The sequence below is a fragment of the Cynocephalus volans genome, chromosome 3, assembly GCF_027409185.1.
Source record: "Cynocephalus volans isolate mCynVol1 chromosome 3, mCynVol1.pri, whole genome shotgun sequence".
NCBI lineage: Eukaryota > Metazoa > Chordata > Mammalia > Dermoptera > Cynocephalidae > Cynocephalus > Cynocephalus volans.
This window is the reverse complement of record NC_084462.1, coordinates 72,586,653-72,696,508: the sequence shown is the minus strand read 5'-3', so window position 1 is coordinate 72,696,508 and position 109,856 is coordinate 72,586,653. Positions and strand designations below refer to the sequence as shown.

The 109,856-nt window shown below is 37.5% G+C and overlaps 2 protein-coding genes and 2 pseudogenes across 3 annotated transcripts; 3 read left to right on the top strand and 1 right to left on the bottom strand.

Annotated features, from left to right (window-relative positions):
• Positions 1-6,195: 6,195 nt before the first annotated feature.
• AAGAB (alpha and gamma adaptin binding protein) lies at positions 6,196-48,109 on the bottom strand. Of its 2 annotated transcripts, XM_063090451.1 has the most exons (10): positions 48,001-48,109; positions 33,897-34,087; positions 33,654-33,750; positions 33,230-33,319; positions 31,789-31,872; positions 12,999-13,081; positions 12,035-12,131; positions 7,814-7,918; positions 7,319-7,368; positions 6,196-6,680 (listed from the first exon to the last, which is right to left on the bottom strand). In XM_063090451.1, the coding sequence occupies exons 1-10, from the start codon at positions 48,071-48,073 to the stop codon at positions 6,603-6,605; spliced, it is 948 nt and encodes a 315-aa protein (XP_062946521.1). In that variant the 5' UTR covers positions 48,074-48,109; the 3' UTR covers positions 6,196-6,602. The 2 variants fall into 2 exon arrangements, with proteins under 2 accessions (XP_062946521.1, XP_062946522.1); XM_063090452.1 differs by lacking the exon at positions 7,319-7,368.
• LOC134374128 (U2 spliceosomal RNA) lies at positions 28,094-28,240 on the top strand (annotated as a pseudogene).
• Positions 48,110-48,330: 221 nt separating the features above from the next.
• LOC134372573 (IQ domain-containing protein H-like) lies at positions 48,331-102,032 on the top strand. Its single transcript, XM_063090035.1, has 6 exons — positions 48,331-48,381; positions 55,040-55,162; positions 56,398-56,492; positions 77,044-77,161; positions 96,827-96,943; positions 101,994-102,032. Exons 1-6 carry the CDS (start codon positions 48,331-48,333, stop codon positions 102,030-102,032), a joined length of 543 nt encoding a protein of 180 aa, XP_062946105.1.
• On the top strand, positions 58,848-59,173 carry LOC134373858 (transcription initiation factor IIA subunit 2-like; annotated as a pseudogene).
• Positions 102,033-109,856: the final 7,824 nt, after the last annotated feature.

Sequence of the window (109,856 nt, the reverse complement as noted above, 5' to 3'; positions counted from 1 at the left end):
CATCTAAACACTACACAAGTCCCACTGATGCTTTCTCTGCAATGCCATTTCGTGTTCATTTCGCCAATACTTGAAGGTCTTTGGCAAATGACTGAATGCCACCACCCAAATCTCAAGCTCTGCCACCTCTTGCTTCTGCTGGTCCACTTCTGGCCTACCTCTTCCATACTGTTGTTGTGTCCTAAATGCCATCAGATTAGTCTTCCCACAGGCATGGAGGTAGTTTTAGATTCACAAGTCACATACTTTCCAGTTCAGATGACTGTCTATTAGCTCCTGTGAAAATTTATTTTGAATTCAAAACTCCCAAGGAGAAAGACTTCAAAATTGTTTCCTTGGCTGAATCTGTAGCAGTCTTCCTTCTAAGGTCCTCACCACATTTCCCCTTACCAAGAGGAAGGCAGATTTCACAGTAAGGGCACATATGGGCCTATAGATTTGACCTCCATGAACCACATCAAATTCCTGCCTTTATGATTATTCTTTGGCCAATTCTTCCACCTGCCCCCCTAAACAACTTTCCCCAAGCTTTTATGTAGTCGATAGTTCTCAACAGTTGACTCTTAAATTGGTACCTTTAACCCAACCTGTTCCATGAGCTCCACAACTTTAAATTCCAACTACCTGTTAGACATGATCCAAAACATAACACCCCCAAACTGGCCGCTCCCCTCCCTTCATCCAAGTCCTGAGCAGCTTGATGCATTTATTTTCCTTGCTCTCCATCACCTCTTTTCTACAGGTGTCCCTGTTGATCAAATCTCCCTTTTGGAAAGGCCCTTCTCGCTGAGCTTCCTAGCTCTCCTCGGCCCTCTCACGCGTTCCGCTTTTTCTTGGGCCTACCTCTCTTCTGCCTACTTCTTCCTTACTGGTGTTCCCAGACAACTGTATGTTCTCTTGACATTCCTCTCTGAGTGAGCTCATCTACCCTTATGACTTCATGCCACATAAATGCTAATGACTCTTAAATTAGTACTTATAGCCCAGACATCAATCCTGAGCTTCAGACTCATGTCCAACAGCCTGCTGGCTACTGACACGTGGAGGTGCCATGAGTGCCCCAAACTCACACTTTAAAACACAATTTATCATTTCTCTTATTAAATCATCTCCCTCTCCTCTGGGCTTCAGCCCCAGTTTTGACACAACCATTTACCCAACTTACATATGGAAAATGCGGTCTTCCCCTACTCCCTCCCTCCCCACCTCCAATCAGTCCTGTTTCACCAGTCTCTCTGCGCTCCCCACCCTCGACTGCAGGTCCTCCAGCACCTGCTCAACTGCTTCCTAACCAGTCTCCTAGCCTCCAGCCTCCTTGCCCATGAATGCATCATTCATACTGCCCCCAATAACCTATCTGACCTTAGATGTTCCCACTATGCTGACTTCCTCCCCCTACGCGGCTCCCCTCCCCCAGCCCCCAACACAGATTCTAAGGTCTTGACCGTGGAACCCTTGGCCCTCATCACCTGCCCCTATCTAGCTCTCCCTCCCTTATGCTCCACAGCCGAGCAGCTCATAGTTCCTCATGTGCCATCCTTGTCTCATGACTGCTCGTGCTCTTCCCTCTGCTTGGAATGTCGACTTCTCTGCTTCAGCCTCCATCCCCTGCTTCCCAGCCTTTCTGACACATGCCACCAGTTCGCCCGGCTAACTTTTACTAATACTCTGTGACTCAATTCAGACAGCTCCTCCAGGAAACCTTTCAGGACTGTCTCTGTTGCCACAGTCTCCTCCCCTGAGGTGTGTTAACTGTTTGTGTCTGTCTCCCAATCTAGGTTGCGAGTTCCTTGAGAGCAGGGTATACATTTTATTCTTGTATCCCTTGCTTCTTCTTGCCACCACATATTTTTGCCAAATAAATGAAATCAATCAGTACCCATATGCAGTAGATTCTATCTTAGCAATATCTTTTACACCCATTTCCACTGTGCTGTCCTAGGGTCAGTCCTTATATACGACTGAAAGAATACCGCCAAAAGTTCCTGATTACCTTTTATCACAGCCATTCCAAAATTCTCCTAATTTCTCTCCCTCTAGTCCAGGGACAGTAAATAGATGGCAAAATTACCACCATTCTCTACTTCTCTCTCCATGGCAAAAAAACACTAATCACAGTGTTTGCTTAGCCTCAGAATCCTCAGCACAGCTAATTGATTAGGCAGATATTGCTAATACTTCTGCCAGATTTTTCTGGAATGTAATTATGTATAGATGCCTTTTCTGCTCAAACACCTTTGGCTATTCAATTACCTCCAGGGTAGGTACAGACTCTACAAGGTAGTATTTCAAAGGTCCTCTCCAACATCACTCCATCCTTATTTACCACCATTTCGCCAACTGGACTACTTGGGTTTTCCCAAAATATCCCCTTGCTTTCTTATTTCCATACCTTTGTTCATGCCATAACCTCCACTAAGAATTTTGCTGCTTCCAGTCACTTATCTGCCCAAATTATTTATCCTTCTAGCTCAATTCAAGTATTATTTCCCTTAAGTGTGTGGTTCTCAAAGTATGGTCCCCAGACCAGCAGCATCAGTATCACCTGGGATGTTAGAAATGCAAATTCTCAGGCCCTACCCCAAACCTACTAAATCAGAAACTCTGGGGTTTGAGAACCATGGCTCTAAGATGCACTTCATGCTCTTCCCAACCCACTCTGCTCTCTCCTTCCCACAGCAATGAAGGCTGGTCACAGCACTTTTCATATTCTGCCTGGCATTCTGTCTTTTGTGACCCTGGCTTGCTGGCCCCCTACTCCCTCCGGAGTTGGACACTGAGCTTCTCTTCTCAGAAGAGAAACCATATCCTTCTGTCTGTATTCTCTGCCACATCCAACTCAGAGTCTCACACCAAGGTTCACAGTCTGTGTTGGCTGGACCCTAAATCCTTGTTTCAGCTCTCACCAGGGTAGAACAAGTTTGAGGCCATCTAACTTTACCATTAATGATTTCCTGAGAATTTTTGGGGAAGGAAAAATTGGTGCAGACCATGTTCTTGGATTTCAGATTAAAATAATCTCTCTCCTAAACTATGTTGCTGTTTCCATAAAGTTTCACTCCAGGCCTTACTTAGGCCACATTCTTATAGGATTAAAGCCACCTGATTGATAACAGAAAGGGCAGAGGCAGTGATTGGTCATTTCCTTCATAAGAGAGAACCAGGGAGGCTTCCTAGTTAGTAAACTGGGCAAGAATGGCTTTATGTAGCCTATTTATGCCTTCTGGATCTGTAGCTGTGGGGAGAAAGTGTTTGGGCCTATCAACAGATACTCACAAAAGGGTTTTAGAAGAAAAATTTTCTTTACTTTCCCCCAAGCCCATGTTCCAAAGATGCAGTAATAATCATCAGAGCCAGGTTTTGAATCAATACTTTGCCAAAAGGAAACAGAGTAGAACTGTAAATCACTAAGGGTTGGAATGGGGCTCAGTAGTATTCCAATAAAAGGCTCACACTATTGTTATTACCTCTTACTGTTAATTCTTCATTCTGCAAGTCAGAGGAACAAGTTAGAATTGAGCAAGATACTTTCTATTCTGGAAGAACTTAACTCTGAGTAAAGATATCTACATTCAGCACAAGACTTGTGATGTTAATAACAGGCCTAGGTAATGCCAAAATATGAAACTTAGAGAATTTCTAAGACCCTTTCTGTAAGAGTTTACATTTCAAAGGTATAAGAATGGGTCACTAAACTGAATCCTAAGTGCAATCTAAATCAAAAACTAGAATTCTGCCCTGCACAGTCAGCATTGTACTTTTATGAGACATACAAATTATGGGAAAGTTAATAGTTAGGGTGCTGTTTTCAAACCGACCATGTACTAACACAGTACTAGGTTCAGTACACTTGACCAGATTTTTTACACTTTCTCCACCTAGTATTTAGTGACATAATGCTGTGGCTAAAGTGCCTATCGTAAAACTTTTGAGGGGTGAAGTGCAAAGCTAAGTCACTAGAGCATTCACTGAAACTCTGTCTCCATCAATCAGAACGTTCAATGAGTCAGAACCCCTGACCACACTAGACACATGTTTGCTAAACTTAGCTTTGCATCAGCAAACACTCAAGCTTGGAATAGTTCACAGAGCTCTCATCTTACCCTTAGACAGTGATTCTTCTAAGACTGTTTTTCCATGGCAGGCCAAGGCAGGGCAAGGGGCACTCCACATGCTCTCTCAATGGCCATTGTAAAGAGACTGGCCCAAGGTTCAAGGAATCTGACAATCCATGGCAAAAACGTTTATCCCCACCTCTCCACAGTGGGAACATGAAATTAGCCATATATCACATTTCATGTGTTATAAGTAGTTTGCAGGAATGGCCTGACATGCTCTATGGTCCTTGAACCACATCCCATATTACTCAGCCATCTAAGTCTAGCTTCTCTGAACCTCTAGCTTCTCTGAATTAGATGCAGCCAATTTCTATAAATAGAGAGCAAGCAAGCTGGTTCTGTCAATCTTCTCATACTCTGGCAGGATAGCATATTTTAAAATTATAAAAATATCTACGTCTTCATCACTCTAAAATTATTACATAACACATGATTTTCTCAGGAAAAAAAAGTTTACTCTTGTCTCTTTCTACCCTCCAACACTCATGTATCTTCAAACTTTGTAATCATTTTTACCAAAAAGGAACCATACTTTCCAACCAAAATTAAGGGCCTACCACGTGCCAAACGCTGTGTTAACACAAACAGAGAAATATGTTTAAGAAAAAAAGCTGAATCTCTTATTTTAAATCCCAGCTGGACGCTCCATAATAACTTGTGGTAGTGTGTACATAGGTTACATGAGATGGACTGCAACTGTTACTGCAGTATTAGCTCACGGTCATTCTTCCTAACATGGGCCTTTAGCAGATAACATGAGACACCTTTATCCCACATGTCCTCTAGAAGGCCCCAGACAGCTGAGGTCTTAAATCCATGAGTTGATATACATGTGCACGGTGGATTCCAAAATGGTGAGCTTAACAAACTCTTAGACTACTCACTCTGCAAAGTTACACCAAAAAGTTCATGGAAAGATTTGCATTGTCTTTTAATTCTATTTTCCACAAACTTTTTGGAGTACCCTTGTATATGTCTAATCCAATGAAGGATGTAAGGCTTCCCCCATTTACACCTCCTACTGAAAAACAACAAAATAATAATACACATTAGCAGACTTTATAAATAAATCACATTTTAATCACCTGGCTTTGTTTAATCCACAAAATCAAGTTCACAGCTTTTTCTCATCTGTTTTCTCTAACCATGTGGCCTAATATATTTTCTAAAACCTTCCATGTGTTAAGAAAAACATGCTTATTCTACCTTTCATTTTGCAACCTCAGAGCCAACTTCCCTTACATTCCTAATCAGTGGCTAATGAAGTCACCTCAGAAAACACTGATGGGATGGTGGTGAACCACAGACTCAAAGACCTTTGGAACAGTTTTTTAAAAAAAGAAAGGAGAAAAAAAGGTCACTAAGCAAGACAGCTTCCAGTTTTGCCTGGAATGCCTCTTCCTGAGTGCTCCAATCACCACGGAGTCTCTTCCCAGTGGTGGCTCGGCCCACACCTGAGCCTCTAGCATTCCATTCCTTCTACCATCTGATTCAGGTGTTGCAGTGCTTGTTAAGGTGGTGCCTGGAGAGGGCATGAACCTTGCTTCTGCTTGTGACCTAACCTGTGTTTTTGCCATGCTGTGTGAACGGGGTTTTTAACCCTGTACGCCAGCACCATCATACACAGTGCTCTGGGCCTGTTTAGAGCAAGAGGAGTAACTACGCAGTCGAGGTTAATGCCATGCATTACAAAAATGTCTACAAAAACAGAAAGGAGGATTTTTATTTGCTGTACTTTCTACTCTGCCTTTGGGAACTTTCCCTTTGGTGATCAGTTCCTCTAGGGCTGACTCACTCAAACATAACAAAGGATAAAGAACAAAGAGGATTCCCTCAGGGGTATAGTCCTGGAAGGACACAGAGGAGCTATCAACCAGGAAGTAAAACAAGGTGCTCAAGAATTCACTGCCTGACATTTCACATCCTCACCCACCCCTTGGTGTTGCTACTTTGGCAGCAATCTCTCTCTCCTCTCTTTCTCACACACAACTCGGGAACGGGGTTTGTTTCATCCCCATCACAGTAGGAAATTTTTGCCTCATATATTATAGTCTGAAAATTCAAATTGGTTTTTCAATTCTTTCTAGCAGTGAACTTCAAAAGAAATGCCCAGAAGCATTTTTTTAGTTGGAGACTAACCTGTGGGCCACTGGCTTTGGCCCCACCTATACTATAGCACAAACCAAATCTGCAGCAGCCTTCTTTCTTCCCAAAACAAGCATCATGGCTCAGAGCCACAAGCTCCCTGAACAGAGAAAATCCAAATTCTCACTCATTACTAGCACTCCTCACACCCTCACAATATACTGAGAGAAAAAAGACTTCTCCTTACCCACTAAAAACTAAAATTAAGGGGACCCTATCAATAAGTTAGGCAGCCAACATGATAATGGGATTTCAGCAAAATATAACTGGGTTGAGTAGGGAAATATCTCAGGATGAGAGAACTAGCATCTTTGTTAGTCAAAACCTAGGATGAACAATTTAGTGTTCTTCATCAGATGAAAGACCTTCAATTTCATCTCTGTCTCCCCCAATTGCCATCCAGAATGCTTTGGCCACCTGTGGAGAGAAGCATGCAACAAATTTCAGGCAACAGCTAAATTGCAGCTCATTTTATATGTCATACCTTGAACTGAGACATGAAATTCTATACTTTGCCCTCCAACCCTCCTGCAACATATATCAGAATCTTTGAATACCCTTTGACCCAGGACTTCCACATCTAGAAATTTATACTAAGGACATAATCAGAGTTGTATACAAAGGTGATGGGTAAGGATATGCACAGCTTCATTATTTATAAAAGCAAAAAATGCACATGGCCTAAATGTCCAAAAGGGAACTGGATAAATAAATATGACACATTCATATAATGTGAATCAACCATATACGTTTCCTGCCAAGAACATGTGTTGTGTTGGTAATAACAAAACAAACCATCTAAGAGTTTTCCAGTCTAACAGGAAGGCAAACATCCTGCGTCTCAGTGAAGGTACCATGTCACACAACATACATTTGAAAACTCGTGTTTGGACTACAGCAACTATATTACTATTGTATAAATATTAAATTAAAAAGTTAACATCCAACGAAAAGCTCACACTAAGACCCTTTAGAAATACACAAGTGTGATATATAATTATTACAGCACTGGACCTTTGGTAGGCCCTCAATAAATACCTGACTGATTGTCTCACCTTTTCTGCATGCAACTTCCTTTGCTCGTGAGGAAGCGTCGCAGCCTTGTCTAGGGGGAAAATAGATCTTAAAAAATTTGTCTAATAGCACAGGAGAATCTGGAGTGTATGGATGTTCTAACACTAGAAGATGCGAGATGGGTTTCAAAGACATCTGTTTATGGTGTAGTCATTACAGTTTTTAGAGAATTGAAGCCTTCCAGATTTTCCAGATGAGAATGATGTGAGTAAATTGGTAGGGATCTTACAGATTCCATGTTAATGAGACAAAATGAAAGAAATAGAGAGGCAAGAGAAAAAAGAGAAATAAGAGGAAAGAAAATGAAGAAGGGAATATTTTCCCCAGGGAAACATAGTCCTCCCAGTAGCTAAGTTTCTCAAGACAGCTGAGACCAGAGCATGGAACCCAATCGAGCAGTTACAAAATAAAATCCTACTTCATAAAATAGATGAGCATCAGTGTGGGAATATGTTAGACACAATGGATCTGATTACCTTTCATTTCTTTTAACTTTGAAAATAGTCTTTCAAAATTCTCCAGATCTCCTCCTCCAGTAGTGAGACTGGCTAATTCTTGAATATCCAGATCTAACACGGGATCTGAAGTAAGAATGTGTCATATTATTTGTCACACATTATTTATATATGTGCTAAATACACAGAATCCTAAGGAAATCAATGCTGCTTTGATGAAAGTCACCAATGATCGAGTGCCCAGTGTACCAGCTTTACAGCTCATGGAGACTCACAAGTGAATAGTAACTTCTTCTATCCTTACAACTCCATAACAAGGTATGGAATACTATTTTCATTTTAGAGATAAGAAACTAAAGCTCAGAGTTGAAGTGACTTATTCTAAGTCACAGCTAATAAGTGGATTCAGACTTAGGTGTTTCAACTCTGAAGGCCACACTCACTCTGCTAAGGTACACTGATTCAACAATACATGACTAAAATCTACACTGTATTTTATTGTACAACAAATATTTTCACATCTACTACTAACAACAACCACATAAAGTGATTAGGACAGATGTCATTATCTCCAATTTACAGATAAAAAACCTGTAGTTAAAAATGAATTCATCTGACATTAGGGATACTCAGAGATAGAGCCTATTTAAATTCATATTTTCTTACTACAAATCCTTTACTATTTCTACCTCAGCACATTGGTTCTTTATCAAAGTTTGTTTTTAATCAGAATTTATACTCATTCTCCACTCCAGGCCCACCACCTTTAGAGCTTCTTCCCTGCCCATCCCAGTTCACAGATCTTCCCCCTTAGAATTCTAAGCTTACTGTTTATAGAACTGTCTTGGCACTTGCATATGCTACTTCATATTCTAACATTTCTCCACCACCACTATAATAAATACTACTATGATAAGAGAGAGAGTTTACTTTGTGCCTGCACTGCTAAGTGCTTTAACTTACACGAGTCCATTTCATTTTGCAACAGCCCTGTGAGGGAAGATTTGTCACCCCTATTTTACAGAAAAGGAAACTAAGACCCACAGAGGTTAAACAATTTACTCAAGGTCATACCAATACTAGTGGTAGAGCCATGGTTTGAACCCCAGTGTACAGGACTCCAAACAAATCTTATGACCTTAACTGTTCAAGTCCTGTCTCTACATTTTTAGACTGTTAGCTCCTTGAAGAACAAGGACAATGACTTATAATTCTTTGCATCTGCCACAATGCTATATAACTTGGGGTTAAAAATGCATTTGGGTTAATAAATTTACTTTAGTTCAATGGACGTGTCATGTAGGCAGTTGGTATACAGGGCTGAAGATAAAAATTTGTGATTTATCTGTGTATACATGGTAATTGAGGTATGGATGTGGACAGAATCACTTCATACATAATAACAGATTTGGAAGAGGAGTTTAAGTGGACCGTTGAAGAATGACAGTATTTAAAGGCTGGGCAAGGGAGGGTAATCTATCAAAGAAAGAGGAGGAATAACCAGAGAAGTAGAAAGAAAACCAGGAGATGTTGGGTTGAGTGAGTCAGAAGCAGATAATGTTTCAAAGGGGGATTGATCCATAATACTGAATGCCACATAGAGGTCAAGATGAAGACTGGAAAATATCTTAAATTTACTGGCATGGAGGTCATTTGCACAGAGCTGTTTTAGTGGCATAATGGGGGCAAAAGCTAGATGGAAGTGAGTTGAAAGGTGACTGGGAGATAAGCAATGGAAATAAGGCTAGTAAAGAGATATGGGGTTGAGTAAGTATTCAGTTTTTGTTGATTTGGTTTTGCCTTTTTAAAAAATTTTTGAAATCATTTTAGTCTTACAAAAAATTTGAAAGCATAGTATAAAGAGCTCCCATACGGCCTTCACCCACCTTCCCCTAGTGTGAACATCTTATATAACCATGCTACAATTATAAAAATCAGGAAGTTAATATTGGTACAATGCTATTAACCACAACACAGACTTTACTCACACTTCGTCAGTTTTTCCACTAATATCCTTTTTCTGTTCCAGGATCCTACACAGAATTTAGCTGTCAAATCTTCTTAGTCTTCTCCAATTTGTGACAGCTCCTTAGTCTTTCCTTGTCTTTCATGACTTTGGCACTTTTGAAGAGTACAATCAGTTATTTTGTATAATGTCCCTCACTTTGGATTTGTGTGATATGTTCTTATAATTAGACTGCGGTGATGCATTTTTGGCAAGAACACCACAGAAGTGATGTGCCCTTTTCACTGCATCTTATTGGGGGGATATGATGTCAGTGTGTCTGATTACTGGTGATGTGAACCCTCATCACTTAGTTAAAATGGCTGGTATCTGCCAGGTTTCTCCAGTGTGAAGTTACTATTTTCTCCTTTGTAATAAATAAGTATCTTGGGGAAAATACTTTTAGACTATGCAAATATCCTACTTCTCCTCAAACTTTCATTCACTAATTTTAACATCCATGAGTAGATCTTGCTTGCAACAACTATTACTGTTTTTGTGCTTAATGGCGGTTTTCTCTTTTCCTAATTCCTTCTACGCTTATTAATCAGAATTCTTCTGTAAGAAGAATCTGTCCTTTCCCATTTATTTATTTATTTATTTATTTATTTATTTATTTATTTATTTATTTATTTATTTATTTGCATTAGAATGGACTCATGGATATTTAGTTTATTCTATGGGTTATAACCCAATACTATATTAATTTATTTTGCTAGTCAAATTGTTCCCACTTTAGCCATCAGATGCTCTTTCAGGTTGGTTCCTAAAACATATTTCAACATGTTCCCATTCTTTTTTGAGTACTTCCTTACTTTCGGACACCACAAGATGCTTCAGGCTTATCCTGCATTTTTTCCTGCCCTAGCCCTGTAATCAACGACTTCTCTTAGGAACCCTGATTCCTTATATTGGAGAATGTATCTAGAAACCAAGATCTCAGTGTTAAGGGTGTTGCTTGCTACTGGAGTATTGTTCCTTCTAGGCCCTCTCGGAGGATGATGTATGTACACCAACACATGCATGCACACACCTATATTTATTTCCCTATTGTTCTAAATGTAAGTATATATTTAAAAACCATGAGCTCATACTGATATGTTAGATTCCAATCCAATAGCAAAGGGTTCATGCCAGACTTCTCCTTTCCTTATTTGTAACTTCTTTCTCTGACAGGGAGAAACCTAGCTCTCATTATCGATGATACATTTTCTTAGCTTTTCAACCCTAATATACATATATAGAACTTCAAAATTGCTAACCCAAACCCCCGTGAAAAACAAATTTATTAAGTAGAGTCAGTATCTGTGTTCAGTTCTTTTTGTTTTTAGCCTTATGGCAATCCAGTCCAATTACTATTTTCCAAAGTTACTTAGGTTAGTTCTTGTCTTTCTCGCCCCCTTCAGTGTGATTAATGATTTGTTTAAATGGCAGAGGCTTTAGCAGGTTTAAAAGCCAATAGGAAGGATTCAATACATAATTTTTTCTTCTTCATATGTTTCTATAGACAATCACTTGAGTTTTCTATATGGGTTATCTTATAATCAGAAAAAAATAGTTTTAGAAGAATTATTACCTGCACATGAGCCCTCTATGGCATAAAGACTGAAAGTAGGGATATAAGTCGTTCCTCAACAAAAGAACATTTATAGTTATTGTCAACTAAGCTCCTTGGCTTTCTGGCTTTTGAACAGCAGATTGGATTCCTGTTTCAGTTCCAGGCTCTTCTCACTAGATGTCTTTGGACAAGTTACTAAACTTCTCTGGGCTTCAGCTTCATCTCCATGAAATAACTTCTCTGCCAAACTTCATTACCAAATGAGAAAGTAGATATAAAAGAATTTTAAAAGGATGTGAAAAGACTCATAAGCATAAAATTGTATTATTCTTGTCATCATCAAATCTGACTACTGTTAAATACTATTTTTAAAAATGTGGAATACAGAGCTATAAAGCTGTTTTGCCACCTGGTTCTGTCTGTTTTAGCTAAGATGATCTGAATCAAGATCCTGCTAAGACCATCAAAGAGAAAATGGTGCCCATGTATTTGTTATGTGTTTATTCTTCCCCCTTTTTCTGATAGCCATCAGCAAGGCTCTCATGCACTTGAGGTATGCTACCAATATTCTTCCTTTCTCCATGTTTAAAGTCAACTTCCCTTCAATAATTTCTGCCCAGATACCTATTCCAAGTTCCATGGTGCTATCTATCTCTTGGTAGCCAAAGGAGGAACTTACCCACAATGCTATCAACCTGGGCATCTGTTGTGTTAGATGCACCACCCCGATGATCTGAGACAGATTCAGTCCTATCTGCTGCTGGCAAATGGGGCTGCTGTTGAGGAAAATACACATAAGCAACAATTTAATAGTAGGCTATTTTAAAACTAAATCCAAAAAGGCTCATACTTTCACTCTCTGGTTGGCTTTAGAGAAGCAGTAATAGGAGCTAGAAGCAAGGAAAGAAGGAAGAAGGAGTAAGATCACATTGAAAAATAAAAGGCTAAAAATTCACTACCTCAGGAGTATGTTCCCTCAAGGAAAAAAACTACAAAGTGTTATAATTTTTCTGTAGGCTGTTAAAATATATTTTGTGTTTGTTTCGTTTAATATCCATGTTATATTCAAAATATGAAAATGTACACAATCATAACACACATAGCTCAGAGGCTGATGAACAAGATCCCTGGAAAGACAATGTGACACTGTATGATTTGCTCTTGGTTCCAGCAGGTGGACCAAGGTAAACTTGGACCAAAGTCCTTGATAACAGAGGGTTGAAATCAGACTATAAATTCCTTGAGGGCAGAGACCTTGCCTCAGATTTGTACAGGGACTTTGTATACAGGAAGTACTAAAAAAAAAAAAATCAATTTTATTTTCTATCTACAGACCTGGAGGCAAGTTTATGCCTTAAGGAAATCCTAGCATATTTTAAGCACTCCAGCAAAAAAAAAAAAAAAAAAAAAAACCCCAACTGCAAACATCTTGAAAGGGCTTACTGCTTTAAAAGGGATGGACTAGTCCTCTCTCAAGAGGGGCCAGGCATAATAGGGCTGTTTTAGATTCTCCCTTCATCTATTTTTAATATTCTTAGCCACCTTTTAAAGAGAAAGGAAAAAAATGACTAATATGTAAAGATTCGTAATGACACGGAGAAGTTAAAGCCAAAGAGGAAAAAAGATCCAAGAAAATTCTCTACCTCTGAGTGACAGGTCTCTGATGACCCAATGCTATGGGTTGTTCCAGCCAATGAGTTGAGCAGACTAAAGCCTTGGTTCCTATCTGAAGAGAAAAAACACAATCACTGAAAATTTTCATTTACACTGTGAACTTTTAAAATGACTGTGATGATGAAACAAAGGCTACTTCCTCATTATCAGAGTTCTAACTATTAAAAAAAAAAACCTATTGTCAATTACCATACGCCCTTAATTCTCAATACATTTTTAAATCATCACACAATATTAGTCCAGGTCAAAAGTAACAGCAAGACCACTACAACAAAAGGCCACTCAGTGGTTCTGTTTGCAAAGATTAACATAACTGATGTTTTAAACACTATGATCTAATATTCCATTTTTTCTTTATTTTTGTAGCAGTTTTAGGTTTACAGAGAAATGGAGCAGAAAGGACAGAGAGTTCCCATACCCCACCCCCAGTTTCTCCTATTATTAACATGTTACATGAGTGTGGTACGTTTGTTACAGTTATGGATCAATATTGATATATTATTATTAACTCAGTTTTACATCAGGGTTCCCTCTTTGTATTGTACAGTTCCATAGGTTTTGCCAAATGCATAATGTCAGGTATTCACCATTACGGTGTCATACAGAATAGTTTTTTTGCCCTAAAAAATCTTCTCTACTCCACCTAGTCATTCCTTCCTCCCTCCTTCATCCCCTGAAATCTTGGCAAACACTGATTTTTTTTTCCCACTACCTCAAACATTTACCATTTCTTTATGTTGGAAACACTCAAAACCCTCTCTTATAGCTAATTGAAACTATACAATAAATTGTTGTAAATGATAGTTACCCTACAGTGCTATAGAACTCCTATCTAGCTGTACTTTTGTATCCTTAACCAATCTTTCACTGTCCCCTTTCCCCCAATCCCTTCCAGCCTCTGGTAACTGCCATTCTACTCTCTACTTCTATGTAAATATTCCATTATTTTAAATAATCAAAAATATTGTAAAAAATCAGCCCAAGTCATTATTATCAGGTGAAAAGGAATATGCATGTTTTTTTAAATAAAGCTCCAACTTTGATATAAGTGAGCCATGAGCAGTTAAGCCTCCAGTACTCTTGATGTCTGTATTTACAATGGAGGACAAATCTGGAGCAGAACGTCTAGAACAGATGAAAGTATAAGTACCAGCCCAGATCCAGTAGTGTTCCCCAAAATCACTTGGTGCACTTATTAAAACTACCCCAGTATTCAAGGACTCTACCTCAGACTTGCTGAGTCTGCATCTTTAGAACAGAGACCAAAGAATCTCAGTTTTTAGCAAGTACTCCAGGACAGTCTTAGGATTGGAAAAGTTTGAAAGACACTGCCATAAGGTAGAACACGAAACCACAATCCAAGGGTCTAACAGTACACAAGTCAAAGAACTTCTCTCTCAAAAAAAGACAACTTCCTCCCACCTCATTTTTCCTCTCCCCATCCCTTCCCTGAATCCACTCTCATCTCTAGTTCTCTAAACTCCCTACAAACTTCCTACATTCTTTCCCCTGCCAGGTGAAACCTGTCATCACATACTGGGTCACACAGAGGTATCAAAAAAGAGGAATGTGTGCCTTCCTTAAGCCTTTCACTGGAGATGTGCCTTCTAAACGGGGATGAAACCCCAATTGTGGCCTGCTAGGCACTGGCCTGCAGCTCTTCTGAGCCTGACCTCTCCCCACATAGGCAGTCACAGGCTGCTGTCAACCCAGTACCTGTATTTTTAAGGCTACCGTGGCCAGACAGCACTATGGGGCCACTGCTGCTCCACTGCTTTTCATGCTGCACAACCTCAACGGTGGCAGTGTAGCCAAAGGTGCACATGTCCTCCTAGAGCCCCTTTACCTCCTCATCCCAGTGCCAGTCCAAGGACAGGGCACTAAGGTTTCATCACGGTAGGACACGGAGGCTCAGAGGCCTGAGAGAAGCAGAGCCGTGCTCTGTCCTACACTGACAGTTTCAGAGCCTGAGGATGTTTATTCAAATATCAACATGGTTCTTTCTTTTGGCCAGTGTGCTACTGATTTTAAAGCAGTTGTATGCAGTTATGTAATACTCAGACAGGGATTTTACCTGTCATGAGGATACATGAGAACTCTTATAATATACTTTAGGCTATTTATACAAAAGGCAATCTGAGTAATAAAACTACTGCTATAAGAGAGGCTTCACTTCTATTACTGGAAGTAACTTGGACTTTGGGTAATTTTCAAATCTAATTCATAAATCTCTCCGTATTCCAATTCTATGTCTTATGTTTTTCCTGTTGGGCATTCCCTAAACTTGGCAGGTCATACTGCAACTTGTAAAGAATAATGCAATACAATGTCAGTTTATGCATGTTATTAGACCAAAACAGTTTATTTTAAATGCCTCATTCTTTACAGTGGCTGCCTACAAGGAGGGGAACTTGTATGGACAGGAGTTAGGAGTGGGAGCTAGACTCATCACTGTATACTGTAAACCTTTGTGTACACCTTTTGATTTCTGTTTCATGTTCATGTACTATTCACCTATTCAAAAGGATTTTTTGAAATTTAATGATTTTATGCTATGTGCATTTTACAATAAAAAAATTAAATGCCCCAATTCTACTGGATAAAATTATGAAAAAGTCAAAATAGTGGGAAGAGAACTGAACGAATGGTCAGAAAACTTGGATTTCCTTCCTGGCTCTGCCTACGTGTGTGATATTAGACAAATTAATCAATCTCTTTGTGTGTCTGTAAAATGAGATGATTGCTACCCATGGTTGTTAAGGTCCCTTCTATTGTAGGAGTTTGTGATTTTATGAAGTAAAGAGGCATTCTTTAGCATCTCTTAACAATAACTTGGAATTAGCAGGGCTTAAGTTTTTGTTTTGTTTTGTTTTTGTTTAATTATGTAATAGAAAAATAAGAATGTTAAATTGCAGAATCCTTTTAAGGCTTACAGATGACTAAGAGTTTATAATCAGGTTTCAGGCTAATTATAATAAGCTGGAAGGACTTTTGCTCAGTATTTTCTTATAAACAATGGATAATTTAGCCAACTAATGAGAGGTTCATTATGCTACACTGCTTATATTTTAAAGAAGTTAAAAACATACAAATTTACACAATTAGAAAAATAACCCATTTTTATTTATTCAAAGCAGACTGCTTGCACATTATTGCTCCTCAAAAACCTTGGATAATATTTTACACACCTATGGCTTTAAGGAAACTCTATTTTGCCTGGTTCAATGTTTATTAAAATTCTGCCCACATGTACCCACTGTACAATTATTCTTCTCATAGGAAAGAGTTACATAAATCTTTTCTTGTTTGCTCGATTTGTCTCCCCAGGATTCAGGGCATGGAAATGTCATCTCTATTAAGAAGAATTCATTCCTTTAGGAGGTAGTTGCTGAAATTGGCTCTAGCATCTATGGTTTTATTGATGCACAAAATACTCAACTAGGAAGGAATACATGAATTTACCTACTCAACTGATTCTTCAGTGATGCAGAAGGGGGAAGTTGAGTAATAAAACAAATTATTCTGGAAGTCATTATAAGTATATTAAACTCCGTTCCTAAAAGCATCTGATTCAGTTTTGGTAGTCTCCTAAATTGGCAGCAGTGGAATAACAGATAAAAATAAAAGTATCATGAAAAAAATCTAGTAGTGCCGGTCATTGGCACAGATTCTTCTAGGAAATGTCAGGAACAAAACTATAGCCTCTAGAATAAATATTTAAAATGGGAAATTCTCAAGTCTTGGGGATGAGAATTTATTTTTTAATAAGAAGTTTTAAGAAAACTTGAAATACCTGTATATGAAATTGTTTAGATATCTCTTTACAACTCTAAAGGCACATTGTTATTTTAGAAACATAAAATGCATTTCACATAGCAATTTTGAGTTATGTTACATGAGACATTTAGCGAATTAAAAACCTAGGCAAAAAGAGAAATTTTAATATGAGGAAAGGGAAAAAGTACTTGTTTAAAAAGTATTTTTTCCGGGCCGACCCCATGGCGCACTCGGGAGAGTGCGGCGCTGGGAGCGCAGCGGCGCTCCCGCCGTGGGTTCGGATCCTATATAGGGATGACCGGTGCGCTCACTAGCTGAGCGCAGTGTGGCCGGTCACAAAAAAGACAAAAAAATAAATAAATAAAAAGTATTTTTTCCTTTTAACTGTTCTGTTCTTTTCCCACTTCTCCATCAAGGCAATATGATAAGCATATGAATTTGGAGATAAATACACGCCTGGACTTGAATCCTTCTACTATTTACTGTGTGGTCTTACACAAGTTATACCTTGTCTGCACCTCAGTTTCTACATTTATGCACTGGGTATAACAAGACTTACCTTCCAGAATTATTGTAAGGGTTAATAATAATGATGGCTAATGTTTACTGAGTGCTAAATATGTGCAAGGTAATGTTTTAAGTACTCAGCACACAAGACTACTTTAATCCTCACAACAATCAAAGCATGCCTTCAACACACAAATAGAAATCAACATATATTTTATTTACTGTATTATCCTTTTAGAGAGGGTTTATTATTATCCTTTACAGAATAAACTATAACTCAGAGAAATTAAGTAGCTTATCTAAAGTCACATAACTGGAACCAGAACTTGAAATCTAGGACTCTCTGATTCTAAATTTCATACTCTTTCTATTAAGCCTAGAGGTCTTGGTAACATGTAAAGAGTTGAGACATATACAATGTCTTGATGTACAAATACTGTTTATGACACAAACTTGGGTCAAGTGTAAAAAGATGTTTTTTATTCATATATAGTTCTCTTGTTGGTAATCCCTCATTCTGTCTCTGGTTTACACTATGGTTTTTGCTGAACACCTCAGGACGGAATAGTTAATCATATGCCACTTACTAACTGATCCCAGATCAACCCTATAATTCCTGGAGGCATTGGTCACATAAAACGAGTGGTAGACAGGTGTTTAGGCCCCACTGTCTCTCCAGTGTCCTTCAAGTGTATGTAGGGTTCCTTGACCTCATCACTATTGACATGTCAGACTGGAGAATTCTTTGGTGTTTGGGGGTGGGGGTGGAGAGTTCTGTGTATCCCTGGCCTATACCCACCCAGACATCTACACCACTGCCAAATGTCCTTTGGGAGACAAAATCACCTCTAATTGAGGACCTCTGGTATAGATCTAATTAGGACAGAAAATTTTTGGCTAAAGTCCTCACGTTTTAAGTCATTACTTGAAAAGATTTTCAATGAAAAAAGAGAATAAAAACATTTAAAAGATTCAATCTTCCCTCCTGTCAACATCAGAAATATCTTCCCCCCACTCTGGAAAACTCTAGATGGTTTTAGCCCACAGTAACCTCTCCCTTTGTGCCATCTGCCTTTCTTGTCCTTACAATTCAAGTCTCCCTTTAGAGAATCTGTTAGTATAAGTACTTGTCTTGAGTCCATCTGCCATCCTCAACTGTATTATAAACTCCTTGCAGATAAGGACAATAGCTAATGGTTCTGCACTCCACAACTCCTGGGATAGTGCTAAGTATGTGGAGGGAGGCTGAAATATCCACTGATTGCCTAACATGACTGTCAGAACCTGTGAGCACTAACCATGCAGAGAAGTTTTTACCTTAAATTTATATACTACTCAAATATTAAGAATTTCCATGACCACACCGCAAAATGCCTCAAATGATCTGTTAGATATTTTTTATGTTCATATTTTGGCATTTATTTCTTTAAAGTAGCAATTATATGGTGTCATCTTGAGAAGTTCATGTTTTTTCCATATTTTAAGTTTTCTTTACATCCCCTTCTTCTCCATACAATATATTTTCTTTTCCACCTATGTAATAAACATGACCAAACTTATTGTAACTACAACTAAGATATTTCAGTTCTACAAAGAGAAGTTGTACCTATTTTTGAGTGATATTCTTAAATCACAACATACTATTTGGGTAAAAAATTCTTTTAAGAAAGTACTTCATTAGAAATTATTTCACTACTATCAGGGAAATAAACCTACATTTCATTTCTGCGTGGTGAATTGAAATGAAATGCTTTTTGAAATCACAAAAGAATTAGAAGAACCAATTTATTCTCTTTCACTAAACTGTTGCTTGAAAAGAGCAAAACTTTGAAGTACATTATTAAAAACAGCACTTATTTAGGGAAATAGGCCTAAGCAGTATATTTGGTTCCACCATTGGCATTAGATTCAAAAAATGAATCTCTGCTCTCCCTATGACACATGGGACACCTGCTCATAGGTCAAGAACTGTTTCTGCTAATACTTGCACATATAATAAACATAACTGGAAAATAATAAGACTATGCTTTTTTCTTTTTCCTGATTATAAACAATATGTTCATTGTAGAAAATATGGGAAATAGAGAAAAGTACAAAGAAGAAAATTAAACCACCAAAGATACCAATTAATACTTTGGCAAATGTCTTCCTAGTCTTTTCTTCTATGCACATATACACACAAATTCTTAATAAACTGAACTACACAGCAGGATGAGTACTGTGTTTTTCAAAGTTGTTAAAGAAAGCTTTATGCTAATTCCAATAATGGTACCATTATAAAGTCCTATCTCCAGAGCCTGAAGTACACTCTTGAAAATCCTCAAAAGAATGTTTAGAATGAAGTCAAAAACCACTCAGAACCAAGTGTGGGACGTAATGAGAGCAATAAAACGAGACTATACCATGAAAAAAAAGACCACTTCTCTTATGTGATTCATAACCAGCTCTAAAAATAATTCCAAAGGAGGAGTACCAAAAATGTTTTTGCAAGGTGGCAGCAGAAGAGCAGCGCCTCCAGGGTGACCAGTTTGAAGAGACTTCCCATCATTCATTTGATTATGCATAATTTCGAGGGTGATTTTTTTTAAACAGTCTCATCATTTTACTCATACGTTTATTCCCTTCTGTCTTCTCTAATTTTTCACAGCTCCCTTTTCCCCTCTTTCTTTTATAATACTCTCTTCCACCATATTATGCCTTCTATACACACACACACTCACACACACACACACACACACTCGAATGGAAATCAGCATATATCTTATTTATTTTATTTTTGACTACAACATTCACAGTTAGACAGCTGTCAGAGAGTATTCAAGCCATTTTTTTGGTTCCACAATATTAGACGCTGGGTTGAAAAAGAGTAGCAACTCAGTCTGACTCAAGGAACTCACTTTCACAGAATATAGTGTTGGTATAATTATATCATTCTAGAGTTCTACACATCCTAGAGATTAGGGAACCGTAGTCCAGAGACATGAAGCCACTTTCCCAAGATCACACATGCAGAGACAGACCAGACTAGAACCCTCTTCATTAACCACTCTTCCTCTTGCTAAGTTGATGTTTTATTTTCTGTAACATTAGATTCCGATTTTTATTTAATCACCATTTTTTACTTAAAAATTTTATATTAAAGGCATTAGCCATCTGCTTTCTCAGGAGCAGGGTCCATGTACCACAGACAGGTCTTGTGTTTTTGGTACTCACTTCTTACCACTGCTCTGAACATCAGGTACAAATTCCTTGAACTGGAATCTAGGATTTCTGCCATGGGATCTTATTGCCAAGTAAATTTAGAGGGGCACACATTAATGGATGATCAATTCTTCACATTTACAATGAGAAGACAGAAAATAGACATATGAAAGAACTGTCATTTCTACTATTAAAATTCCACTTAATCCTCACCCACCTGCATTACTGGGGATTAAACCATAATAGATAAACTAAAAGTAATCTCCAGGGCTTTTGAAATCCAATCTATACAATTATTGCTTACCACTGGGGGATCAAAGTCACAACTTTGTAACATTTGTTTAGTCTAATCCTTCACTAATTAGAAACAGTGAAAGATCGCAGCACTTCCCTTCTCTGTGGGGGTATTTGTTAAAAGACCCACTGAATGCCCAGAAGCCACCAGTGTAGAATAACACCCCCACCCCACAGCCCTTATCAGTGCTCAGGTTACAAAACCAGGGATGAAGGCCTTGGGGTAATGTTAAACAAGGACACTGTGTATAATGCTACCTTCCTATGTGAAACAGTAAGTGACAATGCTGTCTTGAAAAAAGAAAAAAACTCACCAGGCTTCTACTAACATCTTCTTTTCCTTGCCCTTAAAGCCACCTCTTACTTACCAGGTGTTTCCCCAGTTCAAGGTACAGTACTGAATATGATGCCTAGACCATCTAATGATAACAAAGTACTTTGCAACTAGGCTTTTTGATGTACTAAATTGAAAGAGGAGACAATCTCACTGGAGACCAAGGAGGCAAAGGCGGGAGGAATCAACTGTTAAAATCTGTCACATTTGGCATAAAGCATTCACCCTCAGCTTCTCCTTTCATAATGATAATAGAGAGATATTATCAAATTATAAATGACAGACCCACATGGTTGGGTTTCCACAGCCATAAACCGGGCTCTGACAGGGGTTGTGGGTAGCCCAACTAGGCAACTGAGATTTTATCTACAATGACCAGACTTTCAGGTCGAGGATACTTAAGTCAAGACAGTATAGGAAAGGTTATACAGTAAGCAAATTGATGTGGCTGGAAATGTCTAAAATGTATTGCCCAATTGTAAAAGTAGTCCTAACCACTCCATTTCCTGGGCCATTTGAAGTCACTCACATCTTTAAAGCACAGTGGAAACTCTGACTTTCCTACGAGTTTGATCTTCACAGTGAATACAGTGATATCTGGGGATTTCCTTTAGCACAGAGCTTAGTATATGCAACCAGATCCTTCAGCTCAGTGTTTCTTCACTGTTTTCATTATGGTCCCCCTGAGGAGCCTTTCTAGACATTTTTTGTCCTATATATGTTTATATATTGTACATATATCTGTGCTTTATACAAAAAAAGGATTTTTTTCTGCCCCCCAAGACTCAATGTTCATCCTTTGAGGCAATAATGCCCAGTTAAAAATGCATGCTTTAGCTTATGAAACAAGACATTAGAAAAGCCAAGAATATAAAACTAAGTTATAAGTTAACACAGAAGTTATGTCTATCAGGAAGATTTATAAATCTCTTTCTAGTATAATAATTTGCCTTCAACTACAGTACTATGATTTAACCTGTTTGTTCTTAAATCTGATATTAAGCAACAAAAAGACATTAAGCACCTACTATGTACAAATAAGAGTTATAACTCAAACTGAAGAAAGTAATCTGTTTTGAAAGGAAAATAATTAAAAATAAATATAAATATCTTTCACTCATAAGTGATGCTTAAGTATTTATACATTAACTACCCAGGAGCCTTATCTGTACTTTGGATTAAGTGCAGAGGCAATGGGATAGAGCTACTATCAACACCATTCCAGACAGCCCTTATTTAAAGGTAATAAGTAAAAAAGCCCAAAATCTCAGATATAATCATTTCTCCTAGTCAGTCTCATTAATATCTTACTTGTGCCAGAGTACTTAGGCTAAGGGAGTTCTGTAACCAATAAGCTCAGCTGGCTCTGCCAATGATTTCCCATGCAAACTGGGTAAATTATCTAAGCACTCTGTGCCCATTTCTCTAACCAGCCACTAACGTAAACCAATACACTATAATGGAAAAACGCATAATACTCCTAGTCAGGAGATCTGCCATCTGGTCCCACCTTAACTACTCACTCACTGTGTGAATGTGAGCAAGTCACCTCTCCTTCCTGGAGCCTCATTTTCCCCACTTGCAAAAGGAAGAAGCCATACCAGATGCATGCACGGAGATTCTATGTACTAAATGCTTTCATCTGGTTAATTCACATACACTACCATGCCAAACAAAACAATGCCCCTTATTAAGTTCTATAAAGCACAAGAATATGTAATCTGGGTCAACCATAACCAGTAGAAGACCTGGTAGGAAAAAATAATGCATAGAAAAATATTGGGAATAAAAACATATTTCCTCTCCAAGATAACAGTGTCAGAAGTATAGGCCAAGTATTTTCCTAACTTCAATTATGTAGAGCCATCATTCATGAGAAATCATTGTAGCACCTTTTTGAACCATATCTATTTTGTGCCTGGATCATCTCTGAGTGTAATGTACTCCATAAATTACTGCCTACTGTGTTCAGTAATGCCTTCATTTTGTTTGTAATTGGTAAACCATTTTAAGCTTTAGGGAATGTCCTGAGTTACAGCAATCTGAGATTTGGGAAATCAAATCCATACTTGCCTTATACATAACCTGTAATACAAATTCCAATTAAATCTCTTCTCAGCTTTGGTTTTTCCACACTTATTACATTAGACAATCCCCATTTTCCCAATCCCCTTGACCACTTCAGTTGCCCTGAGCTAAATCTTTTCCAGTTCCATTGAACTTTCTTCACCTCCTAGGGAGACTAAGAAGAATGATCAAAATGAAAGCTAGTAATAGGGTAGAAGCAGGGGAAAATACATCACTGACAGATAAAATGTTCACTGCTGTTCTTAGTACTATGACGCAAAGTAAAATAATATCTTTTCCCCAAACTACCAGCATAAAAAGATATTCTCTCCGCTGAGAATTAACAGGACAGTTCTTTGATTTCTCTATGCAATTAATTGTTTCTAGGACTGCTTCACAAAGTACTGAGCTATCTGTTATTTAAAGCATTCAACCAAAAAGGGTGGATGATCCTCCAGCAAAGCCATTCCTATACTGGATGAAGCAGACTGGCTCAAAATTTCCTAACAGCTTCTATCCACTGTAATTGAGACAGTGCTTCCAATCAACTTGGTAATAGCGCTTAATAGTTAAGTGATTCTCAATGGGAGCCAGGCAAATCAACATCTTCAGAGGCTATGTGTAGCATTGACAAGTATTCCCCAATCCCCACTGGGTCTCAGTTGAGAATCATTTGATTAAACTATTCCTAACATCTCCGAATATAAAAGCCTACTAATATTCTCACACAGACTGTCTTTAATTGAAGGCAAGTGTCTTAAATTCTTAGCAAGTTCAATATATAGATGATCCTTCCAACAATCTGAGTCTTAGTTTATAGAATTCCTCTGTTTCACTGATGTTCTATTCTACTTCAACTATGTATTCCCATGGTCATGCCCAAGACCTTATTATTACCAATAACTACAACGCCTCCATAATCTCAATTTCAAGCATCACCCATCTTTCCAGCTCACTCCCTCCCTATAGTATCTCAACCCAACTATCCTTTAACGGCACCAGGACCTCAAAACTACAACTTTGTCACTGACCCATTCCCCACTGATTTCCACTCTCCCTTTCTTAGCAGCTTAAATTTCACTGTTAATCATTATAATTAATCTGTGTATACTATCAAATCCCTTGCCTCTCTCTGTCTCTCTCTCACTGTGTGACACTCGCTTGGTAAAAGCACAATTGACTATTCTGTGCCTGCACTCATGTAGCTTATGGTAGCTGGGGAAAACAAACATGTGCATGCACACACACCCATGCTGCTTGGCTTCACTGTAAATTTATAATCCCTAGTTTCAAGTGGGCCCCTTAATACTGCATGACAATCATACCTTACATTTCTAGGTTCATTCACTGTCTCACTCTCCTAGATAACTATTTCACATTTTCTCCTCTCTCCTCAAATCCTAACTCTACCTTCTCCTTCTGACCTCTCAGTTGATAACCTGGCTTCCTACTTCACTAAGAAAATTGAAGCAATCAAGAAACTACATAGATTCCCACGCCGCATCTCCGTACCGAGCCACATCTGCATCCACAGACTCCCTTTCCCACCTCTTTCCAGTTGTACTTCCCTCCTCCTGTCCAGTCTGTCCCTCCCCTTGTACACTAGAGCACATCCCCTCTACCTACTCAAGGACATCACTCCAGCAACCCTCCTTCTCTCTCCTCCTTCATCAGTTCTTCACTCTCTGCTGGATCTTTCCCATCAGCTCATGAACATGCTGCTCTTATTCTCATCTTAAAAATAAAAATTAAAAAAAAACCCTCAAACACACTTTTCTCACACACTCCCACCTATTTCTTTGCTCCCCCTTGCTGCAAAAAATTTTAAGAATGCTTTATAGATGTCAGCTCCAATTTCTCTCCTCCCAATCTTCTTAAACCTACTTCATTGAAACTCTTCTTCAAGGTCACTAATGATTTCCACGTTGCTAAATCCACAGGTCACCTCTCAGCTCTCATCTTACTTGACCTATCAGCAGTATTTGGCATAGCTGACCACTCCTTCCACCTCAAAACACTCTTCACTTTTGCTTCTAGGACTCCATACTCTCTTGGTTTTCCTACCTCATTGACCATTCTTTCTCAGTCTCCTTTGCTGGTTCCTTCTCTCCTCCCTATCCTCTTGATGTTATAATGTCCCAGGCCTTAGTCCTTAGTTCTCTTTGTCTCCTACACTTACTCTCTTGGGGATCTCATCCAACCTCAAGGTTTTACATGCCATGTATATGCTTCTCTTCCCAAACTCCACACATCTATCCAACTGGCTACTTGACATCTCCTTTTGGAAGTTTAACAGCCATCTCAAACTTAAAATTTCCAAAATTGAATTACTGACATGTCACCCAGCCCCTCCAAGTCTGCCTCAACTGCGGCTTCCTTGTTTCTGTTGATGACAACCAATCCTTCAAATTTCTCAGGCCCAAATCCCGTAGTCTTCCTGACTGCTCTCTTTCTCTCATACCTCACATCCAAATCATCAGGAAATCATGCTTGCCTATATCAAAATACATCCAGAATTTGACCTTTTCTTACCCCTTCCATTGCTATGACCCTGATCTGAGCCACCACTACCTCTCACCTGGGATACTGCAATAGCCTCCTAAGAGATCTTGGTTCCTCCTCACCTTCACCATCTATTCTCCACATAGCAGCCGAGGGATCTTTTTAGATCATGTCATTCTTCTTCTCAGTGCTCTGCAATAGCTCTCAAGTTTATTCTGAGTAAGTGTCAAAGTTACTACAAATGCCTACAAAGTCCTAAAGAATCTGATCCTCCATTACCTTTCTAACCTTCTCTCCTCCTCAGCCACAGTGAGCTCCTTGATATTCTTCAGACACATCAGGCAAGTTCTCACCTCAGGGCCTTTGCTGTAGCTATTCCTCATGCCTGGTATGCTCTTCCCCCATTTATACACATGGTAAAATACCTCATCTCCTTGCTCAAATCTCAAGCTGTCAAGAAGACCTACCTTGGCCACCTATTTATCCAGCAATCTCAATAGCCCTAATCCTGTTTTATTATTTTTTCCCATATCACTATCATCTTCTAATGTACTATATAACTTACAGATTACATATACTGTTTATTGACTATAGCCTCTCACCAGAATGAAAGCTCCACAAGGACAGAAATTTCTGTTCATTTTGTTCACTGATGTACCTCAAGCATGCAGACCAGTGCTTGACACAAAGTAAGAGCTCAATAAATATTTTCTTGTATGAACGAACACTTGAAACCAGAATCTAAACTGTGAACCAGAGAGAGATTTGAAGCCAAAAGAAGAAAACTCAAAGGGCCCAGATATACCCAGAGTCTAAATTATGCCCCTAAACACTTAGCTACTTATAAAGGCTGTATTATTTCTTTCAAGTCTCAAGGAGGACTGTTTAGCACAAACACTGGTAACCTTTGCATGATACTCAACCACGCTAGGAACAAGAACAGAGGAAGTATGGAGGGGGAGTGCCCACTATTTTTACCTTTCCTTGTAGGTGACTCTATATTAGGCCTAGTCCCCATCTTCTTGCAAAGCCAGGGGTCATTTACAAATACTGCATGATTTAGGAATGAGAGAAAGCAAGTCAGTCAGAAGGCTAATATGACTTTCAAAATGCCGAATTTATTCCCATGGATTAAGAACAAACTTTTACAAGTTAGAACTAGAAAACCATCATTTATGCCAGTGGTTTTCAATATGGCTGCATATTTGAATCCCTACGGTGCTTAAAAATAAAGTAGCTGCCCCTCACTTTTCATATAAATGGTCTGGGTGAGGCTCAGACAGCATAGGTTTTAAAAGCTTCCCAGGTAATTGGAGTGTGCAGCCAGGGTGAGGGGCCATTGATGAAGATCAATTTCATTTTACAGATTAAAAATAAAGGCCAGTTGAGTATTAGATTTGCCTACGGTCGAATAGCTGAGTGACAATATCAGGTCTGAAAACTGCTACTTGATTCTTTAGAGAAACATGAGTAAAGGAGAAACTTCATGACAACATAATAATTTATAAGGCTACATGTTATAGTAGTTAAATGCATATACTTCAAAATCATAAAGATCTAAGTTCAAATCAGGGCTCTGATAGTTAACAGATATTGTTAGTGATTCTCAAACCACTGCATATTATAATCATATCACAATCACCAGGGGAGATTTAAAAACTCTCCATGTCCAGGCCTCACCCCATACCGATTAATTCAGAATCTCTGGGAGTGAGATCCAGGCATCAGTACTTTTTAAAGTTCCCCAGGTGATTCCAATGTGCAAACAACTTTGAGAACTGATAAGCTATATAACTTTGGGGAAATTACTTGAACTCTTTAAGCCTAGCTCATATCGATATTGTGAAGATAATCTATGTGCATGAGCAGCTATTATTAGTAAGATTACCACCTCTCCCTCTTCTGCAACCACTACTCCCCCTTCTACCATTACCATTATTATTATCGATAGTGGTATTATTTTCTTTTTTATTGAGATATCATTCACATGTAATAAAATTCAGCCTTTTTAAAGCATACAATTTAGTGGTTTTTAGAGTTGTGGTTTGCATTTCCCTGATAACTAATGATGTTAAGTATCTTTTCATGTCCTAACTGGTCATTTGTGTATCTTTGAAGAAATGTCTATTTGAATCCTTTGCCATTTTTAACTGGGTTGTTTGTCTTTGAATTATTGAGTTATAAGAGTTCTTTATACATCTAGATACTAGATCTTTCTCAGATATATGGTTTACAAATATTTTCTCCCACCTTGAAGGTTACCTTTCACTTTCCTGAGAGTGTCCTTTGAAATATGAAAGCTTTAAATTTTGATGGAGTCTAATTTATTTATTTTTTCTTTGGTTGCTTGTGTATTATTAATTCTAAGAAGAGACTAAAGGAATCGCTTCTTGGCCTTTTGGCTAAGATCAAGTGTAGTAAGAAGAGACTAAAGGCAAAAAGTTATGAAGATATCCTATAACCAGGTAAGTTGTTCAGACTTGTAATAAAGGACTCATTAAATCATGAATTTCCATTTAGAAAACACATCCACTTTATCTTGGTGAAGGGCAAGAAGGAAGCTATTCATCTCTAAGTTTTTAATTAACTAGATTTTCGGATCAAATATTTGACCTTTGAATGACAAGTTTCCAATAAACTGCAAAGAAATAAAACTATAGTCAGATTTGTCTGTTTTCAGTGCTATTTGTCACAATAGCTAAATTTTCATAGTCTTTTTTAAAGTTGTAATTGTTTTTCAAATTAAGCACATTTAAATGGATTTTTAAGAGTTTCAAACTAATATTTCTCTGCAACTGCACAAAATTAAAGACTGGCATGGAATAACCTAAGTGTTTAATTGCTCAATAAATACAAAACAGATAATATATAATCTCACATAATCAGTGCGATTATGTAATTTCTCAATGTAATAACCCTAAAGAATCAATTGTGATTATTGTAAATTTTCTAAATAAACAACAATAAAAATCAGTCATTAGTATCCTGAAAAAGGTATCCAATACCACTATTATCTTTTTTACTTTGTTGAACAACTTTCTGATTTAAAAAACTTTTTGGTTTAAAAGTTTTTTGAGTGGTGATGGTTGTACAACAATATGAATGTACTTAATACCACTGAACTGCATGCTTAAAAATGGATAAAATAGTAATTTTTTTATGTATATACAACCACAATTTTTTTAAAAATAAGAGAAAAGGTGGAAAAATGAAAGAGAAAAAAAGTAGAAAAGACAGAGATCCCCAAAACAAACAAACCAGTCTGAGTACCTGCTGGCAGATAACATCTGACATTCAAAAGCCTGCTGAGGGAAGGCACAGTTCACTGGACACTCAGACAAATCACCAGCGAAGCAAGGCTCTGCAAACAGCACAGGAGGTAGGTCACCCTCTAAGAGTAATATGACCCACCATATATCCATACAGAGCTTTGCCTCTAAAGTAAGATGCAGGGCTATACAAAGATGTCTTTCACGCTTCCTAAGACCTAGGTTGCATCCAAACATCATTGTATTTCCACATTCAGGGCTCCTCCAAGGGAGAAGATAGTTAAGTTTCCTTCATACTACGTAGGCCAGAATCCTCTTAAACATGGAATTAAGTTAATGGCCATATTTTGGTTTTTGGTTAACAGCAAACCAATGAACTAGTACTGTAGAGAAAAAAGAAGAAAGCAAAGACATTTCAGGGTAGAGAACCATGAAAAATCTACAACATGCCTCTTTGCTTTGTAGCTTTTTTAAGAATATTGATTAATGTCTAAAACAAGTAGAATGGCATTTTTTTCAGAAAACACCTTTAACCATACTTCCAAAGTAATAAACCATGTTCAGTCCAGGTTCTAAATTTATAGCCATAAGTGTACATTCCAAGGCAGTACTTCTTTAACATATGAACTTGGGAGACAGATTTTTCAAAAAGTGATTGAAGCCAAATAAGATTTTCTGAAAATAGTTCTCATAAATATAACAAGCGCCACTGAATATAATTTTATTCTAAATTGATCCAGTTTATGTACCATATCTTAAACTTATTTTTATAGGGTAGACAGTTTAGAGCAATGACTCACCATGGTAAGTGATCAACAAGGATTTGCTGAATGAATGAATGAGAAGGACCAAGCCTTAATTTGAGTTTGTTTTGGTAAGAGAGAGACAGTAACATAGGTTAAAATCTCCTTATTCCCTCTAGGTCTATCTGGGCCTTATTTTGATTGCTACAGCAATAAAATATAATCTAATATCTTTACAATTTAATGTAACAGACACGTTAGATTCTCCCTAGAAAGATTAAAAGGAGGAAGGAGAGAGGGAAAGAAAAGGAGAGGAAGGAACACCTTATTATGCCAGAAGGAGCTTCTCCAGTGATGACAAGGGTTAGATCAGACCTCAGGCAAGTTGACAGGTGCCAATCTCACTTAACACTCAAGTCTCTACCAAAATTGAGGTGGAATATTCTACTGCTATAAAACTGACCTACACTTGACCCTTTATCTCAAGGAAGATGGAGTAAGCTTACTATGAAATACGACTTTTCTCATTTTCCTTCTGTAGTGTTTTACCCAGCATAGCATACTTTCTGAGGCAGGCAAGGGCTGTAAGAGAAAAACACTACACAGGCAGCAATTCCTAAAGGACTATGTTATGGGTTGAACTATATGCTCCCAAAATTTGTATGTTGAAGTTCTAACCCCCAGTACCTCAGAATGTGACCTTATTTGGAGAGAGGGTCTTTGCCGACATAATTGCATACTGCATACGGCAGTAGGGTGGACCCCTAGTTCAATATGACTCCTGTCCTTATAAAAAGAGGAAACCTGGACACAGACAGACACACGGGGAGAATGCCATGTGAAGACTGGAGTTATGCTGCCACAAACCAAGGAACTACCAGAAGTAGAAGAGAGGGTGGGAACAGACCTCTCCCTAGCACTTTCAGAGGGAGCATGGCCCCGTCAACAGCCTGATGAAGGACTTCTGCTTTCAGAACTGTGCGACAATAAGTTCCTCTTGTTCTAAGCCATCTAGCTTATGGCACTTTGTTACCATGGCTCTAGCAAACTAATGCAGACTAAAAGAAGCTAGGGTGTGCCTACTAGCCTACCCCCTTCCCACTGCATTTCAGGTCCAGCCTTCCACCCCACGGCCACTGTCACCACATTTTCCCAGGCCCCAACACATTACCCTTGAGCTGCTGCAACAGCTCTGATCTCCCTGCCTTCAGACTCTACCTCGACTTCTTTCAATTATCAAACCTCCCTACACACCACCATGACAAACTTTCAAAGATGCCAACTTCTTCGCATCACTCCCCTGTTAAAATAACTCTGGTGATTCACCAATCCTATGGGGAAAATCCCAAATTCTCCTGCCTAGAATTCAGGCTTCTCTCTAAGCTAGCTCCAATTACAGGATTCTCTTGGTGACCCTAGAACATACAATCATTATTCTCACTGCCACGCCTCCTTCTCTGCTTTTTATTCTCCCCTTTCATCAACCCAAATCTTGACCATCCCATAAAGACTATTGTCAGGACCCACTTTCTCCTTAAAGCTCTCTCTAAATATTCCAGCCTAACACAATGGACACATCTCTGACTCTACGTACTGTCTGACTGGGTCAGTCATTCTGCACTCTCCACAGATTGCATTGTGTACTGACCTGGCATTTGAAAAGGGTACACTTTGATTCCACAGCTGTACTATAAGCTATGTAAAGACAGGGCCAGTGTCTTACAATTTTGGAGTTATTTCGCAGAGCTAAAGATAATGCTGGGCATATTATAGGCAACCTCTAAATTCTTGCTGAATTAACTATTAAACATATAATAAAAATTCCTAGAAATGCTATTTTTGACTCTTCCTCCAACCAGGGACTTGAAGTTGGAACAAATCTATAGATTTTGTATAATCCTAATGGTCCCACAAATACAAAGGTACTTCAAAAAGTTCATGGAAAAATTGAATTAAAAGTCAATATGAATCTTTCCATGAATTTTTTGAAGTACCTTCAAATGTGAATAATTCAAAACTTAAAAGGAACAGTGGGAAAAAATGACTTTAGTTCCAAGTTACTTACCATTCTTCATCACTACATTGGACCAGACATTGGCATTCAAGGCTTGTACAATTCGCTTTACTCCTGTAGATTCTGGGAAGTCATCTAATCAGGAAGGGGAAATATATTTATTTATACACACATTGACACATATATACATATACATTCATATATGTGTGTATATATCCCCCAAGCCATGGTTTATCAAATAGCCATGGTTTATCTTGCTTATTTAGTTGTTACTTCACACTGTAACAGATGTAATAAGGGAAAAAATAAGGCAAATACAGAGCTTAGAGCTTCTGATAAGAATATTCTAGAAACTAAAACAATTGAACACACAATATAAGAGTTATATAATAAAGTCATCCCCATTGCCTCACCAATGGAATCCACTCATATTCTCCTGAAAATGTAAGATTCCATTAATTACATAATCCTGGCATGGTATTAGAGATACTAACCTTGGTTATCTACAAGAGAGGGGGAAATCCAGATAGTAGCAGAAGGTGGTTAATGCAGCACTATGGGGGAAGGGAGGGAATTATGGGTCTATTTTGGGTTTTGAATGTCCAAAAGACACCAATAGGTCTAACACGCCCCCTGGGATTCGTGGCAATTCAGCCTTAGGTTACTATGAATTCAAAATAAGGAACATCAGCTTTAACTGTCTATGAATATAGGAGTAACTTCCCTTCTCTAGCAGTGGGGAAAGAATAAGGGATTGGAGAAATAACAAAGATTTTAGATAGAAATCCTTTGCCATTCTTTATCCACTAGAAAAACAAACGTTTTCCAAAGTCCTAAAATGGGTGGTAAAACCAAATAAATGGATTACAACATTAATGGTTAAAACCACATCAATGTGGATGATTGGATAAGGATATTGTGGTATTTATTCGGCATAGAATATTACTCTGCCATAGAAAAGAAATTCTCCCATTTGCAACAACATGGATGAGTCTGGAGAAACTTATGTTGAGTGAAATAAGCAAAGCACAGAGGGATAAAAACCGCATGCACTCACTCATAACTGAGAGCTCAGAGAGAAAGAAGGAAGGATAGAAAGACCAAGGGCTGTGTTGAACTTACAGAGGGAGAGAACATACCTTGGGATACAAAGTGGAGGGGGGGGGAAGGGGGAGGGGGAAGGAGGTTGGGGATAATTGGGTGGGGGACACGGGGTATAAATGTAATTTGTGGTAATGGGTATGGTGCCGGTACAAATATGGCCTTCACATCTTGGGCACGAGGGGTGACAATCAGCTCTGTATCTCATGAATATTCATAACCAATACAAATAAATATAAATAAATAAATAAAAACACATCAATGGATTTTGCTCAAATCTTTTCAAACACCTGGGGGAAAAATGTTCCTTGAATTTCACTGTTATTCTTCTTCCCTAAATTAAAATGATCTCTCATATCGCCATGCTTTCTACTAACACATTAACACTTACCATCCTCCTCAGGCAACTCCTCTGGACTAAGTTCTACCAATTCAAAGCCATGTTTGATGCACCATTCCTGAGCTTCTTGTCGGTTTACACCTAAAGTAATATGCAAAATAATCTTTTTAATAAAAATAAAATAAAACATGAATATCCCTACAATACTGTCCACGAATCTTAATGTGTTTCCCTTTATGTCAATATTATTCTAAAGGCATCTAAAAGTAATATAAAGAAAATATATCAACCTCAAAATATCCATTCTTTAAAAAAGAAATGTACAAAAAGATTCCGAAGAGAAATTATGAAAATATTTTCATAAAGTAATAAAGTCACATGAGAGGTACTGTCTACATTAAAGAAACAGACATACTCTGTTTACAAAGGAATGGCAAACTTACGTATCAACTACCATCCCATCTGAGTGCCTTACCATTTTCAGACACTCTATCACAGACCAAGATCATCACCTCAGGTAACCATGCTTCTGCCAGTGGAAGCCATGAGGAGACACTATCTAGACCAGATTTCTGGAGGGAGCAAAAACAAACATACAAAAAAACAAACAAAAACAAGAAAGAGACTTTAAGAAAACTCACAGAAAATGCAGGGGGCAAAAAAAAAGGAAGCACATGATGATTTCTTATTCAAGGCTCCATGGAAAAAAAAGTCTTACTTGTGTGCTGTCAAAGTAAACCACAAATGCTTGGACAGACTCTGCAATCTCTGCAGTGACGAGAAATTTGTTAGGCACCACACATAGATTAATATCCGCTGAATAGTATTTATTATCAATGGTCCAGGGATAAAATCTCACAGCATCATTTGAAGTCGCTTCCACTATAAGATCTTCTGTTCCAAGGATATCTAAACAAATGACATGACATTACTATGGAAAATGCAAAACCAATATATACTGGTCAGTTTTCTCAACAAGATAACAGATTAATCTGGTACTTTGGCTACTTCTCTTTATGCAAGGATTTCAAAGGGTCTTAGGTATTTTCTTCACTGATTATTTGATAATAAAAGTAATGGTGACCTAATTTATCAGCTTTTTTCTTTAAGAACACAAGAATTATTGTGACTAAACAGTAGAAGAGAAAAAAAATAGTCATCTAACCAAATACTCAGAAAAGAGCAAGTGGAAGAGAAAGAATGACAGTTGCATTTATTATATATATCACTTAAGTACTTCATGGGAGATGGAAGATTATAAGAATCTTCAAGAAACTGTAAATATTTTGTACTTACTGCAAGCTAAAAGGAAGACAGGATTAAGGCAAAACCATTAATAAAATTGAAGAGCTACTTATATTCCTTCAACTAAATGCTTAGGCATTAATTTATCTAATGAAATAAAAGAATGGCTACTGACAAATTCCGCAATTCCATTTATATTCAGCCTTGTTCACAGTCTTTAAAAGCCAACCCAATTCTTGTTTGACGAAGACACTTCTGGCAAGTTTTAAATGCATAATAGCCAAGCAAATTAAATGTTTTAGATTATAACTAAATCTTTCAGAAATCCATGCACGGCACGGGTATAATAGGAAATTCTTAGAGTAAAAGACAAGTCAATGGTGAACAAATAAATATAGACGTGGTCACGAACCATCAAAGCATTTTGCTTCCATCACGTCACACAGTATTTAGAACAGGGAGAGACATTAGCAATTGTTCTAACCCAAACTCCCAACTCTTACACCCATACCACAACCTCCGTTTTATAGAGATATGGAAAATAAGCATAGAGAAGTAAAATGATATGCCACTAATTGGGTTATTAGAAGAATATAGAGAAAAATGGTCATTAACTCCTTTTCAACGCATACTAAGAAGAACACATAAAATATGCCTCAAACTCATAATTAGCAGGACACTAAAAACCAGAAGTTAAACTTTAAATTCAAGCTAAGATTATATATTTGGAAGGGTGCCAAAGTTTTGCTCAACATAAAGATATGGGGAGATTATCTAGTCCAGAAGACTGATAGGAATAATGTGTAATAATATACAAAGTGTGTATGTGTGTGTGCTCATGTGCATGTGTGTGTTCTTTTCATTGGTAAAGTTTTATCACATGGTTATTAGGAGGAACTGGTCTTCTAAAAAATGAAAAGCCCCTTTTTAAATGAAAAAAAAAATTAAATTTAAAATAAATTTTAAGATTTTATCTTTGATAAGGCACATTGTGAAGCTAACTTTTTAAATGTCTTCATCAAAACCAGAATTGTTACTCTTAAATTAACAGAACGTCTGTGCCAATATTATCCTATCTCTTTAAGAAATCAGCAGTTCTTCCCGCTTAATTTCTACCTGAAATCTTAATCTTTTATTTAGTGACAATCAATTCCATAGCAACCAGCTGCAATGTCCCTCATGGAGCATTATAACAAGTTCTGGTGTGTAATATGCAGGAGGAACACATAAGTTATTAAAATCAAAGATTCTGTTTTCATGTAAATTTCTCACAGAAAAAAAAACTCCTAGATCAAAGTCTATATTGCATTCAAAGCTAACATTCCAAACGTCAAGCAGGTGGCATAGCAATATGTTTCTAAGAGCTTAATACTGCCCAGCCAACACACATACCATAACATGCCAATAAATGCACATATGCTAGAAGGCAAACTAAACCATAGAGAGAAGCAAAAAATGTATAAACTGTTTTTCTAAAAGGGTGGGAGGAGCTACCATATGAAATCAGTCTTCATTCATGAGTAAGTTATTTAAAATAATGACTTGATTTTTGTAAAGGGATAGAATAATAAAATAATGAATTCACTTGTTGTTAAGGAGCAAAATAAAAAGGCAAAAGGGACTAATATTCTTATATTGCCATAACCAGTTCTTGATATTTTCTAAACTGGTTGTATAGTTAAAAACTGGAATCAAATTTAGGTTATGCTTTTTTCAAATTAATGCCTTCAACTAACATGAAAAAATAAATCAATTAAAATGGCATATACTTACTAACTGCAATTTAGAATATTGGATCCATTAAAAATGGCTCATCTTATTAATATTTAGAATACAAGAAAACGAACCAATGTTCATTACTCAGAGCTCCTAAAATTTCAATTTTATACTGCCTTTTATTTTTAAATAATTAAGATATTTACTTAACACACAGAAAGATGCTATTTCTTTCTCCTTTCTCTAAACCTAGATAGGAACAGAACCAATAAGTTAGGAAAATGAATTTCACATTTCAGTGATTTAGTAGCTGCATAGGTTTTTGTTTTCGTTTTATTCTCTGGGCTGCCTAAAACAAGTTGATAGCTCGATTTACTTATCAGATGTTTTTCATTTTTAACATTTTATGTCTAATCAGATACGTTCTGCGAGGCTACATATGGACTTTATTATCACATCTGTGCCATATTAGAACTAGGGAGAGAATAGTAAAAACTCTCATTCTAGTTCTTATCATCAATATCATAATGTAGAGTTTAATTTAAAAAATGTAAATGTCTACACTAAATATAGCTTTCCTCCCTATCCTTTAAATTTGGTTTCAAATGCTTAATAAGTTTATTCTTTTCCGAATTAAAACAGAATTGTTCAAATGCTTGTGCACACAGCTAAGAGTTTCTAGAGATCCGCCAATATAATCCACTCGTTTCACAGATGAGAAAACTGAGGGCCACAAAAAAACAGCAACTTGCCTAATAGAAGAGCCTAAAACTGAATTCAGGTCACCAGCATTCTTTCTTACTATACTGTGATGTTACAATACTTAGCTTCTGAATTAGACCACACTCAAGTCTCTAACAGTCACAAGCCAAAACTAACATATGGACATGAAGTATCGTTTGCCCTTTTAGGAACACCAAAAACAATAGCCAGAATGAGGTCACCATTATATATGGATCTACAGCACAATTAACCCATTGGAAACCTGTGTACAGCATTTGGATATTTACATGTCAAAGGTGAGTCATACTGATCTTGAGGGCTGTTTTTGCCAGACAGACTTCCTAGAAAAACTCGCAATGTTCTCCCTTTTCTGCCCTTCATTAAACTGAATCTTGATGCAATCAACTCTGACATGCACTAATAAAATCAAGAGCAGCTTCACCCTCCTCGATGTGGATGTCAGCCTGTCTCATTCACACTGTTGGCAGCCACCTGGTGGAGCTGTAATACATCATTTTTTAAGAGACAAACACTAGGTGATCGATTGCCAAGTCTGTTATTACAAACTTGGTTTCACAGCTTAAAATAGTTCATCTGTAGTGCTACACGAGAAGTTTACACGTCAACCCAGCTCCAGTAGCAAGTATAAACCTTTCCCCTAGTTTAAATACAAGTATAAACCTCTTTCCCTATTTGAGAAACTGTTTTTACATAGACACCAATTCCTGAGCAATTCCTATTTATTTTCTCACTTCCTTGGTGAATTTATTTCCCCTATAATCCCACAGGGCAAGTTATTGAAAAGAAAGATTCAGGAGATTTGAAGGAAGATGTATGCAAAGGCAGCATTTCAGTTTATTACCTAACATCTCCCTCTTCCTCCTGCCCAGCTTTGTGCTACTCCCTGTCTATCCTAATGTCCCTTCACTCAGAGAAAGAGTAAATTTGGTAAGCAATCGAATGAAAGAAAAAAGGCAGCTAGCTTTCCGTGCTTCAGAATCCTTAAGAGGTGATACTCTCTTTAGCATGAATAAGGAAGCCAATTGAAGTTTATGGTGAATTCCCAAAACACCACAAATATCCTCTTTCACACACACACTTACACACACAAAACATATATGCATATTTCTTACCTTACTCCCTCACCTATCCACCTCAGCCCCCCCCACAACCAAAATAAGTGCATTCCAAATTAAGAGCATTGATACTGTTTTGGATTATTCATATCTCTTTAGTACTAGGATAATTCAGTACATTTTTAATACCAGTAGAATTAACATACACTAAAGTAATTGTGACATTCTTTGTGAAGAGTTGTCCAGTAGTTAAACCATATTTTCTATGCCCTGAGGGAAGAAACAGCTGCCACCTCAGATCAAGATGGTCCTTTCAGAAACCAGCACTTTTCTGAGAATGCAAAGTTTGTGTTATCCTTTCTCAGAAACTGAAACTGCCTCTACAGCCAAGCATCATAACCACCCACCCCAGATATGAGTGTCTTTCATGAGACACTTTCAGAAGTGTCTCTCTTCTAGAGACACGAAGTTCCTCTCCCTTCCCTTTGTGAAGGCAATACTAACCAGCACAGAAAAGACTACATAAAACAGAGACAGCACAGACCTGGGTCAGACAGACCTGCCTGTGAAAGCAGGCCCTCGGCAAGACCTTGGGCACATTAATATCCCTGTATCTCATATCCTCACCTGCAAATGGGGACAAAAACACTCCTCAAATGACTTCTCAATTAAATGGAACACCGCATAAGAAAGTACAGGCACTGGGCACAAAGGAGGCCCTCAGTAAATGCTCATTTCCTTCTTCTCAATTCAGTTTTCTGCATAAGTGACAGACTCCTGACTAGAGGCTAGGTTGGAGAGGCACTGAGGAGAGTCAGTAAGAAACATATAACAATTAGGAAATAACCAGCTCCTTTAGGCTGCTCTGGACCTCCCTTCTACCCCTGACCACACCCTAAAATATGCCATCCTGAATTTTTTTCCCCCAAACTTAGAAAGGAGTATGGCCAGTTGCCAAGGCAGAGAAAAGATGTTTACTCCATATCACAAGACATGCCATGAGAAGAAAGCAAACAGTGTTAGAATGACTCGATATGTTTTTTATAGAGAAATAAAACACTTTAATTCTCAATGTTTGTAATGTTCTAAATTCAGTGTGCTAAATAAATATTAGTTTTACCTTTAAAAAAATGTTTTTTCCATTGTTAAGGCATATACTGAGACAGAAGAGAAAGCAATTAGGAAAATTATAGGAGGCAGCAGAGTCTGATGTAAGCTGAAGGGGAAAGTGCCCATTACGAAAGAAAGGAATTGAGCAAATGTGATTGGTGAAAAAATAGGAAACCCAGAGTGTTCATTACTCAGCAAGGCAAAAGAGAGGCCTTTAAAAATCATAAGGGGTCCATACTGTCGCAACCAGTTACAATTTCACAGCCACAATTTCATGAGAATGTCTTATAAGAAAAGGTACCGCTCTGTCAAATACAAATAAAACTGTGCAAGGTTAGAGTTGGAACTTTAACACAGACAATTACCAGTAAATTCATATCTGGGATTTCCTGAGTAATCACACCCCAGCCTCCTGGTGCAAGTATACGCAATATTTGTCTCAGTCCATATGGCAGGTCGTATTAAGTTGCTGAGGGAAGAATAACTGGATTGAGTTAAAGCAACATACCACTGCCTTAACAATAGTACAGAGATTCTGGTTTGCTCACAACATTTAATTACTTCTCCCTGACACACTCCTTCTCTCTACTCACACTCTAAATTCACGTTTCCACATGTTCTTAGGCTTTTTATATCACAGTGGAAAACTTTTAATAATTGAAGCAGAGGAAATCCAACCCAGTCCTCCTCCTTTTCCTCAAGTTCCCAATAGTCATCTGGAATTGGTCACCACGGCTTCACCCTAAAACAACTGGGGGGAGGGGGAGTGTACTTTGTCTACTTGCCCTTAGAAGACTTCGCAACACAGTGAGAAACAAACATGTAAACAAGAGCATAAAGAAGGTGGCAGGAAGGGGGGAGAGAACATGGAGAAGTGTTTTATGAGGGTTAAGCAGAACCATCAGCCTTTAAGTGCTATGGACTGCGTGCAAAGACCACTTTATCAATCCCAATGGCACAGCTAGTGGACAATTTTTACCCATATCTAGGGTGTACAGGAATGCTCTAAATTCCATTACTATTATTTATTCAAAATCATACTTCTAAATATACATCTAAAGCAATGGGTCTCTATGGGAACACAATTTTACCCCCCACGGGACATACATCAATACCTGGAAACATTTTTGGTTGTCACAAGAGGGGAGATGCTACTGGCATCTAGTGAATACAGGCCAAGAATACCACTGAACATCCTACAGTGCACAGGACAGCCCCACACAACAAAGAATTATCTGGCTCAAAATGTCAACAGTGCTGAAGCTGAGAAATCCCGATCTAAAGCAAAGAAACCCTGTGGAATGACTTAGCTGTATATATGAACAAAATAAAAGTCTGGAAAGCAAAGTTAGTTTTATTCTTTCTCATAGAACTGAAAATAGTCATTACAGACAAGCATCATAACCTCCCATCCCAGATACAAATGTCTTCCATTTGTGTCTGGTAAAACCTCTCTCTGATAAAATCTATCTCAAGTGTCTTCTTTGATTATTAACCACAAAAATTACCTGGCAATTAATCTTAGATGCTTTGAAAATAATCTATGAATGGTAGTTTTCTAGAAGAAAGAATACATAAACAGGACAATTATGAGATGAAAATAATTTTCAAATTCAAATGATAATTTTTCATAAACAAATCAGCATCAAGTAATAAAACCTTACAAAAAAAGTAATGTCTGCTCAGGATGACAACAATATCTGCAGCAGATGCTAATTGATTTGAAAAGAAGACAAACGTGTCCGAGATGAATTTCCCAAAATGGAATAAGTTTAATGAAGAACATTATTCTATAGCCCCTGTAATCAAATATTGCAAATAAGGTTGGTACACTGGAAAGTGTCAGAAAGCTAACACATCCAGAATCCAAAAGGTCCTTCAAGAGGTTAAAATCATCATTGGGCAACACATGGTAAAAGGATCATGGAAAAAGAAAACATTGATAAATTAGACTTCGAAATTAAAAACTTTCACGTTTCAAAAGACACTATCAAGAAAACCAAAAGACATGCCACAGAATGGGATAAAATATTTTCAAAGTACATTTCAATAAGAGACTTGAAACCAGAATATATAAAGAACTCTGACAACTCATCAATAGGAAGACAAAATTCCAATTTAAAAATGGGCAAAGGGGGGGGGGCAAAAAAGATTTGAATACACATTTCACCAAAAAAGGTATATAAATGGACTACATACATATGAAAAGATTCTCAACCTCATTAGTTATTAGGGAAATGCAAATTAAAACCACAAGATACTACTTCACACCCACTAGAATGGCTATAATAAAAAATACAAACAATAACAAGTGTTGTCAAAGATGTAAAGAAATTGGAATCTTCTCACATTGCTGCTGGGAATGTAAAATGGTGCAGCAACTCTGGAAAACAGTTTGACAGTTTCTTACAATACTAAACATGAACTTAGATAACCCAGCAAGTTCACTCCTAGGCGTCTATCTAGCCAAGAGAAGTGAAAACATATGTCCACACAAAAACTTCTGCAAGAATGTTTATAACAGCACTATTCATGGACCAACCCAAATGTCCCTTAGCTGATGAATGGATAAACAAAATGTGGTATATCCATACAATAGAATATGAAGTACATGCTACAGTATGGATGAACTTCAAAAACATTATGCTAAGTTAAAGAAGTTAGACATAAAAGACCATATTTCATATGATTCCATTTATATAAAATATCTAGAAAAGGCAAATCTATAAAGACAGAAAGTACATTAGTGGTTGCTTAGAGCTGGGGCTGGGAATGAATGACTGCAAATAGGCACAAGGTTTCCTTCTGGGATGACAGAAATGTTCTAAAATCAGATTTTAGTGATGGTTGCACAAATCTGTAAATACATTAAAAATCACTGAATTATACATTTCAAACAGGTGGATTTTATAGTGTTTAAATTAAAGCCCAATAAAGCTGATAAAAAAAAATCATGAAAGCTGAGAGATAATGCCCTCATTTTATGAATGAGGTAGGTGACTGAGGTACATAATGTTTCAGGTCCTCAGCACAATGAATGACACATGTAGATACTAGGTAAATATTTATAGAATGAAGTTAATTTGCTTCAAGTCAGATGGCTAAGGAGAAGATAGAATTCAGTGCTCAATTCACAAAATATTTTCCCCACAAAAATCCTGAAAATTCCCATAATTCATACAGAATGGCAACTGTGTTATATCAACATCCTAGTGCTGTTTATTACCAAATGATCACACATTTTCCTGCTCTAAGCAGACTGATTTTGATCTAAGCATGGTAATGCTTTTCTCTGCCTCTATGTAGAACCTGCTCTCAGGTCTGTACGGAAAACTAAACCCTAAATAGGTTATTTGTTACCGAACCTAAAACATCATAGATGCTTTTTAACAGTTTCACAACTGGTGTGGGCTACTTAGCTCAGTTGGTTATGTGGTGCTGATAACGCCAAGGTCCAGTGTTTGATCCTTGTACTGGCCAACAACAACAACAACAATAACAACAAAAATCTGACCTCTTAAAAATAAAAAGAAAGGGCCGAGCCCATGGCGCACTCGGTAGAGTGCTGCGCTGGGAGCGCAGCGACGCTCCCGCTGCGGGTTCGGATCCTATATAGGAATGACCGGTGCACTCACTGGCTGAGTGCCGGTCACGAAAAAAATGACAAAAAAATAAAATAAATAAATAAAATAAAATAAAAACAAAAAGTAAACAAAAAAATAGTTTCACAACTGTCCTGGTCCATCTTAACCTATGTCAATCTTGTTTCCTAGTTATTATTAGAGATGCATTTGTGGTACCTGTGTGCACTGGCTCTAACATAAATACAATGTCATGTCCAGATTATCATTCTTGCCAGACAAATTTTAAATTTTTTTCATACTTTAACCTTATAAAAATGATTTTATATCAGATTTCATTATTTACTGAGTATCATTATTTATTGAGGAATTATACAGGGCAAAAGACCAGCAACTTGTTAAACCAAATGACGACTGCATACTTTCTAGATGTTCTTCCCTTTTGCCACACAAAAACAATTATCGAGCAGTTAGATGGCCCAGAAATAAAGGTCTGAGCCTAGACATGCTCAGAATCCTCCAAGATGACACAATACTCTCCATATCGTAAATGGTTTTGTACTGCATGGGCTAATATGTAATACTGTTTCTCTGGCATTCCTCCTCCTACTCTCCACCCACTTCCCATTTACTGGAAGGCCATTTATAGGAAAGACAAGATCTTATAATTATTTTACTTGTCAACAATATCTAAAAGATTGTCTAAAACTTCATACAAATAGTCGAGTTCTATATTCCACAAGCAGGGAGACAAAATGGACAACAATAGAGAAATTTTCATTTATTATTTAACTTGTCACACTTCATCTACTAAGGCTCCAACTACGGTGAAAGAATAAGTGTAAACTTATTTTGACAGCCACGAAAGTTCTCATTTTAGTAGTAAAATCTTCTACTGCAATTTCTCCTATCCCTATCTCTACTTTGAATACATACAGTTCATCACATTCCAAGAAGTTCATCAAATTTCACATGTACAGAAGAGCTAGAATTGAATCCTGGCTCCACAGCTTATGAGTTGAATAACTTTGGGAAAACACAGCTTCTTTGAGTTTTAATTTCACACACGCACACACACACGTGTGCATTGGAACAAAATGTAGACATGATTTTTAAGTCCCTTTGGGTCTGGAGAGAATACAAACTTTTATTTAAGCTTTCCCTCCTCCTTAGGTTGATGATTGCATGTCCCATTTTATGTTTTGATAAACGTAAAATATCTTAAGGCCTCTTTTAATGTTAATAGAAAATTTAAAAATATATTAAGTATCGTAGCTAAAAACAAATCAAACTTCCTTTCCCCATTACCAGTTGAAATCACTGGTTTAGTCTGACCATCTACTGAATCAGAGTGATGACAACTGCCCTTGTGGTAGATCTTGCTGGCACAAACTTCCATCCTTTAAAGAAAATAAAGACTTGGAAATATACAATCCATCAAAGGCAGAGTCCTCCTACCACAACAAAATAAGCAACTTTGCTTAAGCAAAAATTATTACTTATTCCCAGAGTAGACCAAATGGCTCCACTCGGAATACCTCAAGAAGCTGCGGAAAAATAAAAATTAGAAGACTCAAGCTCTTATCCCTATTCTGTTTCTTGCCAATGTTGGATAAGCTGCAATAACCTCTACCTTTGAAATAAGAATACTCTCCTTCGTAAATTACTTTAAGATCCTTCTGTAAGTACAGCAGTCTGATAGACCTAAAAACAAACTCCCAGTCTTGCAGAAGAATGCATGTTTCCCAAAGAAGGAGTGTCACAAATCATGGCTGGCTTGGCCTGTGTAATTCTCCAAAGCCTGGTTGACCCATCACATAATTGAGCTTTCTGGTTTTGCAGTTTCAGACACCTGAGGAACAGAGGATTGTTTCTATGTATAAACACACCTGAATTCCAAATACAAAAAGCTGAATTTTCTATTTCACAAGTCAAGTGCCTACTATAACCTTAAAATGAGGCTAGATTTTTAAATTTAAAAAAAATGCACAAAAAAATTAAGAAGGCCAGAATCAAGTTAAGAAGCATCACATAATCTAACATAAAAAAAAAGTAATTAAACAAGGTAACAGAATTTTACATCTAGAAAGGATGTTAGAGATAATCTGGAATAACCCTTTACTTTTAATGTTGATCTTATATAGTAGGAGTGACTAATATATAATGTCTTTACTTTGAGTTCACTCAATTAAGAAAATAATCCAGACATTGTTAAAGACTATCAGGCATGCATAATGCTCTTTCTAATATATATTTAGTGTATTTTATATATATTTAATAAATAATGGTCTATTTAATATAGGTCCTCTGGGCAAAGGTTTATTTTTCTCTCCATTCAGAATTAAAATTTCAACCATCCCAAATGGCAAAGTGAGCATATTTAAAAAACCCTCTTTTAGGGGTTAATCTTCTCTATCATTTATTACACCAATGATACCATCTTAAATTTAAATAGTTCTGATTGCTAAGGAATTCCAACACATTTCATTCATATGCATACAAATCCTGAATTTAAACATATATCCCAGCCCTTACTACATGAGCATTTTGGGCAAGTCAAAAAAACCTTGTATTTCCAAGCCACAGTTTCTTCATCTGTAAAATGGAGATAACCTGTTTTCACAAGTATACAAGGACCAAATTAAATGATGTGAACACATGTTTGGGAAGAATACTGATATATATATATATATAAATGCATGTTATGATTAAGATCTCCAAATTCATACATTTCACTAAAGGAAAGAATTTTGCTCCAGATATTCCAGATGTTAGCTCAGGTGCAGAAACTCAATGGCTGCTGAGTTGGCATTACATACTCTAAAACCAAACAAGTCTCCAGAGACTTTTCTATCTAAAGTTCTTTCTAGGGAAGTAGAGTAAGATGTTAAAACTTAAGAATCTATATTTTAATTTTCACAGGTGGAGCATACACTTTTACTACATCCCTCCTGAGGGCAGGAATAGTATCTCAGTCATTATTTTAAGATGCAGTAACTGGGGCAGAGACGCTCTGTGTTTATCAGAGAATACACTCTTCCAGAATAAAAATAAAATGTTCATAAAATATATGTGAGGTAGAAAGAACTCTGGCCCTGGAATATGGATACCCGTTCTCACACCATATATAATCTTACACAAGTCCCTCTAGTGTCCTGAGCTTTCACTTCCCTTTAAAAGTCTACATTGTAAGTCAGTAATGACCCTTTTATCTGATGTCGGGCATCCACCAGAAAACTGTAAATAAGGCCTCTGAGTGGCAAAAAGAAAAAAAAATGTTTCTCACAAAGTCCATGCATGCACTTTATCCACAGTACAGGCCTACTGATTCTTATTTTAAGTATATTTCTAACAAACTTGGCTATTGGGTTATGAAATATTTTACACTGTTGGTTAAAAGCAGCAAAATAGATCAGATGTCGAAGGAAAGAGTAATTGGATAACCTTAAAGTTTCCTCTTCCTGATGCACGTAATAGAACCAAACCTTCCCAGAAAGGTACACCAGATTCAGTCCAAATCTATACTACAGCCTAATATCACTGAACACATAACAAAAGTTAGATTAGTGGAATCGCAAAGGAAAGGTCATGCAATTTTAACCTAAATTTGAGTTGTCTAAGAGACAACTTACATACAGAAATAAAATGCATTATTTTACAGAATTAATTTTCTCCCTAATAAAGTTAATACACTGTACAGAAGTACAATGTTACTACTTGCCAACTACAGGTAATCAGCTCCTTCAAGACAGACCACATTTGCCAATTCTGGTCCTTAAAGCAAATGATAAAGCACCGCGGCACCAGAACACAATACTCCTGAGACTGTCTCTGAAAGGACTTTCATCTATCAGTAATGGGAATCCAAATGCGTTATGTCTTTTAGAAAGGTAAATACACCAAGAATCCCCATACTGGCTAGGTGCCAAAAAAAAGCACCAAGAATCTTAAAAATGTTGAGCAAATTTTGGTATACTCACTAGATGGATATATGATGGGTACTAATTTTTGATGTAATGTTAACTGAAAAATATCAGGGTTAGAGAGATAATGTGCTTTAATAATAGTGTCTATCATATATGGAATGTTTACCATGTGGCAGCCTCTGGGTTAAGCACAAACCTGTGAAAATTATCCCCATTTTACAGATAGGAAAACTGAAGGGCAGAGGTTAAGTGACTTGCCCACAATCATACAGCTCAGAGTCACTGCTCTGATTTGAATACATATGCATTAGTCTATTTTCTGTTGCTTATAACAGAATACCTGAAACTGGGTAATTTATAAAGAAATAAAATTTATTTGTCACAGTTTTGGAGGGTGGGAAGTCCAAGGCTGAAGGGCACATCTGCTGAGGGCCTTCTTGGTGGGGGCTCTGTACAGAGTCCCATGGCCACACAGACAATCACATAGTGAGAATTGCAAGAGCACATTAACGGGTTCACTTGCTCTCCTTATAAAGCCACGAGGGCCACTCCCATGATAGCCCACCAAACCATTCATGGATTTATCCATTCAGAGGCCAGAGGCCACTGAATCCAATTACCTCTTAAAGGCTCCACCTTTCAAATACCAGAGTCGGATTTCACACTTCTTATAATTGTTACAATGGGGATCAAACTTCAGTGAGTCTTGGGGAGACATTTAATCCACAGCAACATATATTTAAAACAGGAGTATTTTGTTACATATAATTCAACTTTGCAGAGCCCCTTAGTGGTAGAATCAGCCTATGACCCGCCTATTCTCTATCTATACACTGATCTCCCTGCCTAGGGTTTCTTTCAAGAATTAGTCAGTTTTTGACAACTACTACGACGGTCCAGAAGCAAAGGCAATAAGCCCAGTAATACCCAAAAACTAACGTTGGCGGACGGCCTAAGCCTCAGGAGGAAGGCAAGGCAGTAAATAACTACAGAGTGGAGCGGACAAGGCTAACAAGTCTTATAAGACATACATCAAGGGATAGTCAAGAATTCAGAGGAAACATACTCTCTCAGGGATGACAACAAAAGTCACAACAATATCAACAATTCCAGCACCTTACACCAATGTAACTAAGCACAATTTCCAGAACGCCTTTAGGTTCACCTCAATTGATCCTTGCAAGAACCCGTGGACTAGCCTGGACAGGGACTAGTTCACTTTACAGAGGAAGCCGAAAGGAACGCAGTAGTGGAGCTGGCGAGCAGAAAAGCAACGAGTTTGAGCTAGAGGCAGACACCCGGGGAGACTGGGTGCCTCGACCGACTGGAGGAAGAGCCCAGAGCCCGCGCTGGGGACAAGGCCCAGAGAGAGGCCGTGGTGCTGGGGCTGTCACCCGCCGAAGCTCAGGGACCTTGGAGGTCGGCCCAGGCACCTGGCTACTCACGCTGGACCAGCCGGTCTGCGGTGAAGGTGGAGGAGCAGCTGGTGAGCAGCGCACAGGGCACGCCAGCAGCCATAGCTGCGCTCGCTAGCCGGTTCCGTCACGGAGCCGCTTCCGCCTTGGGCTGCACCACGGCCGCCGGCGCGCGGGGGAGACAGGCAAGGAGGAGCGCCGCTCTCGGAATGGACCGGCTGCCCTGACCCCGCCCTCACTCCCCCTTCCGCTCCCGGCGTAGAACAGGCCGGGCCGCGCCTGGTGTTGCCATGGCGACGAGCAGCCCTTGCTGAAGGGCACCGCGCCTCCGCCGGGAGGTATCCCTACCCGGCCCTAGCCATGGCACAGGATCCTGAAAACTACGACCCAGTCGGATCCCTCTTAATCCAGGTGGGAAACGGGCCTCCTCCCGGCCCTGCCTAGCTATGACACTTCCGAGCGAGGCCCAGCAACGCCGATTCACTCGCGCCCATTCATTTGGGGCTCCGCTTCCAGATGGCCTCCAACATGCAAGGGGCTCCCCAAAATGCCCTCCTAGACCACCCCCGCGGCTTAACACACTAACGGTGCCTTACCCTGGAGGTTGCGCTCCAGAAGCACGACCACTCTGCCTCTGGTAAAATTCCGAGACCGTTCACCCTGAAAACTTGACTTCAGAAAAATCCGTCTTACACTAAGGAACCTTTTTGAATATGTTATATTCTGAAAATTTTGAACTCATGACGTCGGGGAATGGGGGAGAGGCAAATCAGACATATTAGGAGGTGATAAATTTGGGGAGAGATTAAAATATGTGAACTGCTTTTCTTAATCACTCCAGTTTTTTAGATCTAAATAACTCTTGAATGGGAACACACAGAAAAATATATGAAAGATAACTTGGATCACAAATCAAGTTAACGTCTTAAATATAGAATTGTAACACATTTAAAATCTCAGGGAAATAAATAACTTTTTGTAATCTGAGGGGGGAAATATCAAGAATGTCTGGACTTCTCCAGTGTAACTCAGTTTGTAACAGTTACACTTCAGATTTTTCTGAAATGGTTATGGCATTTTGTTTGTTCACATTTACAAATGATAGCTTTAAAATGTTTCCACATATATCATCACTTTTAACTCATATTTAGGTCCTTTTGACTAAGGCTTGAAGTAATTTGCCTAAGGTCATTCTATCAGGATTCTCACTCAGTGGATCTGAAGTGGGACTCACTCTTCAGATGGGTCTAATTTTTCTGTCAGAACTTTGGTCTCTTCCCATTCAGGAGAGACTTCCCTAAATTTGCCTTTTTAAAAATACAATCCCCTAAACTCACCAATTTCATAGACTTCCCATTATGAATCATACTTAAATCTTACTTCACCTTCTATCATCCTCTCTTTCACCATAACCCTGCAATGAGTTTAGCCAAACTGCAAAGTCTAACCAAACAGTCCCCAAAAGATTGCTCTCACTTCGACACCAGCTGCAAGTTTAGGGGTCCCTAGAACCACCCACACCTTAGACTAGCTGCCTACAAATTTAGGGGCCCCATGACCACCCTTACATTTGACAACTTGCTAGAAAGACTTATAAAACTCAAGATAGTGCTACGTTTACAGTTACGGTTTTACTATAGTGAAAGGATACAAATTAAAATCAGCCAAGGAAAGAGATGCATAGAGCAGAGTCCAGGAAGGGTCCAAACATGGAACTTCTGCTCATCCTATCCCTGTGGAGTCATAGACATTTTTACCTCCTCCCAGCCACAACGTGTGACGGTATACACAGAGTATTGACAACTAGAGAAGCTTATGTGAGCCTTTAGTGTGCAGAGTTTTTACTGGGGCTCAATTTCGTAGTGCCCTGGTGGCTGACCTTTAGTCTCCAGCTTCCCCTGGAGGTCAGACTATAATGCCTTCAGTCTAAAGACTCCCATTCCTCCAGAGGTTGGAACTGATACAGCATAGCTCAAAACCCCCATCATAAATATGTTGTTAGACTGACTTGTCTGGTAGCCAAAGCCCCCAGACAAAGACGTTTCTATCAGGCAGGACATTCCAGGCACTTGGATCACCTCTCAATAGCCAAGGGCAAACGCCAGACCTCTCTTTGGGTAGGATTAATTTTTCACTGCACATACCCCCTCTTTTTACAGACCCCAAATAATTGGAACATTCGTGGAGACTCCTACCTAGAAACAGCCAGTTCTTCACCACAGTATACCTCATATTGACTATGGGAGCCATTCAGTTTCTCCTTAGTTCTCTTTCTCCAGACCTGGAACATTTCTTAAAAAGGAGAACAGAAACTGGAGACAATTCTTATGCACAATTTCACACTTTCCCTTGAGATAATTCCATTTAAATGGCTACTCCCCTTGTGGTTTGGAACAGTGTAGAGTAGATGTTAAAAGCCAGAAGCCTTTTCACTTCAGAGTGGGATCCAGAGGGAGCTGCTTGGTCAACTTAGGAAACAACACTACAGAAACAGATATGTTGACGCTGAATTGCGAAATGGGAGGGGCAGAAAAAGCTAAGAATAGTCATATCCATATTGATCAGCATCTCCACTTATTTAGAAGGGTTACTTTGAACAAACTAAGTGGGGGGCTATGTAGAGGGAGAGCACCTACAAGTTAACCTGATTATTGAGGCTGATCTCTGTATAGTGTAAAATTTTCTTCTCTGCATACAGAATATGTATAATGAGGAAATTTGTAGGACCTTCCCTACTTTCCCAGTGAATCTTGAGTATTTGTGAGCATGCAGCACTACTCTGAGACATGCTGACATGCATTCCACTTCTACTTGGGTCTATGATCTATTTCCTTCAAACAGGCTACCACTAGTCAGTATGTCTAGTGTAAAGAGCACTTTGTTTGATGTCAGAATACTGAGGTCTGACCCACGGCTTTGATATTCTTCCCAGGTGGGTAATTTGGGGTAGTCACTTCACCTCTCTGGGCCTCAGCTTTCTCATTGTAGGATACATATCTTTGATTAGATCTACTTCTGACTGTAAATTGACCCAATTTCCCCAAAGCTACATGATTTCTCTTTACTGGATAAGTGGACTTCCTTTATTGTTAGCCTAGGCAATCAAATTATTTCTGGTGTGTGTGTGTGTAACTGGCTGTAAAGCAGAGGTACTTTATATCTACACTTGCTTCACCCTAATATGATATTAAGTCTATGCCCCAATCAGATACATTAAGCAACTTTCTAGACCAGTGGTTCTCAAAGTGTGGTCCCAGGAACAGCATCATCAGAACCACCTGGGAACTTAAGAAAGATGCAAATTCACAGTCCCCATCCCAGACTTATTAAATCAGAAACTCTGGGGGTGGGGCTCAGCAATTTTTACAAACCTGATAATGCTGATGCATGCTCAAGTTTGAGAGCCAGTACTTTACATGGTATTATAAATTATAATATGATTTCCAAGAAAAATCATAATAATCAAAGCTAATGTAGTATTTACCAAGTATCATACACTGTTCTAAGTGCTATATATATTTTAACTCACTTAATCCTTACAACATATACTCAGCACAGGATTAGGCCCATAGATTCTGGATGACTGGATAACGATCTAGTCATTAATTTAGTCTCCAAAAATTTTTGCTCTGTTCAAAAATTAATGAGGCTGGACTAACACTAAGCATTATTTAGAAAATTTACAAATCAATTTTAATTTTACAAATTAAAAATAGTAAAGTGATGTTTTGAGAAAATATCTAAAATACTTAAGAGAAAATATTTGAATACAGATAATCAGTGCTCTAATTAAAACTCTTTGTGTGACTTATTATGAAAACATGTGCCTTAAATGTTTGGATTTTCTGGGAGAGTTCTGATTGTGAATATTCTGTACCATTGTCAGATTATGTACCAAAATCCATGTTTTCATTTTTGATTTAGGAAATACGAATACTATCTCCACATAGAATTCTACTAGGCAGCATTTTGTTAACTACACTTAACTTCTTTCGCTTACAAGTCTATAATTCAGACTTTATTACAATTTTAGCTGGATCTTTCCTCAGCTAATCAGAATAGTGAAGTTTTACTATAGTAATAGTAATCATCATTATAATTAAAATAATAGCCAACATTGATGAGGGCCAGACACTGTGCTGAGGGTTCTGGATTATCTCATTAAGCTCTAACAACTGTGTTTGGCAGGTATTATTTTTAGCCCCAGTTTACAGAAGAAACTAAAGTACAAAGAGATAAGGTAACTTACCCAAGGCGATATACATCAGTATGTGTTGATCCTTAAATAGGTTATGGCATGTTTGTGAAATAATCTTGAAGAAGTGTGATGGTGACTCTGGGATGTTTTCTATGTGCTTTTTTTTTTTTGTTAGTAACTCTTAGAAGATTTGTTTTTATTCTTCATTAATAACTATGTGCTATCTTTTAAAATATCTTTATAAATGTTTGCTTGACCCAACTATTAAACATATGTTTGTGCAACAAGGACTAAATAATTAAATAGTTAAAATTAACTTTTTAATTAGTTTTGGAAATAATATTTCAAAAATCCAACAGTTGTGTAACACCAACTTTGGAAATATTGAAGCTAAATTGACAGTTTGGTATTTTCACTGTCTTTCTTATCAGTCTCCCTGTCTGATTTGCCAGGAGCATATAGTATAAAAATGAATGCGGTTAAAGATAACTTGAAGTGTTGAGAATGACTCGGCGAAACTATCTTTAACAGAGATTAATAAAATTGAATGTTATATTGCTCTGACGATATGGTGTCTGGTTTCATGGCTGTTTTAAATTCTAGAGTAAATCTTTGCTGCATTAAATCTTTCAAGGGCTTCTTATTAAGCAGCTCTGTCCCCAAACTGTCAAAGTAATAATCTTTCTCCAAGTAGAAAATTTATGGAAAGCAATGTATTTGGTAATCACAGAGATGATAGATGATATAAAATTTCAATATGGTAGATTGGATCTATTTGACAAAAGAACAGAGATTTAGAACTTAATTTCTTTTCCCACCGTTGTTTTCTGGGACAACATTTCCTACAGTCTCTATTGCAATTATACAAACAGATGGGTGATTATTAAGAGGGGAGGAGAAAATATCTGGCAAGAAGGATAAAAAGCTCTTGAGAAAGATTGTGGGAGCAATTTAATTCAATGAACATTTACTGAGTATCAGTTACATGCAAGGTGTTTCACTAGGTTTTACAATTTAGGAGAGGAGAACTAACATTTGTTCAGTGTCCTTCTATGTGGCTAGCACTACACAGAGTACTTTACTTACTTTAACTTATTTTATTCTTGCCACCATTCTGAAGTACTTGTTATCCCCATTTTACAGATGAGAACACAAAGAGGCTAAGTAACTTTCACAAGAATAGTGTAGCAAAGGAGGAAGCAGGATTCCAGTTCATATCTGTCTCGCACCAAAGCCTATCTTGATTCATTTTCACATATTACCTCATTTTCATTCAATAATTCTCAACAGTAGGGTAATTATTCTTTTCATTGATGAAGAAACTAGAGGTTCAGAAACTTTGGATGGTATGCATGGAAATCATGTGACTAGTAAGTGATAGAGAAAGGAATTATGTTCAGCTGCCTTTTATTGAGTTCGTACTATGTACCAGGGCTCACAACTCTATGAGAAGTATTGTTGTCCACACAAGGTAGATGAAAAAACCAAGCCTTTGGTAACCCGGAGAGTAATCCAGTGTGATTTTCACTCTCTGGCAGTCGACAGGCATAATTACAGAAAGATGCATGGAGCTACAAGTAGTAGAGGAGAGAAAGTCAATGTATTCAAAGGAGAAACCAAAAAAATATGGGCCTAGAAAGGGCCTTGCCCTTGAACTGCCCCTTTGTACTTTTCAAATATTTTCAAACAATAGGTGGTAAATCAACTTGCAGCAGTAATTTGGACGAAACAATCAAATGTACATCTTCATCCTTAGTGTCTGCAAGCAAGCAGTAGGTGTGTTCAAATTTCAATCTGTAAGCCCTGAAGGCTTTACATGAAAATTTGTGCAGAGTACAAATGACCAGATGTGTCTGCCAGGCTGTGATGCCCATCAGTGAAAAGATGCAAATTCTGATCTTTTGAATACTTGGCTCTATGGGAACATTCAAACGTAATCAATATCATAGGCTGTATCAATGTGTGAGTCCAGTGATACTAACAGAGAAAAGGTAACCATTTCAAAATGCCTTTAGCAACCCAGTCTGCAGATTGTTATTGGTGTGACTATTGCTGAAACAGGTGTTGGGTTCATAAATTTGCATAACAAAATGTTTTTCTTGTGGCAGCAGCCCATACAATAATTGGTGCCATCTGTATTTATCTGAAGTTTGGTTTCTAATATGAATGCAGAGAATCTTGTGCTTTCCAATTTCATAGTGCCCATTTCATTCTGAGGGTGCCTGATGTTAGAGAGATGTTCATCATTTCCAAGGAAAACAAAAATTGAAGGAAAAATTTACAGTAATAACATGTTCTTTTTCTTCATGGATCATCTTCATTTCTCACTATAGAAGACAAAATCAAGGCCACAGCAGTACAGATCTGCTTCTTCAGAGCAGTGAGTGTGGAGGATCCAGCTAGGATGGAAAACCAGCTGGTTCTGACAACACACTTACAATACTCTTTTGAAAGGCACTGCTTCTGCTAGACCCTCTCTTTACTGGAAGTTTTCTGTTTTCTTACCTCTTAACCAGTTTGTGGAAATTGGAGTCAGGCACAAACTTTTTACCATCTCTGGCTCAACTGCTTTACCACCTAAGAAAGCAGAATCCAGTTGAGTTACAGTTTTACTTTAAATCTATTTTTAATGGGAGAAGGAAAAACAGAAATTGTATGAAAGCTTTGTTTTTCAAAATCTGAGAGACAGTAATGGGCCATTCTAAATAAAGAATGCCTTAGAACCGTAGAGGTAGTCCTTTTTAATGAAAACCATAGAATCAACTTCATGGCTCTAGCAATTCAAGCACATTGCAAACCTATAACATAAATAACTGCAATAGGTAGATTATGTGTGTACTCTTTCAATATTTTATATTTTTATACCTACAGGTGCATGAAGACCTTTATCAATTAAAGGAGAAATTAACAAAATTCCAACATGAAGAAAAAGGAGAGACTCTAGACATTAAGAATCTTGAAACAGCAATCCAAAGGACTGAAATAGGGTTGAGAGTAAGTAGAGCTTTAGATATTAAATACAATACTGGAAGGAGAAAAAGAAGCCTCTACAAGAAAAGAATTATGGTTCTCATAGGGCCCTCTGTAATTCTGTAACAAAGTTGCATTTAGGGCAGTCACCAGCATTCTCATTTGGTTGGTTTTTTTGAATGTTAATGATAATTATTAACTGATGGATTGATTTACATACTTGCATATTCCACAAAGAAGTTAAGGAGATTAAATGTAAGATTATGCAGTGGCAACTCCTAAAATGTAGTTTGATTTAAAAACAAAAAACAAAAAACTTAGAGTTTAAAAGATAATTACTGTCAATCCAACAGTATGTCTGACCCAAAAAAGATTCATATCAATATAATGCAGATTTACTGGGATTTACTAGGATTCTGAAAAATGGGTTGACTTTTCCCTAATAGCTTAAGTGTTTTGAGTTATTAATTTTCATAATATTATAATCAAATGGGTAAAATCAGAGAAATATACCAATTTTGGAACAGAAAAATTAAGTAGATAGGGACTTCATGATTATAAACATATCTAAGGGCAGTGGAGAATCCAATCTTCAGACCAGGAAAATATTCATTTATGAAATAAGGATGCATTAGATAATAGGGTCCATTTTCCAAATAAGATCGATCTCTGTCTTCTAGATGGAGAATATTCATTTCCTTATTTTCTCTGCTCTTGCTTCACCTTTCACTCTACTATGTAATCAGCTTCATCTCTCAGTTCCTGAGGCTGTGAGAAATGTGTTGTACTTTGTAGCCTCATCAGACTAGCACATCATTGTCCTATATTAGCTGATAGTGAGAGGGCTGCCCCTAGCTGGAGTCTTTGGGTTGGCCATTTTAGATAATCTGTTAACCTAAATGTTAAATGCTTTCCTCAGATGCTTGCTTGAAGTCCCTGTAAGAGAAAGACATTACTCCATGTCTACCGCCTAGTAGATTTACCTGGCTCAGTAATTTACTGACTATTGTGCAGTTTCATTTGTGAAGAGTGCTACATGTCACTTGAGCTTTGAGTCTCAGTTTTATTATTATGCTTTTTGGGATAGTTGAAGTAGTTTGGCCTTGAGATGCCTATTGATACCTTAGGCATATAATAACACATAGCATGTTGAGTTTTTTGCCTTAACTACACGATTCAGATTCAACCTAATGAAACAAAGTAAATTAGCTGAGTATAAGTTCACTATAATGGTCTAAACTTTGACCTTTTTGTAACAGATTCACATTGAGAAGTATTTAAATGTTGTAAACCATCATGTGTTAACGACTCCTGTTAATGATGAGAGCTTGTATTCTTCTCAGGCTTCCAAATGGTAAGTAAAATAGCCAAGTAAATAAAATGAAAAAAAAAAAAAACAACTTTTTTCACTCAGGTGAGATAACTATAAAGGTGAAATTTTCTTGGCTTTATTCACTAATTTTTTACTAATTTCAGTAAAAGCTTTGTGGAAGAAGTTAATGGCAGAATTTGGACTTTAGTGAAGTTTATTGTAGGTTACCTCTATTGAGTTCTAAAGCTTGACACCATGACAATTATTTCAGGGTCCTAGGTTTTAGTGTTACTCTTTGTTGTTGTTGCTTTTTAGTGAAAGGTATCTTGAATTCAATTCCTGAAAGAAACATTTTAATGCAAATAAATTTTTACACTGTTCAGATCACATGGTATTTTATTTACAGTTTGTAGAATGTCATATGTGCTTTATTAGAAAGGTGGTTTTGGTACCCAGGGTAAACAAAATAAAAATAATAAAAATTTTTGTAATATCTATTATGTAATATGTCCTAAGAGATGACTTTTTAAAATTAGAATTGAGTTTTTAAAAAATGGGCTCACCTCACCTTGGACCTTTTTACATATAGGCCTCCTAAATTTGAGTGAATGTAGATTAAGCTTTTGTACTAAGCTTGAAAACCCTGTCACCCTTATATGTACCCAGCATAAGTGAATAGTATCAAGCAGTGAAGTCAAGTTTCAGAAATAGTGCACAGGGAATCATGGAAAGCTATAGACATAGCCCTATCCCAGCACTCAATAGTGAGGAACAGAGGTTTGAGTATACATTGTATCTGTCTCCCTCTCCCACCTCCCCCATGAAGGTAGTGCCACAGGTATCCATCATTCTTTGGTGGAGCCAACCCTTTTCTCCCTATTTCTACCTGGGCCTCCTTGCAGACATAAGTGTCTGTCATCTCAGCCTACTCCGTATTCATCACAGTTCCATTCCTACTGCTTAGAAAGCACATATATTAGTTATCTATTGCTGTGTAACAAATTACCTACAATTTAGTGGCTTAGAACAACAAACACTTATCTCACAGTTTCTGTGGGTCAGGAATCTAGGCACAATTTAGCTAAGTTCCTCTGGCTTAAGGAGGCAGTCTCATCCGAAGAGTTGCCTGAGTATTTCCCATACATGCAGCTTGTGACCTGACAAAGACGCAGAGAGTGAAATAGAGTGCCCTAGATGGAAAATACAACTCTTTTGTAACCTAATCTCACAAGTAGAATCACTTGTCCTCTATTCTGTTCATTAGAAGTGAGTCAGTAGGTTTAGCCCACACTCAAGGGGAAGAAATTACACAAGGTCATGAATACCAGGAGATGGAGATCATGGGGGGCCACCTAGGAGGATACCTACCACTGTACTCTTCTATTTGTCTTCATGATCCAGTTTTCGTCCATCTTCTCTATTAAGCTTTCCCTCAGCTCTTTAAACTCTTTCTGAATTTTCATAGCATTCAGTACCTATACAACTTATTTGGCATACATCATTGTCTACCTTATATCGGTAGTTATTTTTTCATTGCTCTTAAGGGCAATGACCAAGTCTCATTTGTCTCAGTAGTCCCAGTTCACCATAATGTCTTGCACATGGTAGGGCTCAATAAATGTTTGATGATAATACTTTATCTCTTCCACAGATAGTATATGAGATATATTTATCTATATTTTCTCATTTGATCCTTAAAAGAACTATATCATAGTCTTGATAACTGTAATCCTCATTTTATAAATATGTAAAATGAGGTCATAGAGGTTAATGGGCTTGACCAAGATCTTAGAGTTGGTGAATAGAGCCAGCACTAGAACCCAAATTCTCTCAACTCTTAATGTTCTTTTCACTAATTAAAACCCTCTTTGTATATGTTAGAATAATAAGCCAAAATCAAAGGATTAAACATCAAGGTTCAGAGATAGGAATAGGTTATGTGTGACTTAGTATCCTCATGGCTCTTAGAAAGCTAGGGAGAATTATAAGCAACTAACCTCTGCCTTCCTGGCAGATTATTGGCATGTGATCATATGAAGTGCTGTACTTGGTGAAGAGGAGAAAGTCATTCCAGAATGCCTATCTTGAACTGGGAACCTAGAGAAGAAGAAAAGTGTGGGACTATCCAAATGATGTGGACATTATGATACAGAACACTTTTTACTTATTTTTTCATTATTTCCTTATAGTATAAACACACTGACACTCTAGAACTCCACCAGCTTGTGGGTATATGGTGAGTCTAAAACCCAGTTCTCAGAGTTGGTTGGGGAAGTAGTCTCCTCCTGCTGGGCTCCTGGCTATCCTGCTTCTCTCTGCTCAGTGGCAGAAGTGTGCTTTCCCCACAAGACATCAATGCAAGTCTGAATAAGAAAAATAATTTCTTCCTCCTAAGACATGACATATCAGTTACATGGCATACAATTTTAGGAAACAGTCTTCAGGAGAACGTAGGTGAGCTGTATGGTCTCAACAGATCACCTCATCTTGCCCTTCAATTTCTCCTTCAGTTTGGTAAGGCTATAAATTCAACATTGGCTCAGAGGGTCAGGAACAGAGCCACTTTCAGGGACTCTCTAAATATGTGTGGATTCTGCAATAATGTGTGGACTTTTGTATTGAATGATGTTGAATTCAGAGAGGTGACAGAACTTATTATAGTGGATAAAGTTAAAATTGTTCCCTGTGATGATAAAAATACTGGCTCCAATACTACCAAATGAATGGGGGAAAAAGGCTTTTTTATGCCATCTTCTGTTATTATTCATCGCTTTTTGAAGAGAAGCATAGAAGAGACTTTAAAATTTATTCTAGCTTTGCTGAAATGACGACAGTGTGCTAAACTATCAGAGAAGTCCAGTAGAAAGAAGCTTATAACACTGTAACTTGTAACTCTTACATTGCCTTTATTATATAACATGAAGAAACAACTTTTTTTAATGACAAATCAAAAGTTGTTGCCTTCCTAAGACCATTCTTTAATAAATTCATTTTAAAACTCAGTGTGAGTAATAACTGTTGCACCTATTAAGCTCGCAATATGAAGGTATTAGATAAGCATTTTGAAAGAGCTTCATGTTTTTTTCCAAAGGAAATTAGAAAATGCATTTATTTCAATAAAGTCATTTTGGATCCCCAAACTGGCCAGCCCAAAATAAATAATTAAATAATTTTAAAAAACTATTTTAATAAAGCCATGTCGCTTTGTCAATTGTAACTACCTGATGAAAGGTTCAGCAGAGGCAAAACAAAATTCTGGATAGAATTTTACTAAGAAAACCTCTTCTTTCTAAAGTACAAAACTAAGCGTAATTATTGGTTTAAAAAACCTAAGTACATCTTGATTAGGAAAGTTAGAAAATCTTTAGACAGCTTCTGTAGCAAAAACAAAACCAAAAAAACCTATGCCAAACAACATAAAATAGTTCCCACATGACAGGTAAACTATTTCTTGAACTGGCCATATTGATAAAATTTCATACATTTTTAAATGATCTACATTTTACCAGTCATTAGACTTTCAAATTTATTTGAATTAAAAAGTTCAAAATGTGTATTTGTTCCATTTCTTAGTGTCCTTGCAGGAAAAGTGTCCCTTGTTTGTTAATCTAGGAATAATATATAATGAAGAATGCGGCATTTCTAAACCACCAAAGAAAAGAGAATTTCAGGCACCAGGTAGTTGAGTGAATGGAATTTAGCAGCTAAATATAGATGTATCAAGACCAACTATTTTTAATAAAGATGGGGCCTTCTTTATTATTTAGTAAGAGTAGGTTCTTGATAGCCCTTTCGTATAGTCAACCCTAGTTCACCTCCAGTTTGATATGCTTAAGCTACTACATAGGGGTGAAGGTTACTTTTTTTCTTTCTGCCCAGAGATGGAAAGAGTTAGCAGTAATCTTCAGGAAAACAGTTTTTCACAAACCTATTAAAATGTTAAATAGTTCTTTATATTTTCCCCTTTTCAGTTGTAGAAGCAGCATGTAGGTGTAATCACTTTTTTAAGCACCCAAAGCTGAAGTCTGATTTATTTAGCTGCATAGAAATGAGACTTTTTATTTGTAGGATAATAACAAACATTACTAACTTTATTATGTGGGAGACCAAGTGCTATATGTGTTACATATATTCTCCTGGGTAGTCCTCACAACAACCCTGGAAAGGAGTTCATTCCTTTTGTACAGGTTAAGAATTTGAAACTTAACCTCTCTAAGTTATTGAAGGTCACATAGTTAGGATTTTTCTTAATTACAATTAATTAAAGTTAGGCCTTTTTACTTTGGAGGTTCAACATAGTGGTTAAGAGAAAAGTATGTTGATAGTAAATTTACCGTGGTTATAGAAATTAGAACATTTCTTAAAGAATAAGTCTTGGTTTAAACTTTTTTCCTGTTTTAGCAGTCACTGAAATCTTACAGAAAGGAGGATAGGGCTGGAGTTGTACACCTGTTTGGGAACTTAAAATCCTGTAAATGATGTCAATACATTGTCCTTTGCAAAAGATACAGAAGCAGCATATTGACCTTAGGTGAGGAGTGTCTTATATGGTTAACTGGCTTGACCTGACTGAAGTAATGATTTATGTCATTCCATGGGTGTCTTACAGTTGTTACCTCAGCAGGTCAGTGTAGTCCTTGATTCTGACATTAAAACTAACATTCTCATCCTTTGAAAACAAACAAACAAAACAAACAAATGAAAAAACAGCATTCTCTTTCTTTCACCCTTATTCTTACTTTGGCATTCTGAATTACTCTGTCTTTTCGGCCCATGTTTAATTAAAGTCAGGAAGTATTAAGTGAATTTGTACTATGTGCTAGCACCATGGCTGGTGCTCTATGGAATTCAAAAGAAGGTCGCTACCACAAGCATCTTAGAGTCTAGTCAGAGAAACAAACTCGGTGTAAATTATAGTGCATGGTGGCACATGATTAAAAGGTGATATAAGTTTAGTAGGAGATTAGAACCTTGACAGGTTAATATGGGCTACACTAGTTGGGAAGGATTTTTAAGGGTAAAGTAGTACTTGGGCTCAGGCATGTGGAAAGGAAAAGGGAGAGCTTTCAGAGAAGGAAAAAATAGCATAAATGAAGAGCCATCTAGGGAAGAAGACACATGGGAGGCCTGTTTGATTGTGAAGACCAGTGGGTTTGGAGGAGGGAAAAGGAGAAACAATTGAATAGGTCGTGGGGGACAGATTGGGCAAGAGTTTAATACTAGATAGTGAAGTTTAAATTCATCTTCTTAGAAAGTAGGAAGCCACTGAAGGTTTTTGTGTCAAATTGTGACATTTTTTAAAGATTAATATGGAAATGCTATGTAGAGTAAATGGGAAAGAACAGTCTGAGATAGTAAATCAGTAGGGAGAATACTACAATTGCCCATGTATCCATTTACTAATTCATTTATCTTTTATTTATTCAACAAACATTTATTGAACATCTGCGTTTTACCAAGCACTATGCTAGGTATTGGGAATATACTAATTAGACATAGACCTTGTCCTTGTAACTCGAAGTTTAATCTGAGGTAAATAGGCCTGGACGAAGAAAATGGCAGGGGGACTGAAAGTAAAGGTTTGAGACATCTGGAAAGAATCTCAGTGAGCAAGAGACTTTAAAGATGCAGAATGAGTGATACTCAAGGATGATCCCAAGATTTGGGATCTTGGGGCACTGAGAAGGTAGAGAGGAATCATTGATCTAAAATGACTGCTAAGAGAAGTCAGCTTGAAGAAGAAAAGGCTTTGTTTTTGACTTTGGGTTTGAGGTCACTTGGAGCTTCCTAGTGCAGATGAGACTTTGTTTGGGGGAAGATAAAGCAAGAAATACGCAGTTCCAAGTTTTAAGTTACAGTGGATTGAGATGAGGAGGTCAGACCAGGGAAATAAATAAGGGTCTCATGCCAACTTTGAAAAAGTCTTGGAAACATGAGGCCAGAAGTCAGATAAGCAAATGTACATTTATATAGCACGCTAAACTTTACAAAGCACTTTCACATCTGTTATATCAAATACTTACAACAACACTGTGAAGTAAGGGTTGTTATTATCCTTATTATAGATGAATAAGCTAAAGTTGAATAAATTGCACAAGATCACATGGCCAAGAAGTCTGCAGGAACTCTAACAATGTCCAATCTTCTGGTTCTAAATCCAGTGTCTTTTCTGTCATGCTAATGAAAGATAGGATGATGGCGTTTGCAAGTTATTTTCATTATTTTAAATTTCTTAAAAGAAATAATGATCAGTTTAACTAAAAATTTATAAATATGCACTTGAATTAAATAATTCAATGAGATAAAATGTGCTAGACCATACTAATTAAAATGCTTTCTATTTTGGCCATTTATATCTTTAATTTTTAAACTTGGGACTAAAACTATGACTTGAAAATAGTCATAATACAAGGAATCTATAGGAAAAATAATAAAACGGATTCTCGGAGAAGAAAATATTGGCGGTTACCAACTTTATGTATTGACTCTTAGTTTGAAATCAAGAGAGCCCAGCAGGGCAAAGTGGGAGGGCTGTATAGACGACAGCCAGGAGTCTATAGTAGGTGGAGAAAGTGTGTAGTCAAAGGGCCAAGCATACAAGCAGCAAGCAAGAAAGCCTCAGAAAGGAGGGGGTGGGGGAAAGTAAACAGAGAAAGAAATGTCTGTCACAACCTTTAATGAAAGAATCCAATACTTAAGTTCTCCTGTCTCTAGCCTTCTCTTTTCTTCTCATCTTGATAGAGAATAGGGAGTTGCCTGTAGGTTTGCAGGTTATGATAGCCGAAAAGAGCTAACTAGGTAGCAATCCCAGCTACTGAGAACAAAACAGAAAGTTTCTGACAGAGATCTTTTCTTGTGCAGTTCTTCTCTCTTGCCAAGAAGTGTCCTTGCCCCTTATTAGGGTCTAGAAGAGTGAAGGGAGATGTTGACTGGGGGCATGGAGTTGGCGCCCAGAAATGGTCCTTGGATTATATCTTTCCTATTCAATGCAATAGAACAAGCATTGGCCTTCCTCTCGGGTAGGTGGGAAGCTGCCAAGTTTGTATGGGCCCTATGAATCCTGGAGCTGTCAGTCCTAGCTGTGGGTGTGTGGGGCTAAAGTGGCATGCAATTTGAAATGAAATGAGATGGGTCGAGCTAAATGAACTAGAGGAAAGTCCAAAATGGGTCTTCAAAGTGAACAAGCCTGAGGCAGGCCCTAGGAGTCAAAGTGAGAGTCACAGGATGTGGCTCAGGGAGGAAGAAAAGCAACGGCAGTAGATGGAAATAGATGGAAACAGGAGAATCCAGGAGATCAGGGACTATTGCCTGTCACTGACGTTATCTCTGCTCCCCAGGTAGATAATCACACCTGGTCTTGCACTTGCCTCCAGAGACTGTCGTGAATAGACTTGGCTTCAGAGTCTGGCATGGCATTCTGAGAGATTATATGCAAAGCAGGTTACAGAGTCCAGAGTTCCATCAGGTTCTCATGATGAGAAGGAGCGGGCCTGGCCAATTCGTTGCATTTTTCTTCTGAGGTTCCATGATGAAGTCCTTATAATATCCTCGTAGGAAGATGTTTTTTCATTTACCAATAGCATGACTCACTGAGGACCAGGTTGCTTAGTCACAATATTGATCAGGAGGTCAGAGGGGAGACTTAACTTTATGAAAGTTTTGAGTTGGGACAGAAGCTGGAACTGGCCTTCTATCCCTCATAGCTATCAGTCAAAGAATTTGGGCGTGTACCCATAACACGTGTATATTTGTTTATTTATAAAGTATAAACTTTTTATCGTATATAGTAAATACATTCTAAAATACACTAAGATACAAATTTTTAAATAATGAGATAAAGATGAAATAAATGTATGTATATTTTTAGAATTGTATTTATTTTTTATTGAAACATAATTGATTGTACATATCTGTGGGATATAGCATTGAATATCAATACCTGTGTGCAATATGTGATGCTCAAATCAGGATAATTAGTATATGCAACCTTACACATTGTAATCATTTTTTGTGGCCCCAAATGAGTATTTTTAATGGTTTTTTTTTTACTTTATTAACAGCACAAAACTTTTGACTTTCTAACAAAGGTTATAATTATAATGTTCTGGTTGCTTAATCTTGTTAACAGTGATGGCTTTATGCTGGCGATAGCTGATATCTCAAAACATACTCTACACTTAGGTAAGGTTCAGCATTGATGACAGTTAGGTTTAAGTCCATATTTCAGTTAGTCTTCTAGATAATTTTTGAGTTTTAGGATGGGGGTTTTTGGGCAGACTTTCGTTGAGTTTGATTGAATCATCATCATTTTTACTTTCTGATATAGCTGAAAAAAATCTCATGCTAGGAATAAGTATCAGCTCTGCCATTTTTTTGTTAATCATGGATGCTTGTTACCATTGTCTTCAAAATACAGTTTTTTGCAGAAATCTTTTAAAGACATGTGTACATTTTTTCCAGATTTAGTTTAGTTAAAACTAACTAATATAATCCATGAGCTTGCTGCATGAGTAATTTACAGTCCATTCTAATTCTCTGAAAGCAAGTGTTCCAATGCTGGTCCCACTGTTCACGCCTTCATGGTTTGGGGCTTCTACTCTCAGGATGCCTCCAGAACTGCAGGAGACATGACCACATGAGGGATCCAGGGACAAGCTAAATATTAACTAGTAGTACAGAATAATTTCTTGTTATTTCTTATTTTATGTAAATAGAAGTTCTTATACTTTCCTCACATGACCAATGGCATTGTCATATGTATCACCTGAGAAATGGGTACCCTATTTGACAGACCAGATCTAGAGTGATGGTTCTCAAACTTTAGTTTGTGATTCTTTTTCATTAGCTACCAGATAGGGTCCTGGAATCTGCATTTTAACAAACACTTTTGGTGTTTCTAATGCAGATGATTTGTGCGTAGAGTCTCTAGGATGAGCAAGATTGCCTGGAATCAATATTCTTTTGGCCACATAGAGGGCCTGACTCTGTATGATCAAGAGGCTGGTCCTGGAAATTTTGCTACCCTGTTGCTGTGAAGGGTTAGAGTAAGCCTCTTACACTGGGATTGAACCAGAACTGGGACCTGGCACTCAGGCTGGCAGGAACTACCAATGTCTGCTCAGACTATGAGGCTGATAGAGTGTCAGAGGCTAAAAGTCCTGGGGCAGCAACTCCTTCTGAGAAGGGAGGCTTATCATAAGGACTGCAGTTCTCTGTTGCTCCTTTGACAGCAGAGCACAGTTCCTATGAATAGCTGAGAATCAACATTGTTCAGATTTATGGGGCTCACTCCATCTGTGGAAACTCAGGAAATCAAGAGTTCATTCCAAGGGCCGAGCCCGTGGCGCACTTGGGAGAGTGCGGCGCTGGGAGCGCAGCGACGCTCCCGCCATGGGTTCGGATCCTATATAGGAATGGCCGGTGCACTCACTGGCTGAGTGCCGGTCATGAAAAAGACAAAAAAAAAAAAAAAAAAAAGGAGTTCATTCCAAAAGGCTACTATCCCTAGATACACCTTTAAAGATTATTTGAACCAGATATACCAGATATACAATAATTATCATCTGGTCATCATTATCATGATCTTCATCATCATCATCAATATTTTTATAACACTGACAATTTGCAAAGGACTTTCTTTAAATCTATGAGGTAGATTATCTACCCTTTCCTTTTAAAGATGAAGAAACTGAGGTTCAGAGAGGTTAAGTAAACCAGTCCCAGATCACACAGGTGGTCAGTGGTGAGGCCCAGACCCAAGTCCAGATCAGTGTCTGCAATCTAGCACTCATCTCCTACTCCATAGCTGCCTGAAAACCAGAAAGCCTAATTTTCACAAAAGATGGCTTTTCCTTTTAGCGAGTATTGCTCAAGGGAAAATCTGGTAGTTTTGTCTAGTAGACACAAAAACCAGTAGGTATACAATGTGATAATAATGGATACCAGCAAATGCAAGATTTTCCTAGCAACCATTCTGAAAACAATGATAAGGACATTATCAAAAGTGGCATATTTTCTCCAAAGAGCTCAAAGTGCTTTTGTATTGTTTTCAAAATAGATTTCACTATTATTCCCACTTTGGCAATGATTCTTCTTCTGTGTCAGAGTGTGGTTCTTCCTCTTATCATCACTGGCTTTTACAGATTTTGCTTGTGATATCCGCTCACACTGTTCTTAACGACCATGCTTTGCTTATTGACACTAGGAGGGTAACTACCATCTGTACCAGCACTGTCAAAACTGCAAAGAAATCTTCATTTTATACTCTGTTGTGCTGGTATTTAAGGGGGGGGGGGGAAACAAGGAAAAAGCAAATAATAGTGAGAGACAGTGAGAGGAAAAGAAGAGGTTTTTGTTAAATGGTGAGTGTAGATTAGAAGGTACAGTGTCACTCAATTACTGAAGCATTTTAGAGCCAATCTATTCTGGGTTGTTCCCGTATACAAATCCCAGTTATATAGCATATGACTACATTTTACTCACACGTAGAGAGACAGGTAAAGCATGGGTAACGATGTTAAAACTTGGTAATCTACACAAGAGGCATTTGGATGCTCACTGTTCTTTGAATTTTTTCTGTTGGCTTGAAATTTTTTAAAACTATGAATTTTTTAAAACAGCATTATAAAATAAAAAATAACAACTGGGAAAAACATTTGCAACAGATATGACACAAAAATTGCTAATATTCTTAAAATACAAAGAACTCATGCCGGTTTAAAAAAAAAATCTGATGTAGGCAAAAGGGTATCAGCAGACTACTCAGAGATAGAAATGCAAATAACCAGTAAATATGTGAAAAAAGTTTAATGTCACTGGTAACTGATGGAATACAAATTAAATGCAGAAAAATGTTTAATCTTATTGGTAAACAAAAGAAATGTAAATTAAGTAATACATTACTATTTTTTCTTTTCTTTACAAGTAAGTAAAATGATCATTTAAGCCATCATAATACTTAGTGCCAATGAGTGTACAGCAAGGTGGGCATACTTTTATAAATTAGCATAAAGTTCTTTTTCTTTTTAAAACATTGAAACGTAATTGATTCTGCATATCTGTGGGGTACAGCGTTGAATGTCAATACCTGTGTGCAATGTGATGCTCAAATCAGGATAATTAGTATATTCAACATTACACAATGTAATCATTGTTCTGGCCATTTACAATTTCTAACTGGCCCCCCTGCTCCTTTCCCACCTCTAGTGGCCTCAGTTCTATTCTCTCCTTTTCAAAGTTCAAAAAATTATTGTGATTGTTGTATCTTTCTTTCTTTCGTTCCTTTTTTTAGTTCCCATTTATGAGGGAGAACATGCAGTATTTCTCTTTCCATGCCTGACTTATTTCATTTAACAAAATTTTCTCCGAGTTCATCATGTTGTTGCAAATGGCAGAATTTCATTATTTTAATGGCAAAGTAATATTCTATTGTGTAGTTATACCACATTTTCCTTATCCAGTTGTCCAATGATGGACAATTAAGTTAGTTCCAACTCTTGGCTATTGTAAATAAAGTTGTGATAAACATGGGAGTGCAGGAATCCCTTCGTCATGAAGATTTCCATTCCTTTGGGTATACACCCAGTAGTGGGATTGCTGGATCGTACAGCAGTTCTATCTGTGGTTGCTTGGGGAACCTCCATACTGTTTTCCATAATGGCCGCACTATTTTACAGTCCCACCAACAGTGTAGGAGGTTCCCCTTTCTCTACATCCTCGCTGGCATTTGTTACTCTCTGTTTTTTAGATAATAGCCAGTCAAACTAGGGTGAGATGATATCTCAAAGTGGTTTTGATTTGCATTTCCCTGATGCTTAGTGATGTTGCATTTTTTCACGTGTCTGTTGGCCATTTGCATATCTTCCTTTGAGAAATGCCTACTCAGCTCCTTTGCCAATTTTTTAATTGGGTTCCTTGTTTTTTTACTAAGTTTTTTGAGTTCCCGTATATTCTGGATATTAATCCCTTGTTGGATACATAGAGCAAATATTTTCTCCCATTCTATAGGTTGTCTTTTTACTCTGTTAATTGTTTCTTTTGCTTTGCAGAAGTTTTTAAGTTTGATAAAATCCCATTTGTTTATTTTTCTATTTGTTGCCCATTCTTTTGGGTCTTATTCATAAAGTCTTTTCCCAATCCTACTTCTTGAAGTATTCTCCCTACATTTGCTTTTAGGAGTTTTATAGTTTGAGATCTTAAATTTAAGTCTTTAATCTATTTTGAGTTGATTTTGGTATATTGCAAGAGGTATGAGTATAGTTTCATTCTTCTACATATAGAGATCCAGTTTTCCCAGCATCATTGATTGAAGAGGTGATCTTTTCCCCAATGTATGATCTTGATGCCTTGTCAAAGATCAGTAGGCTGTATGTATGTGGGTTGATTTCTGGGTTCTCTATTCTGTTCTGTTGGTCCAGGTGTCTGTTTTTATAATAGCACTATGCTGTTTTGGTTACTATAGCTTTGTAGTATAGTTTGAAGTCAGGTACTGTAATTCCTCAGCTTTATTTTTTTGCTCAGGATTGCTTTGGCTATTTGGGGTCTTTTGTTCTTTCATATGAATGTTAGGATTATTTTTTCTATTTCTGTGAAGAATGTCACTGGTATTTTGATGGGGATTGTGTTGAATCTGTAGACTGGGTAATATGGACATTTTCATAATGTTAATTCTTCCAATCCAAGAGCATGGAATATTTTCCCATCTTTTTTGTCCTCTTTAATTTCTTTCAGCAGTGACTTTGTAGTTCTCTTTATAGAGATCTTTCACCTCCTTGGTTAAATCGATTCCTAAGGGTTCTGTTTTGTGTTGTTTTGTTTTTGTTTGTTTTTTGGTGATCACTGTAAATAGGTTGGCTTTCATGATTTCTCTTTCTGCTAGTTTGTTATTGGAGTATTAAAACACTACTGATTTTTATGTTGATTTTTTGTATGCTGCAACTTTACTGAAATCATTTATCAGCTCTAAGAGTTTTTTGGTAGAGTCTTTAGGCTGTTCTACATATAGGATCATGTCATCTGCAAATAGGGACATTTTGACTTCATCTTTTTAATCTGGATACTCTTTATTTCTTTCTCTTGTCTGATTACTCTGGCTGGTACTTCCAATACTCTATTAAGTAGGAATGATGAGAGTGGGCATCCTCATCTTCTTATTGTTCTTAAGGGAGAAGCTTAAAACTTTTCAGGATAATATTGGCAGTGGGTTTGTTGTATATGGCTTTTATTGTGTTGAGATACTTTCCTTCCATACCTAATTTGCTGAGAGTCTTTATCATGAAGGGATGTTGAATTTTGTCAAATGCCTTTTCTGCCTGTATTGAGATAATCATATGGTTTTTGTCCTTGATTTTGTTGATGTGTTGTATCACATCTATTGACTCGCTTATCTTGAACCATCCTTGTGTTCCTGGGATGAATACCACTTGATCAGGGTGTCTAATATTTTTGATGTGTTACTGAATTGTTTGCTAATATTTTGTTGAGGATTTTTGCATCTATGTTCATCAGAGATATTGGCCAGTAGTTTTCTTTTTTTGTTGTATCTTTGTCCGGTTTTGGTATCAGGATGATGCTGGCCTCATAGAATGAGTTTGGGAGAATGGCCTCTGTTTCAATTTTTTGGAATAGTTTGAAGAGAATTTCCTCTTTAAAGGTTTGATAATATTCAGCAGTAAAGCCATCTGGTCCTGGGATTTTATTTGTTGGGAGACTGCTGATTACTGCTTGGTTGCTTGTTATTGGTCTATCGAGGTTTTCTATTTCTTCTTGGTTCAGTCTTAGTAGTTTGTATAAGTAGTAGTGTAGAGAAATTTATCCATATCCTTCAGGTTTTCAAGTTTATTGGCATATACTTGTTTATAATAGTCTCTAATGATTATTTGTATTTTGGTGGTATCAATTCTTCTTTTCTGATTTTTGTTACTTGGGTCATCTCTCTTCTTTTTGTAGTTAGCCTAGTTAATGTTTTGTCTATTTTATCTTCTCAAAAAACCAACTTTTTGTTTTATTGATTTTTTTGTATCATTTTCTTGGTCTCTATTTCAGTTAGTTCTGCTCTGATCTTAATTATTTTTTTCATCTACTAATTTTGGGATTGTATTGTTCTTATTTTTCCAGTTTTTGAGGTTTAGCATTAAGTCGTTTATTTGAAATCTCTCTTTTTTTTATTTAAGAGTTTATTGCAATAAATTTCCCTCTTAATACTGCTTCTGCAGTATCCCCAGGTTTTGGTATGATGTGTCTTTATTTTCATTAGTTTCAAGAAATTTTTTGATTTCCTGTTTAATTTCTTCCTGGACCCATAGGTTGTTCAAGAGCCTGTTGTTTTTTTTCCCATGTGTTTGCATAGCTTCCAGAGTTTCACATGTTATTAATTTCTAGTTTTAATCCATTGTGGTCTGAAAGGATACTTGATATTGTTGCTTTGTGTTGCTTTGCCCCCCATGGATTTGTCACCCCACTTCCCCTGGGTGACAGAGATGCAAAGGATTACTCACAGCTCATCTCTTCTGAGCAGTGAGAGACCCTGAAGTGGTTAACTTCCCTGGAACCCTCCTTGGGTTCCTTTGGAAATTACCCCAAATTGGGGTTCTCTTCCTGCATTTATTTTCCAGACCAGGAAGTTACAGGAAGAGACATAGGTGGGGTTATAGTTTAACAATATAGGCTGGTAACTTCAGTGAAACAAGCCAGATGACATTCCAGTAAGGCAATTAACAAAAGCTTGATCTTAGCAAACATTCCTTCTTATAGCAATTTCTCAGTATCTTTACATAACAATCAGTAACTAGTCTGTCCTTGAGCCAACAACCTTGCCATGCCACAAATCTTTATCTTATACCAGAGACTTATAGCCTAAGGAAATTTTTCAGTCCTTGCAAGGTCAATATTTGAAACTGCAAGGCTTTGGAAAACCAGGCCCTGTGAAGTACATATGCTTTAGAGTATATTCCACAGATATGACTTCAATTTTTGAAAATTTGTTGAGGCTTGATTTGGGACCTAACATGTGGTCTATCCTAGAGAATATTCCATGTTTGATGAAAAGAATGTATATTCTGTAGTTGTTGGATGAAATCTTCTGTGGATATCTGCCAGGTCCAATTTGTCTAAAATGCAGTTTAAATCCTGTGTTTCTCTGTTAACTTGATGCCTAGATGATCTGTCCAATGCTGAGAGTTGTGTTCAGATCCACAACCATTATCATGTAGGTGTCTATCTCTTTCATTAGGTCTAATAGTGTTTGCTTTATATATCTGGGTGCTCTGGTGTTGGGTTCATATATGTTTATTTTTGTTATTTCTTCTTCTTAGATAGATCTCTTTATCATTATATAATGGCATTCTTTGTCTCTTTTTATAGTTCTTGGTTTAAAGTCTATTTTATCTAATATAAGAATAGCTACTCCTCCTCATTGTGGTTTCATTTGCATGGTGTATCTTTTTCCATCCTTCACTATTAGTCTGTGTGTTTCTTTACAGGTGAGTCTCTAGTAGACAGCACGTAGTTGGGTCTAGCTTTTTAATCCAAACAGTCAACCTGTGTTTTGCATGGAGAATCCAGTTACATTTAGGGTTGTTATTGAAATGTATTATCTTACTCCTGGTATTTTGTTGGTTTTCATTTCCATGTTTTAAATATCTTTTGTTCCTTTCTTCCCCTTTTATTGTTTGTCTTTGGTGTTTATTGGTTTTTTGAGGTGGTGAAATATAGTTTCTTTCTCTTTTTCATTTGCATTTTTATTATACCACTAAGTTTTGTTCTTTCTTGTGTATTCATGGTATACATGAATTGTTTTTTGGATTCCAGATACAGAACTCCATTGAGAATTTCTTGTAGGGCTTGTCATGAAGTGGTGAACTCTCACAGTATTTGTCTGAAAATACACTATTTCTCCCATGTTTCTGAAGGATAGCCTTGCTGGGTGTAGAATTCTTGGTGGGCAGTTTTTTTTCTTTTAGTATTTTTCATATATCATCCCATTTACTTCCGGCTTGTAGAATTTCAGTTTAAAAGTCTGCAGTTGTGTGATGTGGACTTCCTTATGGACAACTTGATTCTTTTCTCTTACTGTTTTTAGGATTCACTCTTTGTCTTGGAGTTTGGCCAGTTTGACTATAAAATGTCTTGGAGAGAACCTTTTTGAGTTGAATTTGTTTTGTGATCTTTTAACCTTCATAATCTGGATAATTTTTCCCATTTTGTTGTATCATTAAACTGAATCTTCTGGTATCTCATTGAGTACCTTAAAATTGTTGCTTGGAATTCCTTTTCAGTCATTTCAAGTGTTTCCTGCTCTATGGGGTCTGGAACTTGAGAATTATTGTACTTATTTGGTGGTGTCATATTTTCTTATTTTTCCCTATTTCTAGTATATTTATGTTGATGTCTTGTCATCTGGTAGAGCAGTTGCTTCTTCTATTACTCTGGAGTGGGCTTTGAGGAGAGAGACTTCCTCCAAGAGGTGTGTTTTTATATTGACTCTTAAGTCAGGTTTTTTAGTTCTGGGTAGATGCAGTAGTGTATCTCTGTGTGGATATTTCAGCCATATTCAGTGTTGCAGTTGCATGTGAGTGCCCCCATGGCCTTGGCACTGGTGCATTTAATGATTCCTTTCTGAGGTTAGTGACACTGTGTTGAGTCATCAAGGATGTGGGCGAGCTCTTGAGTTCTTGGGAGAAGTGCCTGGGTGCCCTGTCACTTTTTGGCTGGAGAGGCTGACCCTGGGCTGGCTTATTGGCACCCTGGCTAGCATCCTGTGACCTTGATAGGTGCACTGGGATACACTGGAGCTCCTCAATTTGAAAGGGAGACTCTGGGCAGGGTTTCTCTTTCCTTTTTCCTACAGGCAGAGGCTCCTCCTGGGTCCTTGCTTCCCCCAGTTGGGGGATTGGTTGGTGGTGACTGGGGATTTTCTTTCTTACTCTATTTGGGTACATGGGTTTCTACTCTCTCTGGGGGTTCCCCGTGTGTCTCACCCCAGATCAAGGCAGTGGTGTGGGCTGCACAGGTATCTCTCACCCCCTGATGCACTACTGTGGGAGGCAACATAATTCCCCCTGTGGGTTGGGCCACTGGGTCGGGGGTCTGTCCTCTCTCACCTCTTTCCCTGGGCTCCAGTGTTGACTCTTCTTGTGTCAATGCAGGTGAGTGGTTGGTGGGCACCTGCATGGATATGGAGGCTGCTGCTATGGCAGCAGGCTGCCCTAGCAGTAGATGGCTGTGGCAGTGGCTGTGGCAAGCCACCTGTGTGGTGGTGGTGTCAGCAGCAGCATCAGGCCACCCATGCAAGGGCATTCCACTCACTCCTGCCAACTGTCAGTGGGGCCTCCCCATGGCTCCTGTGGTCCCTGAACACTCCTGCTGGCTCTAGCACAAATTTCTTAAAAGCAAGTTTTCACCACATTTGAGAAGATTTAGAAAATTATTATTTTTTAATTTGGTAATTGTAGCTCTAGGAATTATCAAAGGAAATGAGAGATACACATGAAACTCTATATAATATGTTCAATTTAGTATTATATCTAATAGCGATAAATTTAGAAAAACCTTGAATATCAACAGTAAAAGAATAAATTCATTATAACAATCTATATGTGTATTATGTAGCTATTCAAACAGATATTGTTGAAGAAATTTTAATGATGTGGAAAATTTCCTCACAGTGTATGTGGAGGGAAAAAATGAAGGATATTAAATTATATTTCAACTCAGTTGTCAATATCAAAATTCACTTCTAACACATAATCCATGGAGGTAAGAGGATTTTAAAAATACACCAAAAGGTTTTCACTTGTAAGAACGCAGTGAAGACATACATTTGCCTATGCCTCCTGCTAAGTAAAACAATTAAAACAAACTTAAGAGCACTCTGAAAGGTGGAGAGAAAACGGCAGACCAGCTATGGGCCTTAGGGCATAAGGAACAACACGGTGCTGAGTTCCTGGGTTTTCTTTATGCCTCATATATGATGTTATTTTTCTTCTCTCCAAAGAACTTCTTTCAACCTTTTTTGAAGGACATGTCTCTGACAACAAATCCCTCCATTTTTGATTGTCTGAGGATGTGTTTATTTCTTTTTCACTTTGAAGGATAATTTTGCTGGATATAGAATTCACAGTTGGTGGGTTTTTCTTTCCATGTTTTGAGTATTTCAATTCACTCTCTTCTTGCTTACATGGTTTGTGAAGAAAAGTCCAATGTAATTCATATTTTTACTCTTCAGTAAGTAAAGTGTGTTTTCTCTCTGGCTTCTTATAAAATTTTCTCTTTGTCTTCGGTTTTCCATGCTTTGAACATGATATGCCTAGGTATAGTTTTTGGTTTGTTTGTTTGTTTTGGTTTGTTTGGCATTTATCTTGGTTGGTGTTCTCTGATATCCCTGGATCTGTGGTTTGGTGTCTGTCATTAATTTTGGAAAATTCTCAGACATTATTACACAAATATTTCTTCAACTCCTTTGTTCCTTTCTTCTTTTTCTGGTATTCTCATTATGTGCCTGTTGCACCTTTTGTAAGTGTCCCACAATTCTTGGATATTCTGTTCTGTTTTGTTCACTTATTTTTCCTTTTTGCATTTAAGTTTTGGGAGTGTATATTGACATTTCTTCAAACTCACTAATTCTTTCATTGGCCGTGTTCCCTGTATTAATAAACCCACTGTAGGCATTCTTCATTTCTTACAATGTATTTCCTTTTGATTCTTTCTTAGAGTTTCAGTCTGTCTGCTTACATTACCCATCTGTTCTTGAATGTTGTCCACTTTTCCATTAGGGTCTTTAGCATATTAATCTAGTTATTTTAAATCCTGGTATGATAATTCCAAAATCTCTATCATAGCTAAATCTAGTTCTGGTGTTTGCTTTGTCTTTTCAGAGTATTTTCTTTCTTCCTTCCTTCTTTCTTTCTTTCCTTTGCCTTTTAGTATGCCTCATAATTTTTTGTTGAAAGCTAGATATGATGTATTGGGTAATAGCAAGTGGACTAAGTAGGCCTATAGAGTGAGGGTTTATGTTTATCTGGCTAGGAAATATGCTGTGTTTACTGTTTGCTGTAACTGTACGTGTCTGATGCTTCAATTTCCTTTAGTGTCTTTGTTTTTTGCCTCCTCCATTGTCTTTGGGTTTCCCTAGAAACTCCTTCTTAAATAATGTCTGAACCTTACAGTTCCTTCACCTGTAATCCTCTAATATTTAGGGGCTCCATAGATGTGTGGTAATGTGTGTATGGGGGGGGAAGCATTCTATACTCCTATGATTAGGTCTCAGTCTTTTGGTGGGTCTGTTGGTAACCCCTGGGCTGTTACCTCTAGAAGACTTTCTCAGCATTTTTCCACCCTTACATGAGACAGGAAGGCTAGAGAGGGATGGAGTTGGGCTAATTGCCCTTCTCTGAGTCAGGTAAGGCTTTGGTAAAATAGCTTTCCTTGAGAGCTGGCCTTTATTACAGAGAGCAGAACAAAGACCAGAACTCTCTGGGAGTATTTCAAAATGGTATTTTCTCCTTCCCACGCTGAAAGCAGGAGGGGATTTTTTCTCTGATCTTCACAGTGAGAACGTGGTAGGGCTCCTGGAGATAAAATTCACAAAAGTGTGGGACACTCTAAGACTTGCCCCTGCCCCCCAAGTTTGTAACTCACAGGCTAGTCCACACTGAGCCTCTAGAAATTTGTCATTCAGAATTTAAGTGTTCTTGCTAGCGCTGGCTCTAGCGGTAGGCTTCTACTCTTAGGCTTCTGCTCCCCATGATTCTCTGAATCCTCTCTCTGTCCAGTTTTTAGTGCAGCAGTTTGCCCTGTGATCTTGATTCTCTGATGGATATAAGAAGAGTTGTTTTTTGTTTTGTTCAGTGTTTTTCTTGTTGTGGTATGGGAGTGACAACTTCAAGCTCTTTATATGTTAGAGTGAAACCAGAAGTTCATAATTTGATTTTTAATGATAATTTTACAAAAGTGGGCAAGGGATTGAGTTATTGGTAGTTTTGTTTTATTGAATTTATTTTAAAGAATTGGAACTTGCTTTCAAATTAAAATTTTTAAGACATATCATGGCACACATATACTCATTCTTATAATTTTATTGTTTTTACGTTGCTCTCCCATGGAACTGTCCACTCCTTACTAAGTAAAATCTTTAACTACCTTTGATCTTTAAATCTTTGTGATTATATGAAATAGGAGAGATTTTTTAAAATGTAAGTATTAACCAATTAGGGACCATCATTTTGAATATATTTAAAATTAGCTATCCTGTAATTTGATTTTATTAAGCAAAATACAGCATTATGTCTTTTTCTTTACCAAGAAATATTTTCTAGTGTAATAATTCTGTCAATTTTTAGCCATATAAACTCAGCCAGAGATAGAGCTTTTTATTCATGCTATAATAGTCATTATCAGTTTTGGAAGTTCTTGTGCTTAATAAAACAACTGCAGTTTTACAGTGGTGAAAATGCTAAAGATTGGTCCAATTTATTGTAATTACCAATAGAATATTTCCTACAAAATATAATTTTAACTAGGAAGCATTTTAAAATTACAATTTGACAAGCTTTTATGATAGCAGATTTGATGTTAAATTCTATTTCTTTTTACTCAGGTTGCTCCCAACTGTAATTGATCAGAAATCATTTATTTTTCCTCTGGAATCTAAGGATAAACTTTGGCAGCCCCCCAAACAGCAGGGTTCATTTCCACATGTCTTTCCAAGAGCCAAGGTAGGAATAGAGAAATCCATAGAGACTGAAAGTAAATTAGTGATTGCTAGGGGCTGGGAGGAGTGGAGACTGGGAGTGACTTCTGATGGGTATGAAGTTTCTTTGGGGGATGATGAAAATATTCTGGAATTGCATAGTAGGGATGGTTGCACAACTCTGTGAATATGCCAGTACTAAGCATTATTGAATTATATACTTTAAAAAGGTAAATTGTATGGTATATGAATTATATCTCAATAAAGCTGTTAAATATTTAATAAATAAAGGTAGGAAATTTGCTTTGGGTTCTAAATTAGAAAACATAATGAATATATAGGTCTGTTTCTACAGTTTCATGTTACTGTTGTTTCATATATGTTTGTGGCATGGTCAAATTCTATGACAAAATAGTTTTGTTTTTTTTTTTATGCAGCAAAATAAAACATAACAACTTTAAATTTTTGAACAGAGCCCAAGAAGGAAAATTTCAGGTGGTGAGGAATAGAGCTCAAGAGGTTTCTCACTTTGCCTCCATTGGGTGTTTTCCCAATTTGATTCCTGTTCTCTCCCTGTTTTAGCTCTGGCTGCTATAACAGAATACCGTAGACTGGGTGGCTTAAACAACAGAAATATATTTCTCACAATTCTGGATGCTGGAAGTCCAAGATCAAGGTGCTGTCAGATCTGATGTCTGCTGAGGGCAATCTTCCTGCTTTGTAGACAGGCTTCTTCCTGTTGTATCTTCACATAGCAAGGAGAGAGAGGAAGCAAGCTCTCGTGTCTTTTTATAGGAGCATTAATCTCATTCATGAGGGCTCCACCCTTATGATTAATTACCTCTCAAGGGCCCCACTTCCTAATACCATTACTTTGGGGGTTAGGATTTCAACATATGAATATTTCAAGCATTCTATCCACAGCACTCCCTGACTCCCTTAAAGTAATATCTTACCTCTTTTGGGTGCCAGGTACTGTTGTCAGTGCTTTGGAAATACTAACTTGTTTAACCTTCAGAACAATTCTGGAAGGAGGTGCTGTTATCGTCTTTATTTTATTGGTAAAGAAACTAAGGTACAGAGATGTTAAATAAGTTGCCCAAGAGAACATAAGTTCAATAAGTGTCAGAGCCAGGATTATGAACCCAGAAATGTAGGGATCCAAAGTTGTGCTCTTATCCACTATGATACCCCTTTTAATAATAGCTTTATTGAGATATAATTTACATACCATAAAATTCACCCTTATGAAATGTTCGATTCAGTGATTTTTAGTAGATTCACAGAGTTGTACACCCATCATGTGGTACCCTTTTTATAATTGCTTATATTGCCCAGTAGATTTCCTTCATCACACTTACCACAGTTTGTAATTAGATACTGAGTTGTATGATTTTTTTTTTAATGTCCATCTTCCCACTAGATTATAAGCTTAATGAGGGCAGGATCTGTGTCAGTTTGTGTATTGCTATATTATGCCAGGGGACTCTCAGGAAAGGTTTGTTGAATGATTAAATAAAACCAGCACAGTGTTTCTAAAGGTATGCTTATCCCCATGTAAAATATCAGTCCAGGCTCCTCTGCACTCCTAAAGTAGCCTGCTCCTACCTTTGTCATTGCGCTTGTTAACACTGGGGCCATTCAGCTACAGCCTGTGGAGTACTTCTTGTGTGCCAAGGATTGTTATAGGTACATTGGGAGGAAAAAGACAGACCAGGTCCCTGCTCTCAGAGAGCTTACATTCTAGTCAGGGAGACAGACCATCGATAAGAAACTATCAGATTGTGACAAAGGCTCTGATGAAAATCAGAATGCTGTGGTAACAAGAGCTTTTCCTTATGAAGTAGCTGGTTCAGTTAAATTTTTATTTTTTTGCCAACAATCTCAGGAGGGCCATGGTTGGTTCACAGATTGAATGGAGATCTCTGATTTACAAGAACAATGAAATATATTGTTCCAGAAAAAAATTAAACCATGACCAGAAATTTATTTTCCCAAAGAGTTTAAAAACCTGGCAAATGATCATAAAGATAAGAAGTCTTATGTGCTAAGCATAACCCAGTGTTCATTTAAATGTTATGAGCATGGGTGGGCTTTATTTAGAAAGGGGCCTGGACTGTTTCCCACTCTGACACTACCTCCAGGGCCTGGATCCCTGTTGTTGTTTTATTTCTGATATCTGTGACATCTGCTTAAAAATGCATATCCTCTGACACAAAAGATAGCCCTAATTTTGCATTGTAAAGTCAATGACAGACAGTGCTGTTTTGCCAGCTGTTATACATGCCTGCTATACCAACATAAAAGCTTGTAATATTAAGTGCTTGTGAAATCCAACTGGGATATTACCACCTTTAATTATCCACTTTCAACCTTTTAAACTAGGTAAACCCCAGTTGCTTCCTTAAGCTCTCTTTCCCCAAAAGTGGATAGCTGTTTTCAGAATGCCAATTCACACCCGAAAGCTTAAATGACAAATAATTAGGAGTTGCTCAATTGTAATTAAGAATCATAATTAAGAATTGTTTATTGGGCTTCTTTTAAATTTGAAAAAAATACACTCAGAAATATTTATAATTAAAAAAAAGAAAGTTTACACTTTCTGAGGGTTTCTTCTTTAAAAAAATAGAATCAGTGATGAAATATCAGTAAGAAGAATTGGAATATAAAGTCTTATTTTCAGGATTTGCAGAGATAACTGAGGGCAAAATCAACAGACTTTATTTTTGCTTATTAAAATGCTCATTATTTTACTTTTTCCTCCAAATTTATTAGTAACACATGCTTGTCGTAGTAAGCAAAAAACATAATATGAAGATGTAAAGGCATCCCACCCTCTACCAAACTGCCCACTCCCATGAGGTAGCCAAAGTTAACAATCTGGCTTGTATCCTTCAACACATTTCTCTTTGTTCTTAATAATACATACAGTACAAACACATATGCAGATGTATATGGTTGTGAATTTTTTTTTATTGAAACATCACATTCTGAATTGTTAAAAATAAAAGCCATCTTTTGTTCACAAATGCTATATATGAAGCTATGTTATAGAATTATTTGCATAAAATATGTGCTATTTCCAAGTCAAGGAACTTTAGTATAAAACATAACATGGAATATGGTATCATATTTCTGAGTTTTTTTATTGACTATCCCTGACAACAAAAGAGGGAAAGTACGACCCTACAGGTTCCAGGGTTGAATCTGAAGAACACAAAGCAAGTGGGATATGTCTTTGATATCTCATGCTTTGTCATAAAAATGTATAAGAATTTTTCACTCCATCCCATTATATGTCTATTTTTGTTTCAATATAGAAGTAATACATTTTATGCCAAAATATTTAGATAAAACTGATGCCCCCAGGAATATGTCAAATTTGTTATGTTCCTACTACACTATCACATATTCCTAATGGTACCCCAATTTGAGAAGTGGAGGATTGTACAGCATCAATTTATTTGTTTATCAAATGTTTGTTGATGTCCTTCTATATGCTGGGTATGCTATTAGACACCAGGGATGCAATGATGTTCCTGTCCTTATGGAGATAATATCTGCGGAAGAGATAAGTAGGCAGATAATGACAAAATTCTGGGGGAATAAATGCTCTAATGGGAGAAGTATAAAATTCTATGGTGGCATATAGAAAGACACCCAACTCAGACTCAGGAGGAATGGATTTCAAGGAAAGTTTTCTAGAGGCGAAATCTAGAAAATCAGGGGAAGTTAGCCAGAATAAAGTTAGGAAGACTAAGTGAGGAGGGTGGGGAGCGAGTGCCTAAGCAGAGGAACCTGTATTTACAAAGACTTGGGGTGAGAGAGCATGGGGTATCAGGGGGACTGAGAGTAGTTCAGTCTGACCAGAGCATAGCACATGAGGAGAGGAGAGCGGAGGATGTGGTCAGATGGGTAAATGCTCTCATGAGCTCGTTTAAAGAGTTCGGACTTGTATAAAATCCCAGATAATGGAGATAACGAAAGGTTTTCAGCAGGCAAGTGACATAATTGTACTTACTTCTTTAAAAATTATCACTTTGGCTCTAGTGTAATGAAAGTATTGGAGGTATCAGAAGTAATTTGGAGACAGTTGTAATAATATGAGTAAGAGATCCTGATTATCTATCTGAACACAGGGGGAGATGGAGAGTACAAGATCAGATGGAGAGAGATTCCAGAGGTAGAACCTGAAGTATTTGAGGATAAAGAGAGAGAAGTCAAGGACAATGTGAAGATTTTGGCTGAAGCAACTGGAGTGAGGATGTAGTGGTGCTATTCACTAAAACAAGGAACATAGGATTTTCTGTTTCTATTTGGGCTTATTGTTATATGAAACAATATAAGTTAGGGGAAATTAGGTATTTACATAAACAATTAAGACTAGGCCATTCATTGCATGGGGTATTAGTATTTGGGACTGGAAATACTCGTAGATGTTTCAAATCAGGTAGTTTGAGAAGAATTTCATAAAAGGGGCCGACCCCGTGGCACACTCGGGAAAGTGTGGCGCTGGGAGTGCAGCAGCACTCCTGCCGCGGGTTCGGATCCTATCTAGGGATGGCCAGTGCGCTCACTGGCTGAGCACAGTGCGGGCGACACCATGTCAAGGGTTGCGATCCCCTTACCGGTCACAAAAAAAAAAAAAAAAAAAGAAGAAGAATTTCATAAAAGGACAATTTCCCAGGGTAAGAAGAAGATGGAGGGAAATAAGACAATATAGAATGTTGGGGACTAGCAATATCAGGACACAACCAACCTTAGGTCTTAGAGTCAAGCAGAGAGAATGGTGTAGTGAATGCTGTAGTATGCTGCCTGGATCTTCCCCCTCCTCCACTTAGAACTGAAATGCTCATTCTCCCACCTGCCTGGAATGTTAGCGACTGATAGATCACAGCTGAGATCCTCTCAGGTCTATGTCTGGCCCATGATTACCCTTCTCCCCAGGGTAGCCACATCTAATGACTGGTTGATGCAGGGTACAAAGCCCCCTTGTCTCAATTTGGGACCAAAATAAGGGCTGTAACTATAGAACTCCCCAGATCAGATCAGCTGAGGACTTTGTTGTAACGGCATCACAATTAACTGCTCCCCCTGTTCAGCTCTATATCTCTCACTCCTCACAGGGGTTGATCCTGAGATCTCTCTGCAGTAAATCTCCTATGCAAATCTCTGTATCAGAGTCTGTTTCATAGGGAACCACCACTGAAGCAAATGGTTATGGTTACCTGGTAGAGATTTAGGGAGAGCTGTGAAGAGAGTGTGGCCTAACAGAAACCACAATCTTTAAGGGATACAGCATTTAGTGGGTACTCCACCTCTGACAATCCCCAGGGGAGGGATCCAGAAGAATAAGTACACCAACCTCACATTCCTCCTTTCTTCTGATCTCCTGCCTGTGCTTCCCAATGAAAAATGGAAGATATCCAGCACAGGGTGCATTATTTTTTAGAATTACTCATTTCTAAAAGACATATATGAGCAGAGTGACCATATAACTTACTGTCCAAACTGGGACACTTTTAAGAAGAAAAGAGGGTGCTATTAATTGCTTTAAGACAACAGTGATACCTCATCTTTTCCAATCTGGACCAACTTTATTTCTTTCTCTTGCCTGATTGCTCTGGCTAGTACCTCCAGTACTATGTTAAATAGAAGTGGTGAGAGTGTGCATCCTTGTCTTGTTCCTGTTCTTAAGGGAAAAGCCTTCAGTTTTTCCCCACTCAGAATGATACTGGCAGTGAACTTGTCATAGATGGCTTTTATTGTGTTGAGATACTTTCCTTCTATACCTAGTTTGTTGAGAGTCTATCACAAAGGAATGTTGAATTTTGTCAAATGCTTATTCAGTGTTTATGGAGATAATCATGTGGTTTTTGTCCTTGATTTTGTTGATGCAATGTATTACATTTATTGACTTTCATATGTTGAACCATCCTTGCATCCCTGGGATGAATCCCACTTGATTGTGGTGCATGATTTTTTGATGTGTTGCTATATTCTGATTGCTAATATTTTGTTGAGAATCCTGAGCAAAAAAAATAAAGTCAGTAACACTACCTGACTTCAAATTATACTACAAAGCTATAGTAACCAAAGCAGCATGGTACTGGCATAAAAATAGACACTAAGACCAGTGGAGCATAATAGAGAACCCAGAAATCACTCCTCAGGCTTACAGCCATCTGATATTTGACAAAGCCAACAAAAAAAGACATTGGGGAAAAGATTGCTTCTTCAATAAGTGGTGCTGGGAAAATTGGATATCCATATGCAGAAGAATGAAACTAGATATGTACCTTTTGCCATATACTAAAATCAACTCAAAATGGATCAAAGACTTAAGTATAAGACCTGAAACTGTAAAATTACTAAGGGAAAATATAGGTGAAACACTTCAGGAACTAGGTTTGGGCACAGACTTTATGAACATGAGCCCAAAAGCAAAAGCAACAAAAGAAAAAATAAACAAATGGGACTATATCAACTAAAAACCTTCTGCACAGCAAAGGAAACAATCAACAGAGTGAAATGACAACCTACAGAAAGGGAGAAAATTTTTGCTAACTATGCATCCAACAAGGAATTAATATCCATAATATCCAAGGAACTCAAGCAATTACACAGTAAAAAAACAAATAACCCAATTAAAAAATGAGCAAAGGAGCTGAATAGACATTTTTCAAAGGAAGACATACAAATGGCCAATAGGTACTTGAAAAAATGCTCAACATCACTAGTCATCAGGGAAATGCAAATTAAAACCACATTAAGATATCACCTCACCCCAATTAGACTGGCTGTAACCAAAAAGACAGAGAATAACAAATGCTGGCAAGAATGTGGAGAGAAAGGAATGCTCCTACACTGTTGGTGGGACTGTAAATTAGTACAACCACTATGGAAAACAGTATGGAGGTTTCTCAAACAACTACAGATAGATCTTCCATATGATCCAGCAATTCCACTTCTGGGTATATACCCAAAGGAATGGAAATCATCATGTTGAAGGGATACCTGCACTCCCATGTTCATCGCAGCTCTGTTCATGATACCCAAGATATGGAACCAACTTAAATGTCCATCGATGGATGATTGAATAAGGAAACTGTGGTATATATACACCATGGAATACTATTCTGCCATAAAAAAGAATTTAATTTTCCCGTTCACAACAACATGGATGAGCTTGGAGAAACTTATGTTGAATGAAATAAGCAAAGCACAGAGGGATAAATACTGTGTGTACTCACTCATAAGTGGGAGCTAAAAGAGAAAAAAGGAAGGAAAGAAAGACCACAGTGGTGTGTTGGACTTGCAGAGGGGGAGAGCATACCTAGGGATACAAAGTGGAGTGGGGGAAAAGGGGATGGGGAGAGAGGTCGGGGATAACTGGGTGGGGGACAAGGGGTATAATCACAATTTGTGGTAATAGGCATGCTGCCAGTATGTATCTGGCCATCACATCTTGGGCACAAGTGGTGACAATCAGCTTTTTACCCCATGAATATTCATAACCATTAAAAAAAAAAAGACAACAGGGATACCTACCTTGTTTACCAGATGAAACTCAGAGTAAATTTTGGCAAAAACAAAGAAAGTGAAGCTATTTCAAAGAATGTGATGTAGGCTGTGACAGCAATCCAAAAGATAGGTTCCAAAAATTTCCCAAATAGCACAATACCAGGCATATCGTAAATTGCTCAATTCTGGGTATTATTATGATTATTAACCTAATTCTAGAATCTCCTAGAATCTCAGATTTTGAAGGGACCTCAATAGTCATCTAATTTCAGCTCAGTATCAACACCAGCCCAGCCCCTTTTTGGGGTATCTTGGTCTATAGACACATGTGTATTCATAATAGTCAAGGAAAGTGTTAGAAATAAAAATAACAAAAGATAAGAAGGAGGGAGGAAGAGAAGGAGAAAAAGTTTATAGACCAAGAGAGTCTTTGATTTTCTTATTGTGTAAGGCAAGCTAAGTTGGAAGGCAGTTTCAAAATAGAAATTTTGTAACTGTTGAAACCAAAGGACCTACTCAGAGGTGTGATACGTTTGGTATATTTGCGGATCAGGGAAAATAAACCCATCTCATTACTTGAGAGTTATTCTCTGTATTCTTTTTAAATGGAGGATTGAACAAGCAAACATTACAAAAAAAATACTGTGATCTAGTATGATGCAGCAATGTGCAACATTTGTGTCTAAGATGGGAAGAATGTTCAATTTTGTGAAATTGGATCTAATAAGAAATTGATATTCAGAATTATATCAAAACTGAAGTTTTGAGAGTTTTTGACATTATGAGGAATAATATAGTGAGAAATAAAAGATGGAAAAAATCAGAGCAGGTAAGTGTTCCTCCATAGATTTTCACTATGAGTTACACTTCAGTTAATAGCAGGGTGAAATATTTTGCTGATGAGTTGGCAAGTTGGCTTTTGCAGAACAGGATGGGAAGAAGAGAATGCCTACAAAGAGCCAAGTACTGTGAGCTCTGTCCTCTCATTAGAATGCAAGCTCCATGAGAGCAGCGACTTTTTTTTTTTTTTTTGTCTTTTTTTTCGTGACCGGCACTCAGCCAGTGAGTGCACCGGCCATTCCTATATAGGATCCGAACCCGCGGCGGGAGCGTCACCATGCTCCCAGCGCCGCACTCTCCCGAGTGCGCCACGGGATCGGCCCAGAGCAGCGACTTTTAAAAAATATTTTTTCCTTTTCCATGACTTTCTAAAACCTTTTTTTATTATGAAAATATTCAAACATACTTGCTGTAGACTGAATGTGTGCATCCCCCCAAAATTCATGTATTAAATTCTAGTGCCCAATGTGATGGTATTTGGAGGTAAGGCCTTTGGGAGGTGCTTAGGTCATGAGGGTGAAACCCTCATAAATGGGATTAGTGCTCTTATAAAAAGAGGCCCCAGAGAGCTTCCTTGGACCTGCTTCATGTGCCAACACAGTGAAAAGGTGGTCATCTGTGAACAGGAAGTGGTCCCTCACTAGACACCGAATCTGCTGGTACCTTGATCTTGTATTCCCAGACTCCAGAACTATGGGAAATAAATTTCTGTTGTTTACAAGCCACCCAATCTATGGTACTTTGTTATAAAAACCCTAACAGATTAAGAAAATACAAAAATAATGTATGAAAAACCATTTCTCCATCACTTAGATTTAACAATGGTTAACCTTTACCGTTTTTGCTTCATCAATTTTATTGAAGTGTTTTAAAATAAAAGTACAGACCTAATGACATTTCATCCCTTAATGCTTTTAATGTGCATCTTTAAAAATGCACTATTTTCCTACTCGCCCACAATACCATTATCACACCTAATACAATCAACAATAATTCTTGAGTATAATAAATTCCCAGTTCATATTTAGATTTGCCCCAATTATCCCCCAAATGGCTTTTATCCAATCCTAGATCTGTTAAGGTTTATCCTTTGCATGTGATTATTTTATTTCTAAAGCAGAGGGACTCTGTTTGGTTTATTGCTGTAATCAGTGCCTAGACAGTGCCTAGCCTGGAGTGGGCGCTCTCGATAGTAGTATACTGGATAGAACTATGGGTTCACACATCCTAGCTCCACCACTTACTAGTTGTACTTTGGCAAGTCACTTAACCTCTCTGTGCCTCAATTCATCATCTGCAAAGTGGGCATAATAATAGTATCTACCTCATAGGGCTCTTGTAAGGATAAATGAGTTAATACATGTATGGAAATATTGATAACAGTCCCCTGTACACAGTGAGTTCTATGTAATTGCTAGTTGTTGTTCTTATTGTTGTCTGGTCAACCTCTATTATGTACGTAATATGTGCTAGGCACTCTTTTAGGCAGCAGCCAAATTCCTCTGCTCTCATGGAGCTTACATTCTAGTTGTGATGGGGTAGGCATTAGGAAAATAAACAACAATTTGAAAAGTAAATGTATGGCATGTTAGTTGGTGAGAGGAAAGCTGGGGAAGAAAACAGGGAGTGTTGGGATGGTCTCACTTGTAAGGTGACACTTAAGCAGAAATTGGATGGGTATGAGGGAGCAAGCCATGTGGCTATTTGGAGGAAAAGCATTCCAGGCAGAGGAAACAGCGTATGTAAGAGCCCTGAGTTAGGAGTGTGAACAGCAGGGAAGAGGAGTGTGCAAGGGAGAGAGAAGTAGGAAAGGTAGCTGGGGGCCAGATGTTGTAGACCATTGTGAGGACTTCAGTGTTAACCCTGAGTGAGATGGAAAGCTGTTGGAGGCTTTTCCCCAAAGGACTGGTCTGATCTGATCTGCAATCTGAGAGGGTCCCTCAGCTGCTGTGGCTGCTGTGTTAAGACTGTGACATAGAAGGTCAAGGGTAAAAGTGGGGAGACCATTAAGGAGCTTGTGTTAACCATTCTATCATCTTCACATCTTGAGGGGAAGGAATTATTGTTATCCCTATTTTATAGATTAGGAAACTGAGGATGAAAGAGGATAGAAGTTTAAAGCTAAGAAATTCAGAGCTGGGATTCACTCAGGTCTATTTGACCTTAAAGTTCTGGCTTTTCCTCGCCACTGTTACGAGCTCTCTCCCTGTTTGACGCAGGGAAATTTACAACTGAAAATAAATATATAAATAAAGACAAGAGAATACATTCCTAATTCTGTCCACAAATGGCCCTAACTAGCCCCAGGACCTTCCTCAGTTATGTCCTTCTAAACCTTTCCAAAGAAACTTCTGATAAAGGTAACTTTTTTACTTTCCGATTTGTTGCAGATACTAATATAACAATTATGAGGCTGCATTAGAATTATAAACAATACATTATGATACGCTATCATATGCAATACTGCTTTTCTGTCATTGGTTACCATTTAGTTGGCTTATATATACTTTAAAGAGGTTTATACTTTAGAGTGTACATAAGTTATAGCTAATGGAACAGAAAACTAAGTATGATATTTGGGGTTGTTTCTATTTAAAAATGGACATCAAAAATAGGCCTTTAGGACTATACCCACTAATAACATTTTCATGAGAAGATTCAACTAGCTACATATTTTTGACTCATGGCACTTTTTCTGGAAATAAAATCTATTTACTACAACTGCAAAGACTACCTAATTTTTTTTATATGGTATTCCATGGTTCAGTAACATCTCAAAGGTGGCATCCCTAATTTCTAATGCCTTTCTCTCTGGCTTAGTAGGAGATGCTGACTCCTAGATGTGCAAGAGAGCCATCATCCCCTTGGCCCCAAGCCATGAGAGTAGGTGCAGCCAGGGAAGGTTGGTCATGGAGTTAGCAGTCGGTCCGTGTGTCGTAAAAATTAGTATGTCACCTGTGGCACACTGCTATAAGCTAATGATTGTGTCACTGTGGCAGATTTTAAGAATAAAAGGAACAGTAAAACTAAGAAATGTCTTTCATCACTGGTCTGCTATTTCATTTCCTCAAATATTTTGACTTTTATGCTGCTATGCACTAGGTGCTGGAGATGCAAATCTCTATGCTGTAGGAGCACACAGTCCAAAGACAAGCATTCTACAGACAGTGTGGTGAGTGCTTTAACAGAGGTTTGAAAAACATGCTCTGGTAGAGTTGGGAGATACACCTTATGCCTGAACTTTATCATGACCATTAATCGCATCATCTCTAGAATTTTTCAACCACAGCAGTCTGACCTCTGCATCCTAGTCTGCCAGCTCATATAGTATGTTCTTCCAACAATTTCTGAACGCTCAGGACCTTCAATCTATTGACCTCTCATTATTTCTCCATTTGTTACTTTTGTCTTGATGTCTTTTTTCTTCTCAGCTAGATTAGATTTCATGGTTATGGTAGAAATTGTTAGTTCTCTACCCCCATCCACATTACTAACAGAACTGCAAGTTTGCTCAGGATGGCATCATGCCATGGGCATTAAGATTCCTCATTTCTGAGCCTTCCTTGCAGTGAACTGTGACAGTGTATTCCGGTCCTTTTCAATGAGTATCAAGCAACAGTCTACTGAGGGTTGGTTCTGGAGAATATGAGTATTTTGCTTTCCTGATAAAGGGGATAGTCACAGCTAGCATGTCCCTTTTCCCCTTCTCTCCTTTCCCCCTCCTTTCTGCCTTGAACACATATGACATCTGGAGCTGCAGCAATCATCTTGCAACCATGAGGTGACAAGCATGGACAAAAGGCAACACTCTGAGGATGGCAGAGCAGAAAGAGGGAAAAGAGCTGGGTCCCTAATGGCTTCTCTGAGCAGCTGAACCAGTGCCAACAATTGTCTCCTTCTGGCATGTGAGAATAGACCCCAGCAGGGTTTTCTGTTATTTAATGTCAAATATCTTCCAACAGATTCAGTGGTTCAGCACTGCAATCTCTCTCTCTTGTAAACATCCTTGTCCCGTTTCCCCATCTATTGTTCCTGGGAGGCAAAAAACAAGCCTTGTTAAACCTAACCATCCAACTGCTCTGAGTTTGCATCTGAGTAGCTAATATGGCTGGAGTACATCTCATAATGGTGCTGACTGATCTCACTTTAATTTTATGACCCAAAATTTCAAGTGGGCACTAAACTCAGCCTAGAAATGCTATCGCTTTTCTGTAGCAAAATCACTTTTTCATTCATTGGGATGGGTATTGCAAGAACCCAAATGCCCCAAGGGATCACACCCTGATCACATAAGCCCTTCTCGGCCGTACCCCATCATGGCGCTGGTTGCCCTTCTCTTCCGCATTCTCCTTCCCGCCGGCGTGAATCGCATGCCAATCAGCTCCCCCCCAAGCCCCATGCGGTATGCTAAATAGGGATTGTATTTTAAACCAATCAGCTTTCCCTTAAAGCCCTATATGTATGTGTGTGTGCTGCCTAATAAAGCGAGCTCTCTCCGGTGGATCGTCAACTGGTGTTGACTCATCCTTTCAGGTATTTTAAGCCTCTAACACCCTCTTCTCCCTTACTTCAAACCTCCAACACACCCTTCAGAATCATTGAAAAATGAAATGAAATCAGATAAGATCCACTTCATTTTCTGTTTCAGAGAGTCTACTAGTGGCCCCAATATTCATCACCTTCTTCCTTTGTATTAAAACCCTTAATTTTTAGCTATAAATATGGGTGTCCTATATAAAGACTACATTTTCTAGCTTCTCTTGCAGTTGGACATAGCTATATGACCAAGTACTGGCTAATGAAATGTAAGAGCTTGAAGTATAATGGGAAGTTTTCAGTAAACTTCCTTAAAACATAACTGGCATATGCCTTTTGACCCTTTTCTTTCCTCTTTCTCTCTTCTGCTGCCTGGAATGAGGCTGTGATGGCTGGAACCCTAGTGGCCATCTTAGATTAGACCAGGAGGAGGAAACCCACACATTAGGGATAACAGAATGCTGAACTAGAAGAAGTCTGGTTCCTAGGAACTTCATGAACTTCCAAGCCAACCCTGAACAACCTACTTCTGGACTTCATATACATGAGAGGGCTAAATTCTATCTTATTTAAATAATATTCTTCCAGTTTTCAGTCACATACAGACAAACTAATTCTAACCTTTCTATTACCAAATCCATCAAACTTTTTATGTCTGGATTTATATTCTATGTCTTCTCTCTTGTCATAATGAAAAAAGCGTCCCTCCTCTTACTAAGACCAGCCTCTTATTAAGGCCTTAGTTTCTGTAGTTATCCCCTCTCATTAATCTTCAATTTCGCACCCCTCAGTTACTCCCAGATCTTTGTATGACCAGTTCAGTTTCTTCACTCGGGTCTCAGTATAATTGTCATCTCCTCAGAGAGGCTGTCCTTGACCATCTTGACCACTAAGGTAGTCTCCCATTATTCTCTATCCTTTTATCCTAGTGTATTTTATTTAGAGCACTTATGGCAATCTGAAATTAATTACATATCTGTTTATGTGTTTGTTGTCTGATTACTTACATTTTTTCAAAAATGTAAGATCAATATGGGCAGGGATTTTATCTTTCTTGTTCCCAACACCTAGCAGGCTCTCAATAAACTTTTGAATGAATGAATTTTGTTGGGAGTAGAGAAGACACGATGGAGGTTGGGGGAGGCGTCTCAGAGGAGGTTGTGCCTGACCTGAGTTCAAGGTTGAGTAAAAGTGTGCCCAGGAGACACTGAAGAAGGGAGAAGAAGGCATTCCCAGAAGAGGAAACGTTATGTTGTATGTGGAGACTGGCTAGTCATTTAGCATGAATAGAGCACAGAGCAGTCAGGAGTGAGTGGCTGGAGAGGGGGTTGGAGAGTAGGAAGGGGTCAGATCATGCCACTCTCAGGGAAACTACTGGAGGGTTTTAAAGGTGAGAGACATATTAGTTAGTGATTAGAGGGAGGAGGTCATGCAGAGGATGGATTGGATGCAAAGAGACCCATCTTAGAGACCACTGCAGAGGTCTATGTAATCAGTGGGGGCATGGACCAAAGCAGTGCCTATAGGGATCAGAGAGAGGGTAAAGGATCTGATAGACTGGAAGTTAAATCAAGAGTCCATCAATTAACATTTCTTTATTATGTGGCAACATGTTGCAATGGAAAGATGCTTTGGACTCAGAGACATAAATCAAATCTTGTCTCCCCACTTTCAGGTCGTGCGACCTTGAGAAGTCACTAAACCAATTATCTTCATAGGCAAAGTAGTGATACTATTACATACTCCCTCTTGTTATTTTAAGGACTAAATTAAATCAGTTGTATATGACAACACCTATTACGGTACTTGGCACAAAATGGGAGCTGAATAAATGTTTGCTCTCTCACCCCACTTTTCTCTTATTCTCTCATTCAACTGTTATAGAAATCAGAAAACAGGATGGGCACATCCGGATAGAAGTAGTTAAGTCTTAAGGTTTTGTGAATCTGAGGCAGTTAGGCAGCAGCTGGGCTATTCAGAAGAAGCATGGAGTTAAGAGATGCTGTGATTGTGGGGGCTTCTACTTGGTCCTTCTAGCCCTAACAGGAAGATAAGAGGAAAATCATAGAGCATAGAATGTTAGAGCTGAAATAATAATAAAATAATGAATAATTACATTTAATTATGCCTTAATTTTAATAATGACTTTTTATTAAGAAAATTTATTTATAGACACAAAAATAGAATGAAATCCATGTAACCATCACCAGTTTTAACGGTTACCATAATTTTGTCACTCTTATTTCATCTATTCCCTCCACTTTTTTTTGGTAAGTTCCTTTAGAGCAAATCCCAGACACCATATCATTTCTCTCCATAAGATATTCTTTGATAAGGACTCAAAAAAATAACTATGATTACATCTGACAAATTTAACAACAATTTATTACATAATTCCCAGTCCATGTTCAGTTTTCCCCAATTGTCTTAAAATTGTCTTGCTGCTGTTGTTTGTTTGAATCAGGATGTGAACAAAGTCCACACATCACAGCTCTATCTCATTTCTTCTACAACAGTTTCCCTCATTTAAAAAAATGTCATTTATTTGTTGAAGGAACCAGGTCATCTGTCATATAGATTTTTCCTTCAGTCTAGATTTGGCTGATTGAGATCTCCTGGTGTCATTTAATGTGTTCCTCTCTCCCTAGTATCTCTTGTAAACTGGAAGTTTTTATCTAAAAGCTTGATCAGATTCAGGTTTTGTATTTTGGGCAGGAATAGTTCATAGCTGGTGGTGGGTGTTTCCTTTCATAGAGGAGGTGGTTTCTCTTTACACTTTTAATGGTGTTAAGATTGATCACAGAGTCCAAGCATTATCAGCTCAATCGATCCTTTATAAAACTCTCCACAACCTTTCACTAATGGAAATAGCAACCATGGATGTCTACCTAAGTACATTATTTCAATGGAGATTGCAAAGTGGTGATTTTATAATTCTGTCATCCTTTTGCATTTATTAGCTTCTTTGAAGAAATTTCCTTAGCAACTCTTTGGTGAATCTGAAAAATGGTTTTTCAGGAAAAGTAGGATAAATGTTTAATTCCTTCCTTTATCAGTTTTCAGATTAATTTATCAATTTTATGAATGAGGTGTATTGTGGGAAGGGGAAATACTGTTAAGAACTTATGGATTTTTATATATTTGAAGTGTTTCAATCCATTGTAATCATATTTTTTGACCAGTAGGAGCCCCTTTCAAGTTGGCTCCTGAATAGTACTTTATAATTTACAGGATATGTAAGGTACATTAGTCATTTGAACCTCACAAACAACCCTGTGAAGGTGGGAATTATTACCCAGTTTTAGAAATGAGAAATCTAGATCATATGGCTCGAACCAGGACTCGACATCTACTGTTCTTTTCATTACATATGATAATGGTTGAGAGAATCAGAGTGTTAAAGGTGACTGAATTCTTTTCCTATTTTTCTTTTCTCTGGTTTTGAGATTAAACAGCAGATGTTTTTAACCAGTGGGAATATGATATTAAGCAATATCCGCTTTAGAAGACATTACTTGTAGCGAACACTGTTGAGAATAATGTTGTGCTGATAATACTGTAACTTAGTAAATAGCCTCTCTCAACTTTGTTCGTGAAGCATTTCAATTTTGATTACTCTGTGTGGGATCTACTGCTCAGATGTGTGTCATTTTATGGTCTGCCCATGTCTGGGGAACTGACATTACATGCTGCCTAGTGTTTTTAATTCAGAAGTTCTTCTCAAAGAAACCTTAGCCTCTTATATTCCAGCCCTAGTTTTAATAGCATAAGCTATTTCCTTCTTGTATAGCTTTGTGGGCATAGTAATAAAATAAATACCACAGAATCACTGATGAGATGAAAATTGAGCTCCCTGCTTCTGTGCAGCCATGTAGGTAAAACAGTAATTGGCTCTGATAATAACTTTTGTTCTTACAAACCAAAGTCTAAATGAGAGTCACATTTGATATATCTGCTTGTAATTACTATCAAAAGGAGAGAATACAAAGTTTAGATTGTTTAGTGACTCAAGATACATTAAATAAATTGCTGTCTTTTCTTGACCAATTTAAGAAAAATTTCTGAAATTATTTCTGATATTTATCTTACTGTTGGTAAAAAATGATCATCTTCCAGAGCATGCTTTTCTGCTTAATGGAATGATTAATTTTGTTTTTGTTTCTTTATATCTATAATTGTTTTTCTTGAAAAACCTTATTACTGTGTATGATAATGCAACTTATGCTTATAAGTATTTTCCCATACATCTTTGTAGGTAGTTTGTAAGACAAATTTATGTTTTGAATATATTTGGTAGTGATTTTCAGTGAAACCATATATTAATATTATATAAAGGTAGATGCCTTTAATTTTTTTTTAAAGGGAAATTAAAGCTTGTGTGCCATATATTATTATTTGGTATATACATGCTTTGGTGCCAAAATAGTAAAAACTAGAATATTAATTTTTTTTTTGGAAATGTTTTGAATCTTAACTGTATCAATGTCAAAATCCTAGTTGTTATATTCTATAAGTTTTGCAAGGTGTTACCATTGGGGAAAATTGGGTAAAGGGCACACAGAATCTCTATATTATTTATTTATTTATTTTTTTGTTTCTTTGGTTTTTTTTTGTTTTTTTTTAAAAATTTTATTTAGAATATTAATAATTTTAAAGAATCTTTCCCATTGCTTTAGAAGCCAACAATAAAAAATTGAAATTACAACTTATCATTTCTGTTGGATTTCTGTTTACATACTAATTTCTTTTCAAAAATATCTGTGTCCAGTGCCACAGAAAGGTAAAAATGGGCAGAAAATAACTGGATTTTAATGCCAGTTTTAAAAACTGTATTTGATCATTTCTTCCCTACACAAGTCCTATAACCACACAAAGTTGATGAGCATAATAAAACTAAGAAAACTGCTGTGGTCCACTGAGCCAATGATCCCAGAATTAAAAAGTTCTAACAAAGCTTAGGCTTGATAGATGAAGCTATTACCATCAACTGTATCCAGGATACACATTTTAAAAACACCCTAATTATAGAAACTACATCCAGTCAATATAATACATATTACCAATTTCTCAGTCCTTGGTAGAATGGAAATGATTCTGAAAGTTTAATTAAGAAAGAAAAAATTATGTTCAGGTTATTAATTTCAATAAAGGAGGCACTAGGCTTTCGTAAAAAAAAAACCGGGAGTAGTGCTGTGAGTGTAGGTTACGCACAGAAGGAAAGCCAGTTATAATTAGGTTCTACATTGCTTTTGTCACCACATGTCCCTTAAGGAAAAGGGGATTCCTTGTTTGCAACCTGTGTCCCTGCATGGGTTAAATAAAGTGGACAGTTGAGGGCAGTTATTTGGAGATTTGGTTTAAAAACACTATTAAAAAAAGAAAAGGAAGGTTAAAAGTATGTGGTAAGAAATAGCTTATCTAGACAGCATACATTCCATAGATATTTTTGTAGCCTTCTCCTTCACTTTGACCTCAGGCACAGGCCATTTATGAATGCTTATGATCAAAGAAATAACTGGATCATGAACTAATCTGTCTGGTTTGTATAGCCATTTTAACAATTGCATAAGATCACCCTCAAAACTAAGACACTTAATTGAAAGGAAATCCGTTTTTTAAGTTGTTCACAATACCTCCAACCTCCTTTAAAAACAGTAACAAAGGCCACATATTGTATGTGAAATGTCCAGAATAGGTACATCAATAAAGACAGAAATCAGATTTGTGTTTGCCTGGGACTGGGGGCGGGGGCGAGAATGGGGAATGATTGCTAATGGATGATGAAAATGTTCTGAAATTAAATTGTGGTGTTGGTTGCACAACTTTGTGAATATACTAAAACCACTGAGTTGCATATTTTCAAGGGGTAGATTTTATGGTATGCGAATTGTATCACAATAAAAAAGTCTCAAAAGACTTCAGAAATTGTTGGTAATATATTTCCTAAGTGCCAAATTATCTTTTAGCCTCAAATCATGTAATGCCAAAGCTTGGGGATGGTTGCTCAAGAGACCATCAAGTCTAAATGCCACATTTTACAAATAAAGAAACTGACTTCCAGAGAGGTGAAGTGACTTACTCAAAGCCACACACAGCAGTCCAGGAGAGAGCTGGAACCTAGATCTCCTGATACCTATTTAGTGTCCCTTCTCAGCACCACTGTGCTGCCCACTCTCGCAGTTTGTTTTTAAGCATCTCAGCAGTAACTTATTTGAATCACTTAAAATGAAGAATAAGTAGTTTGAACAAGATGATTTTATTTTTTCTAATGAAAGCACGAATTATTCTTACAGCTACCAAATCTCTGTGAAGGAGGAGATAAATTTGTTGTGGTAATTTACCAGGTACAAACAGATTTACCTGTAAATGTCCCTAGAGGAAAGTGGCTACATTAACAGACCAAGGGAGCCCTCTACCTGTGTATTGGTAGTATAGATTTCATTGACAAAATCCTTGACCTGGAAAGCTAAAAATAAATCAAGGCTAGGTATTCTAGTTCTTTGTTTACTTTGGTTGGCTTCTAGCATTATTTTTGAGAAAATGAATGTTGTCTGAGGATGTATTTGTGTGAGCAATAGGAGACATAGAAGAAAATCTGCAGAAAGTTCCTTTTCTGTGAATAAAAGGAACCAATTAGTAGCCTAAATAAAAGATCCAAATATATTTTTTCCAGTGAGAATTACACTAAAGTAATTATTTTGAAGGAACTTTATACTCCTTTGAGGATATAAAATGTTAGTAAGCATTTTTGTTCATCCGGCTTGAAAGTTTCATTGTTTCTTTGTTTCAGCGAAAGATTGGGTTGAATGTAAAAATCATGCAGGATCCTGAAAACACCCACCACAGAGCTGCTGTAAATGCAAACTATGGAATCAGTTTGCCATATATTAATCAGAGAAAAGCATGTGTAAGTAATGAGTTGTTTTAATGAGCTCTTAAATTTTTTTAAGAATTAAAAGTCATTTATAATAGTGTAAGATATAATGTAGATTTTAAGTAAAGATTGTGATCCTTTTGTCCTTGGAATTTTTGGGCGATGAAATGGAGTGGCTTTCATTCTATGATTAGAAATGATTAAGAAAATATAAACCTATTTTAAAAGGTCTATTTGTTGCTCATTCAAATTTCTCTATTTTATTTGATGTTCCTAAATAATCTAGTACCATAATTTTACAAGGAGGAAATAATTTAGCAACAAAAAGAATTAATAGAGAAATTTTTAAATATTTTATTTCTTTGATAGTGGGCTTACCACTAGGACAGTCAAAAGGAAAAATAGCACAGTATCTGCTTCAATGGTGCATACTCATATAATATGCAAAAATTTAAGAATATCATTCTAAATCTGAAGCAAACAGGGACTAATCCTTTATGTGAGCAAAATAACGAGAGGGAAAAATATTCAGATGTAGATTCGCATTAAGGGATCTCAGAGTCTGTGGCTATTTTTGCCACAGACTTGCTGTTAAAGTGTCTCAAAGCAAGGATTGTACTCTCTGTGTTGTGGAGTTTTCTTAGAAGTATTAAGAATAGTGCTTCATTTTAACTGGGAAATTGTTTGAGATTATTTCTAATACTGAAAACAGTTACTGAAGTGACATCTACAAATTTTTAAATACATTTTTAACCCTTAGCTTCTCTTAAAAGCTCTTAAACATATACTTCGGTGAAATCAAAACTAAAAATAAGATTAATTTTAGGATTAAATTGCAAAGCCATTTCAAACTAGCATAATGGTGTAGTTTATTAGATTCATCTCCCAAATTTCCCACATAGACGTTTTCAACTGCCTACTTTGTTCATGTAACCCTGAAATATATTTTCAGCTTCTTGTGCTTTATGTTATTCTGACAGGTTTGATTTAAGAGTACTTTATCATGGAAATACTTTTGTAGACTAAGAAATAACCCAAAAGTTAGATATTTTTATTCCTGCTGAAACTTTATTTAAAATGTCACTGTGAATAATGTGAAAGGGTTTTTATCTGCTTCCCATGAGCCCAAAGGCCTTGAAATAAAAATATTATTTCTCTGGCTGCACAGACAGAAGCAGATTTCTCTTTTGTTGTTGTTGGTTTTCTTCTTCAATCTAGAATTAATATTGGCTTAGCTGGCGGAGGGCTGAGGCTTTGTAGCCCAAGGCAACAGCTGCATTTCATGCAAACTTTTTCTGATTAGTATTGAAGTTTTAAGAGGCACACCTCTAGATTTAGAAAAGATTATGCCTTGCTTTATGAATCTGAGTGAAGATCCAGACTACTTAAATAGGAAATTCACAATTACATCCAAGATTTGGTGCAGAATCTTAGTCATTTATTATATTTTTTCTAATTTCCAAATAGAACGAGTGCCTTGGTTATTATGTCCATGTACATTAAGCAAAGAGGATTTGGGAAAGCACTTTTCCTTGTATGACATAAAGATAACATATATCATTTACCGTATTAAAGATCTTTTCTCCCCCCACAAAATCTGACTCCATAAAATCTACACCAAAGTCCTTTAAAATTGGATGTACATTACGTATATTTTGCTCGAACTGACTATTGGCCTTTCGATCAAAATAGTTAACACTATCATTTTATGTTGATATGGATATGTGATGGTACTAACGGAAGAATAATATTTTCATTTTGGATTTATAAAACAGAAGTATTGAGCAAAAAGTCTTGTGAGAGAAGTATTCAGGTATTCGGTTTTAAACAACCATGTAGAGCATTTGGGGATAATACAATTGTGATTTACCACGTATAAAAATGCCTTCAAAAGCATTTACCCAAACTGAAGCAATGTGTCTAGCATTGTGATGTATAGTTAATTAGAACAGCAGCATCAAGGCTAATCGCTTTTTAGAACTACTCAAAACACTCAAAGGGGATTAGTATTTGGCTGCTGAAGGCCATGCATTTCCTTACTTTGTATGAAACTTGAACAACAGCTTGTCAAAAGCCTGTAAATAATCTTAGACATTTTTGACAGAGCAAATTTGAATACGTAGCCAGTTTACATTATTAGTTCCTGGAAGCTGCTATTTTTTCCCTCTTATGAAGTGGAATGTCCTTCCTGATAATAAGGGGCTGATGCAAGGATTTTAGTGCATTGAATACACATATCCCCACAACACACACAGACACACTCATATCTCAAAGCTGCCTTTGAAATTTTGTAACCTGTGACTCTTACATAAAGTCAGTTTTAAAAAAGTATTAAAAGTGAAACTCACAGATAATTTTTTCAATATCTTAAACCTGCCAAATAAAAACCAAGCAACCTTCTGCATGTTTTTGAGTAGGGCCTTATAGATAGAGGGAGATGAGAAGAAATCCCTAGTACTGTTCATATTTGTTCACTAACAGCTAGTTCCAGTTAGACTTTATAATGCAACACATTATAAGAGCCAAACAAAATTTGACTTTGATTTATTTTTTTTAAACAAAAAGGATTTCTTAAAAGGCTTGAAATGTGTATGTGTTAACATGAATTTTAAAAGAACGATTATGAATGCATAACAAAATAGCCAAACAAAACATTGCATTGAATTGCTGCACAAATAACTCTGATTATAACTGTTACGATCTAGAAAAGAATCATAAAAACATTTTTCTTTTTGGCAAGATATGAGTTGCTGTAGAATTATACCAGTTCTTTGGTCCCACTTTCCAAATAAATAAATATATAATGCAATGTAAACTTAGACTCTTTTATTTATTCATGAGGTTGAATTTAATACTATTAGGATTTCTAGATTTTATGAGTCATATGTTATGCAGTGTTTTTCACTAACTTACTTGGGTAGCAACCATACTTCACAAATCATAGTTTCCTTCTTTACTGTTTCACGTGGGGTGTACATAGTACTCTCTCTCAATGAAAGCACATTCATTTCTGAAATGATAAAGTAATGGAAAGGGAGGCAATTGTGTTAATGTCAAATGATTAGAAGAAGCACCAGAAGTAAGGGGTGGGGGCAGGGGGTGGAGAAAGAAGGACAATTTTAAAACATGATTGTGTTTTAAGCCCATGCATATGGCCACAATTACAGTCACAGCATAATTTGGCAACGGTAGCAGAATTAGATTTAAACAAATTGATGTTACACTGCAGTAATTCAGAATGAGCTTGTTGCATTTATAAACCATAACAAGAAGCAAAGAGAATTAATAAACCCTTCTTATCACTAAAAATAAAAAAGGGAATAATTGCTGAGACGGAGTTAACAGATGACTAGAGTCAGCATCCTTTCAGCCTAGATATAGGAAAGTGAAGGTCACCCCCATCTCGGATGACAAAGAAGGAACACTTTGTTGGTAAACAAATTAATCTTTGGAAAGGTCGCCATTTGTTTTAAGTTTTTATCCAGTTCTTGTCATCTGGAATCAGAGACTGACTGTCATTTCACTAGGCAGGGGTGCAGTTGAAGTGGACAAAGCTGCTTCTGTACATATCAGCATTCCTTGACAAAACTCGGCGCCTGATTGTGATGCTATGGGCTGCTGGTTTACAGCTGTCTCCGGACAAGAATAGAGGCCCACCCCTGAATTCCAATAAGATGGGCCTGCATATTCCGCCTGCTGTAAGCTGGCCCTCTGCCCACAAGTAAAATGTATTGTAGTTCAAGCCAGCAATTATCTCTTTTACTTCCTTCTGTGCTGCTTCTGTTCCCTTTTTCCAAAAACAGATGTAGGTATTCACTCAAGTTCTGCATCTATTCTTTCTCACACCTGCTGGGGCAGAATTTTGACAGCGGTAGAGTTTGAGGGAGCCAGCAGACAATAATCAGATGTTATTTCTTTGAGAGCAGTTTAAAAAGGAAATGTTGATTTTTCAGGAAATGTGGAGTCAGCATCTTGGTCCCTCTCCCTTTTCCCAGGAGCATTTGGTAAATTAAATTAGTTGAACAAAAGGAAATAGCTTTAAAGACATTCTGAAATGCCATATCCTATTTATGACACACAGTCATTACCCAAGGACTGTGATGGCATGCACAACATCCCCACTTCTGTCATTTAAAAAGAGCTTTCTTTTCAGGTTGCTTAGAAAGAGTTTTCAAAAACCATTGACTTTTCCTGTTCTTCCTACTTACAGTCTATAAAATGTACTCTACCAATATGGCAGTGGTGGTAGTGGTATATTGTTGCTATTTAGAATTTCAGTTCTTTGTTGGTTTGCAGTAATGGGAAAGCTGAAGAAAGTGATGTGACATGGGACCTCTCACAAAGCTCTGAGTGTGGAAAGAGGCAGTTAGAGTCTGTACCCTCATCAGATAATGTTCATAAAAAAATCTAGTTGTAGTGAGTTCTCTAACTTCTTTGGAATGCTATGTTTCTTGAGCTTCTGTGCAAAGATCCTGCATGCATTCCCAAATGAACCCTATGTTGAACTCAAAGCACTTTTTTGCTCTTAGCATGGTGATACTGGGTCAGACTGCCTGGTATGAATCCTTACTATGTAGGGGACCTCCCAGAAACAGCTTTCATTTCTTTATGTGTAAAATGCCTGTGAAAAAATGTTTATCTCATAGGATTGTATGGAGATTGAAATGAGATAATTCAAAGCACTTAGTAAAGGTCCTGGTACAAAGAAGTGCTCTGAAAATATTAGTTATTACTATTGGCAATTCTCACATATTGTACTATTGCTTTATACTGCCATTTGAAACATATTATTGTAGGGACTAGGAGAGGGAATTAGAATTTTGCTAAGGTCCCTTCCGGGGATACTAATTAATATTTCATATGGTTATGCTTCTTTCCCACACAGATATAAGGACAGGGACCTTGTTATCTCTTCTGTTTGTCTGTTTTTCAAATCCTCCACTGCACCAAGCAGTGTTTTACACATAATAGGTACTAAGGAGAGGACTGGTTTATCCCCTCATCTGTCCTGTTTTTGCTTTGACACTGTATAGCTTGATGCCGAGTCTCAAAGTGAAGTAATGATTTTGCTTGTCCCTGGTAGGCCTGGTTGCACAGGGCATCCTCCGACTGGGCCATCTGATAGGAGTTACCTAGTGAAACACTCTTGCTCCTGATTCTTGTTACAGCCTTGCCAGTTGCTAGCTGTTTCCAGAAGCAAGTTACTCTACCTTGCTCATTCTCACTTTTCTGGTTTATAAAATGGGGAAGCTAGGTGGGGAGGCAGCCTTGTGTGGTGGGAGGGGTTTGGAGCCGAGTTGATGAGAGTTAGGGTCCAATCTGCTATTCTCCAGGTGTTGAACCCTAGATAAGCAAATTAACGTCTCAGGTCCTCAGTTTTTTCTTCTGTAAAGTCATTAAGATAACGATGCCTACTAGGTAAGGGTGTTTGGGGATTACAAATAATATATTAACATTGTTGGCACATAATAGGTGCCCAATAAAGTTCTCACCCCTAATTGAGTATCAAAAATCTCTTACTTCCTTCTCCCTTCTTCACATTTGTGCTTTCAGAAAAGAATATGATTTGACTACTTTCACACTCTACTGTAAATGAGTGATGGGGCTTAATACTCTGGTTTTCAAATTGTTGCAGAAAATTCCAGTGAGTTTCAGAGGGGTTGTAAGTGTTTAATTTGCATGCCATTTTTATGATAAATATTTAAGCTATTTTAAGTGCAATAAAGAACAATGCATACATATGTAATTTAGAAACCCAATGCATTAAACCATCAATGGGCTAATTTGTGCTGTCAACTCTGAGTGAGTGTGTGTGTGTGTGTGTGTGTGTGTACATTTGAATTTCATATAAAAGTGTTTTTAATTAGGTAGGGTGTACCTTTGTACTAGTCATATTTTGAAATTCATATTTGCTCATATACACTCCTATAGTAATCATACAAATAAATAAGTGAAGATTAAATAAGCTAATATGTGTAAAGGTCATAAAGCAGTCCCTAGCCCCTGGTAAGCATTCAGTAAAAACCATCAGTTACAATCCAGGCAAGTTCTCTGGTGCATACTTTTAGCAGAGCATAATAGTCAAACATACAATTACAATAATACATGTTACATCATGATAACATACCATTATAAATTGTTTTGTTGCTCAATTTAAGTTTGGGCTGATTCTTACATGATTTGAAATGAGCTATACAATCTTCATTTGGCAGTTCAGGGTCACAACGTTAATTTGTTTACAACTGCAGATAAAAGTCAACAGTAAAGCATCATCTCAAAATTTGGAGTTAACATACAAAACGAAATTAGACTGTTTTGAAACTCTGAGTGGATATCTAAACGAGAAGGGTGCTGACATATCTGAAAAGAAATTTAAAGGGGATGTGATGGAGCGTCTATAATATAACATGACGCATTTGAAAAATATTTTTGATCCTTCAGCCCTTCAATAGTAACAGCATTTACGTGTGCCAGACACTGTGCTAAGTGCCTTATGCATACTATCTTATTTAACCCTTACACCTATTGAGTAGGTGCTATTTTTATAACCATTTTACAGATGAGGAAACTGAGACTAAAATTAAACTACTTGCCTAAGGTTATACAATAAGTAAGGGGAGTCAGAATTCAAATTCATGATGAACTCTATTTGTCAAATCACCCCTAATTGAGTACTTACCAACTAATCCTTAATTATTAAGGAACATAAGCAGTTGTTTGATATCCTTAAAATTCCTACTTCTCTTTAAAGCTTCTGGATCATTTTAATTGAAGAAAATCCTGAGATTATAAATGCCGTAACAAATTAATAGGTGTTTGAAATTACTTATCTATTCATGTCAGGATTTTCTCCATCTTGTGCAGGCAAAATAAAATACATAAGTAAATTGCTGTGATGGATGTAAGACTATGGTTATTATTTATAACTCTTGGTTTCATAATTTGCCTTCATCAAAACAACTAATAAATAGTGTTGATTACTCCATACTAATAAATAGTGTTTCTAACCTCATTATTGTTTGAGTGTTGATTTATATTTATATAAGCACTAATATAAATATATAAATACACTTATAAAATAAATATTAATATATATATAAAATGATATATTTATATAACACTATTAATATAAATGTATAATGCTATATATACTTATATATGTACAATTCAACATATAAAACATATATATATAATTCAACATAAAATTATACTAAATTCTTATAAAACTTGCATTTATTTACATATGAGCATTCTACTTAAGGTTGCATTTGAAAAACAGGTTCTACTGCTGAAAATAAGTTTGAAAATCTTTGGCATAGAGTATTACCTCTCCCATGAGTATTTACTTTTTAACAAGAGCAAATCCTCTATTTAATTAAAACAAAGGAGTTAGGCTCTATTAAGGGATTTCAAGCATGAGCGGACAGAGAGAAGAGGGATTTAGGAGATTCAGGAAGAGAGCCTTTGCACTGCTATGAAATCATCCCGTGTCAGAAGCCACCTGCTAACAGGACTAGGCCTGCTCCCTGATATGACTCCCTTTTCACTTTGTGACTGGGGTTTTGGACTTGAGGGTTTTTTTGACTCCATACTAATAAATAGTGTTTCTTCATACTTCCTCTTGGAAGAGCCAAAAATTAGGTAGACAGAGGGTCCTGAGTCACATCTGTGATGGGTTTAAGGCACAAGGGGTCCATGGATAGAACTGTATTTCAATATAATAGGTTTCCCGTGTTTTTTATTTTATGCATTTATAAAAACATTCTGAAGTATCTATAGGCTTCATCAGACTGCCAAAGGGGCCTAGAACCACCCAGAAGTTAGAACCCTCTGAGGTAGATCTTTTCTTTTACACAAATATCCAGAGTGGGGCAAAGTATGTATCAGAACAGAGAAGTATCATAAAAACCATGTGTGCTTTATGGATGAATTTTATCTACTTTTTCTTAGTTGATGGCATAGAAAAACTACCAAGAAGTGGATATATCTAGACTGCCACCTGTGTTTTCATAAAAATTGAATCTTCTTGAATAAAAATATAAAATTTCATGCTTTTGTCCAACTACTGTTGCTTTTCTATTGCAAGGAGGAAAATGGAACTGCTACAAAATTAGTAATACTTGCAGTGTTACAGTAAGTGTTCTGTTTAAAATGAAGCAAGGGAAAAATACTACAAGTAGCACGTTAGCATTAAGCCTCAAGAGAAATGGACCTAATAGAATTGTTTTTATCATGGCCCAGGTTAATTGTTTACTGAGAGGTACTTGAGATGAATAAATACTATTGCCGTGTTCTCCAATATTCTAACCCATTGTACCTTAAACTGTACTTGAATTCAAGTATACATTCCTAGCCTTTTAAAACCTCTTTGGTAAAAAACAAATAAATAAATAAAACCTCTGTGGTAGAATAGAAGTAAGTACCATAGACTAGAATAATTTACCCTACCCTTTTTTAAAGAGTAAAGCTTCTGAATCAGAATGTGTAATGTAAATCCAGAAGATATTTCTTTGGAGGCTATCCCTGTCATTAGGCCGTAAAGTTGGGGCGATATGACCCTAAAATGCCAGATTTATATAATTTTTTTTATTTCCATCTCTATCCTCAATGATAGCCCGAATTAAATCTGTTTATGGTTGGCAGCTAAGAGATGTGAAGACAGCCATACACATGTTAGTGGAAAGAGCCGTAGACCAAGAGCCAGAGGACTTGGGTTTCAATCCTGCTCTCCGCCACTGCTATAAACCAAGTCATCATAGGTATGTCACTTAGTCTGTAAGACTAAGCTGAGACTCCTCATCTGTACACTGAGAAGATACATTGTCTTGTTCAGCCACAGCCTTGATTGTGTGACTCCCAGATTAATGCTCATTTGGTGCCTTGTGGAACTGCCAGTCTCTCGGGGGGACAAAGTAGTGATCAGTATAACTGATGGGTAGAGGCAGGCCTTAGATAGGCCTTAGAAGGACTGATGGACCTGGCTAAAGAGGTGACGTGCATTTTAAGCACTAGAAGCAGTACAAGCAAAGGCAGAGGTGAAGAAAGATGAGAGTAGTAGTGAATACTTTAGAGCTTTGCCTGATCATCTTCTATTTTTACAAAGGGAAAAACCAAAAGATGTGCTTGGATGATGAGGGCCACTTGATGGATGCCCTTGAATGGGCCACTGAAATCTAATTGTGTGATCTCAGTCTGGATCATAAAAGGAAGGCTTAAGGCAGACATCTTCTGAAATTAGATCACTTCTCCAGTGCTGTAACTGAAGAGCTGCTTTAGAATTCTTCTGAACAATCTATGCTACTTGTCCTCATTGGTTATTCAACTTTGTTTCCTCTCCCTTTGGCTATAAAGCAATAGTACTTTCTTGAATGGCACCATCTCCTGAACTTGTTAGATGTTCATGAAACTGCCTCATCAGAATTCTACAGGTAGCACCTCTCCCTGACCATTTAAATACATTTCTCTGTTCCTTTCATATGAGTGGCCATTCAACTCAGAACTGGCCAGTCTAGCTGGGTGGCTGGGATTTCCTCTCATCCCCTCTTACCTTACTCCTAATGCTGAACACCCCACTGCTATTTAGGATTCTACCTGGAACCCTATCTCTAATGCCCATGTCTCACATTTTCAACCAATATTAGCCCAAAGCAGGACTTGTTGGGACAAGAGGAGTGGTGGCAAGAGAGAAGCATAGAGCATAGGAATAGATGCCTTGCAAACACCTCTGTGCCCCCACCCCCACCTCCCCATTGCCAACTCCCAGCCTCAGCACTGGACTGGATGAGTCCCTCCGCCAATCTCACCCTCTCACTAACTCCTGTGTGGTCCCAATCTGCTCATTCACAGATATGCCGGGGAGACTATCTTAATCTGAGTGTTTTCTGAGATATGGATGTGTTTCCAAACTTATCATCTCTTTGTACTAAATGGAAAAGAAAGAAAAGGTGGTGTTCACAGGATAGGCTTCTTAGTTCCTGACTTTTTCCCTCTTGCAAGAAGTAAAAACTCTTAGAAAATGACAAAGTGTTCTTATTTAAAATAGCAGTCACAAAATAGGTGTGCTGAGGCCAGGCAGGTAATAAATGACTGAAATGACTGGGTGGAAAGGATAGGTCCTCATTACTGGAGTGCTGAACTGAGAAGATAGGCTCTCCTTACAGGAGGTAGCCACCTCAGCTCTAGCCCTTTGTGGTTGGGTTTTTTTAAGATGCTAGAAATTGATATTCATATTTTTTGTGAAATCTCCTGATTTTCAAATGTTTGCTTGGATAATTTTAAAAATCCTGTGTAGTTCAAAGAACGTTGTCTCCAGGCTATAGCTGTCCTGCAGGTCAACAATTTGCATATCCTGTTTTAGAAACAGGAGGAGATATGGTATGATAATATTGGTATCATATAGGGAGCTATCTGGCAACTTACAGCTTTCTAGAGTGCTATTACATTAGTGCAGCACAAAGTATGACCGTCCACTTTATAGGATGAGAGATTTGATTTTGCGAGAGTTGATCAATCTCTTAGGTGCAACTGAACTCACAAGAGACTGATGTATATGTTGGAATACCACTTTATGTGTTCTAAGGAGAGCTATAATGGTCAAAAAGACCTGAATGTTCAAGTCAGCCTGATCTGATGAGCATATTGTCTCCCTATTAGAAAGCTACACAGAAAGCCCAGTTAGAAGGCTGCTTAGCAGACAGGGAAACTGACTTAGGGTAATTAGTTGGACAGTCTTCATGGTGAGCAGCATCACGCATTTACAGTCTGATGCATCCATCTGTGAAGCTACACCTGCCAAAGGGATATGAATACATCCCTGTAAAAGTGAGTGCTTTATAAATGTTGAGAAATTCTGACTTTCTGATTCAACTTTTTAGAATAAATAGCTACTATCTGCTTGGGGATGACTATGTGTGAATTAAGCTGTACTGAGATGAGCCCCTTATATCACATAAATCCCAGTGAAATAAGTGGTATTGTCCCCATCTTACTGGTAAAGAAACTTCTGCTTAGAGAAATTAAGTTACTTGATCTAGTCATACAATTAGTAAGTGGTAGAACCCAAACTCAAATCCTAGCTGATAGCACAGCCTGTATTCTTATATTACCTTCTTTTTTACGAATTTCCTACTGCAAAAGATCACTCACCTTTAGCTGATGTCTATGTCTGTGATAACACTAATTAGACTACATTCCTCTTTGGGGGCTTTTTAAAAAGTCAGCTTCTTCATGGAGCTGACCACATTGACCATGTGTCTACTTTTCTAGTTTAACATTCGAAAACTAGTTGGGGTGGGGAGTGGCATGTCTCCTTGTCACTAGTCTATACTTCCTACCTAAGTAATTATACTATCCGGAGAATGAGAAAAACCCTGGCTGGAACAAACATCAGGAGGAGAAAGAGAAAGAAGAAAAGAAGTGAGAATGAACCAGTCCGTACGAGAAGTATCCTTGGGAGATTTCTTGGAAAATTAAGAAACGTTGCTTCCCTTATCTCCCCTTCATCCTCAAGCCCCAAACCCACTGGGAGCAAAAGAATTCTTTCACTAGCCTAGCCGGTGAGAGGCCTAGATATGTCCTCCAATGGTTAGGTTCAGATGTACTGATATCTCACATAGGCTTGCCTGGGGACTTAACCACTTTGTTTAAGATTGTTCCCAAGGAAACTCTTCTGCGTTCCAAAATGCCCTTTTCCATTTCTAACTTAAGACGGGGCCAACCCTTATAGAAAGTTATCAGGAGTTCTTGTAAAGTGAAAACAGGCAGTGACACAAGAGAACACCAAGAAAACATTGCCCCAGCATCCTCCCCTCCACTCGTTTAAAGGTGCACTCTTATACCTAATACTGGGTTAGTTGAACATGACAATAATTTGGGGTGGAGGGGAGGATTGACTTCTTCAGAAAAGGATTTTCAGAACTATATCTCTCTTACTTATGGAACTGCCATTTCATCTTAACATTGAAATCCCCAGGGGAAGTACCTGTCACCATCTTTCTTCTGTCTTGGGTTTAGTATTCCATTTACCCCTAATTTCATGTGTAGAATCTAGACTTTAACAGAAGGGAAGATAATTCCATCAGCAACCTCCACTTTCTAATCTTCAACACTTGCAGGACACCTAACTGTGTTTCTGCACCAGGCTGCATTTTAAGCTGAAATATACTACCTGCTAAGGAAACACTGCATGAGTGTTAAGTAATAGCTAACATCTCTAAGGGCTTCTCTGAGTTAGGCACAGTGTTAAGTACTCTTTACATGGATTATCTCAAGTAATCTTCATGGTAACCCCAAGAGTACTATTATTACTTTCATTTTACTGAAATTTGGGGAAAGTGGGGCAAAAATCAGTTAAATAAATCTTGCCCCAAATCACAGAATTAAGAGTCAAAGGGTCATAGTTCAAACTCAGCCAGTCTGACTTCCAAGCTGGCATCCTCTATGCTTATTCTAAGCTACCTCTTAGGTAGCTTTGAGGGTGGTGATTTTCACCTACATCTGAGGGGTAGATCTGGGACCCAGTCAAAAATTGCATCCTTAGTGGCTAAGGAATTTGATAGAGAAGGTTCTCTGCCCTGGTCTGAGATAGAAATAAAAGATCAAAGTACTTAGTAAGAGGCTGTATTAACTCAAGAACTAGAGGAAGAAGAGGAGCTTGTACTTTTAAGATGAAAACTTTCCCCAGCTAGACTGTAACCCCCTTTGAGGGCAGTGACCATATTTCTAACTGCAAGTGTAGTGTCCAATGCGGTCAGAATTCAGTATAAATTTGTTGTTGATTTGTGTGTTAATGACTTTGAATAAGAACTTGTTGAAGACCTGTGTAATTGAGTTAGGCTGTGTTAAGTTAATTTAAGTAATGAAATACCACATACCTCATTTGGCTGCTTTTTAGAGCACTCTTTTCTTGCCACAAAATGTCTTCTAGATCTTGTCAGGTAGAATTAAT

Excerpts from the sequence above, each read along its gene's own strand:
- LOC134372573 (XM_063090035.1), top strand. The coding sequence starts at position 48,331 with ATGGCACAGGATCCTGAAAACTACGACCCAGTCGGATCCCTCTTAATC. Across the intron at positions 48,382-55,039 it reads TCGGATCCCTCTTAATCCAG|GTGCATGAAGACCTTTATCA; the intron begins GTGGGAAACGGG and ends TTATACCTACAG. Across the intron at positions 96,944-101,993 it reads TTAATCAGAGAAAAGCATGT|GCCTGGTTGCACAGGGCATC; the intron begins GTAAGTAATGAG and ends TGTCCCTGGTAG.
- AAGAB (XM_063090451.1), bottom strand. The coding sequence starts at position 48,073 with ATGGCTGCTGGCGTGCCCTGTGCGCTGCTCACCAGCTGCTCCTCCACC. Across the intron at positions 34,088-48,000 it reads CGCAGACCGGCTGGTCCAGC|ATATCCTTGGAACAGAAGAT; the intron begins GTGAGTAGCCAG and ends TCATTTGTTTAG. Across the intron at positions 33,751-33,896 it reads TTTACTTTGACAGCACACAA|AAATCTGGTCTAGATAGTGT; the intron begins GTAAGACTTTTT and ends TGCTCCCTCCAG.